Source organism: Durio zibethinus, chromosome 18 (assembly GCF_047325235.1).
Source record: "Durio zibethinus cultivar Kanyao isolate XHJ-2024 chromosome 18, ASM4732523v1, whole genome shotgun sequence".
Classification (NCBI taxonomy): domain Eukaryota; kingdom Viridiplantae; phylum Streptophyta; class Magnoliopsida; order Malvales; family Malvaceae; genus Durio; species Durio zibethinus.
In genome coordinates, this window is record NC_143179.1 from 12,765,594 (window position 1) to 12,892,513 (window position 126,920).

Sequence of the window (126,920 nt, forward strand, 5' to 3'; positions counted from 1 at the left end):
GATTAAGTCGAGAGTCAAGAAAATAAAATAATATGGACTAAGCCAATATCAAAACATGGTAATACAAACAAATGCATGTCCTATCTGAGATGTATATGCATGAAAGTTTTGATTGTGGTATTAAAGTTCTTCAGACCATTTCCTTTGTATCCTAATTTCTGCATACTTCTTATGAAGGAAATCAAATTTGCTTTTCATCAATGAAAGTAGGCACTCGTCTTTCCTTTTAAAGGAATTTTCAAAACCATTTTTTTTACCACACCTTGAAGGCTTCATCATTTGCTTTTGTCTTTTTCAACTTTCCCAAAGTAAATGTACAATTTCTCATGACATTATTCAATTATTAGTCATTATCCCAATTTCAAAATATAAGATGCGAATTATATATATATTTTTTTCATGGCGAAGCTTCTAAATAGAAAAAAAAAGTAAGGATTAAAAGTGAGACATAACTAGAACGAAATAAACATCCTTTATTTGAAAAAGCAGATTATAATTAATGGCAATTAGACAAAATAAAGGCATATAAATATGGCTATTTTGGGTAACAATGCCTCCAGATAAATAATCAGATAATCATGACAACATATCTTAAATTTTTTCAAAAATTCAACCACATGATGCACTCAGCACTTCAAAATTCTTAAAAAATTCACTAATATTGAGTTTGATGTACTTGCAAATGATACCGTATCCTTTTTATCCAAGTCGCTCATACAAGTTTTCAACTTAGATAAACCTCACTTTAGTATAAGCCACCATTTTGAATTTTCAACTTAAACTTTTCTTTTTTTTATAGTTCAAATCGCCCTTTCGAGTTTTTAAATTGAATTTTTTTTTTGTTCAAGCTACCCTTTCGAGTTTTTAAGTTAAACTTTTTTTTAAGCAAAGTATCTCTTCATGCCATCAGAATTTATGGGATTAAAAAGGTCATCTCCATTCATCTTCGATAAAATTAGGGCTCCTCTTGAAAAGACCATTTTTCACAATATACGGCTCTTCCCAATTTGAAGTCCACATTTCTCTATCATCATGTTAACTTGAAAAGATTCTTTTCAACACTAACTTTTTTTTCAAAATTGACAAGATCAGATATTTTTATCGTGAGCCAACAGAATCTTTCTTTGTATAGTGGCCATGACAAAGTATCGCTAACCTCTTTTCTTAGATGAGGTTTAATTGCACAGAGCGCTCTTAAACCCATTCGACTTCTTCTAATCTTGTTTCTCTTAAGACTCTTAAAGATGGTATTTCTACTTTCACTGGTAATATAGCCTCCATCCTGCAAACTAAAAAGAACGAAATTACCTTGATAAAAAATGTACTGATGCTCGATAAGCATGCAAAGCGAAGGGTAATTTCTCATGCCAATCTTTATATGTTTCAGTCATCATTTCTAGAATCTTTTTAACATTTTTATATGCAGTTTCTATTTTCTCATTCATTTTTAGGTAGTATGAAGCTGAATTATAGTGCTTAATCTTGAATTGAACATATATTTCGTGCATCATCTTACTGTTTAAATTTTTAACATTATCTAAGATGATCATTTTTGAGAGTCCGTATCTATAGTTTATTTACATTTGTAAAAAAAACTACTTTGACCCATTTAGTAAAGTAATCAATCATCACAAAAATGAATCTATTCTCATTTGATACTTTTGAAGTGATGGGACCAATGACATCCATCCCCTACATAAGGAATAATTAAGGTGGTGCCAAAACATACAACGCAGTGGACAGAGTGTGGATCTTGTCAGCATAAATTTGCCATTTGTGACATTTTCAAGCATTATCAATGTAATCGCTTTCTGTTATTAACCAATAGTATTCGATTCTCATAATCTATCTTGTCATCATGTGCCCATTTACATATATTTCACATACACTATCATGTACCTCTTCAATAATTTTTCTTACCTCAGAGACATTTACACAGCATAATAACATATGATCTTTACTTCTATTATACAAAACCTCACCATCTACGAAGAATCTCATAGCAAATCTCCTTAAGACTCTCTAATCATTTTTTATTACCTGATCTGGTTATTGTTGACTCATTAGGATCATAGAATGTCATAATACCAAAGATTTTCATCTATTTCTTCCTTCATATTGGCACAATGTACTAGCATATACTTGACATCTAACTTAAAGGGCTATATTTCAACATTATTCTCAATTTATATCATTGCAGCCAAAGTGATCAATGCATCTACAATATGATTTTCATCACCAGGCAAATGTTTAAATTGGACTATCTCAAATTGCTCATATAATTTTGAAATGTATTTATGGTATGGAATAAGTTTTGAATCTTTCGTTTTTCATTCACCCTTTAGTTGATAAATAACCCAAGTGAAATCCCCGAATACCTTTAAAAACTTGATATTTCTATCCAAAGCAGCTTACAATCCCATAATGCAGACTTCATATTTAGCCATTTTATTGGTACAATTGAAGTTCAATATTGCTGTAATGGGGTAATAATGCCCAGTTAGAGATATTAAAACTACCTTAATTTTATGCCTTATGGTATTAACAGTTCCATCAAAATACATTCTCCATGACTTTCCATCATCGTTATCTTTCTCTAATCTTGAGATGGCCATTAATTTTCCATTCAAAAAATTGAGTTTCATGGGCTCATCGCTTTCAATGGCACGATCTGTAGGGAATTCGGTAATGATGCTTCCTTTAATCACTTTTTGGGTCATGTATACTATATCATCCTCGAAAAGCATTACTTGCCATCATGCGATTCTCTCTGATAATGATGGTTTTTCAAAAATGTACTTGATTGGATCAAGTTTAGCCATAAACCAAGTAATGTGGTAAAACATATACTGTCTAAGTCTTTTAGTTGTCCAAATCAAAGCGCAACATATTTTCTTTAGCGATGAGTACTTGGACTTATACTCCGTGAATTTTTTGCTCAAGTAATAAATAACTTTTTCATTTTTACCTAATTTATCCTGTTGTTTGAGTACACATCTCATCGACTTCTCTTGTACTACCATATATAGAATTTATAGTCTTCCTGAAATAAGTGATACTAATATTTGAGGATTTGATAGGTATTGCTTAACTTTAACAAAAGCTTCTTAACATTTTCCATTCTATTCACCAAGGTTGTTCTTTCAAAGAAGTTTAAAGATGACATCATATTTGAAAGTAAACTAAGAAATGAATCGAGAAATGTAATTTAATTTGTCTAGAAAACCTTAAACTTCTTTTGGTGTACTGGGTAGAGATAAGTTCTGAATGACTTGTATCTTATCTAGATCAACTTCAATTCATCTTTTACTAACCATAAAACCTAGTAATTTCCCTAACTTGGCTCTAAATGTACATTTGGATAGATTTAACTTATGCTGAAACTTCTTCAAGCTCTTAAACAATTTTTTAAGGTTAACTACATGGTCCTCATTTTTTTAAGATTTTGTGATCATGTCATCTACGTACACCTTAACCTCTTTGTGCATCATATCATGAAAGAGTGTCACCATAGCCTTTTGATAAGTTGTCTTAATATTTTTTAATCTAAAGGGCATAACTTTATAATAGAAGGTTCCTCACATAGTTATAAAGGTAGTCTTTTTCATGTCATCTTAAGCTATCTTTATTTGATTATAGTTAGAGAATCCATTTATAAAAGAAAAAACCACATGTCAAGCTATATTATCTACCAGCATATCAATATATGGTAGTGAAAAGTTATCCTTCAAGCTAGCCCTATTTAGATCATGATAATCCACATATATTTATACCTTTTTATCTTTTTTAGGGACAGGTACTATATTGGCCACCCATTTAGGATCTTTGGTCATTTGTAGAAAGCATGCATCAAATTTTTTTTTTACTTCTTCTTTAATTTTTAACAATATTTTTGATTTCATTCTTCTCACTTTTTGTTGAACTAGCTTACATTTAAGCTTCAAGGGTAGCCTATTTTCCACTATCTCAGTGTTGAGCCCAAGCATATCTTAGTAGGACTAAGCGAACACATCAATGAATTCTCAAAATAGATCATCTAATCATTATCTATAAACCATTAGGAATAAAGTATCGACTTGACTTCTTTTTTATTCTCAACATCGTATAAATTAATCATCTCAATAACTTTTTGATGAGGTTTAATAGATTTATTCTCTTATCATCAAATCTGAAGGCAAAGTGTATTCTTCAAAGTCCTATTTAATATCGAATTCATCAATGTTAATTGAATTTTTAAAATTAAATCTCTGATTGTTATCATATTTTATCATCATATTTATTTAAGGACCTAAAATTGAATGAAATAGGAAGTATTAGCAAAATGCTTTGAAGGGAAAGTGGATTGAATAGAAAAAATGCATAAAATTCATTCTCATATTTTTTGTTGAAATAATGGATAACAAAAAGCCCAAACATAAAAGATCATCCCAATACATTTGGGCATTTAGTTCAAAATTTGGTGAGCATGGATAAACCCACATTGCTTTCCTTCGAATATTTTCACCTATCATCTAGATGGATAGTTCAACGAAAGCTTTTTGAACATTTTTTTTAGCCTACATGTATCCTTTAAGACTAAATGTTCATACAAATGAGGAACAACCGTTGGCATATTTCTCGCTATCATTTTTCTTCTCTTGTCATCTCATACTTCACATCGTAAGCCTAGTCTTCTACTATTATTTGTAATTTTTGGTGGTTCTTTTATCCTTTATAAATTTTGCCTAGTCTAACTCCAATATTTTAACATTTATTAATCATCTAATTGATCACGATCCTATTGAACATATGACCTCTACTCATAGTATTAACAAGTTTGAAAGATCAGTAAGAGCATTCTAATAACTCCTTTATAATTTTTACGTATAAAGCATTTACGAGCTGAGTCACTAACAAGTCTTCTTTTTCGACTATAATCACCAATTGATCTTTCATGTTAAACTTAACCTTTTGATGTAAAGAGGAAAGATAGCATCTATCATGTGAATCTATAATCTTCTCAATAAATAACTATAAGATGAAAAAATGTCCATAACCTAAAACTTTATGTTAAAAACATAAAGTTCTATTTGCATAGACAATTCAATATCTCTCAATACTTCATGCCTAGTTTCATCAAATGCTCGAACCATCATATGACTGCTTTTGATTTGGGATATATCACTAGGCAGCCTTACTAAAGTAGACATGGGCATAACGTTAGTGGCCAAACCATTATCAATAAGGACTTTAGCTATGATGTGACTCTTGCATTTAACAGTGATATGTAAAGCCTTTATACTTTCTCTACCTTTGGGTGGAATCTCATCATCATTGAAGGCCATATAATATGGTACCATCAAGTTCTTTACTAGATGATTCACATATTTTACTAATACATTATGTGCCCATAAGCCTGATTTAACACCTTCAACAAGGCATTGTGATGTGGTTTTAAATTTAACAATAGTGACAACGAAAAGATTCTAGTTGGGATCTTGTTCAATTGCTGCACTACAGAGTATTCATTATACTTCGCTAACTTTAAGAACTCACAAGCTTCTTTTTTAGGCATAGATTTTGGGATATTTTTCCCCATATTGATTTCAGTCCAATTCTTTTTTTCATTATTCTCTACTTTTTTACTTTTTTCTAACACCTTTAGAGTATAGCATCTTTCACTTTTGGTCATGTCACCTATACTAGTTATATTGGTAGCATCAAAATTAGGCATGATTTCTTCTTGTCCTTAGATCGTCACCTCACAACCATACTTTCATGGCATGGCCTTTTCGCCCTTGTAAGGGAATGGACTTAGGACTTTGAAAGTAACTGACTTGAAAATAAACTTGTCCATGATTGATCTTGGCTTTTAACCATAATGTATGGTAATTGGCTTTGGTACCCATTTATCAGTCATAGCTACTTCAAAACCCTTTGAAGCTTTTGTTTCTTCATACAACTTGATATAGTAGGAATCCATTAGCCTCTGTAACCCATTATAAAACTATTTGCACATTTCAATTGAATGTTTTGAAGCTCCGCTGTGATATTTGCATCTTTAATTCAGGGATAAATATTTCACGATAGGTATATGGGTCCATCGATTGTATCATCCCAACCTCATATAAAGCTTCATACAGTTGATTAAATAGCATTTGATCTCTTTCAATTTTCTATTTATTTGCTTCTTATCTTTGTTCAGAGCATTGATTGCATGATTGAGCAATGAGTTACCGTTGACATTAGGTGTTGTTTTCCCACTGGTATTGAATTTATCAACCTTTTTTTAATTAGAATTTGCACCTTCTACTTCAAAGAGGTGTAATTTTTAGTGGAACAGTCAGTAACCCCATAATGATATTCACAATAAACAGTAGGATTATACCACTTAGGGTAAAAAGGTTCATGTGTTTTTGCAAGGATAGGAGCCATCAATGATTTTTATAGAGTTCTTAGTACAATTTTGTATAACTATAGGAATAAGATCGAAGGTAGGTTTTTTTTATTATTTTATAGCTTTCGTGTACCATTAGTTGGGTTGGTTAGACGGACAAGGGGTTTTATTGTAGTCGATATGTTTAGATTATAGGCAGGTGGTTTGAAGGTAGGTTGATAAGCAGATGGATAAAAAGGTCATAAAGCTAATTGATAAAGGAAAAATAAAGCATGATTTATGGTAGGATAATATGTGGGATAAACCAATTGAGGGTAGTTTTTATATGGTTGCCTTTTGCAACTCACAGCTTAAGTCTCACTTTTCTTTTTTTTGGGTATCCTCTTAGCAGCAAAAGGCCCATCCCTCAAGCTTGCCATTTTTATAGCATTTTCAATGATTTCTCTGGAGATTATCATGTTAGTAAAATTTTTAGTTGTATTCCCAATCATTTTTTCATAGTAAGGACTTTCAAGTACTTACAAATAGTACTATTATTTCTTTCTCTATTAATGGTAGTTGCATTTAAGCAGCTATATCATGCTACCTTTAAGCATACTCTTTAAAAGACTTAGTTTCTTTCTTCTCCATTCCTTGTAATGAAGGGCAATTAAGAGCCATATCTAAATATGGTGGTATTGATTAATGAAGGATCGAGTCAAATCCTTCTAAGATCGTACATAAGCCCTGTCTAATTGAATCCACCATTTCAGGGCAAACCCAGTTAAACTATCACGAAACACATGTATGAGTAATTTCTCATTACTAGCGTATGCTATCATCTTATGACAATATATGACGACATATGTGATAGGGCATTTAGTATCATCATACTTTTCAAACTTTGAAACTTCGAACTTTTTAAGGATACCACATCTAGTGCTAGACAAAGTCTTGTAGCATCCATAGAACCATAAAAGTTAATGTTTTTTACGGCTCGTAATCTTTCCTTAATCATATTCATTGTATGATTAATTTTAGGGTGCTTTGAGACTCAATCGTATTCAATTTTTCCTTTGTTTTGTCTAGATTAAAGACTTGGGTCAACTCAACTACCTTCTTCGTGAAAACAAAATTAATGTAACTTTGGACATTTTTACGATTAGGTGCATAAAGCATTTTTAGATAATTGTAGCTTAAGATTGTTGATTGTTGTAGTGGAAAGCTTTGAATGAATTGGGTCTGATATGGACTATAGTTCAAAGGATATTGTGGCTTAGTGACTTCGTGCAGAACATCTTTCTCCACTATTTTTCCTTTATTTATCTTATTCAAAGCCTCGAGGATCTTGCTCAATTCTCTATTGATTTTTTCATGAGTTTTTTACAATTTTTCAATGAAGCTTGCATATCTTGCTCTATTTTTATAGATTGAGCTCATGTATTATATAGATGTTAAGCTATATTTGAACCTTACATACCACAATCTAAAATTAGTGATATTATTATGAGCTAACTAAGAAATGATTATGAGTGAATGTAATACAATGCATGGGTATGAAAAATATTTGCCCTTATTAAAGACTTTAACAAAAGGGAGCTTTCATTTATTTTGTAAAAGTTTATTTTACATCAAGTCTAATACTCTCCACATGTAAAAACGCTTGTTTTGTTCATATTGGTCTTTAGCCTCCTCAATGAAATTCAACAATTGCTACCTAAGCTCTCTTATTTGTGTGACTAAAATTCTCAATGTTTCTACCTCTTCCGCCATTCTTTTTGCCTTAATTATTGCCTTGCTTATCTAGGTTATAAGATGTTCTATATATCTTTGCCTTTTCAGCCCTTCTCTATTGCCAAACCATACTTGATAGGATAATTTTCTATGCTTCTCTATGAGTGCCATGATATGATTCCTCTACTCACTCAGTTTCTATTTTAGTATCTGGATATGCCTTTAAAACATCTTATTTTCTTATTGAGTTTCCATATAATCATCCTCCATTTGGGAACATTCTCTTTTCAATTTTTCATTCTTACAAGTTAAATAAGCTATATTTATTTTTTTGGCCTTCACTTGTATATGTAATCTTTTGTGCTTTTGCCGCTACTCCATCAATTCTGAAAAGGCATCATCATGCTTTCTAATAGCCCTTTGAGTTTTGTTTTCAACCTCTAATCTTTTGAGTCACTGATGAAGTTCAACCAAATCTTTAACTATCGTATCACGCTCTTTGAAAATCTCTTAGACTTGAACTTTTAACTTTTCTACTTTATCTTTTCACTAGCTATTCTCTTCCTAAAGCCTTAGAATTTTTTTTTTTAATTTCTCTTTCTTAATTTCAGATTCTTTTGTTGTAAGTTTCAACTTCGAGGTCATTTTGTCTAACTCCTAATTCACTATCTGGATATGATCTGTGAATGCAACCTCCTTGCCCTTTTTGGCTCTCCACACCAAATATCTCTAAATGACTTTATCAGTGAATGATCTATGGCTCACTCTCTTAGGCTTCTTCCAAACCCTAATTATACTATCAATTTTTTGAAATATGTTAGGTTTTTTATACAAATAGTCAAATTGGTTGAATCTATATGTCACAGGGAAAAATTGTTTAACTTTATACTATCTTCTTACTATCAGCGATGCATAACCTGTTGACCTCCATAAGCCTAAAAATGGAACCCCTATCTCATCTCTATATTGATATAACATGGGTTCTTGACTCATCCATAGGACTAGCCATTTCACTTGACAAACTGTGAGCCTTTGTGGTAAATATTCCCATTATTTATTAGTCTTTGCTTCTAGCCATTCACTCTTACAAAACTCCTTAATAGGATTTCAATTATGAAAATAAAGTTTGAAAAAAGCACTTTACAATCGAAATGGCTTTTCATCTACAAATACAATAATGGCATGTAACCCAAAAAACATGCTTTATCATTTTGTTTGCAAAAGTTTAATGATCTGATGGTTTCTGCCATAATCGTAGGTGAAAGATTACATCCTCTCTCAATTTGCTCGAATAGATCAACCACCTTTATCTTAATATGTCCTAAGAATTTAGGGAAAATTATCATCCTATATATTGCTAAAGCAAACACATTCATTCCTTAGTCTTCACCAAGATATTTAACAATGAAATCTCGAAAAAACTTTCACGAAATATATTTATGCCATCATTTTTCTTGAACATGTGAATCTATGAACTTTTTTCTTACCCTTAAAATATAAGCCAACTTTTTGCAATACCCCGACTTTTGTTTTTTCACATATATTCTATTTGGATATGGAAAATACATATCCACCAGAATCAAAAACTCTTCTACAGTTGGCACCAAATAAACTTCATTAAAAATGAAACAACGATAAGAGGGTCCTAAAACTATACCATTATCTTAATGACTAAGTTTTTAACTTTCACTGACAAAAAATATGCAACATGCCAAAACTTCTAGCAAAAAGCTTGTTGCCTAGAAGAAATCATGTTATTCTATATGTCTAATAGGCCTTTCAGGTCATTTTGTTTAAGGAGCAATTGAACTTTTTTTGGTAAAGTAGAGACATAACTAGGCAGTAAACAATCTTCTTCTGCTTGCTGCCTTTTTTTTTTTACTCTATCTTTACATCTATAAGTGAATCACATATGAAGAATATAGATAAGGTGTGAACTTGATGTTCTGTAGGTTCTATAAAAGCTTTTCTTAAAAATATCTTTAAGGCAGGAATAATATGCAATCTATATGTATGTTTATGAATTTGCACAAGAAGAAAAACAAATAAGAAAATCGGTTAGTCACCTCAATATAAAATAAAAAATAAATACTGTAAAGCAAGTAAAATAACAACATAACTCTAAATATCAGATTAACTATAAAAGGCAAAAGGACATGGCTCTACCTATAGGTTAAGCTCTTAAAGTTAACTATATGTAACTTGGATTATTTCTAAAAAGTCTTCAAATTGTTCCTTACATCATTGTCCATCACAAACTGGTAAGGCACCCAAATCCTTGCCCATTATAGGCTACAAGTGAAAATGATTCAATCTGAGTGGGAGTATTTTGCTAGCCCATATGAAGACATGAAATTTCATGAAGTGCATAGGTACTTTACTTCCTTCTAAGGGACATAACTTGAGTGTAGAGCTCATGTTATGTATATGCAAATGAATGACATATATATGAAATGAATAACTAAATAGCTAAATAAAATATAAACAAGGAAAAAAATGAAGAAAAAATCTTAAATTTATTAAGCTAGGCTTGGATAACAAAAAATCATTTACTGGCTTGACTCTCGATAGTTTTCAGTGGAGTCGTCAAACTATCATAACATATAGACTACTAGACATGGATTAAAGGAGTCACTACCAATATTTTTTGTTTTGGTATAATTGACCACCTGATCGAATTTGTCCTATTTAAAGAGGAATCTCAATATTGACTTAGGTATCTTTAAATAGTAAATTTTATTCCATTAAATCAAATTTCAAATTTGGAAGCACGATTACGCGTGAGAAAGGTTATAGCACACTTGTAGTGCTCATCCAAATGATGGTACTAGTTTGATTTTAAATTATCCAAGCCTTAACTATATTTATGACTTACCAAAATATTTAATATTAAAAATTAATCTTAAAATTACTCCAATAGTTTGGTAGCAATTTAAAATAATTATCTCACCTCAGAGATATTTATGGAAACTAGTGTTCCACCCTGAAAATGTTTCATTGTCGAATTCATTTAAATTTTAGTTAAAAAAATAATCAGTAAAATCTTTCAACAGTTTGGTAAATTTTACTTTGATGTAAATCTCCTAATAGTTTGGTAAGATTTTATTATAAGATTATTTTTTAAAAAAATATATCAAATCTTTCAATAGTTTGGTAAGATTTAAAATGCAAATATTTCAATAGTTTGATAAGATAAAGTACAAAGGATTTTAATAATAATTTTTTGTATAATTAATTTATGAAATTCTCCAATAGCTTGGTAAACTTCGTAAAAATTTAAATTCATGAAGAAACCTCCAAATAGTTTGGTAGGATTCATAAATTCATTTTTAGAAATATTTTTTTATATTTTTTTTATATTTTTTTCAAATTTACAAAAGTATTTAAAATAAATCATTTAATTTAAAAACAAGTAGAATAAAAAATATAAAAAATAACACAAAAAAATGAAATAGAAAACAAATAAGAAAATATATAAAAATAAAATAAATAAAAATATAATTGAAAAATAAAATAAAAAAAGCTTGCGATTGGGTCAGGTCCAGAAACGAGTCATGCGCGAATCTTCACGAGTTGGGACATGGGTTATGCTAAATGAAACGTTGTCATTCGACGTTAGCATAAAAGTCAAGGTTTTTAGCGTTTCTTCAGAATCCTTTAACCCTCTCTCTCTCTAAAATTTTTTGCTTTGTCTTTTCTCTAGAAACCCCAAAATAAGTTGTTGAAAAGTAGGTTTTATCACTAGTTTCTGAAAAACTGATCGAAATTTAGCTGAAAACTTCAAAGTTCATAGAAAAATTCAACAAAAAAAAATTTAAACCTTCAACCCAATGTAGACACCCTAATTAGTCTGGGCCCAAGCCCATTGGACCTAGTTCAACAGGATCTGAGCCTAAGCCCATTAAGCCTAGCTCAATGGGGTCCAATTCATTTAGCCCAACTATTTTTTTTTATTTTTTGTTTTATTTATCTATTTGTTATTATTAGTTTATTTATTTATTTTTAGGGTTAATCTTACTTATCTGTTCTCGGGTTTTATCTGTTTTGGTTTTCTTATTTATTATTTTTTTGTATTAGGTGTCAAATAAAAAATGAATCTTGCCGCGAATGGGGGCTAGATAGAGTTACAGTTGGTTTTAATTTCTGTAAGAGAAATCCATGTAGGGTGATAATATTGAAGTCTTATCAACTATGGACTCATAATCCAACCAAAACTTTTTTTATTTTTGGTCCTATAAATATGCACATACATACACAGAAGCTAATCACAGAAACAAAAACATAGAAAATAATAAAAAAAATCAAAGATTTTTGGGTTTAGAAAAATGAGGATTTTTGAAAAAATCTAGAAAATTCCCAGATTTCTAAAAAAGTTTTGGAAAATTTTCAGTTTTCGATGAATTTTCCAATACCAAATTAAATTTTTCAACGAGTTTTTTTGGCGCTGGTTGAATTTTTTTATAGGCTTTCCAGAATCCAATTAAAGATTTCGGCACCAATACAATTTTTCGATGAACTTCTAATGAACCAACCCAGATTTTGGCAACGTTTTCCAGAATCCGGTAAAGATTCAATCAGAGTTCATTCAGTTATAGAGAGAGGGAGAAAAAAAAAAGGGGAAGAGAAAGAAAGGGAATGTGAAATCTAAGGAAAAAGGCTAAGAGTTGCCTTTTATAGTAGTTCCAAAACAACGTCATTTTGGCATTTTAATTTGACCTAGGATCCACGCATTTTATCGCTAGGTGACCCAACCCGTAGCACTACCTGCTTTTGACCCGCATTTGACTTGTGCATCAGTTGATCCCTCGAACTGAGTCGAGCCACCAAGCTACGTTCCCCAAGCTTTTGTTTCTATCTCAAGCTGAGTCGAATTCCAGCAGCAAACATAGTTGATTCATTTTTTTATTTTTTAAAATTTTTTTGTGTTTATTTTTTTTTAGTTTTTTTTTTGCATGTTTAATTTTAGAAAAAAATAAAAAAAATAAAATATTTTTTGGGAATAGATATTAATTATCCAATGATGGAATTTATAGAAATTTCAAATGGTAAATTTCTATAAATTTCTAGGTGAGAAATTTTATCTAAATTTATCCTAAATGGTGGAATAGTTTAGATAAAGTTTCAATAACAATAATTAATATTTATTTTCAAATAAAAATAAAATTTTGGGTTGAAAGTATTTGATAATTATCCAATGATGAGACTCTTAGAAATTTCAAATAGTAAATTCTTAAGAAATCTCTAGGTGAGAAATTTCTTTAAATTTGTCCCAAATGGTGAAAGAATTTAAATGAAATTTCAATAAAAAATAATTGTCATATTATTTTTTTTCGAAGATAAAAAAGAATAAATAAAAAAAATTTCTAAATAGACCCAAAAGGTAAAAAATTTAGAAATTCAAAATGAGAAAAAATTTCTAGTTTGGTCCAAATTGTGGAATAATTAGATATATTTTCGACAAAAAAATAAAACCAACAAAAATCTTTCCGACAATGGAGCTTCTTCAAAGAAACAAATGGCATCATTGAATACTCTTGAGGTGATGAATTATTTTTAAGAGTTTTACCAGATTGATGGAGAATCTTAAAAATTATTTTCAATATTTAACATAAAAATGTGAAACCATTAGACTCAAGACCGTAGGATAAATTTAAAATAATATGGTACCATCATTCAAATGGGCATGTGGGGGTATTATAACCTTCCTCACATATAACCGAAGTCTCGAAACCTATTTTGGTTAGTATACCCAAATATATTATTTTAGGGACCCTTCATCAAGCTTAAGAGCTCCTTAAAGGGATAGATTCATTAGGTGACCAATCACACCTAGTTAAAAAAGATTTGTGGTGACTCCATCCATTTTGTTAAGTCTAGTATAGATTTACGGATCTATATGTTATGACAGTCTGGTGACTCCACTGGGGAAGCTAAAGAGTCAAGTTACAATTTTTAAATTTATCCTATCCTCTGGACTAATGGTTTTAAATTATGATGATTTGTGTTATTTGTTTATTAACATTTTTTTGTCTTGTATGTCATTTTTAGGGCAAAAAACCTATATGTTTCTTCACACACACTATCACATACATTTATATTACATGAGCTCTATACCCGAGCTCTGTGCCTCTTCGGAGGGAGTAAAGTACCTACGCTCTCGTGAGATGATAATCCCTTCAATGGCTAGAGAAATACTCTAACTCAAATTGAATCTTTTTCATTGGTAACCTGCGATGGATGAGAATCGGATTACCTTACTAGTCTGTGATGGACAGTGATGTAAGAAACAATTTGGAAACCTTTAGTGGTCAAACTCACTTAACCGTACATATAATCTACACCTAAGAGGACCAACTTTAGGATAGAGCCCTTTCTATCCAGCAATAGATGTAACTCGAACATAAGATGGAACAATTTGTGATCTAACTATTTTGTTTGTTTAACTTTGTGCATTTACATTATCATGTCATGCATCACTTTCATTGTCATATGTAATATTATGCATCTGCATCAATTTCATATTAGATTTCATCCATAAAAATGTACACTTCATTCATGCATTAACATATCATGCATAAAGCATAGAATTTCTTATCATAATTATGGTGCTCAAGGTTCAAAGATAGCTCCACCAACCAAGAATCCCATATAATCAACTCACTAATATAATACAAGAGCTCGAGCCAAAAAAATGAAATAAAAAAATTTTAATCATCTCAAGAGAATAAAGAAAGCTCAAGAGAAATTGAAAGAGGAGTTGAGTAAGATTTTGAAGGCCTTGAACAAGTTAAACAAGGGAAAAGGTATAGAAAAAAGTACTAACCAACAAGACCATCCATCACAAGCGGTGGATAACCCATTATACCCTCTTGATTTTAGGCCACATCAAGCCCAACCCATACAAGGTCCACCATCATAACAGTTCACCTATCTTGTAGGATACATATCTTAGAATGTCATTAGCTTTAAATCCAGGATAATATCAGAGTTATGTAAATCCTGTCTTTATCGAAAAGATAGTATAACCAATACCAGTCTCTAATTTAGATGATCTAAAAGAAAAAAAAAATGAGGCCCAAGGAGAAAGAGACTTTAAAAGTCTTAAAAGCTAAATAGAAGATAAATTTATTAGAAAAAAGGTTACGAGCCGTAGAGAGCATTGGTTTTTATGGTTCAGTAGATGCTACTAGGCTCTGTTTAGTCTTGGATGTTATTATTCCTCTAAAATTCAAGGTTTCAGAGTTTGAAAAATACGATAGTATAAAGTGTCTGAAGACTCACATTACCATGTACTATCAAAAAATGGCTACCCATACTAATAATGAGAGCTATTGATACATGTATTCTAATATAGCTTTATAGGCTCTACCACTAAATGATATGTCCAGTTAGATAGGACCCGCATTCACTTTTGGAGTGATATGGCTCATGACTTCATCAATTAGTATCAACATATCATAAATTTAGCCCCTAATCACATGTCTTTATAGAACATGAAAAAGAAAGCAATTGAATCATTCAAGGAATATACCCAGAGGTGGAGGGATATGCCTCTCAAGTACAACTTTTTTGACTGAGAAAGAGACAACAGTATTTTTTGTCAACACTTTGAAATCTCTCTATTATAAAAAGATGATAGGGAATGCCACAAATAATTTCATCAACATGGTGATCTCAAGCGAAATCATTGAAAATACCATTAAAAATGGTTGAAACCAAGAAGATGCCAGAGAAGAAAGAGACTGAAGCTCAAGCTGTGAGCTTTGATAGACAGTTCAAGGAATATCAACCCTATCCACTACAAGGTTACTCTTTATACTATCCTGTTATGAATAGTACCTCCTTCTACCCATACCAGCCTATACCATAACCATCTTACTCATCCATGTATTAACTTATTTTTAGCCCCCAAGCTCTTATATATAGTCTTAACATTTAACCTCTTGCAATACCCCAAATTCATCCTGTTAGCCCAGCAAGTGATTCATGAGAGCAACGAATTACTCGAAAAAAATTCGTATATAATCTAATCTCTATGACTTATATAGAGTTACACTAAGAGCTTTACAATAATCACTTGATTGCCCCCAGCCGTGTGGAACCACTCAAGCCACCTATCCCAAATGGTATGATCTTACAGCCTATTATGACTACCACTATATAATTGTTGGTCATTTCACTAAAAATTACACTACTCTAAAGCATAAAGTATAACAATTGATCAAGGATGAAATGATAAGTTCTGATCAAAGATGAGCAATAACACCTAATGTTAGTGGCAATTCATTGCCTAATCACAATGTCAATGCTCTAAGTGAGAATCAGGAACACATTAATCTGAAAAGGCTTAGGAAGCTACAATGAATCAGGGAGCCAAATGTTAATAAAGATCTTTCACCTGATTACATAAGGGCATAATTTTAGAGAATAAAGATAAGGCTGGTTGGAAGTTTCTTATCATTTTAAGATTTTTTTTAGAGTAATGTTAGGATTTCTTTTATGTAAAAGGATTTCATTTGTTATCATTTTAATAAAAGGAAAAGATAATGCATTTCATTACATTTTCTCTTTCATTCAACCATTGTTCCATGTTTTGTCACCTTTCATAACTTTTCATTCCCATTCTTAAATTTCAGATGATGAATATTTAGATAATGATAACAATAATTCAAAATTTTAATTTTGAGAACTTATTCACATTAATCTAAGAAGATTATTTGAGCAAAAAAAGTTAGCTATTAGTAGATGTGGAATAGATATGTCTTAAAAATATATAAAGATCCATGAGCTTTTTTTTGTTCAATAGATGAAGTTCAAGGAAAGCATTCACATTTGAAAGGAAAAATGGTCATCTTTCTTTTACCATTCGAAAAACCATTCATTGTTACCCCTTTGAGCTTATTATGATTCCTTTTTCTAAAAAATCTTGACCAAGGATCATCCTTTACACTGGGGGTATTTTTTTTTTAAAAAAAAAAAGAGGCAAAAGATCATAAAAGGTCTCAAAGATAGAAAGAAAAGCAAAATGAAATAAAGAGAAAAGAAAAATACCACAAACAAGTTAGGGTAAAATAATAAGAATTCTTTTGTGAGGAATGAGATGAAAAAAAGGACAAAGTAGGGAAATGATGTGGAATAGGGTAAAATGCCAAGTTGTTTCGAATTATGAGAAATGATCATTTAGTTTTGAACCCTTTAAACACATGTTTTAAGCCTATTTTATCCATTTCTTTCATGACCCCTCACCATGGCCTACATTATAACCTTTAAAAGTTTATTTGGATTAATGTGAATGCTCGAATTGAATAATCATATATTAAACAAAGGCATACTCATGATGGAACAATGAAATCATTATGCATTGCTTTAGAGATTGAAGTGTAAGAGATACCACTAATGGATGGAAAAAGAAGAAAAAGAAGAAAAAATGAAAAAAATGAAAGAAAAAAAAATGAAAAAATGAAAAAATGAAAAATGAAAAAATGAAACAATAAAAAAAATGAAAGAATGGGAAAATGTAAAAGGAGAGAAAAGGAATACTCAAATTGAAAACCCGAAAAGACGATTTGAATAAAAAAAATTTTGAGTTGAAAGTTGGATAGACAATATAAATTCATAGAAGACTAAAGATATCAGAAGATCTTCCAAAGCTGGAGTAAAGTTTGATGAGCGCAAAATGATTTTGACAGTCAATGGAATAAGTTTTTGAAAAAGAGTCTTAGATTAATGTTCAGAATTATTTGAATATTCATTATTGGGATATACAACTCATCTTAATGATATGCATCCAACTTGTTTCTTTTCCCATTTATTTTTATACCAAACTCGTTCCTTGTTGATCACCTTTCATCTAATTCACATTGTGCTCTCTTATTCTTGCATTCCTAGAATAAATCAAGAATATGTAGTTGCATTTTATTTGTCATGATTTGAAATGATGATGAATGAATAACAATGTGCATAAAAGAGTCATGCATTCATTTGAAAAAAAATCTAAGATGATAAGGAAAAAATGAATAGGGTGCAAAAACCTAAAAAGATTATTTGAATGGACACATGGTATGACCAAATAATGAATACGGTAATGAATTGGCCAACAAAATGAAGAGAGGGTAAAATTTAAAAAAATGATATGACCAAGTAATGAATATGAGGATGAATTGGTCGATATAACCTGTGAGTTATGATCAAATGATAAAAATAATGTGGATTAATGGGCAAAATTTGTTCTGAAATAATTAAGGCTGAGAAACCTATGATTGGTGACCAAGTGATGGAGGACGAAATTTGTTCTAAAATGGTTAATGCTGAGAAACCTATGAGTAGTGACCAAATGATTAAGGACAAAATTTATTCTGAAATAGCTAGTATTAAGAAACCTATGAATGGTGACCAAGTGATAGAAAATAGAATTCGTTTTGAAATGGCTAGTGTTAAAAAGCTCAAAATGGTGGAGTCTTGATATCCATGTTATCATATTTAATTAGAATTTCATGACATTGACATCTGTATTACATACATTGTATTTGCATGTGCATTATTGTTTGGGGAATATTTAAAATTTTGGTTTGGCTATGCATTTGCATTATGTAGTAAACATTTGAATCATGGTTGAGAATATGGCATTGTGAGAATTTAGATTATTGTATTTGCATCATTGATCATGACATTTATTACATATAAAATTTTGACTTTGGAAAAAGCTTGAAAGTCATCTGGAAAAGAAATTTTGAATCTTTTGATAAGGTCATTTCAGACAAGATTATGAATCCTTAAATGAGAATCTTTGAATCTCAAATTAGAATATTTGAATTTCAATTGAGAATCTTTGAATTTCAAATGAGAATCTTTGAGTTTTCAAATGAGAATCTTTTAGTCTTCAAATGAGAATATCTTAGTTTTAAGTTTTAAATGAGAATCTTTAAGGTATGAGACCCTAAAATCTATCGAATGAGAATCTTGGAACATGAATAAGTAGCTTTGAATTTTTGGATGTGAATCTTCAAAATTCAAATAGAAAAGCTTAAACTTTTTGGATGTGAACCCAAATTTGTCAAAGGAGAATCTTTGAACTCCAATGAGAAGTTTTAAACTTTTGGATGTGAATCTCTAAAATTCAAATGAGAATCTTCAAATGTTAGATGCAAGTCTTACAATTTGCAAATTCGAATATTGAGATTTTGCAAATTTCAATTCTCGTGAAATTGGAGTTTTGAGAATTAAATTTTAGTGAATTCTTGTGAAGCTAAAAGATTCTTACGAATCTGAACCTTTGAATTTCAAACTCAAATTGTGAATCTTTGAGTTTCCATTACCGATGAGCAATTTATTTTTCCAAATTTGTGGTGCCTCTATTTAAAAGGCATTTATTTTTCCAAAGTGGTAGTACCTTTATTTGGAGGAGCATTTATTTTTCCAAAGTTATGGTGCCTCTGTGTAGATGAGTATTTATTTTTCAAAGTTGTAGTACCTCTGTTTAGAGAAACAATTTATTTTTTCAAAATTGCGATGCCTCTGTTTAGAGGAGCATTTATTTTTTTCAAAGTCATTGAGCCTCTGTTTAGAAGAGCTTTGTTTATTTAAAAAAAAGATAAAAAAAGATGAATGTGTTGGGATGATCATATGCAGTGTTTACGTTTTTGCATAATTTTTTGTTGCACAGAAAATGTGCAAAGAGAGGCAGTTGTAGACACCCTAATTAGTTTGGGCCCAAGCTCATTGGGCCTGGTTCAACAGGGCCTGAGCCTAAGCCCATTAGGCCTAGCTCAATAGGGTCCAGTTCATTTAGCCTAACTTTTTTTTTATTTTTTATTTTATTTATCTATTCGTTATTATTAGTTTATTTATTTATTTTTAGGGTTAATCTTACTTATCTATTCTTGGGTTTTATCTGTTTTGGTTTTCTTTTTTTTTGTATTAAGTGTTAAATAAAAAATGAATCTTGCTGTGAATGGGGGCTGGATAGAGTTATAGTTTGTTTTAATTTCTGTCGAAAAAATCCATGTAAGGGGATAATATTGAAGTCTTGTCAACTATGGACTCATAATCCAACCGAAACTTTTTTGATTTTTTGCCCTATAAATATGTACATACATACACAGAAGCCAATCACAGAAACAGAAACACAAAAAGCAATAAAAAAAATTTGAAGATTTTTTGGCTTAGAAAAAGGGGGATTTTTGAAAAAAATCTAAAAAATTCCTAGATTTTTGGAAAATTTTTGGAAATTTTCCAATTTTTGATGAATGTTTTAGTGTCGATTGAATATTTCTACAAGTTTTTCGATATCGGTTGAATTTTCCAACAGGCTTCCCAGAATTTAGTTAAAGATTTCGACCCTGATAAAATTTTTTTGTAAACTTTAGATGAACCAATCCAGATTCTGACAACATTTTTTAGAATGTAACAAAGATTCAATCGAAGTTCATTCGATTTTAGAGAGAGAATGAGAGAAAAGAAGGGGAAGGTGAAATTTGAGGAAAAAGACTGGGAGCTGCCTTTTGTAATAGTTCTAAAATGATGTCATTTTGGCATTTTAATTCACCCCATGATCCGTGCGTTTTACCGTTGGGCGACTTAAACCGTAGTGCGACCCACTTTTGACCCACATTTGACCTGCGCATCAACTAATCTCTCAAGCATAGTTGAGTTGCCAAGCTGCATTTCCCGAGCCGTTGTTTCTGTCTCAAGTTGAGCTGATTCATTTTTTTTATATTTTTGTATTTTTTTATATGTTTATTTTTTTTAGATTTTTTTGCATGATTAGTTTTAGAAAAAAAAAATACTTTTTGGGAATAGATATTAATTATCAAATGATGAAATTTATAGAAATTTTAAATGGTAAATTTCTAGGTGAGAAATTTTATCTAAATTTATCCCAAATGGTGGAATAATTTAGATAAAGTTTCAATAACAATAATTAATATTTATTTTCAAATAAAAAATAAAAAATAAAAATTTTGGTTGAAAATATTTCATAATTATCCAATGATGAGGCTCTTAACAATTTCAAATGGGAAATTCTTAAAAAATCTCTAGGAGAGAAATTTCTTTAAATTTATCCCAAATGGTGGTAGAATTTAAATGAAATTTCAATAAAAATAATTGTTATATTTTTTTCTTTCGAAAATAAAAAAGAATAAATAAAAAAAATTTCTAAATAGACCCAAATGGTGAAAATTTTAAAAATTTAAAAAGAAAAAATATTTCTAATTTGACCCAAATGGTGGAATAATTAGATATATTTTCGATAAAAAAATAAAACTAACAAAAATCTTTCCAACAATGGAGCCTCTTTAAGGAAACAGATGAGATCCTTGAATACTATTGAGGTGAAAAAATATTTTAAGAGTTCTACCAAATTGATGGAGAATCTTAAGAATTATTTTCAATATTTAACATAAAAATATGAAACCATTAGACTCAACACCCTAGATAAATTTAAAATAATACGGTACCATCCTTCAGATGGGCATGTAAGAGTACTATAACCTTCCTAACATGTAACCGAACTTTGTTCTGGTTAGTAGATCTGAATCTATTCTTTTAGAGATCCTTCTTCAAGCTTAGGAGTTCTTTAAAGGAATAAATTCATTAGATGGCCAATTACACCTAGTTAAAAAAGATTGGTGACGACTTTTTTCATTTTGTTAAATCTAGTATAGATTTACGGATCTATATGTTATAACACCCAAAGCTTAAATTTTTTAAAAATTTTCTAGATTTTTCCAAAAATTCCTTAAATTTTTTTAAAAACTTCCCTTCTTTCAGATTTTTCAAAGATTCCTAACAATTTTGTTTTTTCAAACTTAAAAACCCAAATGCTAACTAACTCTAAACAAAATTGACCAAACAGTATCAACCTAGAAACTAGACTCTCTTTCCTTTTTTCCTTATTCATTTGTGTAATTTTTGCCCTTAATTTATAGCCTATTCTAGTAAAAATTTTAGGGTTTGAATAGGGTTAATGCAAGCTCAAATCTTAGGATCTTAACACAATTGATTAGTCCTAAATCTCTTTCTGCTTGATTTTCGCTCAAAATCCTTAAATAATCGATTTATTCCTTTCCTTTTTCAATTTTGTCAATGTCAACTCATGAATAAAAAAATGAAAAGAAAAATGGAAATAATAATAATAAAATACAATGTGGGTTGGGCTAGAGCCTGCATCTAATCATCAATTATCGAGCTCAAAGCTCAAATGAAATAAGCCAAAAACCCAAATACGAACCTCTCCGAGATCCGATGATCTGAAAAAAATTCCAATTGATAAATCAATTGTACCTCAAACGAAAATGGGAGTCTACACTTATTGTCGAGAAAAAAGTTATTTTTATAATTAAGTCCATCTAATTTGGACTATCATTTTTTTTATTTACAAAGAACATTTAAATAAATAATAGTTGTATTATATATAAGAATATATAAAAATTATCTCCTTTTGATGTTTTTCTTTACCACGTTAGCAACATCAAAATAATATGATTGTTCTGTTATTTTGAGATTTTAAGATGTTATTTTCAAGGTCGATGTGTAATGTGTTTCGTGCTTCTTTTTCATTTCTTGTTGCATCAGACTTTCTCTGTTCTTTTTTTCATTTTCTTCTTTCAAGTTCGTTTTTTAATTTGGTCTCATGTTTCATCTATTTGTTTTTTGTTTTTTTTTTTTATTGATAGAGTAATTCCATATGAGTTAATTCAAAATTCAAATAATTTTAATGTTTTTTTCTATAAGTATGGGTATTTTGTGATCTACAATTTTTATTTTTCATGCATTATACAAATTATTATTTTTATGATTTGTAGGCTTTGTTTTTGTGTTTTGATTTTTTTTTTTTATGCATTGTGTTTTTTTTTCATGCATGGTAAAACAATATGATTGTCTAGTTATTTTGAAAATTTAAGATGTTGTTTTTAAGGTTAGCGTGTAGTGTGCTTTGCACTTTTTTTTATTTCTTATTGCGTTAGACTTTCTCTATTTTTTTTTCATTTTTTCTTTCAAGTTGATTTTTTCATTTGGTCTCATGTTTCATCTGTTTGTTTTTTTTTTTTTTTTTTGTTAACAAAGTAATTTTGAGTGGGTTAACTCATAATTCAAATGATTTTGATGTTTTTGTTTGTAGTTATGGGTATTTTGTAATTTACAATTTTTGTTTTTCATGTATTGCACAGATTGTTGTTTTTATGGTTTGTAGGTTTTGTTTTTGTGTTTTGATTTTTTTTCTATGCATTGTGTTTTTTTCATGCAAGGTAATTTTTTTTGTTCAATTGTGGTTTTTTTTTCTTTTAGGTTAATAATCGGATATGTGTTTATGTTAGAATATGAGTATTTTTATTTTGTTTTTATGTTTTGTTTATAATTTTTTTTGGTTTTTTTATTGTATGAAGAATTATGTCATATTTTAATCGTTTATTTGAGTTATTTTTTTTGTTGTTTTTTGTATGCATGTGTGTTATTTGTTTTATTAATTATGTTTTACATATATTGTATAAGTTGTCAATTTTATGGTTTCTAAGTTTTGGTATTGTGTTTGGATTGGTTTTGAATTGTTGTTATAATAGTTGTGATTCATTGTATGAGTTCTTTTGTTGTTTGTATATATCTATTACTAATTCTGATTTGATTTTGCTGTAATTGAAACTTGTTCAAATTGATAGTGGTTGTATAGACTGTATTTATATAAGATAGAATGGTTGATATGTAATAAGAAAAAGAAAATTTTATCAAATCTGGAAATTTATTTGTGATGATAGGTGTGGATATCTTATGTTACACTATTGTTATGTAATGATTTTGAATTTTAAATATTTAAGTGTTTTGATTGTAATTAAATGATTGTATATGATTTGAACTATTAATATCCCTTTTGAGTCTTGCAAGTAGTTGGACCTTATGATTTGTATTTTGATGATTGAAAGTTTTATTTTGTGAAGGTATTGGTCATGTGTTAAAATATTTTTGTTGTAAGTAATACTATTATTTGATTTATTTATTAGTTTTGTTGGATTCAATTTATGCAAATTGTTATTAATTAAGGTTTGGGGGAATAATTTGAAATTTTAAAGTGGATTTAAAATTGAGTGTTAAATGGTTATTTTCTATTTAATTATAATATAGAAGATTTTGTAATTGTTTTATATTGTTGTCTTATTTGTTATTTAAGTTTTTACTTGATTTTGTAATTGATAGAGTGCAATTTTTAGTTTAATTTTAGTTAGCTATTTTTTTTGTATTCTTACAGTTTTGTTCTGATTCTAATAATGGTCGTATTGTTTGTAGGAATTTGCTGACTTTATAATTATTCAAGGATTATTGTTGTTAACAGTTAAGTTAAAATTTCTTTATGATGTTGTTGATATTTAGTATTTGAATTAGTTTTAGTTTTGGAATGTATGTTATTATGTTTTTATTTTTATTGTGATTTTTGTAATTGGTGATGAATGTTATTTTGGCAATGGGTGCTTTGTTGTTTATGATGTTGTTAGTGACGAATATTGTTCTAGCTATGAGTGCTTTGTTTGTAATTTTGAGGTAATATATTTTATAAGCGTTTTATGTTTTTGTGCATGACTTAATTGATTTGCATTGAGTTTTTTTTTTTATTTATTAGATTATGCTATTTTAGATTTGTCATGTTTTTTTGTTTGTATTTTCTAGATGTTTAATTATATTATTTTGGACTGGTGTTCACAAATGATAAAATCATTATACATTCAGTTTGTTTGTTCTATATGATTGTATGTTCATGCCTAAGAGATACTGATATATTTTAAATTTTTGTGTATTTTTTATGTTTACTTCTAAATTCTTTTTATTTATTTATTTTTACTGTATTAGAAACTCGATCAAACTAATGGTAGTTGAGTAGATTGTAGTTATGTTAGTTTCGAATAGATGTTATTTTATTTTCTTTAGGTTTGATCATATTTTCTTTAAACTATTTGATCATAGGTTTGTTGGCTTTTCTTTAGTGTTATGTTTATTCTTTAATGAATAACTACAAAACTGCATTTTTTAAACTATTTTAATTGTTATTATGTTCAATATTAAAAATGGGTTGATGTTTATATTACTGTAATTATTAGATTAGTCATTGACTTTGATTGTTAAATGAGCTTTATTTGTAGTTTGTATTTCCGTTAAGTTTTGTGTAATTATTTCTTTTCTCGACAGGGTTTTAGGCTTTTTTTTTTAATTTTTACTATTTTTAGGGTGTTTTTGTATTAGATTAGATGGTGAGTCATAACAAGTTTAGGTAGAGTAAACATGTAAGGATGATGACAGTACAAATCGATGAGTCTAATCTTTATGAAGTTCATGCTTTCGTTGATTGTAGAAGTCAATGGACTGTAAATAGACTTAAAAGGTTAAATATACTTTGATCTAATTGAATGAAATGACAAAGTAGTTTAATCGGTTATAATACAAGTGATGCTGTGTTTAGAAAAGTTGATAATATTGTTTCTCAGAATATAAGAGTTGTTTGTAATGAAGTTAATAACTGTGATAATGTTGTTGATCCTACTGTGGTTTAATGTTTTGACTATGTTTCTCGGCTAAGTTTTGATATGTTTAGTCAGAATGTAAATCATGTTAGACTACATTCTGTTATGAGAAATAATGGTGAATTAAATGTTGATCCTGTTCAGCGTTTAAATCATGTTTCTAGGCTAAGTTCTTATATGTTTAATCAAAATGTGAATCATGTTAAACTACATTTCGTTATAGGAAAAATGGTGAATTAAACACTATTTCTTATAAGTGTTCAAGAGGTGATCCATCTTTTGTTTCATTTATTAATAGATAGGATAAATATGATGATTTTACGAGTTGTAGTAATTTTGGAGTGAATGTAGGTGAAAGTGGTTTAGTTCATCTTAATCAACAGATAGGTGATAGTGATTTCACTATGCCTTTTTCTACGAATATCGACCTGAGTGATTGTAGCAATGTGCTTGATTCGAATAAAAAAAGTGCTAGACTGGTTGCTACTTTTTCTGAATCATTCCAAAGGTTTCATGATAAATATTTTTTGATAATAAGTTTGTTTTAGTGATACTTTAAATAGTACTATTGATCAATTAAATAAAACAAATGAAAAGTTGTTATAAGGTAGCAATGCAGGTCATTTAAGTAAGTGAATTAAATTATAAAAAATATGCTAATATTATAGTGTAGAACAAAATAATGTTTAATGAGTAACAGCTTTATTCCTGCGTGTTTTATTTTTTTAATAGGACAATGTTATGCATCATATGGCCTTGGAGGAACTAATTATGTTTGTCTTTTTTTGTGGGGCATATAGGTGGTATGAACAGAAAATTGATATTTAAAAAAAAATCTCATATTGTATTCTCTCTTTGTTATAAACAATGTATGGTTAAATTATCTTCTTTTAGACTTACTCCAAGTTTTTTAAATGAGCTGCTTGATTATGAGAGAGGTGCTAGAGTTGCCCATTTTAGAAAAAAAATGAGAGTTTACAATTCGATGTTTTAGTTTACTTCAACGCGAGGTAAAATTGATGATTCTGTTAGTAATTCAAAAAGACTTTATGTTTTTAAAATTAGTAAATAAAATCATCATCAAATTGGTTCATTATTGCTTGTTATGGGTCAAAGACCAAGGTTTGTTCAACTTTACATTTATGATACAGAGAATGAAGTGTTAAAAAGGATGATAACTTTAAGAACAAATGATGAAAATTATATTATTGACTCTAAATTGTTAATGGTTTGGTTAAGATGCTTGATGACAAAAATAAAATAGTGAAGGCTTTTATGATGGCATGAGATAGGTTTGCAGATTCTAATTATATTCTAATGTGTTTGAAATTAGTTAGTAGTAGAAGTGAGTATGATTGAAATTATCATGCTCTTATTGCATCTAAAATTGCTGGTTTGATTGATGGTGACATAGGAGAATTTGATAGGCAAAGAAATATTTTTATTGAGCATAGGTTAAAAAGTTTAAAACGTATTTCTGATTTGCACCCCTCATTTATGGCTATGCAATATCCGTTGTTATTTTCGTATGGTGAAGATAGTTTTAGTCTTGGTATTTCTTATACACAGCATACTAATAGGAGTAGAATTAAGAGATAAACAATTACCATGCGAGAGTATTTTACTTATGTCATTCAAAAATGGTTTGTACAAAAGAACACACTATTGAGTGGAGGCAGGTTATTTCAATAGTTCATTGTAATTGCTTATTGCAATGTTGATGAAATGAGACTTCATTATATCAAACAAAATAAAAAACAATTGAGGTCTGAGTTATATAAAGGAATAAAAGATGCTATAAAGAATGGAGATAAATAAGCAGATATAGTAGGAAAACATGTTATTCTACCAATATCTTTCACAAAAAGCCCTCGGTATTTATTTCAAAATTATCAAGATGGTATAACAATTTGTAGATATTATAGGTATCTAGATTTGTTCATAACTTTTACATGCAATGCCAAATGAATGAAAATTCAATAAACATTAAGTTTGATTCGTGGACAAAGAGTAAAGGATAGACTGGATATTGTATACAGAGTGTTTAGAATTAAAGTTCATCATTTGATTGATGATTTAATGAAGCATAATCATTTTGGCAAAGCTATTTGAGGTAGGTTTACTTTTTGAATTTTCAATTCAATTTTTTTTAGTTTGTTATTTAAAAATTAGTCAATTTAACTTTTTTTTTTTTTAGAGTTACATAAAATGAGGTCTTCCTTATGTCCACGTCCTTTTATGACTTCATCCAAATGATAAGTGTTCTTTTTCTGAAGCTATAAATAAGCTTATTTCAGCTGACATCCCTAATCATAATTTTGATCCAGTAAGGTATAAAGTTATTAGTAATTTTATGATGCACGGCCCATATGGTAAATGAATAACAGAGCTTTATGTATGGTGAAAAGAAAGTGTTCAAAATTTTTTCCAAAAATAGTTTCAAGGTAAAACAATTATAAAAGAAGATGAATTTTCAGTTTATAAAAAGAGAGATCATGGATTTATTGCTGTGAAAAATTATGTTGAACTAGATAATCACTTTGTTATGCCTTATAATGTTGATCTAATTATCAAGTATCAAGCTCATATTAATGTAGATATTTGCAATCATACAAAAGCTGTTGAATACTTATTCAAGTATATCAATAAAAGTGCTAATAAAACAAAAGCAATTTATGAGATCAAAATATATTTAGACTGTCAATATTTTTTCGCTTATAAAGCATATTGGAGATTATTTGAATTCTCGATTCATCATAGAGAACCATTAGTTCAAAGGATGGTTATTCATTTACCATAAAAGCATAATTTTTTTTAAAAAAAAAAGTTGTTTAGAGTAATTCAAAGACCTGATATACACACGACTATGTTCACTAAATGGATGACTATTAATAGAAAGGATGAAATTGCTAGAACATTGCTATATACAGATTTTCCTACTCAATGGGTTTGGTATAAAACTAAAATGAAGTGAAAAAAAAAAAAAAAAAAACAAAGTGAAAGATTTGTAGGCAAAATAATGAATGTTCATCTAGCAACAGGTGAATTATTTTACATACATATGTTGTTAAATGTAATTAAGGGATCCAAGAGTTTCAAAAAATTGATAATTGTTGATGAAAATTTGTATCCATCTTTTCAACAAGCATGTCAAGTGCTTGGACTTTTAAGAGATGATAGAGAATGGGATTATACTTTGACTCAAGCATCAAAATAAGCTACAAGTTTTGAACTTAAAAAATTATTTGTAACAATTATACTATTTTGTCAAGTAGATAATATAAATACATATGGAGAGAATAATTCGAAATTGTTGGAAGAAGATATTGAGCATAGATTAAAGCAAGCTATTGTTGTTATGCAATATATCATTCTAAAATCTAAATTAAAAAATTATATTCTTATGGCATTAGAACAGCTTTTCAATGAGCATTCTTCTCTGTCACAACATAAATTGCCCATGCCTTCTAACAAAAACATGCATTTAATGTTTAACAAACTCTTGCATAAAGAGTTGGATTATAATTTGGCAAATCTTTATCAATAGCATCTACAATTGTTATCCAATTTAAATGAAGAACAAATAAGAATGTATGAAGCTGAGGACAAATGTTTTTTGTTTATGGACATGCTAAAACTGGGAAGACATATTTGGGGAATACTATTATATCTGATGTAAGGTCATTGAAATAAATTATTTTTGCTATGGTTTCATTTGGCATAGCATTTTTACTTTTACCTGGAGGTAGAACAACTCACTCAAAGTTTAAAATTCCTCTAAACGTTACTGATTCATCAACCTGTGAAATAAAAAAAAGAACATAACTAGTGAGATTAATGCAGAATACAAGCTAATTATTTAGGATGAAGCTCTGATGATGCATAAAAATTGTTTTGAAGCTTTGGATCTTTGAGAGATGTTTTAAGTGTTAAATTACCAAATGAAGTTAAAAAACCTTTTTAGAGGGTTAACTGTGGTTTCAGGAGATGATTTTAGGTAAATACTACCTGTAATTAAATCTGAAACTAGAATTGACATTATAAATGTTGCAATAAACCGATCTATTTTATGACAGTATTGCAAAGTTTTTAGACTTGAAAAAAATATGAGGTTACTAAGAAATGACCTAGACAAAGAATCTAGAGTTGAACTTGAAACTTTTATAAATTGATTGTTGGAAATGAAAAGGTTGAAACTATTTCCAACAAAGATGAAGAAGAAGCATCATGGATTAAGATACTTGAAGATTTATTGATTCCTAGTTTGGATGATCCTATCAATGCTATATCTTTGGTAGTTTACACTGATTTTCACTTAAGCTTTGCAGATTCATTTTATCTAAGTCAAAAAGCGATTGTTACACTATATAATGATACTATTGATTTTATTAATGGTCATATGCTTGACTTAGTTTTAGGATTTAACAAGTCTTATTATAGTTCTGATATAGTTTCAAAAGTATCAAATACTTTGTCTGATACAGATTTGTTACATCTTTTAGAATTTTTAAACCCTCTTAAATTTTCAAGCATTGCAAATCATGAACTTAAGTTGAAAGTTAGCTGTATGATAATGCTTTTTAGAAACTTAAACCAAACTTCTGGTTTATGCAATAGAACAAGACTTTTAGTTACTTAGTTAGCTTTTAATATTATAGAAGCTAGAATTGTAATTGGTGGTCATGCTAGTGAAAAAGTGTTTATACTTAGAATTGTCATGATAGTTAAGGATCAAAAATTACATTTTATCTTTAATAGAAAATAGTTTCCTATCAAATTATGTTATACTATGACAATAAATAAAAGTCAAGGGCAAACACTAGATATTGTTGGTTTATAGTTGCCTAAACTTGTGTTCACACATGGCCAATTATATGTTATTCTTTCAAGAGTAACATCTCGCTGTAGTTTGAAATTTTTTATTGAAAATAAACATAGCATAAATAATTTTGAAAAAAAAAATTACATATAGAGAAGTATTTGACAATTTGGATCCAAGTTGTTAAAAATTAAATTCGATTGTTGTTATATGTTCTATTCATACTTTTTTCATTTTCTTCTTTTGTTAAAAATGTTATCATAGTTGGAACCATATTTGTTTTAGTCAAAACAATTGCATTAGTTATTTTCTAAACTTTGTTTTATATGTGTTAAAAATGATTAACCTATGTGTAACATATTTATAGTCTAAATATCAATTTTTTTTAATTATTACTATTCTTCTTTCTTTTTTTCCTTTCATGCATTTCAACTGGTTGTAATATGTTACTGACTTGGTATATTCATAGAATTTTTTTTTTGTTACTTTCTTTAACTTTTTATACCACATATTAAACTATATATTTTGTTTTATACTTACGAACTATTACCTTTTTCTCTAGTTGAGCAGTGATTAGTCAAAATCTTTTATCTCAACTATCACAAATTGGTGACAACCCTATTGTGAAAGTTAGAGTAACACAAATTTGGGATTCGATCAATCTTAAAACAAACCAGTTTATAATTACAGACTTTTTTGCTATTGATGCTAAGGTATGAAGAAAATTTAAGTAAACAAATGATACTATATAAATAATTTTATATAATATTCTAACATCTTTTATAAACATTTAATTATTTTTTTTAGAAAAATGCAATGCATGTTGTGAAAAAAGTTTAGAAATAAAGAAATTTAAGTCGATACTAAAAGAAGGCAACAAATATGACCTCTCATAATTCTTGATAACCAAACCAAAATCATCATTTAATTTTGTTTTGTGCATAAAATACCATCATACTCATCAAAAATACAAAAATCAAAGAAATAGATGATGATTCAGCTGGATATCCTCAACATTTTTCTACGTTTCAACCATATGATAAACTTGATGAAAGCTTAAATGAAGACAAATTTATGACGGGTTATTCAATATTTACTTTCTTTCAATGCTAGAGTATTACATTTATTATAATTATTCAATCTTTGTTCTCTTTCAATACTTTTATATTATACCTATACTCTTACTATCTATTTTTATTATTTCTGATTTCTTTTAAATCAACCATGCAAAGATGCTATTGGTCTATTAAGGTTGATAAGTCTTATTCAAACTTTTGACATGCAATTATACAAGAGAATTATTGACAAGCGAGATTTAATCATCCAAGAGCTAAGGTTAAAAAATGTTTTTCAATTGATGAATATGTAGTAAACTTTTTAAAGGTTAAAAAAGGTTTTTTAATTGATGAATATATAGTAAACTTTTTTCCTTCATATTTTATTTTCTCTTATTAATATTGATTGTATTTTTCTTACACAGTGAAAAAACTTTAAAAGTCACAATTTGAGAAGATAAATTGACACTAACCAATGAAAAATAACTCTATGAAGATGTTCAAAATGCAATTGTCATAGTTGCATAAACAATTATTAAAAGCTATAAAGGTTGGTAATAAAAAATCTTTTATTCTTTTAAAAATTCTAAATGTACTTTAACTTTAATGATTCTATTTCTTCCATTTTGTTATAACAAAAAAGGAAATTATTATTGCTGGTAAAGCATACGTAGCTTCCTGCTTTGCAACAAAATTTTATATAGATTTGGACATTCTAGAAACCAGAAAAATAAAAATAAAAAGTATGTTGTTAACTTTTTTCTATAATTTTTATACAATTTTAAAACACTTTTATTATATTATTTGTCTCATAGTTATAATTTTAATAAATAAAGGTTTGAAAATACAAAAGTCAAAGTTGAGATCTTTACACAACAAAATCTTCTTGATCGTGCAATCATGAGTAAAGCAATCATAAAAATAGTTTTTGTTGCAGATCTTCTTAGTTTTGATCTAGGTGAAATCAAGGAAAGAATATAATCTATAAGTTTTTTTTAAACAACTAAATTTTTGTTTTTTACTCACATGATTTGTTATTACTTAAGTTTGAAGTGAGAAAAAAAAACAATTATTCTTTTGTTTACTGAGTATAACAATTGACTAAAATTGTTTCCTTGTTGGACTTTTGTTTACCCTGTATAACCTTGATTTTATAATTATACTTTTTTTATTATGTTGTTATAATGAATGATACAAAAAAAAAAAAAAAACCTTAGCAATTGATTCTGGGCATACCCCTGAGGCTATTGATTCAATCCTTCTCTTAAGGCTTTCCATGCACCTGATGATTAACGTCATTCAAAAAGCCAAGCCAAAGAGCACATTCTTGTAAACAATAACCTGGTATTCGTAGATCTAACATTGGCACAAAATTTGTAAGAGAAGCAATTCCATAATGACTTTTTCACCTTGTAGACAAGTCTAACCATCAAGACTAAGTCGTAAAAACATGATTAAAACTGAAGTATTTCTTCTACAACATTATTTTATCATTCATCTGATAAAAATGTATTATATGCAAAGTGATTAAAATGTTTGCTGTATAAACTATGTTTTAATCTATTTTCATGATTATTAAAACTTAATGATCATCTTTATTGTATATATTATTTTGTTTTACATCTTTCATTTTGTTTTATATTTTATAATCTAGTTATATACTTTTTTATTACCCATGTGATACTAAAATACTACTATTATATTATTAATTATTAATCTGTTTTATCCTATATGATTAATATACTAATAGGAAAATAATGAAAAAAAAAAAATCATCCAATATCACTTTGTACAAAACAATTTAAAAATATATGTAAAACTTAAAACATTCTTTTACAACATCTTTTATTAACTATCTTTTCACTATTTAACTTTTATTCCACATACATATTCAATTATTATAAATATTTTGTTTGCTTTTCTTACATAATGCAAAATTCTCATAGACAGTAAGAATTATAGATGTTGATCGATTTAATAGATGGTTTTACAATGCATGCAATTAATGTTTGAAAACTTTGTGATCAAATGAAAGATCATTATACTGTAATGATCATGGAGAAAAAAATTCGAATCCTTATGTAAGTTTTTTTTAATTATATCTACTAGACAATATTTACATGAACAATTTTGCTTATTTATAGTTTTTGTCAGCAGAGTCAAACTCAACATGGTCATAAGAGATAACACTGGACAAATGGATCTTTTAGCTTTTGAAAAACTAGCTGAAAACTAATTCATTCAACAATTCAAAAAATTGCATCTAAAGAAAAAATTGATAGGTTTAATCTTTCTACTCCTATCATACAATTGCTCGATAAAGAGAAAACTCTTGAAATTGGATTGACTTAAAGAGGTATTACACAAAATATCTTGGATTACCAAGTCTTTGATTCTGCCAACACTAAAGAAAGACTAAATATAACTAGTGTTACAACTAGAACAAATCAAGAAGCTGCATCTTCAACTCAATCATTTAAACAACAAGAGACAAAGCAACCAATTCCCATATCAGTAGCACCAATTTTTCATGCAGACGAATTGACCATTTCAATGCAATCACAACTTCTAAGTTCACCATTAAAAATTCAGATTCCATAAGATTTGTTCTTTGAAGAATCTTCTGTAAAGTAAAGAGTGGAACACTCTAAATTCCCTGAACTTCCAACTGTAAAACACCAAGGTACACATTATTAAACTTCTTCATACATAAACTTTTCATATAAAAAAAGGATATTATTATTCTTTATACAAAATGAAAAAACCTAAAGACAAATTTGATCTATAATGTAAAAAAGCTTTTTACAGCTTGATATATATTTGTTTTCTTTGCAAATAGTAATCACCCATTATAAATCATGTTTTTCATGTTGTTATACGAAACCAAGTAATTGCAAAGTAAAGCTTTATGCACACAGAAGTAATATAATTTTTCTTTATGAAGATAATAAGATTTTACTTTTTTATAGATATTTAACAATGATGGAAGAAAAACTAATTTTTGAAAAATAGTTTGAAATTCCATCTCTGTTGTACAAAATAGATCAACTATTTTTTGGCATATATGTGACAACAAAAAAATGCATGTATTATTGCCTTTCATTACAGTTATAATTGTAACAACAAATTCTATTACTTCATCAAAGAATTAGTATTTACATATTCTTTATCATAATTTTAATAAGTAAAATTCAATAATAAAATTAGGTAATTCTATTTAACCATCACATCTCAACAAAAAAATATTAATATCTATACATTTATTATCTTTGTATAACATTAATAATACAATTTTTTTATAGAATACATTTTTATAACTATTAGCTATAATTGATTTAAAATTGATTAAAAATTATTTAATAACTTAATAAATTTTTAAAATTTATTGTTTACTTTTTTTTAAACTATTTTTCTTCTATTATAAAACAATTTAAAATATATTTTTATAAATAATAAAATAATAGTAAAAAATTATAAATCTAAAAAAAATAACAAATATATAAAATACTAATCAAAATTTTTTGCTTTTAAACTAATAAAATTTTATAAACTTAACAAAATAATAACAAATATACAAAACATTAATCTAAACTTTAAAAAAATTAATCCATTTGTGAAAAAATGTGGCCCAAAAATGTTTAAACCTAGAAAATAATGAGTCAAAAACTTTTTACAATGATTTTGAACCAAAATACAAAAGCCCAGCAACTTATTATTTTACAGCCAATTCACTGAAACCCACAAAAGTTTCCCCTGCATTAAACTGAAGAAACACTTAGGTTAAACCAAACTTTTCATGCTTTGTGAAAAAAAAAAAACCATTGAAAGCCTTTCAAAAATGACTTCACACCATAAGTTAAGTCCACAAGTTTTTGCCAGAAGAAAGGCTACACCAGAATTTTTCAAAGTCATGATATCAGAGGTTTTCTCATGATCATGTGGTAATTTTTTCTGAAACTTTTAAATTTTTTGAAAAAGTTAGAATCACAAACACAAAATGCATATTATATACATTTTTTAACAAGAAAAGCTTTTCATTCTACTTCTTGATTTCTAGTTTTAGAGAGAGGAAAAACATGTAAAAAGAGATGAACAAAAATAATTTGACAAATTTAGCTTTTCATATTTATTTGAACAAAATTGAAACACAGATAATAAAAGGTTAAAACTTTTTATCTCTGAAGATTACTTTTTACTTTAATTTTGTTTTCAAAATTAATCACCTTTTAAACCTTCCAAATTATAAAAAAAAATAGTTATTTTTGTTTTAAAAGAAATTTTAAACAATAAATTTTCAAATCCCAATTTTTTTCACTTGCACTTTGTAGTTATTTTTTTTCATTTAATTCACTAATGTATTATAGTTTTTTTGCATGTTGTATTCTAATTAAATTTAAAGTAGTTTACATTATTTAACAAAATTAAACAAATATTTACCTTTGTCTATATATTGTATCAATAATATATTTTTTTCTACACATTTCCAACTGTAAAAAAGTTAAAAAAACTAATTTGGTTATCGATTATATTTGGTTTACATGCTATATACAAATTAATTTAAAGTAATTTAATTATGTAAACAAAAGAAAAAATGTTTATCTTTGTATATCAATAGTATATTCACTTTGTCTATTTATTTTATCAATAAAAAACGTAAAGCGAAAATTTACTCACTCATTTTGTTTACTTATGTATTACATTTTGTCTACATGGTTTTTTTTTCTTTGTTTTAAAGAGTGAACTTACACCATGTAATCTGCAATTATATTTTGTTCACTTATTATAGACAAAAAAAATTTTCAAATGGAAATACCTATTTAACTTTATTTACATAATATAAAAAAATAACTGAAATTTATTTTTTTACTAACATGATAAATTTCATTAAAACTTTCAGTATTTGCCAAAAAGATTTGTTAATTGTTGTTATCTGAAAAAATGTTGAAATTTCAAGAACTACCTATCTGAAAAGTCTCGTTCTAGTTTCATTCAAAGTCAAAATGGAACAAGTTAATAACAATATTTACTTTCGCAATGGATGGCAAAAGCTTATCAATGCTCACAAAGTTGAATTGAATGACTTCTTAATGTTCAAAATTCGTGCCAATCTGACATTCAATGTTTACTTCATGATATGAGTGCTACTACAATGACTATTGATTATGTGAAAAATGCATAAAGGTAAGAGTTCATCTTTGCACAAAAAATATAACCTAAATAATAAGTTAATAACACTTTATTTTTTCCTATAAACAAATAACGAAACAATCAACAATGACAATCTCCATAAGTTATTTATATTGAGGATTAAAGTTCATATTCAAATTTAGAGGAGAAACTTCCACTTTTTCAATGCATAATGACTTCAACCAATGTTCGAACATCTTTCATCTTAGTAAAAAAAAAATATCTCTTATAAAATTTTTATCACAAATTACTATATTGTTTTTCCACTTTTGTTTCATTTTACACTTATAAATTTCTTCGCATATATTGAATAAATATATTTATTGATAACTGTTGTAATAGTTGAATCGAACTATTTCCAATCATGCATAACATCTATTTGAAATTTACAATATTTTCTCTTTTTTTTTTTACATATATCCGTTTTATAGTGATACAAATCAATCTAATTCACATTAAAAATAAACCAAGTTTTACTAGTTTCATCCATTTTTATTTAAAATAATAATTTTTTGTAAACAAATTCACTGCTATTCTAATGTTTAAACCTTAAGTGACCAAAATACGTGTTGTACTAGTTGACTTATACTTTCTAATAATATTTTTTGCAATTAATTTATAATTGAACAATCTTTGTTGTAGAACTAATTAACACTATTCTTACTCAAAATAAAACATGTTCTCGTACCGTTTTCTAAATATTTTCTCCCAACTAATCCATTGTTTACCTTTGTTTTATCTTACATTCATCAATTTCTTTGCATATACTAAACGGGTGTGTTTGTTGAAATATGTTTTATTAATTGAACCAAAATATAGCCTATCGTGTATAATACCTATTTCAAATTTAAAAAGTTTTTTTTTTTTACATATATCTACTTTATAATGATACAAATCAACACAATTTGAATTGAAAATAATCAACTTTCATCACTTTCATTAACTTTTATTTAAAATGATGATCTTCTCAAAATGACTTCATTCTTATTCTAATATTTAGACCTTGAATAACTAAGAATGCATATTTTGTTAACTAATTTATCCTATACAATAAATTATTTTAATGTCAATTTATGATTGAATGGTCTTGTTTGTAATTCTAATCAATATCATTCTTGTTCATCATATAGCATGTTGTAGTATCATTTGCCAAATGTTTTCTCCCAACACATTCGACAAATTTAATCCTTTCAATTCCGAAAAAAAGGTAGGGTCATCTGCTTGCAAGCATGGAATCAACATGAGACAACAACAAAAGAAATGGGTTGTTCGTTACATTCACAGTAAGAAGAACAAAAACTTTTCAGGAGATTGGCGCCGTTTTGCAAAGGACAACAATCTAAATCCTAGTAACTAATATATTTTCTAGAATACACAACCAAACAAGTTTGATATCTTTATCTACCGCATTGGTTGATTAAGAAAATATGTTAGAATTTGTGATCCTATTCTATTAAGAAATAAATTGACTCATTTAACGTTATCCTTTTGTTAAACAGCTTCTGATGTTATAATGTTGCTAAATATCTATTGATGTTCTACTTTTGTTAAACAGCTGTGTATGTTATGATTTTGTTAGAAAAGACTTTAATTCTTATTTTTCTATACAAAACATCTATTTTATGTAAATATTTAACAACTGTAAGAACATCTTTTATAAATAATAGTTAATGAAAACTAAAAATCTATTACTAAGAATGAAATATTTTATTTCTTCTATTTACAATTAAAATTATTTGCCTTTCAATTTTATCATAAAAAATATATTTAATCTACAACAAATGAATCAAATTCTATTTGTTTTAGAATAAAATTCTAATAACCAATAAATAAATTCATGTTGATAACCTTTAACACTAGGTAAACTTATCTTTGATGCACATAATAAAATATTTTATCAATCAACAAAATACAATATAAAAGCTTAAAAATAATGTGAAAATTATTATAACAAAAAACTTTTGTAAAAATTATTTTATCAAATAAATATAAAATTAAATAACACATCAAATAAAAAAAATACATTTTCTATAATAATATAAATATTTAAAAAAGCACAAACTACAAACTAATGTTATAACTTTATTTTACAAAAAAAAAAAAAATTATCAAAAAACCTCTTTATTTCACAAACCTATTTATTTAGCCCTTTAAACCTCATATACCCAATCTTTCATATTCTATACACACAACCTCTTCAATGAATTTAAACAAAAAATTAAATGTCCAAAACACTAAACCCACCCAAACACTTCCACCTCCACATATTCAATCCTCTATACCCCATATACATGGCCTCTCATATTCCATACACTCAACCTCTTCAATGAATTTAAGCTAAATATTAAATGCCCAAAAATAGAAAACCCACCCTAACACTTTCATCTCTTCTATAAAAAAAATGTAAAAATCCTAATAAATCTCCTTGTGAAAACTTAAACATAAAACCTTGTCTTTATCAAATACCAAGTAACAACAAAATGAAATACTCAATGCTTGAAACTTAAACATAAAACCTCGTCTTTATCAAATACCAAGTAACAACAAAATGAAATACTCAATGCTTGAAAAAAAAAATGGCCACCAATAATTATATTTTTGTTGGAGACACTACAAACCCAAATAAACTTTTAGGATTAACAATCATTTTACAAAATCAAGATATCATTGAAGATTTTCTGGTGAAAGACTTTTAAACTTAAGTCTAATTCATTATATTTTATTTGTATTCCTTTATTCTTATAATTTCATCCTTTAAAAATGCACACACAACTTTTCATTTATCATGTTTTCCACTTTTCACATTAGATCTATACCTCACTTTTTTATATTTATCATATATTGGTATCTCTTCTTATTTATCTTACTTTCACCATTCATAACAATTAAGTTTTTTGTTTTTATTTTCGAAACAAATAAATAAATATTTATACTCTAAATATCAAAATGTCTTATTTGTTTTTATTTATAACATATTTATAGTCTAACATTTTTATTCATAACAAATAAGTTATTTGTCTTACTTTCAACATTCAATTGATTTTTACAAATAATAAATAATATCAACAAGTACCGATCCTAGACTAAAACTCATAACTTAAATTTTTACAAATATTTAAAAATCTTTAATCTCCATCTTGAATTGCTTATCTACAATAAATATAAAATATATAAAAAATATTTTACCTCTATTGATAGTATGTTCGATTCTGAAATTGTATTTATACATCAAAATTTAAACTAAAGGAAAACTTTCTTATTTTAGAGTGAAGAGAATTTAACTTAGTTGTATATCTGAACAAAAAAAAAAAAAAAAAGCTCTTTTAACTTATTTGTATAAAAGAAACATTTTACTACTTTTTTAATTTTGTAAAAACCTCTATTCCACACATTTAAATACTTATTTTTAAGCATAAAATAATAACACTTATCACAAACAAGTTAACTTTATAAATATTTCTTTCATTTTATTTGTTAAAATTTTTTTCTATACATTGCACCACTCTTATATACATATATACTGAATTATGCAAAAAATTACAATCAAATTCTAATTTTCTTAAAAATCACCGAGTAATAAAATGATAAAAATTTGTACTAAAAAAAGTTTGACCCTATTCCTACCATAAACTAAACCAGAAAGTCTCAGTAGAATACTATTTATCATTCTAAATAATTTTAATCATTTAATTCAATTTTGTTTCATCTATTATTATTATAATATGAAAATTATCATAAACAAACTATTTTTACTATACTTTATCATCACAAGAACTTTTTAAAAACTTTAGTCAAAATTACATCACTGCTGTTCCAACTCCAACCATTGTGGTAATTAATAGTTTTCTCCCTAATACATTCAAAATACAATTGAGTAAAAGTAATAGCTGACTATACTTGCAAAATGGATGGAAAGAATTTGTTGAAGTACATAATCTCAAAATCAGAAACATTATAACCTTCAAATACAATAATAACATGAATTTTGAAGCTTTTCTACATACCAAATCAACTACTACAACAAGTAACTTGCAAGAAATAGAATGTAAGAAGTTCAATTATGTTTTAAACACTTAAATTAGTCAATTAAACAAAAATCAATAACTTCTACAACTTTTAATTTTGATTACCATGCAAAAATTAAAGATGATGGTTACTGTGATAACCCTATTGTAGACACCCAATTGGGTCCGGGCCCAGATCAATTGGGCCTGGCCCAAAGGGGTAAGGCCCATTTCAATCTTGTATTTTTTTTTTTTCTTTTGTATTTTATGTATTTCATTATTATTATTATTATGTATATCTTTGTGTATTTATTTTTATTTAGATTAGATTTATATGTATTGTATGTATATAGTTATATATTTATTATCTTTTTTTTTTTTTGTAATATATTTTTGGGTTTATCTTATGTTATTTTTTTTTTATTATCTGTTAATTTTATCTGATTTTTTTCCGAATTATCTGATATTATTTTTTTTATTTTTATACTATCATATCTTTTGATTATCTAGTATTTTTTTTTATTTATTTTGATTTTAATTCTGGATGGCTAAGATTCAAAGTTGAAGAATCCCACTCTGGAGGGGAATTCAATCAGAAGAGTCCAGTTGGATTCAAAGACTGAATTCCCGTCCAAGGAGGAATTGGGATTGATCAGGAACTCCTGATCAACCCCTATAAAAGGGATCCCCCTAGAACAGAGAAAGACACAAAAAAAAGAAAACAGTGAGCCTGAGCTACTGATTTGAGGGGAAAAGGCGAATAGGAGAGTATAGAAGGCTAAGAAAAGGTTTAGGAGAGTTCTAGGAATCATCGGGAATGTTTTGGGAATTTTTTGAATTTTTTTTTTCTGGGAATTTCTGGAAATTCCAGATTTCGGTTAATTTTTTCGGCCAAGTTTGAATTTTCCGGCAACAATTCCGGCCAACTTTGAAGTTTCCGGCAACCTGCCCAGTTTCCGGCGTGGAATCCCAGAAACCGGCGAATATTCCCAGAAACCGGTAGACTTCCGGCCAACTTCCGGCGGAATTTCCAGCTTCCGGCGACTTTCCCAGAATCCGGCACCGGTGTTCTTCATTTTTTAGAGAGAAGGGAGAGAAAAAGGGAAGAAGAGAGAGAGAAGAGAGGGGTGTTCTGCCGAAAAACGAAGGGGACTGCCTTTTATACCCTCCCAAAACGACGTCGTTTTGGCCTTAAGTAACCCAGAGGATCCGCGCGTTTTGTCGAACCCGACCCGACCCGGGCGTCGACCCGCTTTCTGACCCGTGCGTGCCTGCCCCCCTCCGAGCCGAGCCGAGCCGAGCCAAGCCGCCAAGCCGCTCTCCCGAGCCGTTTTCTCTTCCTTGAGCCGAGCCGAGCCGCGATCCGAGCCGCTCCAGGTTTTTTTTTTTTTTTATTTCTTTGTTTATTTGTTTATTTTATTTTTTATTTTTTATTTATTAGATTAGGTTTATGTAATATTCTTTTTATTTATTTTTTATTATTTTATTTTCTTTAAATAAAAATAAAAAAAATTCTAATAAAATATTTTTAGGGAAAAGTTGAAAGTATCAATTTTCCTTAGAAATAAATTTTCAAAAAATATTTTTGGGGAAAAGTTGAAAGTATCAATTTTCCTCAGAAATAAATTTCAAAAAAATATATTTTTAGGGAAAAGTTGAAAGTATCAATTTTCCTTAAGAATAAATTTCCAAAAAAATATTTTTAGGGAAAAGTTGAAAGTATCAATTTTTCTTAGAAATAAATTTCCAAAAAAAATATTTTTAGGGAAAAGTTGAAAGTATCAATTTTCCTTAAAAGAAAAATAAATTTCCAAAAAAAGTATTTTTGGGGAAAAGTTGAAAGTATCAATTTTCCTTGAAAATCAAAATTTCAAAAAAAATATTTTTGGGGAAAAGTTGAAAGTATCAATTTTCCTTAGAAATAAATTTTCAAAAAAAAAGAGTTTTTGAGGAAAAGTTGAAAGTATCAATTTTCCTTGAAAATCGAAATTTCCAAAAAATATTTTTGGAAAAAAGTTGAAAGTACCAATTTTCCCTACAAAAAAAACCATTCTTTCCTTCCTTTCTATCTTAATTTTGATTTTGTTTTTTTTTCTGTTAAATAATCCGACGACGGAGCCTCTGCAAGTGAAACAGTAGTTTTTCTTGCATACTCTTGAGGTGAGGAAATTTTCTCAATTTTCTGCTAAAAGTATTAGAGTCAATTGAGAATAATTTCTAATAATTAATTACTTGGTAAAATTTTAAGGCTTTTGGATAACACAAATTTAAGCTGGTACCATCTTTTGATGGGCGTTGTGAGGGTGCTATAACCTTCCTCACACGTAACCGAACTCCTGAACCCTGTTCTGATTAGTAGACCTGAACCTATTCTTTTAGGGACCCTTAAACTTAGGTGTTCCCTGAAAGGACAGATTCCATAGGTGGCCAATCGCACCTAGATAAAAAAGATTGGTGGCGACTCCCTTAAGTCAATGTCTAGCGATAAATCCCCGGATCTAGACGTTACGACACCTATGTTCCACTGCTTGATGATCAATACAAATGTTGAAATAAATCCTACCTTGGTAAAGAATTGCGTAAAAACTTTTACCATGAATCACAATATATTTTACTCAAGAATTAAAACTAAATGAACAATGCATTCAAAATATCTACTAATTTTTTCTTTTTCATGTTATACATATAGAAAATACCAGCTTCTTTTCACAAGTATCTCCCATATGAACATACGTTAATCAGCTTATTGATTTCTAAAGAAAACAAATCATGGACTATCCCTTACAATGCTAAAAACAAATCATTCACAGAAAGATAAAAGAAATTCGTCATTGATAACCACTTGAAAATTGATGATCATTGTCCTTTTAGCATGATCAAAACCAACAGTTTCAATATTGTTATCTATCATGATTATGAATAGTCTTTTCCATTATTATCCAATAAACCTTAACTTTTATCTTATATGCATGATTTTTAAAATATTATATCCATCTTTATACTATAAATCTCATAATTTTAATAATTTTAATCAAGACCGCAATGTAATGCAAACAGCCACCTAATATTATATAAAACTAAAAGCAAAGATGATAAGTAAGAATAAAATAACTTAGTTGCACATAAAAGAAATGATTTAGATGATGTGGCATTGATTCATCGATTACACAATTAGTTTGGCTTGTTTGGTATAGACCCAAAAAAAAAATATATTTTTTAATTAGTAATCTTGACGTTCCTTCAAGTTTTTCAACCTTTCAAAATCAACCGCGACCTGCAAATATATATATATATATATATATATATATCAACTTTTAACCTCAATTAAAGTATTTTATGATGAGGGCTTGGATGGACAACTTGATTCTTAGACATCTACAAGATACATATTTACAGCTGGATTTGCTGGTTTGCAAAACTTAAGAATGCATACATTTTAGGTTGTGTTTGTTTTATGTTAAATACATATAAAATAAAAAATTATTATTATATAATTTGTTTGAATATATTAAATATTAAATATTATATTTTTTATCAAATTTATATATGATTTTTAATATAATTTTAAATTATATTATTTTTATATCTTTTTTTGTCTTATTTTTTGTGTCATTGTATCGTATTTAAAATTATTAGATATACTTACAACTATTTTTCTCAAAGAGAAAAAGTTTGCTACAAGGTTTGCAAAAATAAAAGTTCAAAATATGCCATTGGTCTTTGTTACTATTTGATTTTTAGGAATTTAGTCCCTTTAGTATTATTTAACGAAATTTAGTTCTTATAGTATTTTTTTTTTAAGTATTTTAATTTAATCGTTAATAATGCATGGGTACTAAATTTCTTAAAAAATAATACTATAGGGATTAAATTTCTTAAAAATAATTTTACAATGACTAAATTGTTTTAAATAACATTATAGAAACTAAATTCTTAAAAATCGAAAAGTATAGAGACCTATGATATATTTTAACCAAAATAAAATAGAGAATTTATTTCAAAACTAAATGGCTCAAAAGTGAGCAATTTTTATAATCTCTTAAACTGTAGATTCCTTTGGTGAATGACCAAAGAAAAAAAACCTATGTCTAAGAAGAAAGAATCTAAAAACTAAAGGATTTTCTGCTTCATGCTGCAAATAACAAACAAATTACATTCAAAACTAAACAATTCATACACTTATATGGTTTTTGTAGAGAAGCTCTTCAATGCAATATAACGATACACTTCATGTAAAAGAGTGGAAGCAAGCATCAACTTGAGGAACATCATAAAGGCACATGTCTTAATAATTAGGAATGGAAGCAAAGCGATATCCTTTGGCACAACTACAAGAATATTAAGCGGTTAGAGTCTCATAAAAGCCTGCAGTGTATAAGTTCGGGTCAGAAAGATAACTAAGAGGCTTTCAACACACATCAGAAAGATGGGTGGTAAGTTATCCTAGAATATTTTTGAAAAGTTTATTTGCCTTGCAATGCAGAAAAACTGATACGTTACATCATATCATATGGCCAAGCTTCAATCTTCATGCATTATTAGTATGTAATGCCTATTGCAGCAATGTTCGTTTCCAAGCAGGTCATACAGTGGTGGACCCATGCTTTATAAAGATTGGAAAATAAGAAAATTTTTTCCTTAACACCTCCAAAATTTTTTCCAAAACATCTTTTCCGCTGATAAAGTTAGTTAATTTATTGATAGTTTTTTTTATATATTATAAGTAAATAACCCAGAAAAAAAAAAGCATGAATCCACCACTAAGATCATAATGAAATAAGTAGAGTGTGTGATCAAAAGAAGACTTTCTCCCTTATAATAAATTATGTCAGGGAATTTATATATATATATATATATAGGAATGTTTTTCCACTTTTGAAAGCATAAATCAAATCGTATTACCAGAGATCAATGCAGCCAAAAAAAATGTAAGATGAATAGAAATCAAACTTGAATGATTTAATATTTGTAGTGGGGTGAAATATTTTGCTTTCAGGATTGATGCTTTGATCATGGCTATTCGATATAGGCTACTTGGCATCCAAACCTTATGAAATTTCTTCTGATCAAACCAATCAATAAACCAGGAGAAGTTCCATATTAATTGTGTTTATACAAATTGAGGCTTAGCTTCTCCAGGCCTGTGTTAATGCACAGCTTGACAGCCTAGATTAGTAATAAAAGTTTCGAAAACTAGAAAACCTTAAGCCCAATTTTGCATCTTGGTTTTTAATTTTTTTCCCATTTTTTCTCATCAAAAAAGACAAAAGGAGAAAGCTAAATTCATTGTACATTTCTAATGAATTCTTCTTCGTATCTTCTATTAGCAATTAAGGAAAAGAATTTTAAAAATGTACCAATCTTTACATTTTAAATAAAGATTTTATTCTTTCCCCAAAAAAATAAAAACAAAAAAACAAAAATCAGAATCAAAAGATACTCCATTCACATTCCTCCATACGGGGCCATATGTTTCTTACTTTCTAGTTTCATCCCACTTTAAGGAAAGCTTTTTCTCCTCAGAATCTCAAGAAAAATTGTGGCTTGAGACAGTGAATTCAGGGAAAAAAACAATGACTTAGGTTGGTCTAATGTTTGGTTTGATTGGACTTTCTCTTCTTTTCTTTTTTGGTGGTGGAAGTTACCTGATCAAGTTCTTGCAAATAATTAAATGCCTCATCTGTAGCAGTTTCCAAAGGGATTAATTAATTTTTCTATTATTACAAAGACAAACAAAAAGTTGATCATTTTGAGGAATCCATTTTATATGGAAGGTTTGAAAGACTCAGCAAGGGATATAATAAAGTAGTCAAAATGGATCAATTGGAGAGATCAAGCCAAAATAATCTGCTTAATCTCACTTCTTTTTTATCCAAAAAAATGAAGCTTCCTAGCAGCATCTTGAGCAGACTTTGAAACAATTTGCAACATAAAAAGTGCTCAACTTTTGGCTCCTTGTGCTTCGGCCTTGCAATTCTGAAAAGAAAATAGATAAAAAGTCTTAAAATATAATCATATGATCCAATATACTTTAAAAGGGTTTGTGATAAAAATTATTATATTTTGACAAAAATTATATATAAATTTGATGAAAATTAAAAAATATATATTTTATATTTGATGAGTTGCAATGAATTATAACATAATAATTTTTATATTTTACACGTATTTGAAACGAATAAATACATCACAAATCCACTAGTTGCTAAGTCTATTCAAAGTAAATAAAGTGAAGCAACACAAAGGAGTGGACTAAAATAAAAGTAGATGAAACATGTGCTAAGGATACTAAAATAATCTCAAGTTGTAATATGAAAAGGATATATCTTTACCTTGGAATTATTTCGGTGGTAGCTCCAAAGCAAAGATAAACTAAAGTATAAGCTATTTGGTGTGCATCTGCTCATTTTCTCTGCCAATTATTGCTCTTCAATCTTAATGTTTTTTGCATTAATCGTGGGTGCATGTGTGCCCTCGTGCACTCTCATTTGAACAGTTTGTGCATCCTCTCATTCTTTCACAATCTGATTCACAATCAAATGGAAAACATTAATTAAAATTTAAAAATTCTGATTTTGTGACTTCATGTTCTTATACATGCATACATTTATATACAACTAAACAAGAGTAGGGAGATTCTAACATTAGAAATTGATATTATTTTAAAATTTGAACCATATAGACGTTCTCTCCTCACTCAGCTAACAGCTGTTTTAGCTATTCGAGTGCTTATCATTGAATTAAATGCTTCAATGACCAAACATATATTTTTTTATATACCAAAACACTTCGTTTGAGTTAATTTTTTAAATAAAAATGGAGTCTGTCTGTTTTTTGGTTCGGGTAAAGTCTTTCTTTCATTTCCTTGTGCTTCTTCCTTGATTTTTCATGATACCGTTATTCACATTAATAGCTCTCTTATTTTTGATATTGTAGTTGTTCACATGCTTGCATGTTCTATTCTTACTTTTATGAAATTCATGCCTAATCATGCCCCCATTATCTAAAATTAAATGGTTTAATTTTCAGTTGTTTCCTTCCAAAAATAATGTCTATTTTACATTTTTTAAGACTTAAAATCAAACATCTTTAAGTAAAACCATAATGCATATATTCCAAAATCAAATTACCATTTGGCAAGAGATTTATTCACCTTCTTATCCATATAATATACTTTGTTTGCCGTACTTTTTTCCACTGTTATAGTAATCCATTTTTATCATTTGCTATTTATAAGCTAAAAATTGATCGTAAGAAGTAATAAAATAATTTCACAATGTTGTACTTTAAGAAGACCAAAATGAAGTTAGGAGTCGGCATTCCCTTTTTTTTTTTAAGCGACCATTGGGTGGGAGATCTATTGATAAAAAATAATAATTGAAAGAATTAGAGTTCAATTTAATTGGTTCATATATTCATTTGTAAGTAATAGTATTTAATAAATTTAAAATTCAAATTAATTTCAATACCAATCACCAATTTTCTTCATTGTTAGAGTGTGATTTTCTTTGTGAAAATAAAAAAATTGTAGACACTAATTTTATTCGGGTCTACTATTTTCATAATAATAATAATAATAATAATAAAATATTTAATATATATAATAATTATAAAAAATTAATTAAAAATTAAAAAAAAAGAAGGAAAATGAGACAGAAACCATGGGCTGTATGGCATCGTGCTGCTTCTGTCTAGCCCCTCAACCAGCTCCCTATTCAACCCACCTACAACCACCCTACAGCCACCCAGATCACCTTAATTGAAGTTCTTTAAAATTCTCGGACCCTCCTTTCCGAAAGCTCTCTCGAACGCCCAGAAGCCCATTTTGCACCCCTATCAGAAATCACCAAGCTCAGACGAACTACCCCCCTCAAAACACTTTCAATAGCTTCAGACAGAATCCATATCCCCACGCATAAAGAACCCAAATTTCAAACCCACACCCAAATACCCAAACCAAAAAAAACAAAAACAAAAAATAGACAAACACAGTCCTCCCCGTAGGGAGGAACCTCAGCATCGAGCTCCTTGAAAAACAAAGAAAACATATCAGTTTTAGTCTCATTTCAAAAAAAAGAAAAAAAAAAAGGTAGAAAGCTTTAAGCCCCGATTTGGGACGATCGAGGCGGTTTTTGATGAAAAGAAAGTCAGATCTGAAAAGAGGGTGTGGAAGAGAGCTGTCAGAATAATTTTTGCATTTTTCGGTGACCGAAAACCACCGACGACAACCTAGGCGACTGCAGGCGCGGTGGTTCGACGATCGGACTGTGAGAGAGCTTTGGAGCTCTCCTCTATTTTTTTCTGAAACAAAAACAGAATGAACAAAAAAAAAATTTTCAGTTATATATAAAATACTAAAGAGCAAAACGACATCGTTTTAGGCCAAGGAGGATCCACGCGTTAACCTGAATCCGACCCGAGATCCACGCAATTCGACCTATAGACCCATTCTTCCAACAGCTAATGACCGGTCCAATTGAACCGATTTGACCCAGACCGAATCGTAGACCGTTAGCCTGAATCGTTGACTGAATCGTAGAATCGATCAAACCGGTCCAAACCAGTGTTGATAGGACTGTTGACCGGTTCGGTTCAGGTAAAAAATTTTTTTTAAAATTTTTTTATATTATTATTTTTGTTATTTTGAGTTTTATTCTTGCATGATAAATTTCTAAATTAGTTAGAATAAATGTCTCATTGTTTTAATAATAAAAATGAAAACAATTAAAAATATATATTAAAAATGTTCAAAAAAAATTATTATTATTATTTTCCCTGCCTAGATATTAGAGGGAATATAAAATATTTTTCTAAAGAAATAATTTCGTCTAAATGTTGAGAAATTATTATTAATAAATTTTTTAAAATATATATATAAAATTTTTAATTAATTTTCAAAAATCACTAAAATCGAACTTGCTTCGAAAATCCACCTAAAGGTTGGAGATTTTTAGAGATGTTCGTATTTTCTTAAAAACAAAACCTTAAACACTATTTTTTAATTTTCAAAATCCTAGGTTTCTAAAATCTCATAAAATCCAAAACCCCTTAAAATTCAAAATCTTAAAAATCTTAAGAACACGTGTGAAAATTTCATTTGAAGCAATTTGTTCCCGAATGTCTCCTAGATGATGGGGTATCTAGAAAATTTTACTTCGTTAAGTTTTTTCACATGATTTTTTAATTCGCATTAATAATAAGATTAATAAATAAAAAGTATAACAGTAAATTGAGATCTTAAATATAAACAGTCGCACTTAAGCTCTACCTAGATATTGAAGAGTCGGGGTAGTCTCATTATACTTAAGAACTCAACTTTTAAATTGCATTTCATTTTACATGACATTCATTAGCATACATACATTAGCATGTTATCATCAATAATTGTCCGCATTATTCTCTCTTTAATTTACTGTTTGATGATAAAATATTTTATAATAAAAAAGAATAATATTTTTTTAAAAATTTTTTTTGTGATACTATAAAATAAAATAAAAATAATATTATGAAAAAAATAATTCTTGATACTCGACCTAGATATTGGAGAGTCATTAACAATTATTTTCTATAAAAATTGTTATTTCATTTTAAGAATTATTGTGTTAAATCTTAAGCAAAAAGAATTATTTTAAATTCTGCCTAGATATTAAAAATTTTTAAGATAATTCTTTAACTTAAAGTTTTTCTCAATGTTTCTAAATAAAAATTTTAGTAAAATTTTATTTTTTCAAATGAAATGAATTAGTGTTAAATTTCAAATTAAAACCATTTTTATCCAACACCGAAAATAACACGTAATTAAATGGTATCAATTTATGGGCATCGTGGGGGTGCTAATCCTTTCCCACACATAACCGATTCTTAGACCCAACCTGATTTTTCGTAGACCAAATTTTATCTTTTTTGATAAACTTAAAACATGTTTTTATAGTTTTATTAAAAAGATAAACTTTTGGATGATCAATCACACCCTAACAAAGATTGGTGGTGACTCTTCTTTTCATTTTTCTTGATATTAAAATTCATTTACTGTCTTGCCATCTCAAAAATGTTATAGTAAACAAAAATATACTAAAGAATCATTGAAATCATGACTATCTAACTTTAAACTTTTATTATGGGAATGGGGTTGGAATCTAAAATTACACTTTTTATGTTAGGCATCAGCCACTTTTGAAACTCTTAAATCTCTACCTAATCTAATATCATGCCCAATGACCAAGTGTTAATTATTAGCTAGTTTGGTATGATAAAAAAAAAAAGAAAAAGAGACAGACCATTTAAAGTAAAGATTGCCCAATTAGAGAAGGATTCACTAAACACTTCATCTAAATAAACTGTTTAAATATGAATCAGATTTGCTGTTAGTTAACAACAAGCTCTCAAAGTATTTACGAATTTTTTTCTTGTTAATTATATTATCCAAAAACCTTTTCTTATTATGTCGAAAACTAACTAAATATCATCACTTAATTCATATTTTTTCATAAAATTTCATTTTTATCTACGACTTGAAATTTTCAAATTTTCATTCATGACTTTGTAAATTTGTTTCAAATACATCAATCGATCAATATATCATTAAATTTGAACAACATTTTTCACGTGTATGTCTACTAAAGCATCACGTGATAAATTTATCTATATTTCATCTAAATTTTAATAAAGTATTGACATATGAATGGATTTTAAATAAATTCAAAAGATTACCTATGAAACAATCAAAGATTTTTAAGTCACAAAAAATTTAAAAACTAATAATGCAAATTTATCTTACAACACTAAAAGAATAAAAAAAAAAATCTTTTAGTTACAACAGTTGAGTGATATGCCTCGCCCAAATGAGTGATTATTGATTAGAAACAACAATTATTTTTTTGGATAACATTTTCTTTTCAATATTTATAATTGATATGCTTTCTTCTTCTTTTTTTTTTTTTTTGGCTTTTTGGTTAAGTTCAAGTAATTTCAATAATTAGTATCTTAATTGACTTTGGGTATACCTTGATCGATTTATATAATAATGATTGATGCGATTTAAGCCCAACCTTATGTGACAAAAAGTGTGTTCTTTTTTTGTAGTGACCATGCACCCTCACATCAAAATCAAATATAAAAAAGAACAGTGCTACATATACTAAAATGATAAACTATATATTCATATATTTATTTTTTTTATTATTTTAAGAATTTAAGGTGTGTTTAATTTGGAGGAATCTAAGATTTTTTTCTAAAATTTGTACTTGTAAAAATGTGATTCTTACGTTTGGTATGGTATTTAATTTTTTAATAATATTAAATTCTTAACAATATTTAAAAGTTTCAAAATCAAAAGCGATTTTGTCATAAAGTTATTTTTACATTTGACCTAAATAAAAAATATTTTCTTTTTATTTTATTTTTTTAAAATTCAAGAAATGGTAAGGTATTTTTTGCTGATACAAAAACTTTTTGGTGGAATTTTTTTTAATGGAGTAGTATTTTTTTTCTATTTAATTGAGTAGTATTAATTATTGTAATTTTTGAAAAAAAATAAAGTATTTGAAGTATTCTTAATTTTTTTTTATTTTACATAGAATACTGCATTTATCAAATATATAATGAAGTAATTGATTATTTTTACTGCATTTGTGTTAATAGAAACGTAGTATCTGCTCTATTTAAAGCTTGTCATTTTGCCAAACAGATACTACGTTTGATAATTATAACACGTAGTAATTGGCTTGCGTTTGATAATTATTGTGTTTTTTTGTTTATTATAATTTTTAAAAATAATCAATTACTGCATTGAGTTCACTTAAGAATCTTCATTTTCTTTTGAAATTTCAGATTTTACGTTTGAATCGTTTCATAAGTAAAAAGTATTAAAATATTTATTTATTATAATGGAATTTTAAAAGCTGTGTATTATATAAATGTATAAAATTAAATGTGTATTAGATGGGTTTGCATAATTTAAAAAAAAAAAAAAAGTGAAATAAGAGATAAGTTAACTGTTAATAGAATAAAAAGGAGTTAGAAAAATAAAGTAAGAAAAAAAAATTTTAAAAGGACAGCTTTTTCTTTCTAAATTTTGATCTTCTTAACTGTTGTGTTCTTGATTCTATTTATCTTTTCAAGTTATCTTTTCTCATTTCAATTGAAAAAGTTTGGTGGAAAAGGAGGCAATGGTGGAAGGGGCAAGAAAAAAGTGATGTTGATAGTTGTATTTAATTAGGTGATCAAGATCATGTCAACAAGAAATAATGGATTTTTTTTTTCCCTTTTAGCTTTACATGTGGCTTAATCCAAAATAAAAAATAGTATCTGGACAAATGGAGAACACAATTTCTTAGCTTCCGAGAAATTTGAGTTTCCAAAATTACTAAAATTTTATTATAGCAAGTACAACTTTTTTATATAGATCCCAGAAACCCATGTTCTCTTTTATCTCTTTTTTCTTTCTTTTTTTTTTTATGTACACGGGTAGAAATGTCAATAAATAGTTATAGGACAGATAGAGTATTCTTCAATTTTATATTTGATTTTTTATATTATATTTATCTTTATATTTATATTTATAAAATATTTTAAATTTATTTTTATCTCATTCTAGTAAGTATTTAATAAGTATGATAATCTTAATACCAATAATTTTTATAAAAAATTATTTTTTTTATTTTTATCTTACACATTTATGTAATTTTTTATAAATTTATATTTTAAATTTAAGTTATAATTAATCTAAAATAAAATTTGAAGAAAATTTAATTTCTTTTGAAATTGATTTGAAAATTCTTTATTTTAAACATAGTGGCAGATTACACCAAATGTTTGTTAGTTACATACTAAATTGATTCTCTTAGCTTAAAATTTAATTTTCACCTAACTTTATACAAATAAACTAAAGTCAATAAAAGCTTAAGGTTTATGTAACCCAAAAAGCAAAAGCCTAGACTTTCATGATCATAATAAAAAGATTAAAAAAAAAATGTTCAACGTGAAGAAAAAATAACAACCCTCTTTATATAATTTTTTATTTTTTATATAAAAGAGACTATAATTTTAGATAAAGGAAATGATTGCATGTGTTAGGATTCAAATTCAAATCCATTAAATACCACTTCTTAAGAGTGATTATATAAATCAATTAAATTAAGTTTCAAATTTTAATTTCAATAACATTATTTAAACCTAAAGACCACTTCATATATATATATATATATTGTAGAGAGAGAAACAAAAAAGAGATCAATTTACAACAGTGTAAATTTTTTGTTTTATATATTTTTTTAACCAATAATTTTAATAGATAAGCAATTTTTTCCCCGTTGAATTATTTATCTCATCACTTAGATTTATTAAAATCAATTATTAGAAAGAGACATAAAATTAAAATATTTTACTCTAGTGTAAGTAAATTCTTCATCTCTATATATATATTTATATATAAAAGAGTAAAAATCCACTTATACTAATATATGTATTACATATTTTTTTATCATTGGATCAAAATAGTTAAGTATTAATGTTATAGATTTAATTTTGACCCAAAAGTAAAAAAAGTATATAACAGTTGAATTAATGTAAATGGAACCTTATTCATATATCTATATCTATTTATCTATCTCTCTCTCTCTCTCTCTCTCTCTCTCTCTCTCTCTCTCTCTCTCTCTCTCTCTCTCTCTCTCTTTATATATATATATATATATATATATATATATACTTACAATGTGGATGCCACAATTTTAATTTTGATATGTAAATTTGAAAGAGATTTTATCTCATCCACAGAATTTTTTATATTTTAATGCTATATTAATAGCATATTTGCAAACTTTATATCTAAGAATATCCCAAACTAATTATAACCCTAATTTATATAGTTATTGTAACATTAAATAAATATTGCTATTTAATTTAGAGATAATATTACAAATGATTTCTAGATTATAGTAAAATATTAAAAATGATACTTAAATTTTAAAAATATCTAATTTAATATTTAAATTAAAAATTTATTAATTAATGTGATAATTAAAAACTTATTTATTCATATTATATCATCATTTGAAGTTAATTATCTTATCGATAAAAATCATATTAATTAATAAATTTATAATTTAAAAATTATATTAAAAATTTTTAAAATTTAAATATCATATTAAATATTTTATTATAATTCAAAATCCATATCTATATCCCTTTAATTTAACTTTGATGCAACCCATGTTTCAAAGAATGTTCGTTGAAAACTAAGTTTGTTCTTAAAGTTGAAATTATACAGAACCTATTCTCAATACCTTTTTTAGGCAAATTCCCCTCACCTACCGAACTAAAATTTATTTAATATCCTAATTAGATGCTCCAAATTATTGTTAGACTTCGTCATATTTCCATTTTGATAACCACTTCTTTTTCTTTTTAATTTTTTTAATTTTTCTTTTTTAATGTATAGTTACTGTTCTCTATGATGCAATTTTGTTAAAATATTAGAAAAGCTCAGTATTTATAAAATTAATATAGAATTTGTCGAGTTTTGATTTATAAATTTTTTTTTCCTATGTCACAAAATTTCATCATTTTTTAATTCAAATATGAGACTTTAATGTTAACTATAAAAAAAAGAAAAACATAAAAATAAAAAGTATTCTCCTACATGATAATTATTAAGGGAATTTTAAATGTTTAATAACACTTTTTAATATAATATCTTTTTATTATTTTTAAATTTTATAAAATAATACGTTTTTAAAAATAATATTTTAACTAACTTTAATCAATGGTTATAAAAAAATGTTTTTAAAGTGATATTTCAGAAACATTAAAGTAATGATTTTTTAATTTAATGAAAATTGTATATTAATAAATTTTTCTAAAATAATATTTTAATTATTTTTAATTGTGTTTATAGATCAATGTTTAATATAAAAGTAATTCAAGTTTTTTTTTTTTTGTAAAAAAATAAAATGAAATGAAAACTAAGTACTTACCAATGGTTACCTGACAAAAACGCGTATCCATCAACTAAATTTTCTGAGAGGAAACGTGGCGTTCAGACAACATCAACAAACTGAAAAAAGGAACAGAAAAAGAGACAAAGCTTTTAAGAAAGCCAGCTCAAAATCTTTATTGCAATCGTCACACCAAAAAAAACCCACAAAGAAGCTAAATTCAAGGCAACAGAATCCCAGCTTAACCATTTTTTTTCATTTAGCTAACCCCTTTATTAACCATCAAAATCCCTTTAAATTCTCTCCTCTCCTTATTTCTTTCAAAACAAACAACAAAAACAAAAAGGCTTGCAGCCTTTTTTTTTTTTTTTTTTTCAGATTTTTATCTTCTATGCATCGTACCCGGATCCGACCCATCCATATGTGTTGACATAGTCCTGTTTTTCTTTGTCTCCGTTTCTGTGCAGAGCCTCTTAGAGAGAGATCCCATTGCTGGATTTGGGTTTCTTTGTTCTCAAGGTATTTTATTTGATTTTGATCCTTTTCTGGTTAACTTTTCTTGTTTTTTTTTTTTCTTTGTTGTGATTCTTTTATGTTTTCTGGGTATGGCTTATAACGGCTGTATTAATATGCACTAAACTTTGGTTTTTCTATTACATTTTCTTTGTACAGATATTTGTTTTTGCTTCTGTTCTTCAAAACCTCGAATTTTTCATACCAATAAAATTTGTGCTTTTTTTTTTATAATGGGTGTTGTGTTTTTCCTTCTAATTTTCAGTTTTGGATTCAAAGTTTCTGTTTTTCCTTTACCATTTTTCTTAGAAATATGATAGTATGTTGTTTATATTCTCTTTCTAATGTCGTTTTCACATAATTTTATTGGAACATTGTCTTGCTTCCTTTAAATGTGGACAAATTTCCTCCTTTTTGTTTTGGAAAAAAAAAATCTTTTCGAATTTAGGTTGTATTTTGTCTTGGTTTCAAGTTACAATTTTGGATTCAAAAATTGTTTAAAAATTTTTTCTCTTTGTTACCCACTAATACTTTTTTTTTTATGTATATAAAATTGTGTAGCTCTCAGTTTTCCCTTTCACTTTTAGTTATTTGACCATTTCACAATCCTTTCTGATGTGGGACAGATTTATTTCTTTTTAGTTTTTTAGTACATCATTCTTTTTTAAATTATTTTGTGGAGTTGTCCACAATCCTCTTCATTTTGTGTCTTTAACCTCATTGGATATGGAGCCTATTTGTCTTTGCTTCTCAGCTTTTCCATTTTATATTTCTAATTAAACTTCACATGGGTGCTGCTTCCAGCTTAAACAGGGGTCTTCCTGACACTGATCATCCTAAGTGTTCAGAAATTTATTTTTTTTTGTTGATTTTGGATATTATCAAGAGTTTTTTAAGTATTTTTCCTTCTTAAAATGGCTTTTCTGATATTGTGAATATGGCAGGTTTATGCATTTGACTACTGAGCTCTAGATTCCATGATGAGAAATTCTATTGGGTTCCCAATTTAGTTGTTTAAATCTATTTTTGTTTGATAATATGTGATTTCTGTCATCTAAGCAATTTAATGATTATGATCATGATGGTTACATATATATTCACCTATAGAAACATCTTTTCTTGAACTGAGCAGTTGATAATGCCTACCATTAGTCGCAAGTTCTTTTCTCTTTGTATAGTACATTAGGCTTCCTGCTAAAGGGTTTGCATATCTAATGTGGACAATATTTTCCGTTAACAGGGTTCGGCAATTAAGCAGTCTTAATGGGGAGTTGTCTGTCAATACCAGCTAAAAGAATCCAGACACAGAAAAGGCACCGTCGTCGGTCCAGAAAATGCCATGGGAAGGTTTCTGGTTCTATCACAGATGGAACCAAGAAAAGGAATAGTGATGCTCGTGTAACAGATATAGCTGTTAGCGAATATGTACATATGGATTTTGAGAAGGGTGAAACCACTACGTGTAGAAGATCTGAGGTTTCAAACTCCACGTTCCATCTCACTCAATTGCAGTGGCATCTTAGTCAAATTGATGCAAATGGTAGATCCTTGCTTTTCATCGATATTAATATTTTGCAGTTTCCTTTTGTTAAAGAATATAGATGTTTACCAAAAACTTGAGAAGAAATACTGTAAAACATTTTTTTCAGAGCGAGTTGGGTTATATATTTCCTTTGGTTGATCAGCAAAATTTCATTCTTTTTTCCAAAAAAAAAAAAAGAAAGTTTATAACTCTCCAACTATAAGGATTTTGTTTTTTTTTTTTTCTTTACCAATAAATTTTTTGTATGTTGTTGCCACAAAAGAAAATTGAAATTGACAAAAGATTTTTTTTTTTTTTGCGGTAGCTTGCCAAGAGGATGCTTGGTTTGATTCAGTCAGTATTCTGGATTCTGATTCAGATGATGATTTCATCAGTGTTCATGGAGGTAACAAAAGATTCAACTTTTCCTTGATTGTATTTGAAGGAGTGCTGCTTTCTGTAAAAGAAAATAAAACATGATGACAGAGCAATGGAATGATTTGGGGCTGAAATATCGATCAATCACCATAGTTGTCAGATCTATTGGAATATAAAACTAACACGTTATCTGGTCTATATTTTTCTGCATCTGCTGAATTTTAGACTGTTGGGGCTAATATATCACATATTTATGATTGATAAATTTCTACATTACAAACTGTTTATGTTGTTGAGTAAGCAGTTCTATTTTGCCGATTCTGAACAGACAAATGGAAGATTTAATAATCTATTACCATCTTATTTTATATAATTTTTTTCTTGAATTTTCTGTTCCAGATGGTTTTCCATCAGTGGGCAATGCAATTGGCAATATATCAAGTGGCCAGGTGCTTCAATATGAAAGTTCTTCATGCTTTGTGGATGGCAAGTGTAAATATGAAGAATACCATGAAAGTTATTTAAAAATAGATGGAGGTAAAATGAGCAAAGATGAACTGAAAGAGTCAAACCGATTTTCTCTCATTAATAGCCAGGGTCATGAGCTTTCACGCTTTGGAAAGGCTGATGATATTTGTAGTAGGAGGAAGAAACTGTTAGATCATTCTCATGGAAGCTTTAAAGGTCTGAAAGAGGATAAGCGTAATTCCGAAGAGAAAACATTAAGGTCTGGCTTGTCCAGAATGGTTCCTTCTGTGAGTTTCAATGACAAGATTTTGACGTCAACTATGGCTCCACAATCCCAAAGAAAAAAATTAGCAGTTTTTAGGCTTTCTTTTAAGAGGAGATCATCATGTGATGGAGAAGACAAACATGAAGAATGTAAGTAATTCAAACTGATAGATCTTTCCATGGTCTTTGCAGTAGAATTTCTACTCTTCTCTTTTATGGTCATGTTGTTAGTGGTCATATATTGATTGTATTTTCTTAAAATTTTTTTGGGCAATTTATGTTGAGTTCAAGTAGAAATTTTACATATAATATCAACTTCATTGATGTATATACAGATTCGTCAAAACGATTTTTATATCGTCCCAGAGCAGGATATATAATTCCATGTAGCAAGGATGAGAAGGCAAATCGAGGATGTTGGTCTGAGATTCCACCCTCAACTTTTAAACTTCGAGGCGAGACCTATTTCAAGTATGCTAGTGATTCTCTCCCTTGATTTGTTGGCATTTGTACTTGTAGTTATTCTATCGAAGTTCGCAATTATACTGTTATGTATTTCTGTCCTTTTAATTTTTAACTTCTATATTTGATTGCCATACAGAGATAAACGGAAGTCTCCTGCTCCAGAGTACTCCCCATATACTCCAATAGGTGTTGATTTATTTATCTGCCCAAGAAAGATAAATCACATTGCCCAACATATTGAGCTTCCTAATGTAAAAGCAAATGGGAAAGTCCCTCCTCTTCTAGTTGTTAATATTCAGGTATGTTTAGGCGTACCCGTATTTCTATTATGGTTATCTATTTTTCTCCTTTTTAATCTTTGTCCGGGTATCTTGGTGGAATATTAGACCTCAATTTTGTCCATAAAAAATGCTTCCCAGTAATTTCTTATAACGTTTCTTACTATTGTCTTGTGTGTCCTGTTGCAGTTGCCTACTTATCCTGCTGCAATGTTCCTTGGTGATAGTGATGGTGAAGGAATGAGTCTTGTTCTTTATTTCAAAGTTTCTGAGAATTTTGAGAGAGTCATCTCTCCTCAATATCAGGAGAGCATCAAGGTAACATTATAAAATTTTACTTTATGAATGAGTGTCTGTATTTAATTCTATAATATTCAGGTCATGCCCTTAGCCTATTGTAATTCTATAGCTCCCAGGACTCACTATAATGTGCAGCATAATGAGGATAAGAATTGTTAATATCATTTGTCACAGTAATAGAAGGGTGCTTAAACTGAGTGTTTGAGATGATAAGGTTCTGAGCTATTCCTCTTTGCTACTAGAGAATCACTTAGGAGATTAAATTAGATGCTCTTACTGGTTCAGGTACTACTTCTATGCATTCCGATGTATAATACATGTGCATCTCTCTCTTGGCATGATGCATGTCCTCTTGTTTGCTAGAGTATTTTGTTTTGCTAGTATGGTAGCTGATGTGAAAAGTGAACCACAAAAAAAAAAAAAAAAAACACAGAATGAACATATCTTTTTGAATCAATGTGACCTTATTTCCCGTATACCAAGTGCATTAGGTAGCATTCATTAAAAAAAAAAAAAAGCATTGGTAGCCAACTTTATTCATTCCATATCTGGCACTATATTCACCATGTACTATCTGTTGAGAGTTTTGTATTTTTGCTCCAGAAATTCGTTGAGGATGAGATGGAGAAGGTTAAAGGGTTCACGAAAGATTCTACTGTTCCCTTCAGAGAAAGGCTAAAGATCATGGCTGGGTTGGTTAATCCTGATGATCTCAATCTGAGTTCTACTGAAAAGAAACTTGTAAATGCTTATAATGAAAAGCCGGTTCTTTCACGCCCTCAGCACAACTTTTACAAGGTAATAACATAAGTTCCTACTTTGTATGTTGGCTTTATTAGTGTTCAGTGTGATGATAGATTAAGAACATAAGCAGAAGGGCACCATCATTAAACAAAATTTTTGTCCAATGACGAGTCACATAATTAGCTAGTTTTCTGGATTTCTTTGCTGATCCAATAAAATATGATACTATTCCTAAATAAGAATTTACACAATGCTTGAAATAATCCCAATGGGTTTCAGTTTCTTCATGTAGATTTCGGCAAACTCTAGGTCTCTTCTAGAGTCATAAGAGTATAAACACTTCAGATTTAGTTTCTCTGCTTGAATTGTATTTAATTTTTCTGAATTAAAATGCATACACCTTGCCCCATTGATAGTAATTTGTAACAACCAAGTCATTGCACCATACGATCAGTTACGAGGGTGTTGATTCTATTTCTCGTGCAGGGCCCAAATTACTTTGAGATTGATTTGGACATTCATCGCTTCAGTTACATATCAAGGAAGGGACTTGAGTCATTCCGAGACCGTTTGAAAAATGGAATACTTGATCTGGGCTTAACCATCCAGGTAAGACACCAATCTGATTGCATTCATCAATAAATCACAAGATAATCAGAAACAGAAAGGAAACTGTTCACAGAATACTGCAACATCTTTCAAGCAACTTCTCAATTGTGTACTTCAGTCTAATGATTTTTGCCTTCTATCAACAGGCACAGAAACAAGAGGAACTGCCAGAGCAAGTGTTGTGCTGTTTGCGACTCAACAAGATCGACTTCTGCAATCATGGCCAAATACCTACACTTATGACTATAGCTGATAATTAACATGGTTTTCAAGGTGCAGGATATGGATGTTGAAAGATTTAGACTCTGGTATGGAGGATCAAAATGTTCATTTTGTACTTGCTCACTCATTACAATTCCAGCCTTTAACAATCTAAGGAAAAGAAAATCTTTACTGCAAGATAGCAAAGTTTACACATTTGCTTTGTAATATTATCTTTCAGAAATGTCACACAAGTTTACGATAAATCTAGCACGTTAATTTAACCTTCCCATGGCTGCTATTAAGAGAATCCATTGGCAGTAAAAACTTGGTAGAATTCTGAAATATACACAGTTTGCTAAATTATCAATTTATCATTGTTTATTATTATTAATAACATTTTAGTTCAAGAACAACCTCAATATGAATGTGGAGAAGTTTTTATAAAAAATTCCAGCTAACCTAATAGGACATTGTTTCAGAAAAAAAAAAATGTCGTTTTTCCAGAACTAGATTTCACTTTGACAAAGGCTTTAAAGTGCTCAAATGTTGTAAATTAAAAATATTTTTATTCTTCTGAAAGCATTTTTGAGTATAAAATCCTTGATGTATAATGTTATTGCAAGAAAAATAAGTGTGTGATGAAATTACAATACTGACTACATCTAGCAGTAAATCAATTGAAAAGATTTATACTTTTTTCTTTTATCTTTCTTTCCTTCTTACCAAACGAAGAGAATGCTCTATTGTCAACGCTTGATGGAATTTGGTATATCTGTCATATGATCATGGATTTGGTTTTGTCTTCGAAGTTCAATTGAGTTGTAAAATATCAGTGAGTAAAATATCTCAATCACAAGGTCAATCCGAAAGGATAAACCAATCAGGAATTATGTGACGTAATTTTAATTAGTAGTGTTTATTTATATGATTCTCTTCTAATTTGAAAAGTTAATAATTGATTAATGAAGATAAAAGTTGCCAGAGATCAGCATCTAACACTTGGTTGCATGTTTTCCAGGCATATTTTCCTACATCACTTCCCTTCTTTGCCTGCACCATAATCAGCAAAATGACTTGAAGAATATGCTAACTGTTAACAATAAAACATTTCAAAACTTAAAATTGTTCAGTCCATTAGCATCAGATGAACTTCTACATCTGGTTTAATTCCTAGAATATAACATAGGATTTACTAAGCTAAGCTCCATTTGATAGCATAATGAGAGCATTCTCACCGTATTGAAAGGTACATTTTATAATTAACCTTTATATATTTAAAAATTTTAGTTAATACATCATAAGCAAGTGTTATATTTATATTTAATGATCATTGAATAATAAATTAAATTAGCCAATAAACTAGAATATAATTAAATAAATTTAATATAAAGTTAAATCAAATACACATAATAAAAGACTTTAATTTAAAATCTCAATTTTAAAACCTTCTCTTTAGTCCTTATTACTAAGCCAAGATCTTGATGTTATTATAGTGCTTTTGTTAAAAATCAAGTTTTGACTGATTTTTATTTGAACTTCTTTTGCCTTAATTTCTAATAATTAAATTTAATCTTCCCACGATTGTTTTATTTTTCTCGTTATCTCACCATTTTTTTTTGTCTTTTTTAATTTATATGAAAATTTGACTTTTGAATATTTTTCATTTTTTAAATTTATACGAAAAGTATAATTGAACGAATTTCATTAATACATCAATTTTAATTTTTATTAAATTTTAATAAAAAATTTTATGAACTTAAATTAAGAAATTATTATTATTTTTTAAATTTATTTATGAGTCCAGCCGAATTTGACTGACCTTTTAAAAAGATTCGTTCAATATTTAGCTTGATCTGTTATGTCTGAAGGCTCAATTTTAATAAAAACATTAAAATATTAATATTGTAAATAAATTTTAAAATTACGTTAAAAAATTATTAATAAAATAAAATTTTAAATCCAATCAGATGGAATTTTAATTTCAAAACTCACATTTAAAATTAGATTTATGAATAGCGTGTGAATAAGTCTAATCTTACTCCATGAAAGAATATTATGTATTACTCAAATTTTAGTTGATTTTGTTTTGCTTTTAAAATGAGCTGTTGAATCCCAATAGTATCTATTTATTTCTTTGACGTGCAAATAGACTTCAAATCTCCACCAAAAAACCAAGCCAAGTTGACAGATTCCCCCGCCACCCCCTTTTTTTTCTTTTTATTTCTTATTAATTTCTTTTGAAGACAACTTATTAATTAGAATTGGGCTGTTGACAATGCAAAACCGTGTCTACTTTAAAAGAAAAAGGAACAAAAAATGAGTAAGTTGCCCAAAGTTGGCCTCCTTCAACTCGATGCCAACATTTTACAACTTGATTGCAGCCACGTCAATTTCTGCTAGCAAAAAAAAAAAAAAACCAGACCCCCAACATTTTTTCTTTATAAAATGTTAGATAATTCGATTGTTCAAATTGTAATATTCGATAATTCAATTGTTCGATTATTCACAAAACACTAATATTTTGTAAAATTGTTGTTAATTATTTTCACGTTATTTGTAAGTAAGCAGAATTGAACAGTCGAAGTTAAAAAATAACATTAATTCCTTTTGTACTTTCCCTTTTTGGATTATTCAGCTGGCATTTTAGGATTTTTCATTGATTTGATCCCTTTGTTGGTCTCTCATTTTTGTGCACATTTGTTCCATTATGGAGATGTTATTTTCTGGAGAACAACATTGTGGTCCACACACAACTTATGCTTCAAGCGCTCACAGACATAACTCAAATACTTGCTGTGTCTAGAGATCCAAACTATTTAAGCTCAAATGAACAAGGTTGATGTGATTAATCTAGAATGCTTTGATTTCACATTTGGAAGATATTTAAACATTGTGGCCTATCTAGCTTAAACTACCAAATGTTGCTTGATAAAATAAGAAATGATGATTTGGGTCAATGACTTGATGTCAGCATCAAGAAGGAAAACTTGGATAAGCAGCCTTTGAGAAGATTTTTGGCAGATTTTGAGACTTTGCTCTATGCATGTTTGTGAAGAAGCAAATTTGAATTATAACTCCTTAACCAACGTACATGCAACATAGTTCATTTTGGCCATAAAATAATGAATTAAGCCCAATGGTTGAAGGATGTGTTCATTGAATATAGTCTTATTAAATTTGTGGCCGCCTTGAATTATGGCTCCAAATCTTTCATAATATTTTGCTATTAGAAATGTTAATAAATACATTGTTAAAGAAATAAAATTGGCAATTTCCTTTGCTGATTGCAGGCATTTTTATTGGCAATGCAAAAATGAATGATTGGGTGTGTAAGTTAATTCAATTGATCATTTATCTGAATCTGAGTTTGAACTTTTTCAATAGTATAAGGTCCAATTAATTTATTTACTTTTAAAATTTTCTTAAGATGCCAAAACAAAATTGAAAAAAATAAATTTTTTAATTTAAAAAATAAAATTCAAAATTTTATATAAAATATTGTACACTAATCATTGATCTAAAATATCTTGATGAAAAGAAAACATTAAAGTCTAAAAAAGTATGATGATTAATATTTAAAGGATTCAACCATATGATGGAGATACAATAATGATGAAATTATAGGGTTCAACATTATAATGATGGAGGCTACCTAGGTATTATAGCACTTGGGTGGAGTCCTCATGACTCATCTGAATGTTCCCAACCCACAAATTGAGGATGATCCAATCCAACGTGGATAAATCTCGAGTATGGCTTGGTCCCACTTTTGTGCTTGAACCCGAAATGGTGAAATTTATGGGAGTATTTTACTTAAAATTTTTTATTATAATATTGTAATTATTTATATATAATAAAAAATTATATAAAAATATATTATTTTTAAATGTGAATTTTACATAAATTTTGAATAAATTTTATATAATCTTAAATTATAATTATTAATTATATGTAAAATAAAAAAATTACAGAAAAAATTAAGAGGTTAGAAACGGTATTATAAATATAGTTTACAAGACGTATAGGGCAGTAAGATGCCGACTGTCACAATCTGAAGCTCTTCGTCTCTTGGTTAACTTTGATACATAGGATTGATATTTTTGATACAAGCTAGAATTATTGGATGTGTTTGTTACTCTATATTTTTCGTTTTGGAATTCCAAAACTTGCTATTACGGTTTTGTCCTTTAGAGAAAGTACCTCTGGATAGGATAAGAGTAGCTCTTCTGCAGAGTTATAGTCTAATCTTTGAATATTAGTAAAGATCACGTTTTTGTCTTACTATAATTTTATAAGTAAAGATTACGTTTTTTTTTTTTTTTTATTGAGATATTTATTTTAAAGGACAAAATCACGATAATAAAATTTTGAGCTTTTAAAGTGAATAATATTTTATAATTAGCACAATTCAATAATACTTGTATTAACAATGTTCATCTGTTGCATCAATATTTATGTTTCTTGATTGTCAAATTTCTTAGGACAATATATATTCAAATATTTATTTATTATTATTTATGTGTAAAATATCAAACATTTAAATAAAAAATGTGTATTAAAAAAAAATTCCGTGAGATGTCATGTAATGTCAATAAAATTTCAAGTTCAAATCAACTTTTTCAATTATTAAAATCAAATATTCTTATTAATAAAAAAAATTAATGTGCAAATTTACAAATTTTCCATAATGATAAAATAAAACAAGGGTACTCAAATCAGTAGATTGTTGAAAGGGGTGAGAAGGGTTTAATTGGATTCACTCTTGGGTTGAACTTGTCCACCCAAAACATGTACAACAAAGAAATCAAGTCAAGGTCTCTAGACTTTCAACTTGATTTGCAATTTATAGCAACTTTGGATTTTATTCTTGATTGAATTGATTTAGATTTTACAAAACTGTTCATGCACAAAAGTCGATTTCTTAATTGTAATTAGAGTCGTTACTTAATCAAAATTATTAAAAAATAAAAAAAAAATGAATCTAAACAATTAATTCAATGATAAATATATAAATATTTTTATTTTAAATTTTTTATTAAAAAATTTAAAAAATTTTTGAGCAAAAATTTAATAACCATCCAAGTCCATATCATTTTATTATAATCAATTAAATTTTCAAATATTTATTTTTTATTAATTGATTCTTTATTAAATAAAAATTAGTTAATTATCAACACCAATTTTTTGTGAAAATAGATATTAAAAATTCAATTGCATGAAAATAAATATTTAAAAATTTAAATGATTTGAAATAAAAAATAAAAAATTTAATTGATTATAATAAAATATTAAAAACTTAAATAATTATTAAATTTTTATTCTATAGTTTCATTTTATCTTTTTGCCTTTTATTTTTTACAAATAAAAAAATATAAATGAAAAGGTGAGAGATGCACTTTTCATGTGAGTAGAACATGTTTTTTTCCCAGTGGTGGTTGATATTTGGTCGTCCTCTTGTCCGAAAGACTATAAATGCCGGCTTTGGAGGGCAAGAAGTCAATTCATAGACATAACCTTTTCTTGGCTGCCTTTTTGACATTTCACTCGGGCAAAAAACCGTCATGTCTCAAAACCACCCAAATGGGCATCCAAGTGGACAAATCTTGCTCAATTGTCATTATTTTAATTATATTGATTAATGTATTTGATGCTCCTATCTAAGGTTTTTACATTCAATTTGCGTAGGCATACAATATTAAGTCATGATTCAAAATATTGAAAAATAATAAAATTTTTTTATGCCAAATGTTTTTATGACATGGCAGCATGATTTTTGTATTGATTTAATATCTCAATTATATAATGGAAATAAGTTCGTGTTTGATATATACTATTATAATAATATAAAATAAAATAATTTTATTAATAAAATTAAATTAAATAATATTATTTTATTTTATATTTGATACTTATAAAAATTATGATAAAATAATTTTATTTATTTGTCAAAATTTTTTTTAAAAATTTATATAATTTTAATTATTGATATAATTTTTAAAAATATAATAAAATATGTAAATTTAATTTCATGAATTAAAAATAATTATTTTCATTTTAAAAGATTAAATCATCTTATATCAAGAGAATGATTAATACTTTTTGTAATGCTATCACTTTTTTTAATTATAAATTAAATATGGTATAAAATTATTATTATTTTATCTTATGTACAATATTATACACTAAACATTGCCTAAAGTGATTATATGATTTAATATTGTCTTAAAATTTTTTTTAAAAAAATGTAAAATCAAGTTATACATTGTATATAAGGTTATTATCTATTTTGTAATTTTTGCTAAATTTGAATGTGACAAAAATTCATAATATGAGCTGATAAAGCAAAAAAAGAAATAAAATTCTTTCTATTAGCCACATATGCTAAAAATATTTTTAAAAAATTGCATGATTATAATTTTTAAAAATATTTAAAAATATCTTCATTGTATTTTAAAACAATTAAAAAAAAACTTAGAGCCTTTGAACTCTATTATTTGAAAAAATACAAAATTATTATTAGAAACAAAATAAAAATTATATTAATTAATGAAAATAAAAAAATTATATCAATGAATAAAAATACAAAATTTAAATTTTGTAGTAATTAAACATCTAATTAATATAAATATTTTTTTAACCCTTGCTTAAAAAATTTGTTTCCTTATAGTGTACCGTGTAGGTTAAATAAAAGCTATGTAAAATACCACAAGAAATAAAAAGAAAATTAATAATTATTAAAAATTAAATTAAAAACTATGTCATTTTCAATTCACCTCTTTAGACTTTCTACTCACAGACATAAACATAGTTGAGGATAACACGAAACTATCAAAAGAACCAACCAATTTACAAAGAAAAAAAAAAAAAAAAAGAGTTTTTGTTCCCTGATATATAATATAATAAACACAAAACAGGGGGAGAAAACAGAGGAAAGCAAGGGAAAATGGCAGAGAAAGTAGCTGAGCAAGGAGCAAGATCAAAGCTTTCAGCTCCAACACGACCAACAATAACTTTACCACCAAGACCAGCCATGGATGGCTTATTTTCAAGTGGTTCAGGGCTAAGTCCGGGGCCTATGACACTGGTTTCAGCTTTTTTCTCTGACCCTGACTCAACAGAGCATAGGTCTTTTTCTCAGCTTTTAGCTGGAGCTATGGCTTCACCTGGAGCTAGACTACCTTACAATTCAACGGATGGTTCATTTATGGAAGTGGGTTTTAAAGATGGGGGTGAAAAAAGTCCTGGGTTTAAGCAGAGTAGACCTTTGAATTTGGCTGTTGCTAGGTCTCCTTTGTTCACTGTGCCTCCCGGGCTAAGCCCTTCTGGCTTGCTTAATTCTCCTGGCTTCTTTTGTCTTTCTCCTCAGGTAAATTGAGTTATATTATTATTTTAATTATGGGTCGGCTTTATTCTGGGGTTTAAAGAAAAAAAAAAAGAAGAAGAAAAGAATCGGTTTTTATTACTTTGGTTGAGGTAAATGATTTGGGTGGTTAGGGTATCTTGAATTTCAATGTAGTTTATTATGTTTTTATGATTGATTTCTTAACAGCTTTTAGTCTCTAAATAATTAAAAGAATTTGTTTTTGTTTCACTGGGGGGTGTTGTCAGGAGCTTAGAGACGCTTATGGTTATGTTCTTTAAGCCATTCTATTGGGAATTTTATGATCAACTAATTGGTCTGTTGATCAACTTGATCTGTTTGGTCGTGGATGCGCAGCTTATTATGCATTTTCTTCTTTTATGACGAATTCTTTTGGCCTGCATCAAAACTGAACTTTTGGTTTAGCATGAGATGTTGAACTGTTCAGAATTGTGAATTCCTTTTTGCAAAATTGCCATTCCCTGGTTACTGGTTCAAATGTTGCTGGAGATATTAATGCTAACGTAAATTGACACATTGAAACTTGTTGCTGTTGACTCGAGAATTGGATGGAATACCATTTGACATGTATGGTCTCAATGCAGATTTTGTTATTGATGGTTAGATGTGTGTCTTCCCTTTCACTTCAGCCTTCTGTATAGAACTCATGGGAGTATGTCAAATATAGCAATTGAACCCAGAAGTTGGAAAGGATGACCTACTTATCTTGTCTTGATTGTCATTAAAATCTTAGTTTATTCTGTCACTTGGTGCCATGTTGATGGCTATCAATCTACAGCATCCATATTATTATTTTGATGACAATCAGTTAACCAAACTTTTGTTCCATAATTTGTGCAGAGTCCTTTTGGAATATCCCACCAGCAAGCATTGGCACAGGTTACAGCTCAAGCTGTCCTTGCCCAATCTAATGTGCGTGCACAAGCAGAATATCAAACTTTTTCAGCAGCAGCTGCTTCAGAGTCATTGACCCATCATCCATCCTTCAATCCTGAAGAAACTTCACAGCAGATGCCTCCTTCAGCTGCTGACCCTCAATCTTCGGCAATGGAATACTCAGAAGCTTCTCAATCTGATAGGAGAAGTCAGCCTTCTATTGCTGTGGATAAACCTGCTGAAGATGGCTACAACTGGCGTAAGTATGGACAGAAGCCTATAAAAGGCTGTGACTATCCGCGAAGCTACTATAAATGTACACATCTGAATTGCCCTGTCAAAAAGAAGGTTGAGCGATCTGCTGAGGGCCAAATAACTGAAATTATATACAAAGGCGCACACAATCATGACAAGCCTCAACCGACTAAACAAGCAAAGGGTGGAGCGGATGGAAATGCAAATTCGCAATCTAATCTTGAATTAGGTTCTCAGGGTGTAGCTGGAAATTTGAACAAGTTAAGTGAAGCTGTACCAGCTCATTCCATAACTGGGAAAAATAAAGAATCTGCTCAAGTGGCTGTGGAATTACCTGGATCAAGTGACAGTGAGGAAGGATGTGATGAAGAGAATAGAGAAGAAAGAGAGGATGATGAACCAAATCCGAAAAGAAGGCAAGTTTCAAATCTAATTGTAACTGATCATGCAGATTCATATTTCTTCTATCTTCATAACTTTATAGCATTGCGCTTTCGACTGCAGGAACACTGCGGGAGAACCTGCAGTAGTCTTGTCACACAAGACAGTTACAGAACCAAAAATTATTGTGCAAACAAGAAGTGAAGTGGACCTTTTAGATGATGGCTATAGATGGCGCAAATATGGGCAGAAAGTGGTTAAGGGGAACCCTCATCCAAGGTGCAATGGACTATATTTATGTTTGTTTGTCTATTGTTCTAATAATTACATTATGTCCTTAATTCCGCCGCTGAACATTTTCCTGATTAATTAAATTTACAGCTGCCTCTCTGTTAAAGACGTTCTAATATTCATTCTCCTTATAAGCTTAAACTTTATTAATTGACAGTATTGAACTCTACAACCATTTGATGATAAAACAAAATCTACACCTAATGACGTTTTAGCACTGGGTATAAATTTCTGAGTGATTTACAATGGCAAATTGACTGCTTGATATTATCTTATAATTGATTTTCAAAAGCACTATGATCTAATTTCTTGTAGCATTTCAATTCTAGGCATACACCCCTAGGACTGCTAATCATTGTGACTTTTGTATTTTCTTGCATTTAAACAATAAATTGATAAAAGACCTTGAGTATGTATTTTATAGAAAAAACCTTTCTTGATTGTCTACCGTCAATAGATATTGGCTAGATTTTCTGCTGGAGTGGGCTATTCTACACCCCCAATCTCTCTCAATATGTGTGCATATTGGCTGAAATTTTGTTGAAGATAAGAAACTTAAAATGGAAAGATAACCTTATTCTTCATCTGCTCAAAGCATCCATCAAATTGCTAGACCACAGTTTTGCATCCCAACTACAAATGCGAAACTAAGCCCTAAGTTAAAGGAACTCATGCTGCAGAATAGATGGTACTGTCATCAAATTCATCTCCCTGTTTTGCTTTTTAAATACTGTTTATCTGGTACTGATTTGATAAATGCAGATGTAGTAGCAATGCTGTTATCTTGTTGTGGATACACGTATTAATGTGGATTAGTCCATTTGTTTGTGACTTTTGAGTTTATTATGTTGTTGCTCTTTCATTTTTTTTTTTTTTAACTTTTCTAGTTCCCATGTAACATATCTATATAACAACTCTTTTCAGTTGAAAGTGCTAACAACTATTGGTGGTAAAAAATATTTGATGGGTGTGTTATAAATTTTTTTTTTAAATTATGGCAGTATCAATTCAAGGGCCTCTGATCTTATCCACCTTCAAAGATAAGATTTAAGTGAAGGAGACGGCTAACTGTTCATTGTGTAGAAAAACACTTAAATCATTGTTACCTGTTGTATTAGGAATGGATCTAGTATGTCCTGGTTAGTTAATTCATATGCTCGATGTCATGGTCTTAGAGAGGAGTCATGAATCTCACATTGGCTATGTACTAGAGTTGGTTTTGGAATACAAGTGTTCACACCACCTTCAATTTGTGAGGGTTTTTTTGTGGAACAAAATCGTGGGGTCCAATAGGCCGAAGCGGATAATTCCTTACAAGTTGGTGTAGATTGTGACACTCTGCATGATCTGTTTCAACTACACTAGTAATATTTGTTTTGCTTTCAAGCTGCCGTACTTCAATTACAAGTTTTTTTTTTCCTTTTTGGGACTTTTTCTGATGTATCTAAGTATTGCCAACAGGAGCTATTACAAATGCACGAGTGCAGGTTGCAACGTTCGGAAGCATGTAGAAAGAGCTTCAACAGATCCCAAAGCTGTCATAACAACATATGAGGGAAAGCATAATCATGATGTCCCAGCAGCTAGAAACAGCAGCCACAACACATTCAACAATATTTTGCCACAGCCAAAACCACACAAGGTGGTGGCCGAGAAGCATGCTTTACTTCAAGAGATGGATTTTGGAAAAAATGTCCAGGGACCAGCAGTTTTAAGGCTAAAAGAGGAGCAAATAAAAGTGTAACTCCCATGCTCAAACCCGTTAAGTAATAGGAGGTTCAGCTTCTGATCCCAGCCAACTAACACGATTATGAAATGAATAAGTATATGGCAGAAAAGTTGAAACAAACATGATAAAAATCAAATTATAATAGCTGCTGCACCATAATTTGGTTAAATAGGAGTGCTGTATTGACTACCCAGTTTTGTATATTGGAATTCGTAAGTACTGTTGTATATTTGTTTACACTCTTTTGGAGAAGGTAACATATGTTAGGTGTTGTTCAAGTTGCCAGGCTTGTTGATGCAGGCATTGATTTCTACGTTGTAGATTTAGTTAATAACAATAGGCATTTTGATCTAGAGGCCAAGTGACCGATTCGTAAACTGGGGTCCCTCTTATCTGTCGATGGCTAGGTTTTCTTGGAGGTTTATGGCAATAGATCTACTTAATGCTTTTATGACATTATCCAATTCTTCATGTTTGTTTTTCACATTGGAATAATGTGGTAGCTCGAGAAACTTTGTTTTCCATTACCTTAGGACATTGCATAATTGTGTTTAAGATCAGATAATGGTCACTTTGCCATGCATTTTAACCATTTCTTTTCAGTCATGGTAACCTTGTTTTATTGACCAAGGGTAATTTGATTGCTGCAATAGCCTTTTAAAACAGCATAAGAGCCTAAAAGTTACTTGACGCTGTTAAGAGATGATTTCTTGAAATCTAATATCTTAACTTGAAAATTAGAACTTCCTTTTATACATTTATAGTAACATTGTCGAGGTATTTTTTAATTTGATGAGAGTCAGATCCGCTGGGAGTTTAGTTGGTGAGCCTGTCGAATATGTAAGAGAGAAGGTCATGGAGCACTGCAGTTTGGATTCTGGGATGCGCCTGACACTTAAGGTAGTGAGGTATTTTAAGAGAGGGAGAGAAAACAGATTTGGTAGAAGGGAGGACAGCAGTCGAGGGAGAGTAATACGCATGTTTGATGATATTCTTAACAATTCCTTTTCATATTTCAGGGGTGGTGATGTCTGTACAAGTGCCATGTCTTCCTTGAGGCCATGTATACGACCACGTCTTAATGTTGATGACGTGATTGTTATAGTATAACAAATATAAACAACTTGGTCAGAATTTCGTAAAAAAATGTTTTTAATGCGATCACATTGTACCAAGTTTGGTCCAACAAACCCATGATTTCAGTTGTAAGAAACCAGGAGCTGCTTATTGTTTTGCCCCCAACTCCGATTAACAAATTGATTGTAGCTTTCTCCTCACATAATTCGATGAAAAGGCCATAACTCCCCCTTTAGAAAGATGGTTTCAACCATTTCTTCTTCCATGCTGTTTAAACTTTTAGGTCTAGCCTATGCTTTTGAGTCAGCTGGCTGGCATTGCCTTTTAGACCTTGCTTCATTAAACTCTTGGACAGAAATAAAACTAAATTCCAATGTTGCATGTGCATCTTTTTTTTGTTCTTATTTTGAAGAAAGAACAAGAAAAATACATCCATCAATTATCAAATCAAAATGCTTGGAACCATAAAAGATGTAACAACAAATCCTCCATAAACTATAACATAGAATTCTAAGGCACCCTTTAACTAACTTCAATATAATAATTACTAATTATCACTGCTTAAACCTCCAAAATGATTCAAAAGGTTTATTAACCAATCAACAAACTTAAACCACTTTCCTTGACTGACAGGATTGCATTTGCGGTGGAGCTGTTAGAACAGTTAGCGTACGCTACAACAGGAAGGAACTCCAATTAGCCCAACAAATAACGATGCAACACATAATTAAAAGTTGTCACGCATATTTTTGATTGTATAGCGATAATCTAGATGCAACACATAAGTAAGAGTTGTAACACGTTTTGTCGATCACAGCCTGATAAATCAAGATCTAACACATAATTAAAAGTCGTAACACATTTTGATTTACGAATCTATGGCTGATGAGAAATAAACAGAAAGGCCTACTTAATAATTTCTCCTAAAATTCTGTCTTGCTTCTATTATTCTTTTTCATTTTGGTTTCTAATAATTTTTTGTAGTGTATCAATGAAAACCAAATCAACAAACAGGAAAATGATATAAAAGAAAAACAAGAAGAAACTTCCCAACTGTCAAGTTTTTAACCTTTTGCAAAATCAAGAAACCTCCATTCTAACAATAAAAGATGTGAAATGCTTCCTTGGTATACTTCGATTGCCTCCACAGATCTCGTAAGCAAAGAACAAGACAGACAGATAAAGAAATAACTAAATAAAACTCTGTTTCTTTTTTTTTTGCCCTGTTTCTCTTGTTTTCTTCTTCTCCATAACTCTGTTTTTGTTCTGTTTCTCATTTTTTCTCAAATTTTCTCTATTGTTTCCCAGATAAACGCTTACCTTTTGGGCCTGACGTGGGAGTGACTTCCCATTTTTAATCCGGACTGTTTTTCCCGATCTGGGTCAGTCTTGGCTTCGAGCCAAATGGGTTGCATTACCTCCAAACAAGGAGGCAACATTGTGGCAGCCTCCCCTGTTTCAGTGGTTCGGAATAATAGCCATGGTTTGATTTTTTCTTCTTTATCATCAAAACAACAATCTGGGAGTTTAGAGGTTGATAGAGGTGATAAGAAATTGGATGAAAATGGTAAAATTATTAACCATCACCATCCAAAGAGAAGCCACCAGTTGAGGAAATCAAAGAGAGGAGATTCTAGTAGGAGGAGTGGCTCTTTTAGCTTCAAATTAGGCTTTTCTCATAGGCTGTGGAGGCTGAACAGGTTGCAGTCGGGTGGCCTGCTTGGCTAAGCTGAGCTGCGGGTGAAGCTGTTCATGGTTGGGTGCCTTTACAGGCTGATGCTTTTGAGAAACTAGACAAGGTACCTTTGATTTTTATTTTTAAAATTTTATAAGTTTTTCCCATCAAAATAACTTGGAAGTGGAATTTTTCTAATCGTGAATTCAAATCAAGTGCATTATGTCATTTGAAGTTGGTTTGTTTAATTGTCAACTGCTGTCAAATTTGTGAGCACATTTGTAAGCATCCCTTTGTTCGATATAAATTTCCTAATTTAGGAACATTTTCTTTTCTTTTCTTTTCTGAAACTGTTGGTCGAATGATAGACTACTAAATTATGGCTATAGTTTGTTGCAGCAATGGATATCTTGTTTGATGACAAGCAGGCCAGATGTTTTGCAGTGTCAAACATGAAGTCCATTATACTGATTGTACCATTTTGTTTTTTCTGGTGATGATTGTTTTTCTTTCTTATTTTTCGACAGTAGGTGTTCATAATTTGGTCATTGCGTGAATCCTGATTTTGACAAGAATTCTTTTCAATCCCTAATATTCATGCAGAGTGGACAAGGTACACACAGCAGCGTATTCCAAGCATGCGAGGTTGAAGCGGGAAGGATGGTTGCCTTAAAGAAGGTGCGGTTTGACAACTTTCAACCAGAAACCATTAGGTTTATGGCACGAGAAATAACAATTCTACACAGGCTTGACCATCCGAATATCATGAAACTGGAAGGGGTAATCACATCTCGGTTTTCAAGTACTGTCTACTTTGTATTCGAGTACATGGAGCATGATCTTGCAGGACTATCTTTTTCTCCTGATATCAATTTCAGTGAGGCACAGGTTTGTATTGTATCTTATGATATGTCTGAAAAGCCATAGATTTTTGTTGTAGTTGAAACTCGAGGTGACTCATCTGTCAGCTTTCCAATGATCATGATATCTTCAATTCTTCAATGTTTAAGTTCAGTTTAGCCTCACTTTCTTTGAAGGTGAAGTGCTATATGAAGCAGCTATTATTGGGACTTGAGCATTGCCATCTGCAAGGTATAATGCATAGAGATATTAAAGCATCTAACATCCTGGTAAACAATGAAGGGATTCTAAACTTGGGGGATTTTGGATTGGCAAACATCCTTACTTCCAAAAACAGGCAACAATTAACTAGTCGTGTAGTCACTTTATGGTATTGCCCGCCTGAACTTCTGATGGGGTCAACAAATTATGAAGTCTCAGTTGATCTATGGAGTGTAGGGTGTGTTTTGCAGAACTTCTTATGGGAAAGCCTATACTAAAAGGGAGAACTGAGGTGATTGTGTTATATTGCATTGCCTTCTTATTTTATCTGAATTATTCGACATCTCATGATAGCGGGCAAACTTGATCTCATTATGCCGCTCAAGTTGATTGGTTTCTGCTTCATTTGGCAGGTCGAACAACTGCATAAAATCTTTAAGCAATGTGGTTCCCCACCTGATGAGTATTGGAAAAAGATTAGGCTTCCTCATCCAACCATGTTTAAACCTCAGCATCCATATGAAAGTTCTCTTCGCGTGAGGTGTAAAGACATTCCTGCAACTGCAATGAACTTGTTAGAAGCCCTTCTTTCGGTCAAACCCCATAGGCGTAGAACTGCTTCTTCATCACTAATGTCTGAGGTAATGCCACCAAAATAATTGCACGTCAGTTCAGGATGAGCTTGTAAACAGTTCTTTTTCTCCGATTTTATCCAAAATATGACTGAAATTCTTGCATTATGACATGATTCAGTCACTGTTAGTTTGCTGATTCCATGTTTATCTTTTGCCTCTCTTTCAGTATTTCCACACAAAACTCTATGCCTGTGATCTATCTAGCTTTCCAAAGTATTCACCTAATAAAGAAATTGATGCTAAGCAGCGCAATGAATTACGAAAGTGAAATTCTCACTCCTTGTTTTGAAATTTGTTCTATCAGCTGCAGTAGTCTAGCCAAAAGCCTATTCTTAGATCCGGAGCTACAATGATTTATCCATTTTTTCCATCTCATATCCATGATCAATATTTTGTTTCTCTTGGGGAAAAGAAAGAGGCCAGTGTTATTAGTCCTAACACCAAAATGATTATGAATGAATCCTAAATGCAATATCATATAAATTTGTACATCAACCAATTATGAAAAACTGAATGCTTGGTCGTTTCACTAGCTCAATTCCATCAAATGAGGTCAAACTTGAGAGATCTATAAAAAGATTGTGTATGTTAAGATATGAATTCAAATGTCACATTTTGAAGTGATTGAATAAACTGATTGAGTTAAATATTCAACTCAATCCTTTCATTATATATCTTTGTTCATTATAATATCAGGAAGAAGTCCGGATCTAGAACCCGAGATTCTGGAGTATCAAGAAAGACAAGAAGACATCGTAAAACTTTTCAAGAACCAAACATTCAGTAAAATAGCATGGAAAAAGGTCTCTCCCACCCTCTCCCAGAAGGTACGTGAGTGTATCTGGTGTTAAGGAAAAGAGTTAACTATTAATTGCTTTCATTTACGTATGCAGGAACTGCGAGACAATACTCAATTTGCTTGTAAGAGCTAGTTTCACTACAAACAATCCCCAAGGGAAAAGAAGGTACTGCCCATAGAGGGCAGCTGAATCTCTCGTTCTTCGATACAAGGTCAGAGAAATCTCAAACAACAACTGTATCTCAAGGTGATATTTTCACAGCTCCACCACCATTGACAGTATCAAGCAGCTTTTCCTGGGCAAAGGACCGATATGGTTCCACAGCTACAACTTCCTACAATCAGGCTTCTTCATTGAGTCAACTTGGTGATGCAGATTTATCGAGCTTCACCTTTTCAAATAGTAATAATACGTCTAACCTGACGAAACAAGAGAATAAAGATGTTGCTGAAGGTGTTCATAATGACTCTAGGCATGGTTTGTTTTATGCAACTGATCAGCAGGCGCAAAACATGTTTGATAGGTCAGATTTTTTTGATGCAAGTGATGTATTCCAACCTCAAGATTACTCAATGGCATTTCAACAGGAACAATTAACTGCCATAAATAATAATATGGTAAGATCACATGCAGCATCTTTAATTCACATGCAGTATTTAACCATGCACGGCAAGTAGCTGGAAGATCAAGATTTCATAAAGGTATGGCAAAGCCAAGCTTCTGCATTCCTTTGTCTGAAAATGATATGGCTAAATCATCAATTAAACTGATGAAATTTTGGTTTTTTGGTTTTGGCAGGGAAATGATGCAAAAGGGTTTCTTTCTACGAATGGAAAATCCAAGCAAGAATTGCAAGTAGGCAAATATTTGTACAGGCTTTCAAGCAAGCAAATTCATTGCATTCAGTGCTACCATTGTTCACATTTTCATCCTCCATTATTTGCTCAATATCAATTATATAAAAAAAAATGCAAAATTGAATTCTTGAAAATTATAACGAAATCTTAAAATTCATAAGGTGTAATGCAACTTTTCATTGGAAAAGAAGGAATTAATCTTCACTTTTTGGTTCACTATAGTTTCAACCAAGTTCTTTTCAATCATTTTCAGTAACAATTGAACCACTCTACCTACAGTTTCTCCTTGTTCTAAATTCTCGTCCATTCTCCCAAAAACCCCCATTCATAAATGATGGTAAGAAAAAAAAAGTAAAGAAGAACAAATCACATGACTAGTACCACCCCAAGAAGCAGAAAAAAAAATTAATCTTAAAATTCATAAGGTGTAATGCAACTTTTCATTGGAAAAGAAGGAATTAATCTTCACTTTTTGGTTCACTATATTTTCAACCAAGTTCTTTGCAATCATTCTCAGTAACAATTGAACCAGTCTACCAACAGTTTCTCCTTGTTCCAAATTCTCCTCCATTCTCCCAAAAACCCCCAAATATTCATAAATGAGGATAAGAAAAAAAAAAAGTAAAGAACAACAAATCACATGACTAGTACCACCCCAAGAAGCAGAAAAAAAAAATTAAAGAACTAAATATTATCAAATGATTCCTAAAAAAGAATTTTTTTTTTCAAAAAATGAGCGGCCAACTGCCTATATATCAAAACCCAATTATATTTGGGTTAAAAATAAAAAAATAAATGAAAAAAAAAAAAGGAAGAGTAATGTAGGGCTATACCCTCGCTTTGGCTACAAGAACTAAAGCAGCAAAGCGGCCATGGAAATCCCCCACAAAAAAATTTGTGTTAGTATGGGCCTATCGCACTGACGTGCGCCACGATATTTAAAGGACCTCTCTCCGTGGAATACCACGCCACCCCTTCTTTTACGGGGGAAGCGCTCGGCCTCAGGCCCGCTTTCCATCGTCCTCATTTTTTTCTCTTTATATAGACATATAATCCCCAAACCCTAAATTTATTTTTTTCTTTTCCTAATTTACCATCGTTGTTTTTTCTAATTGACCTTTCTATCCTTGATAAGGAATAATTTGTTTTTATATAATTTTTTGTGATGGGGTTAGAGGAGTTATATCATAAAAGAAGAAAACATTTTATTTTGCTGTATACGAAATTAAAAACCTGCATCCATAAAAAAAAGTCTAATTTAATTAAATACGATTAAAGACAGTTTGTATGTGATGACTAACATCTTACGTGTAAGATGATGTATAAAATGATATCTATATATATTAATAACATGTCATTTTGATCCAAAAAAATATAAAAAATAGTACTTTGAGGAAAATAACGATTTGGTTAATGAAATAAAAAAGGAAAGTAGAGGCTATATATTATGATTTATTTAACTTGTTAAATATTATACGTTTTAGTTTATTAGATGAATTAAAATGTATAATCAAATCAAGTTGAGTTAATTCAACAAAAAAAATTAAATTTAAGTTTGATTTGAAATTTGTTGTTTGAAATTTAATTTGAGTTTGATCGAATTTTAATTTTTTAATTTGAGTTTGATTTGAGATAAAAATTAAATTATTTAAACTCACTTGATTAAGTTTATTTAATAAAAAATATATTTAATTTTCATGTTCAATTTCAAATTTGATTATATGTTCCAACTTAAGTTTAAGCTCAAATTAATATATATATATAAAGATAAAATAGTAATTTTTAAATTAAAATAATAAAAATATATTAAAATTTTAAAATTTGATTAGACTCACGAGCTATTCGAATAAAAAATTATGATTTTTAAATTTGGTTCGCTCAATAAATCGAATTATTCAAACTCAAGCTTGAGCTCGTTAATGACTGAACTGAATTTAAATTTTATCCGAATCAAACTTAAGTAACTTGCAAGTATTGATTTATCATTTACACTCTTAAATAAACTATTTTATCTTACAAAGATGTCTTATAAGTTAAAAATGATATGAATACTTATATCTCATGACTAATTCTAATATATAGATAATATGATATTCATGACTCATTTTTAAGATCACGGGATTCTCTTCACTCTAACGAGAGCCTACCATTCTCAATGGCACATCACTAGTACTTTTAAAGCAAATTTTGATACTAAACTTTATGATTCATATCAACTTGTGAAGTAACATCGTTTTTAATTTATTGGATTTTATGATTTTATCCTAATGTCTAAAAAATTGAAGGTAGTATGAATTCTCATATTTCAAAATCAATTTTAATATACAATCAATGTAAGATTTACGATTTTATCCCATACTTGCAAATGCACGTGCTGCTGATAGGGGATAAGGGATGTTTCACTTGCAATAGGCTCATCCATGGCCGGGAAAGGAAGCGACGGGAATGAGGGCTGCAGAGCAATACTTTGGAGAATTTGGTGAGCTAGAGCAAAGAAGAGCACCACAACTTTGCTTCCTGCCCGCATGATGACACAGCCTCTAGGCATATATAAAGGCATGATGAAGAGAAACTCCGGTTATGAGTTGCATTAAAAGCAAGGAAAAAGGATTTCTTAGGTCAGATACTTACATTGCAGATAAATAATCTATGGAATCTGTAGTGAAGGTCTTTTTTTATAAGCAAATAATTTCATCAAAAGATAAAGAAAAACATTAATATTGTTACATCATAGAACTATTCTAGCTAATTTAGCTAGTAAACGATGAATCATATATAAAAACATTATATTTAATATATTGTCAATATATAAATTTTATAATATGTCAATAAACAAGATAATATTATCTCATCAATAAAAAAGATTTTTTTTTAATATGTTATTTTAAGGATTTGTAAAATTTTATATTTGGTTATTGATGATATGAGATCATTTAATTCACTAATAATTTATAAGATCTATATACTAATAATACATCAAATATAAACTCATAAAAAATAAAGCTATTTAAATTGCAAGAAAAGCAAAGATTTTTATTTACATAGTTTGGTTCAAGATGCATCAATCCTGCTAATCTCAATCTAACGACTTCCCTAATATGATCAAGAACATGAATGAAGGACTCTTGTAAGTGTCCGTATAGCATGTTTATTTCCATCCAAATGTGGTAAATATTGACACTCCAAGCGATCCTTAGTATAGTGGAAAACTTTCTGCCTTGTCATCCTCCACATGTACAGTGAGTCAATGAGAGGTCAAAATGGGAAAAGAAATAGGGGTTGTTTGACATGGCAAAAGGTACGTTGTTTGATCAGTGGGTGATGAGAATTTCAAGAGCAGTGGCTTGCATTGGACCCCATGAATTTCATTTCCAAAACTGAATAGCATTGCAATTTGCTAGCACACCCCAATATGTTTCCAAATTCAAGCACCATTCACTACCTTAAAGATTACACAACACCCCCCGTAGCTGGTTCAGATCAACTATGATGAGAATAGAGAGAAAAAATGGAAAAATTACACCAATAATTTAAGAAGAAAATGGAATATGATCTTGATATCCAGATGTTTACTACCAGACGCGGGCAAATGCATACCACAGCGCACCAATAGCTAAAACAGCTGGTAAAACAATCTGGCCTGTGTAAAGGGAACTTGGTGAGCCACTCTTTTCGTTTAAAGGAGACGATATGGGAGGTGGAGGTGGGTTCTCGACACGAACACCTAGCTTCATGCCCCCATAGCAGAACCCTTTGCCACTAATGAAATAGTAGTGACGAGTCACGTTTAGTGGAACCACATCCCTTCCAGCTCCTGTTGTCCAGTTATGAAGTGGATGATCAGAATTACATGACTCATAGTCTGTCTTGTTCACCTCTAGCACATTCATCTGGTTTCTATCGTACACGAAAACTGGGAGAAAAAACAACAGAAATAAAAGCAGATAGTTAACTAATTGCCATATTTGAAACAAGGTTCTATAATTTGAATTAGTTACAACTCAAAATTGGGGTTTGCAATACAATACAAGCAGCAATTAGATAGTAGCCAGTCTTTCATATATGTGACGGATTAGTCTTATCCTTTTTGATACATGTGAGGTTGCAGCCAACGATAAACAAAGAGGTTGCAGATGCTGGAATTTGATACTTAGAGCTAATAGATGTCTCTTTCGACTATATAAACCAACTAACCTAAGTTCGGGTTCCAGATTAGACTGAAAACCTGTAGATGTGTGAATAGTTCCTAGTTTCTATCAATTAATTTGAAGCTTTAATAAACAGAATCAAGCACCAAAAAAACTGGTCAACGAAAACTAATAGTAATCTATTTGACACTATCTGGTTCTAGCAGATAGTGTCCCAATCGACAGGGGAAAGAACAGTACTTAGAGAGGCTAATCAACTTTCCTATATTAGAAATTCAATCTATTTTTAGCTGACAGAATTTATAGAAATTGGAATTGTTCACTCAGCCCTGAACAAAGACCAGATTGGCCTATGATTGGGAAAAGGAGGAAAAGGATTCAAGACAACCTCTCACTGAAAAGATTTCATTTTTGCACCGAGTCACCATTTTTTTTTAATAATAGAGGCGCAGATAGGAGATGGGGTTGCAAGTGTTATAATTTCAACCTCAAAGCTGGTGTTCATCTGAATGATCATTTTTGACACTGAAGACCCTACAACAGATTATACATATATATATATATATATATATATATGTCACATTGATTGAGAACTGATTGCAGTAAAATGAAGAAGATACTAAGCAAAGGTTCCAGATCTGGGACTATCACATTAAGCAAAAAATAATCCAATGAAATAAGAAAATCTTTATCGAGCATCACATAAAAAATAAGGTAACACTTTTCCTTTATTCTCCCTGCATTTTCTGGGCAGCTAAAAGAATGAACCTTAATATCAGCCAAGTAGACCAATAAACACAAAAAAGTGAAAAATCTCTTCTTTTAAATCTAGATCAAAAGCTTCCCTTTTTTAGTTTAACAAAGTGATTAGTGACAGCAAAAACTAAAGTAACCATCCAATAGCCACGAAATTACTAGAAACAGCAGGTAAGCTTAGCATTCCAGGAAACCAAGACAGCTTAAGGTTTAAGACTATCACTTCATTCAAACTATTCAAATCTAGATCTATTGATTTAGAAACCATATAAGCCAAAAACAAGCTGAAAAATTGAAGCAAATAAGGTGCCCAACACTAATGGAAAAACATTATAAGAGAAAGAAGCAAAGAAAAGCTACAGCAAGTAGATCTAAAGATAAATGAACCAAAACAAGAGAGAAAGAACTTACAGAGCCAGTCTCCATTGTAAAAGTGCTTGCCTTGAGCCCAGATAGTGTAATTCACATTGCTAGTCCACCCCATATTTGCTCCCACAATGAACCTTGTGGCATCAGCCTGTGGTACCATCACCACTAAAGCAAATGCCATAGCTGCCACTACCATCATCACTTTTCTTCTCTCCGTTGCTCTTTCTCTTCAGCTAAGTTTTTCTTTGCTTTTCTTTGGGTTGGTTTTGGTTTTGTTTATAATAAGCTATAGCCAGCTCATGCTTATAGATAAAAGATTATTTCTCTCTTTGGGTGGTTTAGCATACAATTTTAAACGGTAAAAGAAATGAAAATAATATGAGAAAAATTTAAGAGTGATACAAATTAAAAATTTAATAAAAATTGTATGAGTTTAACTAAAATAAAAAAAAATTTATTTATATATTAGTATGAATTATGAAATAATAATTTTTATATTTTACATATTTGATATGAAATAAACAAATATAAATATAGAAATTTTCAAATCTATATCTTTATCGACAATTGCCTAAGATTTTTTTTTTTTTTTTTTAATTTGGGAATGGCAAAATGAGTTAATACAAAATCCATATTTTATGTTCACAAGTTTTAGCAAGAATTTTGCTTCAACTTCACTGTGTTGTTTGTCTTGGTCATTAGTGTTACAGACAGAATTTCAACATTTCATGCTGTTCTGTTTTTTTTCTTTTTTCTTTTTTTTCACCTTTTAACTTTCAGTTAAGTTTGTTTGGATTCTTTTAACTGTTATTTTTGTTTTACTTTTTCACTTATTCATTTTATCACTCTCAAATAGTATCCAATGTTTTCTTTTTAGCACTTTGCAGAGAATCTTAAGGTTAAATTATTCTATAAAAAATTTTATAGATCTTTATCAGAGAGGACAGTTTGACTCTCGTTTTGATTTATAATAACTATGATAATTTTGGATAAAATATCTAGATAATTTTTATATTTTATGCATGTTTGACACAAAATACACATAACATAGATATATGAATTATAATTTTTAATTTTTAATTGCATTTTATGATTGGGAATTTAACATTTTTTGTTGTGAACCATATTTTCTCTGTTGCTAGTAGTTTTATAATTAATTTGTAATATATGGTTATTTTATTATTTCATTTTATACAAGTGATAATTAAATAACTCAAATTTTATTTTTTTGAATTTAGAAAAATAGTTCATTATATACATGCATTTAAAACATGCAATGACAATCTCTTAAAAAAAAATGCAATGACAACAACAGAGGAAAACCAAGAATTGTGACCCAAAATAACAATGACCATGAAAATAACTTAAAATTTTAGGATTTTGTCTACAAGAAGTAAGATAAAAAAAACTATAGGAGTCACTTAAAAATATACTACTATAATTTTTTAAAAATATTATTTTGGAATAAAAAGACAAAAATATAAGATTTAGTAGAATTGATTATATAGGGCATGGCCATGACCCCCCAAACTTGCACTTGTCTACATTGCTAAGTTGGCTTCTTAGGTTTTACCCTCTAATTATCTCCCTTAATCAACAGTGATAATGTATATTTTTTTACCCAAACTGAATCTGTAAATTTCATGTAATTATAAAATCCATAGTGGGGCATATAAATTGTTTAATAATTTGGTGTTGCTTGTGAAATAGAAGCATTATTAATTTCTCTGGTAATGGAGGTGGTAATGGCAATGGTCCATATAGGCTAGGAACAATGAGATTTGACTGAAGAAATGCTGTAAATTTTTTTTTTTTTTTAAATCAAGTATATCTTCCCCTTGTGTTCATTGTGATTATTATGATAGTAGGTTCATCATAATGTACACCAACATATTCTATGTCAATTTAGTGAGGATAATTAAAGCTATACTTATTTCACCATAATAACTCACCAAAATAATTTTTTTTAGCCAACAGCAGTCCTTTTAGAGTATTAGACTATTAAAGTTTGATAATTAGAATTCAAAATCTATAGTGTCAAATAAAAATAATAAAATTTTTTAAAATGTATCTAAAAAAAAAACTCATATTTAAGAAACTCAATTTTTTTTTCCATTTTTTTGGGAAACTTTTAGGCCTCCCTATAGAATTGTCAATTGTTGAGTCTAACTATATGCAATATTTATGGGATATATCAACATTCTTCCACTCAAGGATATTTCATTTCTTGATGATTATTAAACTTTAAAGAGGCCCAACGATATTTCATTTTTGTTAAGCATTGGAATGACTAAAATTAAACCATTTTCTTCTCAAGCTAGCTACAATTCAAAGCTCAACCAATTATGTCTTCGTTCTACGCCCTTCTTTCAGTTTATAATTACATAATTTAAAATATGATATAAAAACGTTAAAAAAATACGAAAATGATACGAATTAAAATTTTAATAAAAAATTATATATAAATTTAATAAAAATCAAAATATGTGTTTCATATTTACTATATATGACTTGTGATAAAATAATTTTTATGTTTTAAATATGTTTCACGTAAAATAAATATGATATGAATACATAAATTATCAAATTTATATATTATAATATTATAAAGTTAACTTGTACTTTTTTTGTGTTTTCACCTATATAAGTGTAAATATTTGCATTTTTGCCGTCAATAAGTCTTGTTGTAAATAGGTTATTTTTTTAATAATCAATTAGTACATTGTAATCAAGTTAACATAAATGAATAATAAATTAACAAATTAAAACAAAATTAAACAATCAAATCTACATGCATTGAAATTTGAATCTAAAACTTTAAAATTTTAAGATTTTTTTTCACTAAATCAAAATTTTATTTTTCGTAATTAAATCGTTTCAATCTTTTTATTTTAAAGTGTATATTAAACTAGATAAGCCACTAACGAGACTCGAACTAAAAATCAATTACCAATGATTCATTCAATTTTATCAACTAAATCAAATTATCGTTCAAGATCAAAGTCAAAAGAAAAGGATGAAAACTTAGAGGTTTGATCCCAAAGGGATACCCTAGTAATTAGAGTAAGGCTTCGTTTTGGAATTTTTATGTTGGAATCTTGAGATAAATAAAATGAGATTTATCATTTATGAGATGAAAAATCATTCACCTACTATCACATAAACAAAAATTTAAAAACTTAAGAGGTGCTAGAACTGTCAAAGTTAACTTGAATTCAAAAAAACTCCTATCACTCAAATCAATTTTAATTAGGTTGAATATGATTTAATAATAAAAGAATCAACAATTTAAATTTAATGATAATCTGAATATAAAATAGTTTAAACTTAAAATAATTTAAAATTTAATTATTCCAATTTAAAATGATTCAAACTTAAAATGACTTAAATTCAAATCTTAAAGTAACATGACTTTCATTCAATCTAAAATGATCTGATCAAAAAACAACCGGACTGTCCATTTACCTCTTCTGGCGGTACCGAAACAAGCTTGGACTGGGAAAAGATTAGACGTTAACGCCCCAAAGTCCAAAGATTTCTAGCCAGGGCCTGAGGCCAGATTGTTGTAAGGTCTAAAACTCCGGTCCATTTTAAGCCCAATTTTATTAATGAGGCATCCCAGCACTAGGCATGGCGTGTCAGAATTGGAGACTGGGGCCATTGAGCCGAACCCTTGCTGCTTAACAATTTTTGAAGCAAAATTAAACACGATTTGGGCTTCTTTGTTTATAAACATTGATTTTCCAGAATCCAGGTAATATAGGCATAGTTTGATAAAAACAAAAAGCCTATGACTCCCTTCACATATGTTAACAATTCATATATGAGAAAATCACAGTACATATCACACATAAACCTAAAAATAATGCCAAATTACAAGCAAATATCCCAGTACCAACACACACAAAAATGAAAAAAGTTACATGGAGAAAAAAATTTAGGGAAAATGTCCTTTTCTTTCCTTGATCCACTTACCACTACCACATCACTTTTGTGGTATTCAAGTTTTCAAACCCCTTACCAGCAATTATTTTTCTCCATATAATGTGAACCTCCTCCCCCACTTCTCATGATTTCTATTTCATCATAAACAGCTAATGAAAACTCTCTTTATTCATTCAAACCTGTCCAACCTTCTCAACAGGAATTCAACTTGGACTTCCTTTGTCAACGGCATGATCCAGTCGCCATGCAGGCCGGCTACCAAGCTTGGATTATTTTGTGAATTGGATCGTCATTTATATTAGCCAAAATTACTTGCCCATATGTTCTGGCTTTCATTTCTACTCTTTTCTTGATTGCCTCTTCAACTGCGGGATATGCCAGCAACTGCATCAAACAATTCCTGTCCTGCGAAATTCAAGACCAGATAATGAAACACAACCTGGGAAATGGTAATTATTCAAATTGTTGGAAGATCAAGTGGAGTTTTGAAGAACAACTTTAGTAGTTGTTCCATAGGCGAGAAAGAGAGTAGATCCAGAAGCAAATCCTTGGAGGTTTTGTGTTAACAACCATGCGACGGAATTCAGATTGGCATTGGAGTGGGTAAACAGTAAACTCTAAACCTATATGTTTGTCTTCATAAATAATGCATGGCTAAAGAATGGCTTCCCATGAAGGAAACTCACTTATTAATTTATCTTAGAAAATCAGCATAGGAAATAATTGACAAAATCATGGCTAGTAGTTCATGAATCATAAAGAGTGAACAAATTAACATACTGTTTATAGCAGCCATAGCACTTCGAGCATTATTTAATTCAAGCAGCAATCCCAAAGATTCTGTAGTCATTCCCGGATGCTTTTCTCAGGACAGTTCTTATTGTATACTGTGCTTAATTTGTGTTTTTGTTTTTTCATTTAATCTTTATCTATTATGCAGACTATAGTTTGTAATGATCCACTAATTAATAACAAAATCCTGACCATTTTTAAGCAAACTTTATTCAACTGCCAGGGCTCTCCCTGGAGTCAGAGGAATTCCAGTGCATACCTTTGATTGGTTCAACTAGAAGCTACTTTGTGCTCTCAACAATCTCAGATAAATTCTCCTTTTTGGCAACCATTATTAGTTAGAAACTTATGACTGTATATCTATATATATATATATATAGTTATAGTTATAGTTATATAGTTATATCCACAACTGGTGTGTGTAATCTTTGCAGGCAAAACAGCAATGTCAAACGATCAAATAAGAGAACCGGGAGATGGCCTATAGATAAGTGAACATTAATTTCCTTGCGTGATTAAGACCAGAAAGTTGATGACAAAGAATAGGGGGAAGACCAAGTAATATTATGCTGTTTGTTTCATGGCAGAACAAGTAAACAAAGGCACGCAATGAAAGAATGATTAGATAGGGAATGTCTGATGCAGAAAGATAAGGGATTCACAATGAGTTTCATGCTCCGTCTGTTAAACCTACAATACGATTCGTCACGTGTAAAGAGTGACAGAATTGAGAGTAAATCTATGTGCCTCATCTCAGTTTTGGATTCGAAAATGATAAGAAAATAATATGTCTAACCAGTAAGTGGAATGAGCACCAGGCCTAACTTCCTATTTCTCCCAAGGCATTGGAAAATGGAATTAAACTTTTAGAATAAAATGCATTTTAGATGCTACTTCAAGAAAGCTCTATCTATCCCCTTTTTGACAAACAGAACAAACTTTTGGCACCAAGCTGAAGCTTACCAAATTTTTAGACACATAGCACTTCCACTTTGGGTTAAGTTGGAGCCATTTATACTCTTTCAGGCGAGGAATATACCTCTCAGCTCAGTTGACTAACTTTTAATTAATTGCACATGGAGGTTGATAAAATTGGTAAAGTTTGAATATTTTACTTATAAAATTTAAGTTCGAATCTCGCTATTAATATTATCTTTTAATAATTGATTTATAAATTTAATGTAAGTATCTTTAATGATTGATTTATAAATTTAATATAAGTATTTTTTAATTCATACTATCTATCTAGATTCTAAAATAGAAAATTCTCTTTTTTATCTTAAATATATATTTTTAAAAAATATTATTTTGGCAATACTTTCATATTTTGTTTAAAATTCATCAGACAATATTCATATTAAAATCAATTGCTGGAATGGATTTGGAGTGTTGTCAAGAAAGTCTACAGAGACTTGAGAAGAAGATGGCATTTTCCTTTCGGCCTCCCCCGTTACCTTTTCTTTTATCAGGAAGACAAAAGTAAGCAAGCAGAACTTGTTGAATTTCAATTGCATTGAAAAGTAAACAGAGCAGCAGAAAAATGTAAATAAATGTGACCGGCTGAGAGATGACACACCATTAAAAGTGTCTGCTAATGATAGTGGTTCTATAACAAATAACTGGCTAAGAGCATGACACATCATCTGAAAAGGGCTAACAAAGTTCAGTAATCTACTAGCGACGATTGAAGGTCCACGTTATAGTGACCAAATGTTCTCCAATTCTGCCATGTGTCAGTCATATCCACTGGCCCATACTTGCAAAGCGCATGAAAAAGCCTCCAGCTTGGATAGATTAAGATGGGAGTGAGATCAGCTTGTGGTGCAAATTTACTCTCATTCCAAGTATAAATTGCCTATCACTGGCTCTGTTGTCTTTTAGGATCTTCACTTGCATTAGACAGAACTAAGCAAAAAAACATCGGATGGAAGCCTGCTTTCTCTCATCAAATTCCTTCACCAAGAGTATTGAGCTTGTGCCCTCAATCAAAGCTAGAGCACTCTCCTTTACTTAGAGAAACCTCAACATTTTCCACTCTAGAAAAGTTGCTTTCCCAACTTCTATAACATGTGAGTTCTTCAATTTCCTTATATGATTACATTAACTTGATAAATTAAAACTTTGAGACATTTTCATTTATTGATTGATTTACAAATTTTAAAAAATTTATCACTGTACTTGTATCTTATTTTGTACCGTATTAAATATATATAAAATATAAAAAATTATTGTGTCAAATTTACGCAAATATGCGCAACAAATTTAAAATTGCAGATCTACAAATTTTGAGCTGTTTAGCTGCATAAGGTTTTTTGCATAATCTAATGGGTTATTAATGTAGAATGCCACTTGGATTCCTATTCCCCATTGGATGATGACAACAAACCAACCCTTGATTCTGATTGGCGTTCATTTAGAGCAAGACTAGTGGCAGCAGATAAATTGTCAAGGCCCCGAGGACTCTGATACAGCAGTGGATCATCCTCCACCAGTTACAATCGGTGACGAATGGGCACACACCATCCATGAACCCGAAAAGGGTTGTCTACTTATGGCTACCGAGAAACTTGATGGGGTCCATATTTTCAAATGGACGGTGATCCTGCTCTTATCAACTGGGCCCATGGGCTCATCCGGGATCATACTCAATCGACCTTCGCTCATGTGAATCAACGAAGTGAGATCAACGGTCCTGGATGTTGAAGGGACGTTCTCGGACAGGCCATTGTTCTTTGGTGAGTCCAACAGGGGGGGGGTGGGTGAAGATGATAAGAGCGTGGAGAAGAGTGGGGTTTTTGAACAAGTAATGAAAGGGTTGTATTATGGGAGAAAAGAGAGTGTGGGCTGTGCAGCTGAGACCGTAAAGAGAAATGTGGTTGGGGCAGGGGATTTCAGGTTCTTTGATGGGTATTGTGGGTTGGAGAAGGAACAGTAGAATGAAGAAATAAGGGCTGGTTATTGGACAGTAGCAGCTTGTAGCACAAGTGTAATTGGTCTTGGTAGTGTAGGAAGTGTTGGGGTTTGGGAAGAGATTCTTGGGCTAATGGGTCCCAAAAAAGTTTGGTAAAGTTCTCTTTAGGGGAGGGATGATGCCAAAAAAAAAAAAAAAACAATTTATGAAATTATCCAAGTTTATGTGCATTATATTCAGGCAATTATAACATGATCTTACATTTTGCAATTGCAACATGTTGTATATTATATGCTCTATTATAAAACTGATTCATTATATTTTTAATCATGTGATTCTTCAGTTAAATCTTACATATTCAATATTAGTAATTCTGAATTATTAGATGAAAGATTGCATAGAATTCTCTATGAAAAAACAATGAGAAATTTGACAAGAGCATAATAACCATTATTTTGATTATTATTCTTATCCTATTAGTGATTAATTTGTTTTCAACATGATAGCAATAGAGATTCCCTCTAACCAGTTACAAAAGTTTAGCATCAGAATAATTTTATATGATCATTGAAGTGTGTTTAGAAAAAAGAAAAGAAAAGAAAAGAATATAATACATTCCAATGAAACAACATTTTCCTTATTCTTTCTTCAAGAATCAGTGCTTAAGGTATATGCCACAACTTTGCAAGTAAGCAGCAATAATAAAACTCGTCCAGAAGACTAGAATCCTCTCAAATGTACATAGTAACCAAACCCCACATTAATGTTAGTCCCAGATTCTAGACTGAAATTGGATGATTTGGTGATATTATAGTATTCTATGTCAGGATTGCCTGTAAAAATTTTATTGCAACTAGTACTTCTGGTTTAAAAAAAAATGATGACAAATTAATGGTAAAAGTTGGTAAAGGAAAGAATTAGGAATAATATTTAGTAACAGAACTCCTTGCTTGTTTTTCTCTACCACACAAGTAGATAATATAAAAGATGTTGATGTAAGTAATACATTGATTTCTTTGAAACTGTTGGTAACGATAAGATAATAAAATGCGAGGTTTTATTATTTTTTCATACAATGAATGTGGTAGCTTGGGATAGGAAAAAGAGTTATAGGAGTTACAATTTAAACTCAAAATTTACTAGATATTATTTTTTGAAGGTGATAGTTATGCTTTGGATTCGGGGTTTTGATATTTGATTATAGAAAAAAGGAGAAGAATAACTAAGGGGGAAGGAGCTACTATGCAGGTAATCAGCCAAGATACTTGTTCCTTGAAATCTTTCTCCGGTTGCCAGTAGAATCTTTGACGCTATTCAAGTGCGTATGCAAATCATGGTATGCTCTCATTAACAATCTTAAATTCATGTTCATGCACCTTAACTATAACAGCTAATTTTGGCCAAAAAAGAAAAAAATTATAACAGCTACAACATATTTGATTTGTTCTTATAAATCAAGCGTTGCCTGTAAACATGCTTAGGAAAGAAAGAAAATATGTTTTTTGTATTAGAAAGAGCCATATTTACAAGTTTTAGGTCATTGTGATGGCATTATTTGTCTATCAAATTATAGGGAATGACATAGTTTTATGTAATTCCGCAATTGAAGTATTCATGAATCTTCTTAAATTTTGTCTATTTTGTTTTCTTTTGAATCTGTATTTATTTTTAAATTACACTCGTAATTAAGTATTACATAAATATATTTAATTAAATAATCAATTATTATATCACTAAATAACCAACTAATAAATTATAATTTAATTAAAAAATCAAACTTATACGACATGATTTGAACCTAAAACCTTTAAGGTTCTAGGGTTTCCTCTTATATTAAACCAAGACCTCGTTAGCGCTTTGAACCTGTATTTGATTCACCGAACCAATGCCCTGATATTTGATTATGACCTCGAAAATCAGTAACGCAAGGTGGTCAGGATTGTGTCATATTGGAAGGAGTTTGGTGGCACAGCTTACCCCAACTTTCCAGGGTGGAAGAACTGATTCTTGGGGAGAAATCAAGAATGTTAAGGTCCCTGCAAATGTCCAAGTCTCTCCCTGTTTTAAGACTTACTTTAATAGAGTATTTCATTGCCTCTCTATGGACTATAACAATAATGAAGTAATTGTTTTTTTTCATTCAACATTTGCCAGATTTTCTTTCCATTTATAACAATTCCATCTGCAGGAGTCTCCTGGTTTGGAATGTTTGCCTTGCTTTGATAATCTATCCTGAAAAAAGGAATTGAAAAACATGGGGTGAAGGAATCTTCCGCTAGAAAATTAACTATTTGAACTCTTACAGGAGTTGAAATGCCATTGATGCTCTGGAAAAATGATCGTGAAATTCTGATGGAAGGAATTGATGGACAGGCAGTATTCTACAACTTCATCACAAAAGAAATCAAGAATCTTCAAATTTATGGGGTTCCAAAATCTTTTCAAACTGCTGCTAATGTAAACATGAGCCTTGTTAGGGGAATCAAATGCTTGAAGAAAGGGATAATTTATACATACAAAAAATTTATCATATTTTGGTTTCCCATCTTCTAAATTTGTAGATTATAATTAAGATTAATCAGATTGAGAAATTATTAAATACATTAATAATAAAATTTTTAGATTTTTAATTAATTAATAAGGTGATACATAATTTTAAAAATATATTAAAAAATTAATTTTAAACAAAATGAAATATGTATTAAATTTTTAATTTCGTTCGTAAAATTAAAAAAAATTACATATACAATGTATCAAATAATTTTTTTATTAATTTGTACTAAAATAAAAAATGTTGTATAGTTTCAGATAAATGATAGTAAATCATTTTTCCCTTCCAATCACCTCTTGTTTTGTTCTTTTTCTCCTTAATTTTTTTAATGTCAATTTTTTAGTCTAATTGTCCATTTGAGGGAGAAGTGTCATTTTTTTTCAAAATTTGTGGATTCTTAGCGGCTAGGATAAGGTTTTCCATTATTGAGGTGATATGCATTATCGCATATAGGAATTTTTTTTTTATTTTTATATCGCATATAGTTATTGATTTCTGCTACTAAAAAAATAGAGATAATTCGAAATACTACTAGCTATTAATAAACCGTGTGCCGCACAAATGGATAACTACCTAAAAAAAAAAAAACCTTGATAATCAAAGAAAATAAAAGATAAATTTGCATCTTTTTTTATTAATAATATTCTTTTTATAATACTATCATAAATATTTTAAGTTCTATTTCAATATAATTTTTTTAACAATTTAAAAAATGCATTATAGGAACTCGATACCTAAGTCGAATAATTCATATAATAATTTTTAAAATATAATATTTAATAAATTTGATATTCAAAATTTAATAATTATAATTTTTATAATAAATTTATAATTTTTTTAATTTTCAAACGATATTTTATTTTTAAAAAGATACACTATAAATATAAATAACCTATACGTATAATGAATAATATAAATATAAAAACAATAAAATAAAAAAATATTTTATTATAAACTTAGGATGAGGTTAGGTAGTATTATCAAAACTTATCATTTGCCAAGCTGCCATGCCTTATCCAATTTCCATGTTTCAAGCAAAAAGAATCTCTTGCTTCAAGAAGGGGTGTGATGTTATATTTGACAAATTGCAATTTGATTTTATCATCTAAGTGTAGCTTATCTATATATATGAATTAAAATAAATAAATAAATAAGTGGTCCAATTGATTTCCCTGAATGACTAAAAGAGAGAATGAGTGTATAAATATCATCATTCCTCTTTGCTTTATTCAAAAAAAAAAAATCATCATTCCCTTTAAAAAGTGTTCATTTCACTATGCTTTGTTCTCCTCTAGCCGAATATATATATATATATATATATATATATATATATAAGAAATAAAATATTAAAAATTAAATACAATGTTCCAACAAGATATACGCTAAGGCAACGTTAACAAACAGAAACTTCCAAAGTCAAAAAACAACCTTAGTACCTGCAAAAAAACAAACACCATCCCTAGAAAACAACAAAAATACATCATGATTCCGCATATTAGACAGTACAAAATAATAATAATAATAATAATAAGAAAGAGGAAATTACTACTTAGGGTTGGAAAATTTTTTTTATCTATTTCATTTACTGCTGATAAAAAAGTCCTTCAAAATAGTTTAAAGTTACTAAGTGTTAAAGAAATCCAAAAAAATGTTAGTGAAAATGAATTAGATTTTACGTATTGAGTATAATATTGTACCAAGTCTTAATCAAAAGAAAATTAATAAGCATATAGATTATTACTTTTGTGCGGGAAAAGAAAATTCAGGAATTTCTTTTTTTTCTTCGAAAGCTAAAAAAAAAATGAAAAATTTATTAATTTTATAGAAATCTTTCAAAAATAAAATTCTAAATATATTAAACTGAAGTGAAGAAATACGATTTAAAAATGACTTAAAAAACAGATTAAATTCAAACAAAATATAAAAATACACTGACCTTTATCATAAAAAAAAAAAAAACCATTCAAAGTTATTTCAATTTCTTAGAAAAAAAAAAACTTTTTAACATGTATCAAACAAAAGAAAAAGTGCTCTACTTTTTTTAGACAACAAATACTAATAAAAAAGAATAAAATTACTTAGTGCTATACTTTTTTTCACACTTTCAAAATCCTATCATTCAGATTTCAATGCGTAGAAAAAGAATTAAAAACACTACTCACTAAATTGTAAAATTAAAGATACTTCCAAACATATTGTAACAGTCTTTTATTCAGATTATATAAGTAATAATAATAATTCAGAAGAAGTACCAATCTGGTAAAAGAATCTAGTAGTACATTTGACAAACCTTTCCTTTTCAAAGGCAATGATCTGTAGCATTTTCATTTCCTCCTTTCAATTCCATGAATATATTTGGATGATGATGTGCTGATGGCAAACCAAAAACCATGAGTGAAAACCATCATCCCTTCACTCCCCACCTCTCATATTCCCTTTTCTTTTCCTTCTTCTCGGTTTTTTTTTTTTTTTTTTTTTTTCATGTCATCATCTTTTCCTTCATAATAATTTCCTTTCTTTCCTTTTATTTTGGGTTCTCCTTCTTTAGTAAAAAAAGCTTGAATAAGTGTGAAACTATCAAGTCCTTTTTCGGCCTCAACAACTTTAGCAAACAGAGTCCGTGAAACCCAATTATCCTTGATGCTATTGGAGCCAAATTAAGGTATAATTTCATTGATTTTAATTTTATAAAACTTGTTTGTTTATTGAATTTTTCTTCATGAATATCCATATACTTGAAAGGGTTTATCGTTTGAATAATTGTTAGAACAAAAACACAAAGTTTCCTTGTGTATGTCTGTATGATTATATTTGTTGGAAAAAGAAAAGAAAATAGTTTTATGCTGGGAAAATTAGCTATCATCTTCATTCGGTAGGAAAGGGTAGTTTTTGAAAATTTGAGATTCTGTCAAGGGTATTTCGGTGAATTTTCAATATCGATGGCAGTTTGGTAAATAGAGCTGTGTTTGGACAAAAGTAGGATTTATATATTTTTTTAGTTCTTTGCTGGAAAATACTAGGAAAATATGATGATGACATTGGAACACATGTCATCCTTGGGAGGCATATGGAGCAATAATAGGACATAAGGAAATCCAAGAAATTTTCTTTGGCCAGTGATATCCAAGTGATTTAGTGGGTGACTACTTCATGTCGCTTAAATTTATTTGTGCTTTTTATTAAGCTTCTTTCTTAGGAGTTGCTGGATTGATAAGATCAGCATTTTGGGGGGTTTTTTTTTTCAATAAATTAATTAACGAGGATCCTAGCTTTACTAAGGATTTGAAAATTAGGAATATGCAAAATCTAAATCCTTGATGTTTATTAAAAAAAACCAAGTTTGAAGTTAATAGAATATTATTTTTTTAAAGTTTCATTTAAACGTGTGGTAGGACTCCCACCACGCATCCAAAGCTATCCTAATTATCTAGTTAGCTTGATATTGACACAAGGGGTTAACAATGAAAAACTTTGATGTTGAAAGAAATAACCTATTTTTTTATGGTTAATTTGGGATAGTTAGCAGTAGTAGAGCATAGGTGACAGGATGATTGAACTGTTCTACTTTGGAGGATTAACTCATTTTGACGAAGACAATTGGGCACTGAGCTCGCTTATTGGTATAGAGTAAAGGTATTTGGAGGTAGGTTGGGAACCATGAATCTTTAAATTACTGCATTTTTTTATTATCCCACACCATTTTACAAAATACACATAATTATGCATTAGTCACTCAAACATGAATGCTATGTCAGTTATTTTATAAGGGCAATTTGTTGAAAATTCACATATTATATAACATGATAGTACATCATGGATAAAATTTTTAGGAATGGACAGTATATTGATGCATACGGAAACTTATATGATAGTTGTCATCGAGTCGAGTGCAGGATAAACCACTTGAATCCAGTCATCTTCACATTTACAAAGCTTTATAATGGAGCTTTTGTGAATGTAAGTTGTGATTTGATGAAAACCCAGTTTCTCAAACCGCTATTCATAGTTCTCCATGCTTTCCAGAACCAACCACCAACTGCAGTGCACCATCACCCAACCTTTAGAAACAACAGAACTAGCATTTTATGATCATATCCAGCAGTCTAAGTTTTGAGTGAAGCATGAGCATGACTGATACTCATCAAGGAAACCAGTCCACAATAGACGAGAAGCCTAGAAAAAATGACTATTTGAGCAATCACAGCCTACAACTACAAAGAAATCGGAAAAAAAAACCATAATAAGAAAGCATAAAAGCCCTTGTGCTAAAATAGTCCAGGATACCTATTTATATATTACTCTTATATAGACATGGGCATTTGTGTATTCGAGTTTGTATATTTCATATCAAATAAGTGTTATGAAAATTGTCGTATCACAATTCGTGTTGACACGCCCAAGACGAAACACATTTTTTAATTTTTGATAAACTCATATACAGTTTTTTTCTTAAAATTTTAAATTGTTTCTCTTTTGTGTCTTTTTTATATCGTTTTTGTATTATATTATATGTATGTTCTTGCAAGTATCTTATGTTTGTTTGACATATTATATTAAGTATTAATTTTACTTATTTATCATTCGCAAGAAAGATTAGGAAGGGAGGCAATTTGAATACTTTTGACATGCGTTGAACACGAGTGACCAAAAACTTTTGGATATATATATATATATATATATATATATAATTTACTGTATGAGTAGATTAAGGATTGTGGGGTTTGTTGATTTTCCTTTGAAATTTTGGGAAAATGATAATATTCTTGGAGAAGGCAGTGGTGGAGGTGTTGTGTCCTACAATCCTAGCATGCAAAAAACTAACAACCTTCCAGTTCCTGGTTCAGAAAATTGTGCACAGTTTTTGTTTATATGGATAGCCTTGTTTCAGTCAAAGGAGGGAATCGAATGCTTGAAGGAGATAATGCAGGTAAATATGGCTAAGAGCCCCTGGTTGTTCTATTGTTTAGCTTGGTAGTTTGTTAAATAGATTTGGTATTGAAATCAATATCACTGCCTAGTTAAAGGGATTGAATAGTACATATCATTTTGCAGAAGCCTAAGTGTCCATGAAGTTGAGTACTTAACTCGTTTCATGAAAACAGCATCCAACAGGCTGGAGGTTGAATACAGCACTTGCAATCTTTTTCCCTATTTCTAGGCTGTGGTATCCTATGTACCAAAAAGAAACTAGTAGGGCCAACTGATGTGTGCCTATATCTTGTTGTGCTTTTTAGATCAGGTGTCTTCATCCAAATCTTATTGAGTTCCTTTTGTCATTGACAAATTTATTCAATTTATCTAGGACCATTCGGAAAAACATAGTAGGAAATGACATTCAACTTTGTTGGGAAAAGTATCACATTGTTTTTGGTAGAGAAAGCTTGCAAATGCTTTCCTTACATATATGAGTACTTTAGAATGTTTATTCCATCATACATAGGGATTTAAATTATTTTATCATCAGCTTTTTCCCAATTCAAAGAATTTTATTGAAACGTGATATTTTGTTCTTATGACCAGATTTTTCTTGCACTGTGTCATTGAGTTTCAATTTTGTAAAGATAATAAGTTTTCGGTTCATTTATTTTCAGATCACCTACATAGGAATATCATTTCTAAATATTAAGTCAAAAAGTTCTGAGAATCATTTGAATGAAAATTTGTGCATACTTTTCCAGGGAAAATGATGTTATAAGCAATGATAAATAATATTAATTACATAACATACCTCTTGAAACATTCGTAACATGTTCTTTTCAAGAATAATGGCTGCCTTTTTCTACAACAGTGTGTTAAGCTAAGAAATTAAGAGTAAAGTAGTAAGCGCTGACAAAAACTTTTTTCAAGCTAGCTCACTTTGTGCCTAACTATAAAATTTAGATAGCATAAGTGCAGGAAGATTAGCTTTCATAAAAATGCCTAAGAAAAACAATCAAAGGTTTCCCTGTTCTAACATGTGCCCTTCTATTAGATTGATAGACAGAAGATGTAATTAAAAGCATTTCTCTCTGTTTCTCTGTTTACATTCTTTGCAGAAATATGCATGCTTGAGGTATCCATAAGAAACTCACCATAAAACTTCTGAACCAACTCTATCAATAGAAAAATCCAGCATCTGATGAATTGCTATGTCTGGTATCCTCCATGTTTCAAAACTTGCTTTAATGGGGCATGTTATTGGGGAAAAAAAGACAATTCTAACTCTATCATCATTTTCAAAATTGATGGTAATAACTTTAGAGAAAAGAAAGCAAGGATAAAATTTGGTAAGAGTACTGTCACACAAATATTAATATACTTAGCCCGTATATTAAAGCTTTCCAAGATTTATGGCGGGTAGTTATTGATGCAGGTATATTGTTCGGGGCAACAACCATGGGTTTTTTTATAACTATGTTCATATGCAGGGTTTGGCTTCTCTAGTTATTGACTGTAGGAAAGGAGAAGAATAAGAAGAACCTAGTATGGAGGGCATTGGTGATCTGCCAAGAGAATTGTTCCTTGAAATCCTCTTACGGCTGCCAGTAGAATCTTTGATGCGATGCAAGTGTGTTTGCAAATACTGGTACGCTCTGATTAGCAATCATAAATTCATTGAATTGCACCTTAAGTACAACAGCAGCAACAATGTATGTGTCCTTCTCAAGCGCTGCCTTCTGACATGCTTAGGAGAGAAAGAAAATATGTTGTCATTGGTCTGCTGCAATGGGTTTTCTTTTGTAAATTTAGATGTTGATTTGTCCTTGTACAAGAAGGAGCCATGTTTAGAGCTTTTAGGTCATTGTGATGGCATTATTTGCCTATCAAATTACCGAGATGATATAGTTCTATGTAACCCTGCAACTAGGGAGTCCATGGTGCTCCCCCAGTCTTGTCTCCCTTGTTATCCATCAATCCCAAATTTGATCCCGCAAACCAGTGCCTTGGGATTTGGTTATGATGAAAAAAGTCATCACTGCAAAGTTGTTAGGATTGTTTCATATTGGGAGGAGATAAATGGGAGTGGCTTACCCCACCTTTCCAGGGTTGAAGTATACTCTTTGGGAACTGGTTCTTGGAAAGAAATCAATGTTAAGGTCCCTGCCTATGTCTGGTATTCTCCATGTTTTGAAACATACTTTAATGGAGCATTTCATTGGTATGCTATAGACGATAACAGAAATGAAGTCATCCTTTCATTCCACATGGGAAATGAGGAGTTCCAAGTAATATCAATGCCAAGTTTTCTATCCATTTATGATTATTCAATGTGTAGGAGTCTTTTGGTGTGGAATGGATACATTTCTCTAGTAATCTATCCAGGAAAGGGGATTGAAAAAACATTTGAGATATGTGTGATGAAGGAATATGGAGTGAGGGAATCTTGGACAAAAATATTGACAATTGGACCTCTTACAAGAGTGGAAATGCCTTTGGTATTTTGGAAAAATGATGAGATTCTCATGGAAGGCTCTGATGGACAGGTGGTGTTTTACAACCTTAAGGACAAAGAACTCAAGGATCTTCCAATTTATGGGGTTCCAAAGTCATTCTCAACTCTTGTATATGTGAATAGCCTTGTTTCGGTCAAAGGAAGAAATCAAATGCTTGATCAAGCAGATAATACAGGTGAAAATGTTTCAAGTCTGGTTATATTTTCTTTTATTTTTTTTCCTGAAAAGTTTCATATATTACTGTTACTTACCAATTAACACTGTAGATTATTAAACAGATTTGCATCTTTGCTGCATTTTTCTTGCCTATTCACAGACTTGAATAATGCTATGCATTTGCTTTATATGTACTAAACCATTTAGCATTTAACAGCCAAGAATTGAGAATCTTCCACTTCCTGTTTTCCCTTTTCGAACATGGCCTAGAGGCGTTCAGAATGGGTTTCCCAATTTGATTTTAGATATATTTTTGTCCATTTACGAGGAAAATATAGTTTCTTCCCATTAAAGGGAAAGGTATCATTTCAGCTAATTTTCATATTATCTTGAAGTACTTATATTCCTTTTGGTCTCTTGGTAGTTTGTTTTCTTTAGAAGTTATCTTGAAACTACATCAATTTCCTCGTCTTTCTAATCCTTGTTTTTGTCTTAGATTTTGGTTGGTGAAGGCTTTTGCATCCTGGGTAACCTTCCTCAGGTTTAACAGATGCACAGGAAATGATCCATGGAGTATGAATGAAAGTTGAGAGCACTGTACTCTCATGAGTTAGACATGTGGGAGGATCAAAGATCAAGTTGCCAGGATGAGGATCAATGGATAAGAAAGGAGAAATGAACAGAAAAATTATCATCAATGTAAAGATATTGTCATAAATGTACAGAGAAACTTAACATCTAAACTTGGGTTTATGAGAATCTTTGTGCTATAAATAAAGATTTTTAATATCAATAAAGTGTGGCTCTCTGAAATTTTCTGGTTTGAGTGAGGATAATGTTGCAGATTCCTAATTTGCTCTCTTCTGGTTGTTGATGTTGTAATTTATTTATGATAAAAGAAATTTAGATTCAGGAATTTGATGTTATCCTAACGTTGGGGAACATTGTAAGACTTTACAGTTCTGAATGATTTATTTGAACTTAGCATACTTTATTGACACCAGAGGCTACTACTAAGTCAGAACTCAGAAAAGATTAGCAGAATGTACTGTCAGGATGAGGATCAATGGATAATAAAGGAGAAATGAACAGAAAAATTATCATCGATGTAAAGATATTATAATAAATGTACAGAGAAATTACCATCCTAAACTAGGGTTTGTCAGAATCTTTGTTCTATAAATAAAGAGTTTTAAGATCAATAAGTGTGGATTTCTGAAATTTTTTTGCTTTCCCTTACTGATAATTTGAAGCAAAATAATACTTTGAAAACTCAGAAATATGTACCTTGCGTTTTATTTAGAACATAGCAACATTCATCCATACTAGAAAGCCCACTCATGTAGTGCTTCCGTGCCAAGTCGCGCATCCTTTTTTTTGTTTTAATTTTTTAAAAATTTTAAATTGTTTTAAATTTTTTTTGAAATTTTATAATTTTTTTAAGATTTGATAAATATTTAATTCTTTTTTCTTTTTGCATTTTCGATTTTTTGTTCTTTAATATTTATTTGCTTTTCCTAAAAATAACCAATAAAATAAATAATTTTTTTAAAGATTTTATTTTTTTATGTGAGACTCACCTATATCAAAATTCTCTTTTTCATATTTTCTTTTTTATCCTTCTTTTACCTTCTTTAAAAATAAATAAATAAATAATATCTGTTGTTTTTAAACTTTGAGTTAAATTTTATTTTGGTTTCTAAACTTTAAAAAATTTTATATGAATCATCGATTATCCAAACATATACAAATGTAATTCCTTCGTTGTTGACTATCTAAATTAATAAAAAATCTAATGTAACATGACACATAATCTTTAAATATTATGCAAAAAATTTTAAAGATTTCAAAAGAAGATGAATGTAATTAAAACATGTGAAATTAAAAACAAAAAAAACCCTAGACGTTCCCTAAAAATTGTAAAAGAATTATTTCGGGTCTTAAAGAGAAAAAAGGATCAAAAGAGAAGACCAAAGGGGATCAAAAAAGGAGATCTATTTTTAGGAAGAGCTAGAAGTTGAAAGGAAGGAACTGAGGGTTAAGGAGGAGTTAAAGGTTGAAAAGTACGAGCTAGGATTTGTCATATGAAACATATGGGCTTGTTACCTGTTTGTTATTGTGGTCAATAAGCATGAATTAGAACATCATGGATTGACACTAACCTAGGTTGTAGGTTTGTCGATTGTAACAACTATAAGATAAGTATAGACACCCAATTTGTTCGGTAGGATTAAATTTCAATTAAATTTTTAGCTTGATTGCATGTTTAAATTTGAGCCCATTTTGACACTTTGATCAAACCTATTTCATGTTGGGCTTTGATGGGTTTTATTTTATGTGGGCTTGAAACAATTTTGAATTATGATTAAATGAGTTGGACTAAAGGTTCCAAAGCCTAATAGATGTCCAAATTCAATTGTAAAGACTAAGTCATTTTTATTAAGATAAATTAAATGGTTTTAAATTTTATTAGAAAAATATATATGTAAAATATGGAGAAAAAGCCAACAGAATCCTTTAAGGAATATACTCATCAGTGGAGGATGCAGCAACTAGGTCCAATATTACTAACTAAAAAGGAGATCACTATGCTATTTGTTAACACACTAAAAGTCCCATACTATGACAAATTGGTTAGAAATACAATAAAAAACTTTTCTGACATAGTGATTTTGGAAGAAATAATGAGAATGCCATTAATAATAGCAAAATCGAAAGGCCCAAAAAGAAGACAACAAATCCAAAGAAAAAAGAGCATGAGACATACATAGTCACTTTCGAAATCTCCACCAGGCTATTCTTTCGTCCCATATAATTCAAGTCCACTATACTTTTTTTGTTGCCTTACTATCAACCAAATCTCCCAGTAGCCATATTATTACCAAGCATCCCAACAACCACCACATAGGTTGAGCTTTAGTCTTCAACCACCTAATTATACCCTTATACCCCTAACTCAATCATTTGACCTACAAACCCATCGAACCAATAATCAATGAAACCCATAAAACAATAACAATCGAGAAAAACCTCAATTTGACACAATTCCAATGTCTTACATTAATTTGTACTCCTAGTTGATGAGAGACCATCTTATTTCTCTTATCCGTGTGGTACCATTAAAGTCACCATACTCGAGTTGGTATGACCCCAATGCCAAGTGCGAATACCCTTTTGGTGTGATAGGACATTCCACTAAAAACTACAAACACATAAGCATAAGGTGCAAGGTCTAATAAAAGAGGAGCTTTTAACTTTTAACAATAAATTCAAGCCAAGTATTAGTGGAAACCCTTTGCAAAACCATACTTAAAGGAAGATTAATGTTGTGGGTAATGGAAAAGTGTAAGGATTAAAAGATACATGGATAAAGTGAGGACCCATTTTGACGGGTGTATGACTGTTTGATTAAGGCAAGCATGATTCAACCAATATCTCTAAATGACAACAAAAACTGTAAAGACCATGACTAAGTTTGCAAATACCATGGAGGAATGGTTAAACATTCGATCCAAAGATGTTAAGTTTTTTTGCAAATATTGCAAAGTTTGATGGACATGGCTGTAATAGAGTTTTATGATAAGAGTAGTGTGAATATGATGGATGATGAGTCCTCTAGCAAGTTTTTTATCCCTAAAACTTTAACAGTATTCTATAATAAGAAACTGAAGCTTGCAACTAAGAAAATTATCTCTTTTCCTAAGACAGTAATGACTATTTATACTCTTAGTCCATTCTCTTACCAAAATGATAAAATAGTCCTGTAGAAGTATGACTATGATGTCATAGCTCGAAGACCGACATAACTTCGAGCAATCCAAGTATAGGCAATACTGCAAACATAACAGGCATAAGAGAAATAACTTGGAATGGTCGATGTCACACTCCCAAGATGTCAAAAAGGGCCAAAAAAAGGAAAGGTAAGGTAGAAGTAGAAAATACAAAGAAAAGTCAAGGTATTCAGCTGGTAGTAAGCCTAAAAGTACAGATTAAGTAGTTGGTATTAGAGAAAAAAGACTATGAGTTCTTAAAGATCATTAAGCACAACGAGTACAATGTGGTTAACTAGTTGAACAAGTTACTAGCTCATATTTCTTTATTGTCATTATTGTTAAGCTTAGAATCATATAGGAATGCTTTGTTGAAAAAGCTTAATCAAGCTTATGTTGAACACAATATTTTAATTGAGAAAGTAGGTCGCATGATTATGAATATTAGAGTCCGTAACTTCATTACTTTTAATGATGATGAAATATCCTCAGAGGCATGAGGTAGTGTTAAGGCCCAGCATATTACTACCAAGTGTAAAATTCACACCATGGCCAAAGTGTTAATTGATAACGGGTCATCTATTAATATCATGCCTATGACTACATTGTCAAAGCTCCCAATAGACCCTTTCTACATGAGAAACGACCACATGGTAGTATAGACTTTTAACAAAGCACAAAGAGAGGTGATTGATGATATAGAGATTCTATTGTAGATTGGTTCATGTACCTTCAATGTCTCATTTTAGGTGATGGATATAACACCTACATGTAGCTATTCAAAAGACCTTAGATTCATACAACTAGAGCTATACATTCATCTTTAGACTGGAAGATAAAATTTATTGTTAAAGGGAAGCAAGTTTGTCTAGATGGTGAGGAAGACTTATTAGTAACCAAAACCTTGACTACTCTTTATGTCGAGGCTACAGAAGAGGCAATCGAATGCTCATTTAGAGCTTTTGAAATAGCAAATGTTATTTATGTCAGAAAAGGGTTGAAGACACTAGTTTCTCAATTATTAAAAACTACAGATATGGTGATCAAGTTGACTATTGGCAAAGGTAGGTAAGTAGAACAAGGTTTGGAAAGAGCTTTACAGGGAATCAATAAGACATCAAGCATGATTGAGAACAAAGAGAGATGGGGCTTAGGCTATAAGACTACCATCACTGATAAAAGGAATATGATGCTTGAGAAAAAAGAGAAGAAAATGGCACACTTTGAAGGGCATGAGTCAGTTGATGGAAAAATGGTATTCCTTTATTTGTACGAGACATTTCGCTCTGGCAAATATGTCCACCCTAGATTGTTAGAAGTTGAAAGGGTGAACTAGTGATGGAATTAGAGGAAGCCTTCTTTCCAGTCTAGATTGGTGCAGATGAGAAAGTTGTGCAATATGAAGAGATGCTCTTTTTTTCTTTTATAGGTCAGGAGAACCAAGAATGATGTACTATTTTCATTATCGTTGGACCGTTTAAACTTGAAAATTCCAATTGTTTTTATCTAACAGCATGCGAAGGTTAAATATATGGGCTTATTTTCATTATCCTAATAAAATGATGGATGTGATGTATTTTACATATATATTGGATTAAAATTATCAAATCAAAATAATACGATAACTAAATTTGTATGAATTATAATATATAGACAAAATTTCAGAAAAATTTTGACTGTTTTTTTATTTTCCGAAAAATGAAGTTCCAATTCTCTTATTATACAACAAGTACCATGTCCCATGATTTCCACGGTGATATTTTGCCAAGAGAAATAAGACTTTATTAGACGACAGTACAGCATGACCAAAGTATCGCAGCAGCTGCTTTTATTCTAGATGGTCATGTGGCCTGATTGACATGAACATTGCAGCATATTGTAGCAACCGCCGGTCGCTGCTGTTTCCATTTCCTGTAACAGAAATCATTGAACCTCTAGTTCTCATTCTGTAACGCCGCCAGGCAAGTTGTATGTTCACAGCTGCCCATGTTCGCCAATTGGATGAATAGTATCTTGCTGTTTTCTTAAGCCTCTCGTTGGCAAATTTGTATCTGAAGTGATCTGTGATGTATTTGAGATGGTTTGCGTCAAGACCAAATGCTTCAATTGATTCTACACAAACAAATGTTGCAGATGAGGCTGGAAGACAGTCTATAAAAGGGCGGCGAAGACACCACGAGAGCAGCTCATCACCCAGAAAGCCTCCTGACTCAATTATACTTGTGGCAACCACGCCTTGGCCAAGGCTTTGGCTACGCCTTATTCGTCCACGAACTATAAACACCATTCTTTGCACAGGATCTCCTTCTCTAATTATCTGTTTCATGGGAACATTATCAAGTTTAGATCTTTACGTATATCAAATCATATTTTCACATTTTCTCAATGTGAGATAGGGGACGTTAATGTAACAAGGTAGAGATAACATAAACTTCATAAGCTATTACTTTTTCATCTTTAGAGAAGACAAATGGCTTAACTCGATCGGAGATGTTATCGAGAATAAGGTCATCCATGTTGTGGAACAGAGGAACCTGAGAGAAAGAAATTGCAATTGAAATTGGATTAATTGGAGAAAGCCTCACATCATAGTTCAATTTCTAAAGTCCTATTACCATTTATATTAGTACCTTTTTTATGAGGTCAAGGCAAAGGTAGCGCTTAATGTCTCTGCGGAGTCCTTCAGGCAAGTCTTTGATCAATTCCATTTCTTCCTCTCCTCCCAAAGTCGCCCATTTCTGGCGTTCAAAGTGGCGAACTCTTTGTCTCAAACGGGATGGTAACTGTCTACGCTTCATCCACCATTCCATGTCTCGACATCTCAGCTGCATTTTTCTCTTCTTTGCCATGACAGTATGCAAGAAAACCTTGATCGCAAGGGATCCATTATCAGTTAAGTTGGCTATGGAACCTTTAACATATCCAACAATCCATAAAAAATAGTTATGTGACTTTTCACTTACCTGGATGTTTCCAATCAATAAAGTAAAGAGCAGCAATCCAGCAAGCACAATGCAGATACTGAAGATCACTTCCAACCAGTGACTTGTCGGTTCAAGATCGTTTCCAAAGGTGCTGCAAATTGACATATGGTGTGAGAAATACCAATAAATGGTTATTAAGTTGCCAGTGGAAATTTTCTAGATCCAAGGGTTGTTTTATCAGAGGTTAAGATTAAAATTTAAAGCCAAAGATGGGCCAGTTATACAGGCTTACAACACCCTGCCCCAAAATTCTGCTGCTTTAGAAAATGTCATGTATAAGCAAACTGATCATATAGCCATATGATCCACTGGTAAAGTGTTGGAGTGCCAAAAAAGATATAGAAGGTTCAGTTATGTCTAATACTAGTTGAAATTATTAAAACAAACAAATCAAAGGGAAGTGGACCAACTGGATTCAAGAGGAAAAGACAAATCAGGATATTAATAGTTTTTGCCATTTACCTGAGAGTCATTAAGCCCCAAAATATGGGATAAAGGATCTTAACAGCAACAGAATTGCTAGAAACAACAGGAAGAGCCCACTGATAAATCCCATAATTGAATGGTCCATTAACATCTAAGCACAATGGTTTTCCAACAACTTTTGTTGAGTTACTACCACAAGTATCTCCAACTGCTTCAGCTGGAAATAGAAACTGGTAACACACCTCCTCTGAGCAAGACAAAGAGAGTTTGCACTTCTCACTTCTCTCACACTGTTGCCCGAGGCATGAGGCTACGCGCTGTATTGAAAGGACATACCAGAAGCCTCCGGCAACCTGCACAACAAAATTGAATGCAAAAATCAGCAAAAAGGAAGAGAAACCCTTGTTAAAGTTTGTGTGAAAATGCAACTTATGGAAATACTTACATGAGAGGCTATGAAGTAGGCAATGAGATTAAGGCCAAAACCCCACCAAATGGTGCCAAAGATGTAACCTGTGACCTTTTGCATCCTTCTCATCAAGCAAATGCTGTGGTAAACCTTTGGCAGGTATTGGAACAAGAAGACTAACAACAGTATTGTCATTATAAGCTTGACCTGCTCTTCTCTGATTAATTTTGGTACGACTAACCAGAATACTGCCTGCAAAAGATATAGGAAGAAGAAATATAATAAAAAAAAATGGTAAATCAATTGGATCAGAATAAAAATTAAATGGCATATAAAAATCTTGGAAATATAATCAAGAACATCAGTTTTCTTAAGTCCAGAGGCAGATCTAAATGGGGTAGTAGGGTGTCCATGAATACCCCAAAAATTGAAAAACAAAAAAAAAAAAAATTAGAGGAAAAAAATTTTTTTTGGATAACCCCAAAATTTTTTACTAGATACCATTTGCGTAATAAAATTAATAAATTCGTAAGCAGATAAATATATTATAAGTGTGCACTCTAAAAAATTTATGAATCCACCGCTGCTTAAATCTGCCAATTAAATAAACTACAATTCTCCATGGAACATCCTGCACAATCTTTTCACTGCACTTCTACAAGCTTGGGAATTATTCAAAGAAATGATGCTAGAATTAGCCTTTTAATTGAAAAGGAAATATTAGGTTATGAATTCAAGCCAAAACACGAGCAAGTAAAATGTTCCAGGACAAAATATTCAACAAGGAAGAAACATGAAATCTTCTTGGTAATGATGCAAAAATGAACACCAACCAGTTGCCATGGAAGCAACCGAAGTAATTGTCAACAATCTCCTCGTTCAATTGGGGAAAAAAGCCACTGACTATAAGATCAATATTATCGGAAACCCAAACAAGAAAAAGTGAAAAATAGATTCAAAAAAGGCCAAAACACATTGTCAAATAGTGGGGCTTGTGCAACCCACTTAATATTCTTCACTTTTTGGGATTCACTCAGATTACAAAATTTTTGAACTAAATCATCCCTCAACAGCCCTAAAAGCTTGTATTTAAAGTCGCAAATTCTATTCCTTTTCCTTCCATTGGGTCAGAAAATCATTGCCAATCTTGTAGAAAATTATTAACAAATTATCAAAGACTTAACGACATTAAGGAAAACTATAATATATTCCAAAAATAAGAAATTTGTAAAACCTTGGATGGACTATATAATAATTTGTCACATTATGTGGTGGGTAAGTATGTAATAATTTATTTTGATAAAAAAAAAGCTGCAATTTAAAAATAAAAAATAAAATTTAAATTTATAAAATATTACTTTTTAAAAAATAATTACATAAATTAATCAAATTAAGCTTACAATTTTGCATAACCCATGAGAGGAGAAAATTCCAAAATTGCCGACAATCTTCAGCATGATGATTTATGCACCTATCTTGACAGTTACATTTTACTCAAAAAATTTTAAAAATCAAAGCATCATTTATACATCAGCCTGCAATATTGATAAGTCATAATTAAAATTTTATTTCATTTTCTAAATTAATTAATAAATATATATATATGAGGACTATATTTGGTGTGGCTTATATGGAAATTTGATGATGTGGTATTTTATTAAAAAAAAATTTAAAATTCTTTTATATAAATGAAGTCACAATGACAATAATATTAAGAAGAGAAATAATTATAAATATTGATATCTAAATTTATAGCGATTGTTATTAAAATCTCTTTCAAATTTAAAAAATTAGTATGTACCAAACAAAATAAAAAAATTATTATTAAAAATAAAGAAGTTAAGTAACTTAACAAACCTGTGGAACTGGGAGAATCACAAAAGCATCAAACCAGAAACCTTGAAGGGAACGAACATAATGAGAAGCTATGGCACGTGCGTCCCACACGAGTTTGCCACAACCGACGACGAGGGACTCCCTTGACACGTACGCCAGCCGCAACTGAAGCCACAGATGGAACAAATGTACGGCGTCGACACTCGTGCGAAGGACGGTTACAATGGCAACAAGGCCACCATCCATGTGCAAACAAGAAGAGCCACCTCTGCCAATTGATAGAGCATAGAAAAACAGAGGATCAATAGCTAAGGCCATGCCACGAGCCAACAGAAACGCACGGTTCCATTTCTGCACGCGCTTGCTTCTCGGATCAAGCACGCGCCCGACCGGGCCAGAAGGCTGCCGAGTTGCAGCTTGAGTCTTCTTCTGGCCTGTTCGGGCCTGAATGGGAACGAGGGATGAGCCTGCTAAGGCTTCCCATTCTGGCGGCCGAGAATGGTCACAGCTGGTGGAGTGGAAAACTGGGACCCCTACTTGGGTGCAAGCGTAGCATTCTATGGCGTTGGAAATTGGGTTGTCTTCGTTGATGTCGCCGCTATGGTTAGAGTTCTCGTGGGGAGAGTTTTGAAGCTGACAAAGTCCAATCCACCTGTTACAAATTTAGATAAAAACAACGGCTTAGACTTTTTGTTAAGAATATAATAAACGCCTAAAACACATTAAAATCATACTATCACTTATAATATCTTATCGCTAATTCCATTTTTTTTTTAAGTAAGCAAATAGAATTTGAAAATTATTAGTATTAGTTATGACATGAAACCATTTTACAAGCATTTGTTTTTGTGCAAGGAAAGAGATGTAAGAGGGAACCTGGAGAAGTTGGACTGAGAAGGCATGGTGAGAAAAGTGTAACCATGGGAGAGAAAGGAATGCTTGGGGAAGGAAAAGGAAAGTATTTTGGGGGTATGAGAAATGAAAAGAGAGAGAGAGGGAAACGAATAAATAGGAGAGAAATTAAGGTTATGAGGAAAGGAGGCGAGAAGGGATACGATAAAGTGATTTGGAGGGATTATAATAAACCATAAGGTTAAGTGAGAGGATTGGTCTGTCACATAGCAAATGAAGGAGGGGGGACGGTAAGGGGAAGAGATCAAGCCAAACCTAGCCACGCAACGTGAAGGTATATCCTATGAGACTGTGAGACGTGGTTGGGTTAGAGGTTCCAATCAAGCCATTGGTTCCACCCCATTAGGTCAAACGTGACCCAGATGATGAACCATGACCACACCCTCGTTAATGACAATTAAAGCTCATTTATAAACTGCAAACCATACAATAATAGATTTCTCTTACAATAATGCAACAACAGCAATTCCCCTTTATTCCCCCCAATTTGCATGCACTTTCAACCCCTTTTAGCAATTATTCCATACCCAGAATTTTTCCATCTCATCAATTTATATATATATATATATATATATATATATAAAAGGAAGATTAACTTACACAATGTAAATCTTTTTTAGTTTTCCATATTTTTTAAACTATTAATTCTTATAAATTCAAGAGATTAGAGAGATAATTAAAAATAGAAAAAATTTGTTTAATCCAATCCCTTAGATTTATTAAAATTGATGGTTAATATATATATATATATAACTAAAAAAAGGTTATATTATAAAAATTGATCACTGTATATATTGGATAGGGACAATGGAACTTTCTGTTAAAATCTAAATTTAACATCTTGCTCGGTTTATTATAACATTTTACTACATAGATCACTCCTTTTTCTTTTCATAAAATAGGCTACAGGGTTATAGTATGGGAAAAATGAAAATGGGCCATTTGTTTTCTCTTCTTTTTTTCTTTTTTCATTTTTTTTTTGTTATATCAGCTAAGTAAATTCCCCAAAGTTTTGACACTGGTACCTGTCATAACAATTTTTCATCTGAAGAGACTCAATCATTAGACTTAATGAAAATTTATGGAATCGTCATCAATTTTTTGGTAAGGTATAATTGATTACCCAAAAATATCATTTTTTTAATAACAATCTTTAAAATTAATTAAGATTTATTAAAAGAAGTTTAAGTTTACAAAATCAAGGTTAGGTTTGGAAAAACAGTTATGAGTGAAGAAGGTATTATCACCCTCACGTCATCCATTTGAAGAACGGTACCAATTAAACATCTATAACCTTTAATTTTGATGATATAAACTTCTTTATATTTAAATTTAATTTTCTAAATTTTATTTATAAAAAACATCTTTTGTTGTTATCAACTGTATTCTATAGATTCTCCAACGCTTTGGTGGAACTTATAAAAAATATTTATTTAAAAAATATTTCGGGAAAGTTGACCACTTACAAAATTTCTCGAAATTTCATCATAGAATGTTTTATTTATTTATTAAAAAAAGATTTTAAAAATGTATCGACTCTTTGGTGAGTTTCCCAAATTTATTAAATAAATATTAGGATTATTTCGACTTTTTGACGAAATCTTAACAAATTTTAGGATTATATCAACTTTCTGACAAGATCTTAAATAAAATTATTTTTTATTGATGATAATTAAGGGATTTAATTAATTAATTGATTAATTAATTCTTATTGTGATTATTTTAATTTTTTGTTATTATTTTTTGTTTATTATTTTTATCTTTTTTATTATATAAAAAAAATTAAATTATCCCAACTTACTGGTGAAATCTAAAAATATTAAATTTTTACTTATATTAAAGAAAATCAAACTCTTTCAATTCTTAAAAAGCTTTCATTTTTTAAAACATTTATTCAAACAATTCATTATCATTATTATTTTTTATATTGTTTTTATTTATTTTTTTATATTGTTTAAATAAATATTTATTCTAGTAGAAATAAGTTTGAATTATTCCAACCCTACGGTGAAATCCAAAAATTTATTTTTACTTAAAATAATTAAAGAAAACCAAAATCTTTAAGTTTTCTCTATAAATCATATTTAAAAGATTTACTTAAACAATTTATCATTTCTTTTTTATTTTATTTACCTTATTATTATTTTTTAATAAAAATTTCATTTTTTAGCAAAAATTTCATTTTTTAGCAAAAATTATTTTTAAAATTATCTCAACACTTTGATGAAATTTAAATAATATTTTTGCTTGCAATAAAATTTTATTTTCCTTAAATAGCTATTATTAATATTATTTTTTTAAAGATTTATGCATATTATATTTTTTAGGTCCATATTTTATTTTAATTCTATTTTTCATTTTATTTATTTTTTTAAAGAATTATTACTAGTAATAACATAAAATAACAATAATATCATTAAAAAAATAAAAACAAACACAAAAAATAACACAAAAATCAACACAAAATAAATAAAATCAAAATTAAAACAAAAAAAGAAAAACCTATCAAATGGGTCAAGTTGGCACTCAGGTGGACGCGCAGATCTTGCGTGGGTCAAGCACAGGTCAAAACGCCAAAACGACATCATTTTAATGCACTTATAAAAAGCCAAAATCTTTATTTTCTTTATTTTTCTTTTCTTCTCTCTCTACCTTTCAGAGCCTTTCTTTTTAAAAATTTATCCTCTTCATTGGCAATTCAGATTTCAATCGATTGTCATTGTGCACCTGTGGTTCATGCACTTGTGGTTGGAATCTTCAACGGTGCTAAAAATTTTAAAGTTTTCTAGATTCTGGCTACTTAGAAAATTTTTCAAAAATTTTCAAAAAATCCTAAATTGATTCTTTTTATCCCCTTTTCCCAAACTAGTTTTTTCAAAAAAAAAAAAAAATCCTAAACACTTAGATCACAAGAAATGTTTTTGATTTTTTTTTGTTTTTGAAATTTTTTTTTGTGTTTTTTTTTTTGCTACTAGTTCATCTTTGATGAGAGGACTGTGATGAGTTTTTTTTTTTTTTTTTGCTTGTATCCCCTTTATTTTTTACTCTCTCCCTTTTTTTTTATAGTATTCCCCTAAGTTTTTTTTGTGTTTTTCTCCCCTCTTCTACTTACAGAGATTGGCTCTATTTATAGAACTATTTGACGATCATATCTCAGATTTTTTAGGACTTTTGTGGGATTCTTTGTGAAAAAAATAAAAATTTGTCTAGTGATTTTTTGTCACCAAATTTTATGCTACCAAGTTAGGCAGTGTAAACAAATTTTTGATGCATTAAACACACTGTGATTTTATATAGAAGATGAACAAAAGATGTCAAAAAGAAAAAAAATATGAAAAATGTGTCAAAAGAAATAATAATAATAATAATAATAATAATAATAATAATAATAATAATAATTAAATTATCGAAATGATAAGAGACCGAACAAATGGTGTCCATAGAATCAATTGACACAAGTTTCAATATGCCCTTCCAAATTTTATGCTAATATATATACGATGCAATAATATGAATTTTAAGTTTAAATCTTACTATATTTACAAATTTTTTATACTTGAGGTAGTATTAGTGTATAAAAATCATATACCATCATTACATCATATCATAACGTACAGATCTATAAACCTATCACTAGACATAGATTAGAAGAGTTGTCACTAATCTTTTTTATTTAGGTATGATTAGTCACTTGATCAAATCTGTCTCATTTAAAGAAAAATCTCAAGATTGACTTAGGTATTTTTAAATAGTAGATTTTGATTCACAAAATTAGATTTTAGGTATAAGAGTACAATTATGTGTGAGAAAAGTTATAGTACCCTCACAGCGCCCATCAAAAGATGATACTAGTCTAATTTTAAATTATTCAAGCCTTAAAAATTGTTTATGCTTTACCAAAATATTTAATATTGAGAATTAATCTTAAAATTACCCTAAAGTTTGGAAGCAATTTAAGATAATTCTCTCACATCAGGAGTATTTATTGAGACTAGTGTCTCACTCTGAAGAGGCTCAATCATTAGATTTATTACTATATCTTATTCAAAAAAATTAGTAAGGTCTTCCGATAATTTGGTAAGATTTACTTTGAGGTAAATCTGTCACTAGTTTGATGAGATTTTATATGAAAATATTTATAAAAATTTTATTCTTTTGAAAAAGTTTATTAAATCTTCTAATAGTTTAGTAAGACTTAATTTAGGAAGCAATCCTCCAATAATTTGAAGGATAAAAATTATTTTTATTTTTTGAAATTTATTTATGAAATTTTTCAATAGTTTGGTGGATTCCATAAAATTTAAATCTATGAAAATTCTCTTATATTTTGGTAGGATTCATGAATTTATTTGAAAAGATTTTCTTTTTATTTTTTATATTATTATTATTATTATTATTATTATTATTATTATTTATATATTATTTATTTTTTTATTCAAGAAAATTTTATAAAATATTTAATAATAAATTACTAAAGAAACAGCAAAATAAAATAAATAAAAATGAAATAAAAGCTTAAAATATAAAAAGATAAAATAAAAAAAATAGAAAAAAAAACTTACAATCAGGTCAAGTTGGATCACGGGTGATGTACAAATCTTATTTGGGTTACGTGCAATTTAAGCACTCAGAAATGATATCGTTTTGTCGCCCTATAAGAGCCAAGTCGATTCATTATAGGAGTTTTGATTTTTAGAGGTATTTTTTTTACCGTTTAGTGGCGTTTATTAACGCCACTATAAGGTTATAACGTTTGTGAAAAAACGTCACGGAGAGTGTCACCTATACACGCGTCGTGGTAAATAGCAACATTTTTGAAAAAATGCCTCAATATTAGTGGCATTTATATCTGAAGCACTGTCATTTTAGTGACGTTTATATCTTTGAGACGCCGCTATTTTAGAGGCATTTAAATCTGAAAATGGCTCAATATTAGTAATGTTTGTATCTTTTAGTCACCACTATTTCAATGACATTTTTATGAGAAAAATGTCATTACATTTTACAGCGTTTGTAACAGAAAATACCGCTACTTTATAGGCGTTTGAATCTGAAAACACTTCAATATTTGTAGCATTTGTATCTTTTAGGCACCGCTAATTCAGTGACACTGTTATGACAAAAACGCCGTTGCTTTAGTGGCATTTCTATAAAAAAAAAACGTCACCTAACTAGTGGTATTTGCTGAAAATAGCGTCGCTACTTATAATGGCTTTTTATGCTACAATGCCACTAAATTATTCATTTAGCGGCATTGCCCAATGCAAACGCCGTCATTATGTAAAAATATATTTTTTTAAAAATTTTTTATTAAAAATTTCTTATAATAAATTTTATTTTCAGTAAAGAGCTTAAATTCAAAAACTGAAATTAATATTAACTCATTCACATTTAAATATCCATCTAATTAATACAAAGTTTAATAATTAGTAAAATAACATTAAAATATTGTAAATACATTAACCAAATAAAAAATTAAAATGTATGAAATGGATAACTAAATACATTTTGCTGGCAGCCAATTGATAAAAAAAAATTTTCACCTTGGTCACTAGCGTGCTTAACAACATATTGAATAATACCATACAATTTTTAACACTTCATTGTATGCTTATTTTTATTTAAAAATTTTAATATTTACTAAATATAATACCTAAGTTGATGGAGCACCAAGATCATTTTCTAAAAATTATTGTTGCACAAAATATATAAGATGATCAAATCGATCATGCAACTACTGAAATTTTTGTATACTCTAGCTCCATTCTAGCATGTTTTTCTTCAATTTTGGCACACTCTCGTTCTCTTTCTGCTTCTATTTGCTGAAACGTTGTTGTATAGTTTGTAACTCCCCTCTCAATATTGAAATATCTCATGAAGACTGACTTGCTGAGAGTGTAAATTGCTGAGAGTTATGTCCATAGTAAGCAGATGGTGTTAGATCCAATCCAAGGCCTCAAACCCATCCATGCCTTTCTTTTTCAATAACTTCTATGAATATTTGAATTTTCATTTCTTGCATGTTGAGAGAACCTTCAGATGCTACTTCAATCTCAACAGCCATTTTTTCTTTTGCTTTCTCCTGTGAATTTGTCAATTGACTTCACAAATAAAGTATCAATTATGTTTTTCTGATGCGATTAATGAAGACGTTTTTAGTAAGAAAACGCCTTCAATCACCCCTAACTAAAAATATTGAAAGCATTTTTTATCAAAATCACCTTCAATAATCCCCCAAAAAATTATTATCTGGAATATTAAAGGCATTTTGATAACAAAATGCCTTCAATAATACCAACTGAAAATTAATCGAATGGATTATTAAGGGCATTTTCCTACGGGTAACGCCTTCAATAATCCCAACTAAATGTTTATAAAGGCATTTTTGGATATAGCCACCTTCAATAATCCGACCATTAAAATTTATCGTTGGAAATATTAAAGGCGTTTTCGAGCCAAAAATACCTTCAACCATCCCATCCAAGTTTTGTCTATGAAATATTGAAAGCGTTTCTTACAAAATCGCCTTTAAAAATAAAAAAAAAATTACTGATTGGATTATAAAAAGCAAGTTCGACCAAAAATGCCTTCAAGAATCGACTCCATATTTTTTTTTAAATAATTAATGAATGCGTTTTTGCCAAGAAAACGCCTAGAATAATCAATAACAAATAATCTGTGCATAAACCCAAAAAGAAGCTAAAGGATGGATCGAACCAACAACCTTATGGTAAATATCCTACGATCCAAACAATTTGATAAGCTTAATATTGAAAGAATTTTTACAGAAAATAAATTTAATAAGCTTGGAGAAATTGTTAGTCTAAATATTAAAGGCATTTCTTGTAGACAACGTCTTCATTAATCTCATACGATTTTTTAATTTTTTACGACGTGATTAGTGAAGACATTGTCTGCCAAAAAATACCTTAACTATTCACTGAAACTTTTAATAAAAAATATTCAAAGCATTTTAGTCAAAAAATGCCTCTAATATCAAGTCTTGGGTGGCATTTATAAGTAACAATACCGTTATTTGAAATTTAGTGGTGTTTGGATAATAAATGCTTAAAGTTTTATAAAAGCATGGAAGCTAGCGATGTTTGTAAGTGAAAAATCGCTACAAAATTGCCACTAATATGCCATTCTGTTGTAGTGATTCTCTTTCCCTTCTCTCTAAAACCCACACAAGAACACCACTGAAAACTGGGTTTGGCCACCGATTTTTGGAAAAGTCATTAAAATCCCATCGAAAAATCCAAACCTTACCTGAAACTTCACCGAAAAATTCAAACCTTCAACTTGAAAACCCAAATTTTTTCAAAAAAATCCAAAATTTTCTAAATTTTTTCAAATTTCCTCATAACCCTTCCAGAAATTTAATCTTAACCCTAGAAACCTAAATCCCAACTTAAAAACCTCAAATCAAATCTAGAAATCTAAATCCAAAATTCCTTAAATCTAAACCTAAAAATCCTAGCAACAAAAACTTACACCCAGAATCTTTTCCAAAACTTTCCTCTCCTCCAATTAGCCCCCCTGCCTGTTCCTTTGGTCCTTTGTCCAATTTATAATCATTTTTATAAGAGTTTTTAAGGATCGAACAAAATCAATCCAGGTTTAAATCTAGGTTCTATCTAAACATGATTTTTACCTAAATTATTGTTAATTGTTTTGGATTGAATAGAAAATCCTTTAATTTGATTTTGGTTGACTATGCAGATTGGATTCCTACGATTTGGCTAATTACAGATTCCAATTTCCTCATTCAATCACAAATTGGGGAGAAAAGGAAAGATAATAATAATAATAATAATAATAATAATAATAATAATAATAATAATAATAATAATAATAATAGACTACAATAAATAACAATATAATAAAATAAAACAATATAATATACTATAATATACTACATTATACTGTAATATAATAACAAAAATAAAATCGACCCGATTGAGTCCGGACACATATGATTGTTTACACATCAAATATAATATTAAGTAGAAACCAAGATAAAACTGACAAGGTGGACCTATGAAAATTTTTTAATATTTTTGTTATATACATGGAACTGTTGAAAACAGGGGTCGGTGAATAGCTGAGTAAAGATTATTATTGTTTAATCCAGTCAAAATTATTAGAAAGGAAAAAAAATATATATATATAGCAAGAGAAAACATTCAAAAAATTCTATGTTTTCCCGCTTTCGAAGAAGACCAGTAATTAATCACTTGACATTTACGTATCTATACATTATTCATTGCTCTCCTCAATGGCAACACAGCTTGAAAAAAATGGTCCTCAAACCCAAGGCCATGGGCTCCATATTGCAAATTGGAGGGTTGTTGTTTGTGGTTGAGCATTGTTTTCATAGTACAAAGATTTCTTTTTTTTTTTCAGTTTCTTTAATTCCTTCTTGTTTTATATATAGTTGGATCATAATTTGCTACATAGTACTAAACTTGCCAACAAATACTGTCCAATAAGAAATAATGACAAAGAGACAAATATTTTTGGTGTTCGAATAGTTTAACCCTATTTAAATCTTTGCATAGCATTTTTCTTAAAATGTTCATAGTGGAAAAGTTGTATTGGATATATCATTTATTATGGAAAATATTTCTATTTTTTTTTAAGAAAATCAAATTTGATCCAACAGTTCATATCTCTAAGTAAGAGTGTTGAAGTATATGTAAGATTTGAATCTCACTCTCCCTTTAAATTTCCTAATAATAATAATAATAATAAAGAAATCAAAATATTTTTATTAATAATTAACAAATGTTTAATTGGTGCATATAAAAGCAAAAGCATACGTTTTATCATTCATTGAAATTAACAATTTTGTTCTTTTTAATTTTAAATAATATTATTTACTTTCGTATCTAAAACAAAAGGTAGCAAAATGAATTAAGAACAAATGCAACTTAATTCCATGAGCTAGCAATAGAATCCATGCTTTGTATTTAAATCTCTAAATCAATACTCTAACAAAGCATCACACAATTAATTTTAAAAAGTTTTTCAACACATACGTTTGTGCATATTCATATACATATATATATATATATATATATGTATAAAACAATGCCAAAATAATTACTAATAATTTAATATAAAAAATTTTAAGAAACTAATAACAAATTTGTGGTTCCTATCGATCTTTCTTCTCGATGGAGGTGGACTATATATAAGGTGGTTACGTTTACCGTGAATCAAGAGTAGTAAAAGTTGTTCGAGATGAATTGGAGCTTTATCTTTTAAATGATGGAGATCAGAAAATTTTACTTGAAGTGGATGTATCAAAGCCCTTCTTCTCCTTATGGTCCCCTACCCACCATGAAGTTGAACTTGAGAGCCTTGAGGAATTGCAAATGAATAATATATATATATATATATAAGCAAGAAAATAATTTAACATATATAATAGCTGGTTAATTACATGTAAGAGTTTAGTAAAAAAAAATTAAGTATATTCAAGTTATATTTACACTTTATTTTAGTTAAAGATTCAGAAGAAAAAAATACGAAAGAGTATCGAATTAATAATGAAAACACTAATTAAGTGAAAATTGTTCAGCCTTAAGTGGGAAAAAACAATTATAAAATTAAGGTCAAGTAAAGTAATGGAAAGGAGTTGAACCCCTAAGTTTGTTTGTGCCTCTTGTCAAATTAGCTTTGGCTTATCATTTGATACAACAATTAAAGACCTTCACAATGCAATAAAAACAAAAATTAATTGGTGAAAGATTAATCTATGTTAGCTGGCTCTCAGATAAGATCAGTACCCACATTTCTTGATTTCTTTGGTACATAATTTCCCAAAAATAAATTCATCTTTGTTCATAGGAGAAGTATGGAAAAACGAATTTGGCCGGTTTTCTAAGAATAGCAATAATAATATTCCTATATAAATAAATAAAAACTTATTTATTTATTTGGAATCATCAATACTGGACAAGAATATATATACAACAAAAGTCGTAAAAAAAAAAATTAAGGTCTATATAATAAAGTTTCGTCCACGACTAAAAGACTAAAAATAAAATTATAAAAGAAAAAAAGCTAAAGAAATTATTGATCCTTTGGTATTGTTATAACATATATGTTGCTTAGAATTATGATTTATAAAGAGGTTTTCTTAGGCCAACAATGATCATATCAGAACCAACTAGAATTCGACTGTAACTCTTTTATTATAATTTTTATAATTATTAAATCACAATCATAAGGGTAAAAGGATTTCGGATAACAAACTTCATACATATTTCATTAGATCCATACAAACCATGATTTTGAAGGGTCTAGCTAGCTTTGTAGATTTCGTGGCAAATTTTAGTAGGCTCGTACATTTCATGATTGTGATTAAATAATTGTAAGAAATATAATAAAATAATAATCGTAATAATCGACATGCTGTGGCTACCTAGTATTATTGGTATTTATTAATTTGTTAAGAATCTTGATTTTTAAAAGTTAAGATTTGAGATTATGGAACCATTAATTAGGTAAAATTAGGTAGGTACATTGTCCATATTAATATCTTGTGTATAAAAGAAGTCAAGATTATTTCTAGAACAGGTTATGTTATAAAATAAATAGTAAGCTTAAACAACTAAAAAAAAAAAAACAATTAAGCAAATCAAGAATAAAAGAATAAAAAAATCATGGTAGTAGGTATACATATTATTGAAGTAACGTGTCAATAAAATTGTAGACAAACCCTTTAGATTTTTGTATGAAAACAAATATATACGACAAGAGGAAAAGAGGTTGTTAGCCTCTTATACTTACTGTTAATCCATCTCAACACTTTTTTTCTTTTTACATTTGCAAGGAATAAACTCAAATTAACAGGAGATTTAAACCTTCCATATTGGTTTTAAAAATGAAAAACCTTTTAAGTCAAGTTTGATATTGATTAAATCTAAAATTTAATTTCATTGGTTTACACATTCATTTTTAAAAGGTGACATCAAATAAATTTGTGAATTAAATTTATATACTTGCAATTCTTTTTCACATCTCTAAAGTATAATTTATTTTATAAAAAAATAATATAAATTAAATCAATATTTTACAAACTCATCTCGATTGAGAATTTATGTACCCATGAGTGCTATATACATATATATATATATATATCATATGTACCCATGAGGGCTATATATATTTCAGATATAGTGTCAATATCTTTATTTTAATTGAGCATTTTGTATTTATTATAATGCTTGAACAAATTATTTTTTAAGTTTATTAATCATCTAAGGTTTTAAAAAAATTTTATTTATCTGAATTAGATGTGTATATATATATATATATATATATTAACACCTATAGATTGAGTCAAATAAAACAAAATAAACCTAGAAATTGAGTCCCCTAAAAGAATATTATTTCACATATTTACATCTAGGGCATGTATCAAGAACTATTGTTCATTTTCTCACAATGCTTTATCATGCTAAAAAATAATCATCTAAATAGAACAGTGGTAATTCTTGCTGTTTTATACCCTAGCTAATGGTATTAACCTTACAAATTTAACTTGTCTTTTGCCTTCTTTCCGTTTTCACTTTTTGTTTGATCGTATTGAGATCAAGGACAAAAGCTTTTTTTTTCTTGGGTTTAATTGTCGAGATTCTAGAGCTTGAAATTTCTATAAAACCTTAGACCAAGTTCCATATAATTCGACATAAAATTCAAACTCAAAGCATAAATACAAATGAGTAAAAAAAAAAAAGTGATAAAACGAAAAGGGTTGTTGAAAGATTGTAGACCCCTTAGGAGGTGTCAAGTCCGACCCTATGTATTATTTAACCAATTAAAGGTCATAAGCCGTAGTTTTTTTTTTATTCTAAGCCTTAGATAATAAATAAAAGAGCGGGGGTTGATTTAGGGTGTAAGTGTGGTAGCATTAAAAAAAAAGAAGAAAAAAAAGCCAGAAAAGGTAAAGAAAAAAAAAGAAAAGGGAGAGTTGGTTGAACGAAAGTCTATCTGTGGTCCGATTAAGCTGAAATTTTATCAACAGATTTATAATTCAGAGTTTTATACTTTGACTAATGGAGATCGAGTTTAAAACTTTCTAAGAACAAATCTAGGGTGTAGTTGTAAAATCACATATTTAATAAGATTTCTCCAATTGTCTCTTTAATTATTGATTAGCTCTAGTTTTAGTTAGAGAAAAATTTTGTATATCCATTATTTGATAGTGGAGAATTTTTTGGTAGTTTGTGATTTTTTTCTACTACACTTGAGGGTTTTTACATAAATCTTAGTGTGCTTTATTTTTCTTGCATTGTTGATTATTGATTGTTGTCTATTGCTGTGAGTTTATTACGATATATTGTTTCTACATTATTGTGTTTGTCGCTTCAAGCCCAATAAGGGTTATCAGAGTTAGGGTTATTTTAAGACATCGATACAGAAGCAACCTAAGATAGAAGTAAATTTTGTTTGAAATTACGAAAGGTGATATAGGTTCTATGATAAAATTGACAGTGTCAAATTATTTAATTTGGAAGCCTATGATGGAATATCATTTATACTACAAAGATTTGTATGAGTTGGTATTAGATGATTCAACTAAGCCAGCAGATACAAAAGATAAAAACAGAAAGACATTAGCTATAATAAAAAAATGGGTTGATATTAGCATATTCCATCATGTAACTTATGAGACAGATGCCTACACTATTTGAGAAAAATTGACAGCATTGTATAAGAGAAAAATATGCATGAATAAAGTTATGCTTGTTAAAAAGCTTGTAACTTTACAGTATATGGATGAACAATTGATTGCAAAGCACTTAATGATTTTTAAGATATATTTAATCGGATGACTACTATAGAGCTTAAGATAGTAATGAAATAAATGCATTATTTCTTTTGGATTCATTGCTAGACAACTAGAATAATCTAGTTATAGCTGTTCTTAATTCAACACTTAATTATAAGGTGACATTAAAGATGTTAAAGGATAATAAGCTAAATGAAAAAGTAAGGTAAAAAGATTTAGACTTTGGAAATCAAGCTCTTGTCATAAAGAATAGGGACAAAAACTTTGACAGAGGTCAAAACTTAAAAAGCTATAGTAAATATTAACATAGATCTAAGTTTAGAGATAAAATAAAGTATTTCCATTATGGTGCACCAAGCCATATAAAGCAATACTGTAAAATCTTGAAGTAAGAGTGAAAAAATAAAAAAGGTAAGAGTTCATATAATGGTAATATTTTAGCAATAAATTCAGTTGGTGATTTAGTTATTTTGATTTATACACATATTGATTGTAATCATATTGGTGATCCTGGCATTGAGTGGATAGTTAACACATGAATGGCATATCATTGTGGTTCTAAGAGAAAATTATTTACAATTTACAAAATAAGAGACTTTGATTACATAAGAATATAAAACAATAGTGTATTACTGATTGTTGAGATTGGTGATATTATTGTACAAACTAGTACATATTGCATATTGACTTTGAAAGATGTCAAATATATTTCGGATATTAGAATGAATTTGCTTGCTATTAATATCATTGATAAAGACTAAAATGAGAGTCAACAAAAGAATGAGCAAGTAAAAGCTTCTCAGATGATCTATGATAGTTGCACTAGAAAAACTATGTTACACAATGTACAAGACATAGATGTAATTGAACAAAAATCAAATAAATATCGTTAAAGATGATGCTTCAGCAAATATATGGCACAAAAGGCTGGCACACATAAATGAGAAAAGATTATAGGTTTTGGCATGGCAGTCTTCTATTTTCTTGACCAAAAGTATGTCTCTCAATTTATGTGATCATTATTTGTTTGACAAGCATCATATAGTTTCTTTTTATAAGAGTTCATAGAGAAAAGAAAATAAATTAGAATTAATTCACTCTAACACATATGGTCCCATTGAAGTTGAGTCGTTATGTGGTAGAAAATATTTTATTACTTTTATTGATGATGTTTCATGTAAAATTTAGATTTATATGTTAAAAAACATTAGTAAGGTATTATAGTTTTTTTAAAAATTTTATACCATAGTGGAAAGGATGACAGTGTTGCCTTGAAAGTGTATTCGGATTAATAATAGTGGAGAATACACATTCAAAGACTTTAAAAAATATTATTCAAAACATGAGATCAAGCATAAGATAACAAAACCTAAAATACTATAACATAATGGTATAGCTAAAAGGATGAACTTTACTATTATGAAAAAAGTTAGATATATGTTGAGGATAGTTAAATTACCAAAGACATTTTGGGGTGAAGTAATCAACACAACTTGTTATTTGCTTAACAAATCATCATTAGTTCATTTGGGCTTTGATATTCTAGAAAGAGTATGGGAAAAAATGCTTTATATTCTCACTTGAAAGTTTTCAGGTGTAAAGTATTCATGAATATGCCAAAAGAATAGAGGTCAAAGCTTGACAATAAAGCCATATAGTGTGTGTTTATAGGATATGGTGATAAAGAATTTAGCTACAATGTATGGGATCTGGTAAAGAAAAAGATAATCAGAAGCATAAATCTAGTATTCTATAAAAAAAAACCATAGCAAACCTTGAACAAAATAAAAAGATTACACAAGTTACTGTTAAGTATGATGTTTCAACACTAATAGGGATTTCATCAATAAGAGCCACGAATGGTGAAAATGAGCAAGAGATAGAACTTTGATATATAAATGAGCCAATCACAATTAGTGATGAGCCAGATGTAATTAGTTTTAAGTAGAGAAAGCTACATTCGAAATCAAATAGTGTAGAGTCTCAGCTTAGATGATCTACTAGAGAACATTGGCCATCCACCAAGTATCCAAGTTCAAATTTTATTTTAGTTACCAGTGAAGGAAAACTAGTGAGCTTTCAAGATGTACAAACTACTCCAGATAAAGAAGACTAATTAAAAGTAATAAAAAAAGAGATTAAGTTATTACAAAAAAATAGTACATATGATCTTGTTAAACTTTTAAAAGGAAAAAGGTCATTAAAGAATAAATGGTTGTTCAAGTTGAAAAAAGATGGTAATAAGCTAATGAGGTATATAGCTCGATTAGTGGTGAAAGAATTTTTTTAGAAACTTGGCATCAATTTTGATGAGATCTTCTCTCCAATTGTAAAGACGAGTTTCATTCGAATGCTACTAAGG

General features: G+C 29.5%; 6 protein-coding genes, 1 long non-coding RNA gene and 3 pseudogenes across 21 annotated transcripts; 7 read left to right on the plus strand and 3 right to left on the minus strand.

Moving 5' to 3' along the window:
• Nucleotides 1-55,677: 55,677 nt before the first annotated feature.
• LOC111299636 (uncharacterized) lies at nt 55,678-61,623 on the plus strand. The gene is made up of 10 exons (XM_022894945.2): nt 55,678-56,110; nt 57,345-57,644; nt 57,952-58,032; nt 58,404-58,886; nt 59,072-59,207; nt 59,338-59,500; nt 59,669-59,797; nt 60,383-60,577; nt 61,010-61,132; nt 61,279-61,623. The coding sequence occupies exons 2-10, from the start codon at nt 57,368-57,370 to the stop codon at nt 61,390-61,392; spliced, it is 1,701 nt and encodes a 566-aa protein (XP_022750680.1). The 5' UTR covers nt 55,678-56,110; nt 57,345-57,367; the 3' UTR covers nt 61,393-61,623.
• Nucleotides 61,624-68,133: 6,510 nt separating this feature from the next.
• Nucleotides 68,134-72,705, plus strand: LOC111299637 (putative WRKY transcription factor 3). The gene is made up of 4 exons (XM_022894946.2): nt 68,134-68,702; nt 69,558-70,264; nt 70,353-70,508; nt 71,982-72,705. Exons 1-4 carry the CDS (start codon nt 68,280-68,282, stop codon nt 72,262-72,264), a joined length of 1,569 nt encoding a protein of 522 aa, XP_022750681.1. The 5' UTR covers nt 68,134-68,279; the 3' UTR covers nt 72,265-72,705.
• Nucleotides 72,706-72,834: 129 nt separating this feature from the next.
• Nucleotides 72,835-77,571, plus strand: LOC149513743 (cyclin-dependent kinase C-2 C-like; annotated as a pseudogene). Its single transcript, XR_016329893.1, has 4 exons — nt 72,835-73,149; nt 73,269-75,125; nt 75,605-76,704; nt 77,395-77,571. The product of XR_016329893.1 is annotated as a cyclin-dependent kinase C-2 C-like (transcript).
• LOC111299638 (cyclin-dependent kinase C-2 C-like) lies at nt 76,099-76,966 on the plus strand. Its single transcript, XM_089748103.1, has 3 exons — nt 76,099-76,296; nt 76,477-76,704; nt 76,865-76,966. The coding sequence occupies exons 1-3, from the start codon at nt 76,099-76,101 to the stop codon at nt 76,964-76,966; spliced, it is 528 nt and encodes a 175-aa protein (XP_089604229.1).
• Nucleotides 77,546-79,560, minus strand: LOC149513744 (uncharacterized). The gene is made up of 2 exons (XR_016329894.1): nt 79,189-79,560; nt 77,546-78,095 (listed from the first exon to the last, which is right to left on the minus strand). It is a non-coding gene; the product is annotated as an uncharacterized LOC149513744 (long non-coding RNA).
• Nucleotides 79,561-81,699: 2,139 nt separating this feature from the next.
• On the minus strand, nt 81,700-83,913 carry LOC111300569 (early nodulin-like protein 17). Its single transcript, XM_022896202.2, has 2 exons — nt 83,671-83,913; nt 81,700-82,268 (listed from the first exon to the last, which is right to left on the minus strand). Exons 1-2 carry the CDS (start codon nt 83,825-83,827, stop codon nt 81,928-81,930), a joined length of 498 nt encoding a protein of 165 aa, XP_022751937.2. The 5' UTR covers nt 83,828-83,913; the 3' UTR covers nt 81,700-81,927.
• A 6,180-nt stretch (nt 83,914-90,093) lies between these two features.
• LOC111300960 (uncharacterized) lies at nt 90,094-93,806 on the plus strand (annotated as a pseudogene). Its single transcript, XR_016329896.1, has 3 exons — nt 90,094-90,434; nt 90,707-92,612; nt 93,465-93,806. The product of XR_016329896.1 is annotated as an uncharacterized LOC111300960 (transcript).
• Nucleotides 92,519-93,917, plus strand: LOC111299639 (F-box/kelch-repeat protein At3g06240-like; annotated as a pseudogene).
• Nucleotides 93,918-96,077: 2,160 nt separating this feature from the next.
• LOC111299641 (F-box protein CPR1-like) lies at nt 96,078-102,246 on the plus strand. Of its 12 annotated transcripts, none has more exons than XM_089747615.1 (5): nt 96,078-96,489; nt 98,600-98,754; nt 98,880-98,946; nt 100,180-101,435; nt 101,913-102,246. In XM_089747615.1, exons 4-5 carry the CDS (start codon nt 100,292-100,294, stop codon nt 101,924-101,926), a joined length of 1,158 nt encoding a protein of 385 aa, XP_089603741.1. In that variant the 5' UTR covers nt 96,078-96,489; nt 98,600-98,754; nt 98,880-98,946; nt 100,180-100,291; the 3' UTR covers nt 101,927-102,246. The 12 variants fall into 12 exon arrangements, with proteins under 12 accessions (XP_089603741.1, XP_089603737.1, XP_089603739.1 ...); XM_089747611.1 differs by having other exon boundaries at nt 98,660-98,754; XM_089747613.1 differs by having other exon boundaries at nt 98,660-98,754; nt 100,235-101,435.
• A 4,599-nt stretch (nt 102,247-106,845) lies between these two features.
• Nucleotides 106,846-111,954, minus strand: LOC111300570 (cyclic nucleotide-gated ion channel 2-like). Of its 2 annotated transcripts, none has more exons than XM_022896204.2 (8): nt 111,718-111,954; nt 110,863-111,493; nt 109,042-109,257; nt 108,633-108,949; nt 108,150-108,261; nt 107,817-108,053; nt 107,634-107,720; nt 106,846-107,503 (listed from the first exon to the last, which is right to left on the minus strand). In XM_022896204.2, the coding sequence occupies exons 1-8, from the start codon at nt 111,741-111,743 to the stop codon at nt 107,015-107,017; spliced, it is 2,115 nt and encodes a 704-aa protein (XP_022751939.1). In that variant the 5' UTR covers nt 111,744-111,954; the 3' UTR covers nt 106,846-107,014. The 2 variants fall into 2 exon arrangements, with proteins under 2 accessions (XP_022751939.1, XP_022751940.1); XM_022896205.2 differs by having other exon boundaries at nt 107,667-107,720; nt 111,718-111,870.
• Nucleotides 111,955-126,920: the final 14,966 nt, after the last annotated feature.

What these genes read in the sequence shown, in the direction of transcription:
- LOC111299636 (XM_022894945.2), top strand. Translation starts at nt 57,368, where the DNA reads ATGGGGAGTTGTCTGTCAATACCAGCTAAAAGAATCCAGACACAGAAA. An exon ending in TAGTCAAATTGATGCAAATG is followed by an intron (nt 57,645 to 57,951) that starts GTAGATCCTTGC and finishes TTTTTGCGGTAG; the next exon opens with CTTGCCAAGAGGATGCTTGG. An exon ending in ATCTGGGCTTAACCATCCAG is followed by an intron (nt 61,133 to 61,278) that starts GTAAGACACCAA and finishes TTCTATCAACAG; the next exon opens with GCACAGAAACAAGAGGAACT.
- LOC111299637 (XM_022894946.2), top strand. Translation starts at nt 68,280, where the DNA reads ATGGCAGAGAAAGTAGCTGAGCAAGGAGCAAGATCAAAGCTTTCAGCT. An exon ending in TCTTTTGTCTTTCTCCTCAG is followed by an intron (nt 68,703 to 69,557) that starts GTAAATTGAGTT and finishes TAATTTGTGCAG; the next exon opens with AGTCCTTTTGGAATATCCCA. An exon ending in AAGGGGAACCCTCATCCAAG is followed by an intron (nt 70,509 to 71,981) that starts GTGCAATGGACT and finishes TATTGCCAACAG; the next exon opens with GAGCTATTACAAATGCACGA.
- LOC111299638 (XM_089748103.1), top strand. Translation starts at nt 76,099, where the DNA reads ATGCATAGAGATATTAAAGCATCTAACATCCTGGTAAACAATGAAGGG. An exon ending in TCTCAGTTGATCTATGGAGT is followed by an intron (nt 76,297 to 76,476) that starts GTAGGGTGTGTT and finishes TTCATTTGGCAG; the next exon opens with GTCGAACAACTGCATAAAAT. An exon ending in CTTCATCACTAATGTCTGAG is followed by an intron (nt 76,705 to 76,864) that starts GTAATGCCACCA and finishes CCTCTCTTTCAG; the next exon opens with TATTTCCACACAAAACTCTA.
- LOC111300569 (XM_022896202.2), bottom strand. Translation starts at nt 83,827, where the DNA reads ATGATGGTAGTGGCAGCTATGGCATTTGCTTTAGTGGTGATGGTACCA. An exon ending in TTACAATGGAGACTGGCTCT is followed by an intron (nt 82,269 to 83,670) that starts GTAAGTTCTTTC and finishes TTTTTCTCCCAG; the next exon opens with TTTTCGTGTACGATAGAAAC.
- LOC111299641 (XM_089747615.1), top strand. Translation starts at nt 100,292, where the DNA reads ATGGAGGGCATTGGTGATCTGCCAAGAGAATTGTTCCTTGAAATCCTC.
- LOC111300570 (XM_022896204.2), bottom strand. Translation starts at nt 111,743, where the DNA reads ATGCCTTCTCAGTCCAACTTCTCCAG. An exon ending in TATTGATTGGAAACATCCAG is followed by an intron (nt 108,054 to 108,149) that starts GTAAGTGAAAAG and finishes CTTGCGATCAAG; the next exon opens with GTTTTCTTGCATACTGTCAT. An exon ending in TCTTCTCTAAAGATGAAAAA is followed by an intron (nt 107,504 to 107,633) that starts GTAATAGCTTAT and finishes CCCATGAAACAG; the next exon opens with ATAATTAGAGAAGGAGATCC.